The sequence below is a fragment of the Cricetulus griseus genome, assembly GCF_003668045.3.
Source record: "Cricetulus griseus strain 17A/GY chromosome 1 unlocalized genomic scaffold, alternate assembly CriGri-PICRH-1.0 chr1_1, whole genome shotgun sequence".
NCBI lineage: Eukaryota > Metazoa > Chordata > Mammalia > Rodentia > Cricetidae > Cricetulus > Cricetulus griseus.
Genome location: NW_023276807.1, coordinates 228,255,715 through 228,399,893, shown reverse-complemented (window position 1 = coordinate 228,399,893; position 144,179 = coordinate 228,255,715).

Below are 144,179 nucleotides of genomic sequence, written 5' to 3'. Positions count from 1 at the left end.
ACCACCAGACAAAAACTTAACAAAGAAACAGAGGATCTGAAAGAAGTCATGGCCCAACTGGGGTTAACGGATATCTATAGAGCATTCCATCCAAACTCAAAAGAATATACCTTCTTCTCAGCACCACATGGCACCTTCTCCAAAATTGACCACATAGTAGGCAACAAAGCAAACCTCCACAATTACAAAAGAATTGAAATAACCCCCTGTATCTTATCAGACCACCATGCATTAAAGCTAGAATTCAGCAACAATACAAATGGCAGGAAACCTGCAAACTTTTGGAAAATGAATAACACCCAATTGCACCATTCCTGGGTTGAGGAAGAAATAAAAAAACAAATTAAAGACTTCCTAGATTCTAATGAAAATGCAGACACAACATACCCAAACTTATGGGACACTCTGAAAGCAGTCCTAAGAGGGAAGTTCATAGCACTAAGTGCTCACATGAAGAAACTAGAGAAAAGTCACATTAGAGAACTGACAGAACAACTGAAAACACTAGAGCAAAAAGAAGCAAACTCACCAAGGAGGAGTAGACGCCAGGAAATAATCAACCTGAGAGCTGAAATCAATAAAGTAGAAACTAGGAAAACATTACAAAGAATCAATGAAACAAAGAGTTGGTTCTTTGAGAAGATCAACAAGATAGACAAACCTCTAGCCAAACTAACCAAAAGGCAGAGAGAGAGCACACTAATTAACAAAATCAGAAACGAAAAGGGGGATATAACAACGGACACTGTGGAAATCCAGAGAATCTTTAGGTCATACTTTGAAAATCTGTACTCCACAAAATTCGAAAATCTAATGGAAATGGACAGTTTCCTGGATAAATATCACTTACCAAAATTAAATCAAGATCAGATAAACAATTTAAATCGACCCATAACCCCTAATGAAATAGAAGCAGTCATCAAAAGCCTCCCAACCAAAAAAAGCCCAGGACCAGATGGCTTCACTGCAGAATTCTACCAGAAATTCAAACAAGAGCTGATACCAATACTCCTCAAACTGTTCCGCACAATAGAAGCAGATGGGATATTGCCAAACTCTTTCTATGAGGCTACAATCACTTTGATACCCAAGCCACACAAAGATAAGACTAAGAAAGAGAACTACAGACCAATATCTCTCATGAACATTGATGCTAAAATACTCAATAAAATATTGGCTAATCGAATCCAAGAACATATCAGAAAAATCATCCACCACGATCAAGTGGGCTTCATCCCAGGGATGCAAGGATGGTTCAATATACGAAAAACCATCAATGTAATCCACCATATAAACAAACTGAAAAAGAAAAACCACATGATCATCTCACTAGATGCTGAAAAGGCCTTTGACAAAATCCAACATCCCTTCATGATAAAGATCTTGGAGAGAACAGGAATAACAGGAACATATCTAAACATGATAAACGCGATATACACCAAACCAATAGCCAACATCAAACTAAATGGAGAGAAACTCAAAGCATTTCCTCTAAAATCAGGAACAAGACAAGGATGTCCACTCTCTCCATACCTCTTCAATATTGTACTTGAAGTTCTAGCTAGAGCAATAAGACAAGATCAGGATATCAAAGGGATACAAATTGGAAAGGACGAAGTCAAACTTTCACTATTTGCAGATGACATGATAGTCTACATAAGTGACCCGAAAAACTCTACCAGGAAACTCCTACAGCTGATAAACACCTTCAGCAAGGTAGCAGGATACAAAATTAACTCAAAAAAATCTGTAGCCCTACTGTATATAGATGATAAACTCAATGAGAAAGAAATCATGGAAACATCACCTTTCACAATATCTACAAGCAACATTAAATATCTGGGGGTAACACTAACCAAAAAAGTGAAAGACCTGTACAATAAGAACTTTGAGACTTTAAAGAAAGAAATTAAAGAAGATACCAGAAAGTGGAAAGATCTCCCGTGCTCTTGGATAGGCAGAATTAACATAGTAAAAATGGCAATTCTACCAAAAGCAATCTACAGATTTAATGCAATCCCCATCAAAATCCCAACACAGTTTTTCACAGACATTGAAAGAACAATACTCAACTTTATATGGAAAAATAAAAAACCTAGGATAGCCAAAACAACTCTTTACAATAAAAGATCCTCTGGAGGCATCACCATCCCTGACTTCAAGGTCTACTATAGAGCCATAGTTCTGAAAACAGCTTGGTATTGGCACAAGAATAGACAGATAGACCAATGGAATCGAATTGAAGACCCAGATATTAACCCACGCACCTACGAACACCTTATTTTTGACAAAGGTGCTAAATCCATACAATGGAAAAAAGATAGCATCTTCAACAAATGGTGCTGGCACAATTGGATTCGAACATGCAGAAAATTGCAGATAGATCCATACTTGTCACCATGCACGAAACTTAAGTGCAAATGGATCAAAGATCTCTCCATAAACCCAGCCACACTGAATCTTTTAGAAGAGAAAGTGGGAACAACCCTTGAACAAATTGGCACAGGAGAACGATTCCTGAACATCACGCCAGAAGCACAGACACTGAGGTCTGCAATTAATAAATGGGACCTCCTGAAACTGAGAAGCTTCTGTAAGGCAAAGGACACAGTCAGTAAGACAAAACGACCACCCACAGAATGGGAAAAAATCTTCACCAGCCCCACATCTGACAGAGGACTGATTTCCAAAATATACAAGGAGCTCAAGAAGCTAGCCACCAAAACACCATACAATGAAATTAAAAAGTGGGGTGCAGAACTAAACAGAGATTTTTCAACAGAGGAATCTGAAATGGCTGAAAGACACTTAAGAAAGTGCTCAAAATCCTTGGCCATCAGAGAAATGCAACTCAAAACAACTCTGAGATACCACCTCACACCTGTCAGAATGGCTAAAATCAAAAATACCAATGACAACCTATGCTGGAGAGGTTGTGGAGAAGAAGGAACACTCCTCCATTGCTGGTGGGAGTGTGAACTTGTAAGACCACTTTGGAAATCAGTATGGCGGTTGCTCAGAAAAATGGGAATCAATCTACCTCAAGATCCAGCCATTCCTCTCTTGGGTATATACCCAAATACTGCTTGTCCATACAACAAGGACATATGTTCAACCATGTTCATAGCAGCATTGTTTGTAATAGCCAGAACCTGGAAACAACCTTAATGCCCCTCAACTGAAGAATGGAAAGAGAAAATATGGTACATTTACATAATGGAGTACTACTCAGCAGAAAAAAGCAATGGAATCTTGAAATTCGCAGGCAAATGGATGGAACTCGAAGAAACCATCCTGAGTGAGGTAACCCAATCACAAAAAGACAAACATGGTATGTACTCACTCATATATGATTTTTAGACATAGAGCAAAGGTTTACCAGCCTATAATCCTCTACCCCAAGGAAACTAGAAATCATGAATGACTCTAAGGGATAAATGGACCCCAGGAATGGGAAGTGGCATGAACTCCCGAGCTAATTGAGAGCATGAGGGTAGGGGAGTGGGTGCTGCCACAATAAGAGCACAAGATGAAGAGTAGAGGAGAAGAAATGGAGGAGCAGATATATTGAGTTGGGGGAAGAATAGAGGAGAGAGAGCAGGATGAGAGATACCATATCAGAGGGAGCCACTATAGGTCCGAGAAGAGATCTGGAACTAGGAAGATCTCCAGAGACCTATAAGGATGACACGATCTGACAGTCTGGGCAGTGGAGGAGAGGATGGCCTAGAAACCCTTCCCCTAGAATGAGATTGATGAATACTCTCTATGCTATCCTAGAGTCCTCATCCAGTGGCTGATGAGAGCAGAGACAGACATCCACAGAAATACACTGAGCTGAAATCTGGAACTCAGTTGAAGAGAGGGAGGAATGAAGAACGAAGGGGTCTGTACCTGGTTGGAGAAACCCACAGAAACAGTTGGCCTGAAAAAGGGAAAGCATATCGACCCCAGATGCTCTTTGGGAGGACAGTACAGGACTAATCCAGCCCCCTGACCATGGATGCCAATGGGGAGGCCCCTGCACTCCTGGGAGCCTCTGGAGGTGGACTGGCGTTTTGCCCTGGTGGGTGGGAGGGACTTCGAGAGCCCATCCCTCTTGAAGGGATTCGCTCTGTCTCTGAACACATGGGGAGGGGCCTAGGCCCAGCACAGGAAGATTTGGTGGACTTGGTGGAGCCCTGGTTGGGGGCCCTACCCTGCCTGGGGAGTGGTGGGTGGATGGGGTGGGGGGTAGGTTGGAGGTGGGGGAGAAGGAATGGGGGTGGGGGGAGGGAGAGGGAGAGGGAAAGTACATGTGAAAATATTAATAATTTAATAAAAAATGCAAAAAAAACAAAACAAACAAACAAACAAACAAACAAACAAAAAGACTTTGTCAACTGCTGGAAAAGACCCAGCAGAAATTATAGTACCTTTAACTAATGAGGAAATTTCCTCCTTATGGAAGGACAATGAATACTGGCAGATAGCTTTTACTGACTTTTTGGTAACAATTATCCCAAAACTGGCAGAGATAAATTCATAAAAAAGACAATCTGGATCCTTCCATGTATTGTAAGAAAAACACCTATTTCTGGAGTTCACCTTCTACACTGATGCCAACAAATCAGGTAAGGCAGGATATAAATCAAGAGAGATAAGTAAAGTACTTCAAAGTCCATATACCTCTGTACAGAAGACAGAATTATACACAATTCTTATGATACTTGTGCATTTTACAGAGCCTCTCAATATAGTTACTGATTCTCAATATGTAGAGAGTGTCGTTTTACACATGGAGACTGCAGAATTTCTTCCTGACAATACAGAATTAACTTCACTGTTTATATAATTACAGGAAACAATCAAGAACAGAACCCACCCCATATATATATAAAACACATCAGATCCCACACAGGTCTGCCAGGCCCACTAGCACAAGGCAATGATGAAATTGATCGTTTATTAATAGGAAGTGTGCTAGAAGCCTCAGAATTTCATAAGAAACACCATGCATGTAAATAGCAAAGATTTAAAAAAAGGATTTCTCCACTGGATGAGGGCTCTAGGATGGCATATAAAGTAGTCAAGCAGAGGCAGACATCCACAGCTATACACTGAAGTGAACTCTGGAACCCAGTTGCAGAGAGGGAGGAATGAAGATCAAAGGGGTTGGTACCAGGCTGATGAAACCCACAGAAACAGCTGACCTGAACAAGGGGGAGAACATGGACCCCAGACTGCTGTCTGGGAGGCCATCACGGGACTGATCCAGACCCCTGAAAGTAGATGTCAACAAGGAGGCCTCGGCACTCTATGGGGCCTCTAGTAGTGGATCAGTATTTTTCCCTGGTATAAGAAGGGACTTTGAGAGCCCATCACACATGAAGGGATGCTCTCTCAGCCTGGACACATGGGGGAGGGCCTAGGCCCGGCCCAGGATGATGTTGTGGAATCTGGGGAGCCCCACCCTCCATGGGGAGCAGAGGAGGGAGGGGGAGAGGGATGGTGGGAGTTTGGGGGAGGGGAGGGAGAGAGAGAAGGGATTGACATGTGAAGCAAGTTTGTTCCTAATTTGAACTAATATAAAAAAGAAGTCAAAAAAAAAAAAAAAGGATTTATCCATCACTTGGCAACAAGCCAAGGAGATAGTGAGAAACTGTCCTACCTGTTCACTCTATAATCAAGCTCCTTTGCCAGCAGGCTGTCATCCTAAGGGCATTCAGAGAAATGAGGTTTACCAGATGGATGTCTTTCACTTTGCAGAATTTGGAAATTTAAAATATGTGCATCATAGTATAGACACATTTTCAGGATTTCAATGGGCTACTGCTCTTAGCCCTGCAAAGGCTGATTCTGTTAAAACACACCTGTTAGAGGTAATGGCCTTTATGAGTATACCTGCACAAAGAAAAACTGACAATGCTCCAGCATATGTCTCCACTAAATTGGAACATTTTTCAAATATTATAACATAAAGCATGTAACCGGTACACCACACAATCCCAGAGGACAAGCAGTGGTAGAGAGATGTAATAGAACACTGAAAGGAATGCTCCATAAACAGGCAGGGGGAACAAAGACCCCCAAACATAGGTTACATAATACTTTATCAACATTAGACTTTCTTAATGCCAATGAGAAAGGACAAACAACTACAGAAAGACATTGCACTACAGAAAAAAAACTGATGAACCGAATCAGCCTGTATACTTCAAGTATGTACTGACCTCTGTATGGAAACCAGGACATGTGTTAAGTTGGGGAAGGGGTTTCTTTCACCTTTGTTTCCACAGGAGAAGAAAAGCTTTGGATACTATCAAGGTTGGTCAAGGAGAAATGACAGGTCATCTACTAAGTTCCCCACAGCCAACTGAAGAACTTCCTAACAGCAATCCTTGAACTTCCAGAAAGAAAATGGGCCACACCTTATCGAGTCCACTGGATTCAACTTGAGTCATTTGAATGGACACTCTAGCCAGAGCTTTGGGTACTGACTTCATTCATCATAAGGACTTCAATCAAGATAAGGACTTCAATCTAGACCTTCAATCAAGCACCTCCCACCAAACGTGGACTGGAAATAAACCATTGAAGACTTTCACTACTCTAACATTTTCTTCCTATAAGGACCCCATGAGGCTTTCATAATCCCATTTCAGCAGGAAGTAACTTGGAGAATACTATGCCCCCTTTCCCCACTGTTGTCATTAAGGATATTCTAACCTAGTTAGGGCTAGTTTGCTATTGTTTAGGGTTGAGTTTGGAAAGAGGTGTTCAGGCTTAGACATCTCTTTCAGATGACTTTAGGGTTTAGTCAGAAGAGATACAGTTAGGATGTGATATAAGTAGATTGTTATATCTTCTTGTAATTCACCTTTATGATTGTTAATTATAGATAATTTTCACTGTTAAGTCCTCTTTATACTAAAAGGGAAATTGTAGGGAGAAATCCTGTTTATAGGTACTGCTGACCACACCTGCTTGGGGCTGGCCACAAGTGCCACTGACCACACCTGCTTGGGCATTGTCAGAGTGATGTAGCAAGGGTTTAAGTAAGAGGGAGGTGCTCACATGGCTCTCTTTTCTCTCCTCTACCTGACTGAGCAAACAAGCAGGCATCTTGTGTAAACCTGGTCACTGGCTCCTTTCGTGAGTACTATTCTTTAATAAACTACCTGTTATCAATCTAGTTCTGACCCCACATTGTGTCGGCTTCAAACTTCCTGCTTTCTCTGTGTCTGGCTGGCTGGTTCATGGCAACTCACTGGCATCTCTTTTCTTTCTTCTCTGAGCCTAAATTCCTCTTCCTATTTACCCTCCAAACCCAGTAGTCCCACATATATACAGATGTATATATACATTTATACATCTGCCTCACTACTGTCTGTTCCACTTTTTATTAGATCAGTCAGGTGCCTTAGGTAGTCAAGGAAATACAGTAACACTTCTTTACATAATTAAACAAATACAATACATCTTCACATAGTTAAATATTCCACAACATAAACAAAAGCAACACAATCTTACATAGTTAAACAAATATTCTGCAACACTAAACAATTGCTTCCCCTGACATAATCTGGTAATTTATCGAAAGCCCTTTGTGTTAAGTCTCTTAAATCAGAGAGGAAGGAAGAGAGAAAAGAGACAGTAAATTTGAGTCATTAAGACAGATTAAAACCACCTCACAGGGAGGTACTAAAGAAAAAGGCACCCTGTCACAATCTGACCAGTGAACAGTGTAGCATTTCTGTAGGATAATTGGTTGTTATACTGTTCCTCTGCAACTGTAAAACAGCCTTGAAGGAATCAATTATCCATGATAGGGACATGAAACCCGATCATTAACATGCTGAGATCTTTTCTAAACATTCTTATCAAATATTCCCCCACTTTGTATAGACACCTGAACTCTGGGAAAACTTGGGGTATTTTATTTTAAAATATAGAGATCTAGCTGAACTCCCTGGAGTTTAACTCAGTCACTTTAGACTCGGGATCTGAACATCTGGGCCTGGGAAGGACAGGTATAATAAGAGCTAGAATATCCTGCATTTCAGAAAATTAAAACAAGTTTACCGCCTCTTCTTCTGACATAGTCACCCATGGGGGCATGTAGAAAGACACAGTCATTAGTCTGAAGGGGCTTCAACTAGCCAAGTTGGGATAGTTTGAATAATAAAATAGATACCAGTTTTAGATTACTTCCCATTGAATAAAATATATTCCTATACTGTCATACCGAAAGAGAGCAAGAATATGATGTCAGGGTGACATATTGCTGCACTGGTGTGTGTGTGTGTGTGTGTGTGTGTGTGTGTGTGTGTGTGTGTGTGTGTGTGTGTGTGTGTAAGTACACAGAGTAGGACCTGGGCTTAGGGTTAAGCTACATGAAGGAAGTTGTTAAACTTGAGTTGAAATGGTGGATGCCACAGGATATGTACATGGTCTCTTTTATTATTAATTCTTGAAGTTGCCATACAAAATGATGGACTTCTGTACAGAATTTTCATATATATTTATTATACTTTGTTCTAATTTGCCCCCCGACAACCAAGGTCCTCCCCAAGATCATTGCCCAACTCTGGTTGATTTCCTTCCTTCCCCTAGATAGCTCTTCAGATGCAACTTAGGCTTTTGTCTCGTGTGTTCTCTAGTACCCTTTCTATCCTCCCATTTAGGATATCTTCCCTTCTTATGATTGCCTTTCCAGTTAGAACATACACACAAACACATATATTTAAGTTCCAACCTATGAGAGAGCACATAGTGCTTAACATAGTGATTTACAGACCCATCCAAATTCTTACAAATGTCAGGATTTCATTTTACTTTATAGTTGAATGGAATGTTGAATTACACAAATGCCTCATGTTTTCTTTAACCATTCTTCTGCTGATGGACATTTTGGCTTTTCCTGGCCATTGTGAATAATGCAGTAATAAATGTGGCTGAGCAAGTATCTCTGTGGTATAGTGATTTAAAATCCTTCAAGAGTGTACCCAAGAACAGCAGAGTTTGGAAATATGGAAGCTCTACGTTGAGTGTTTTGAGAAGCACCCATACTGATTTCCATAGTGCGGTATTTTTCACAATAAAACTAACAGTGAACAAGGGATCGTCCTGCAGATCTTTGGCAGGGATCACCATTCATTTCTTAATAATAGTCATTCAAGCCAGAATGCAGTGTAATTTCAAGTCAGTTTTATTTTGCATTTTGTGATGGCTAAAGATGCTGATTTCCTTGTCAGATACATTTTAACCTTTGGTATTTCTTCTTTTTAAGAGTTATCAATTCAGTGGCCCATTTATTAACTGGATGATTTGGTTTGGGAGTGTACAATTCTTCATACCCTCTAGACATTGATCCTCTATCTGATGTGTAGCTGGCACAGGATCTTTCCAGTTTAGCTGATGTCTCTTCACTCTGGTGATTGCTTCTTTTTCTGCAAAGATGCGTTTTAATCTCATGCAAGGCCTATGTTTTCTCCAGTATTGTCAAATTTTCAAATGTTATACTGAGGCCATTGAACCCCTTTTCATTTATTTTTGCACAGGGAGAGATATATGGATCTAGCTTCTTCTGCCTAATATTGTCTAGTTCGCCCAGAAACAGTTCTTTAAAAGGCCATCTTTTCACCAATAGCTGTCCTTGATGCCTTCCTTAGAGATTTGGTGGATATAGGGGTGTGGGTTTATTTCTTGGTCTTCTGTTCTATTCCTGTTTTCTCTGTTTTTTGAAACAGTATCACACTGCTTTTGTTATTATGTTCCATAATATAATTTGAGATCAGATATTTGATACATCTGGCATTGTTATGACTGGAAGATAGACCTTGCTATTCAAAATCTTTTGTGCTTCTATATGGCTTTAGACTTTTTGCTAGTATATAAAGACTATCATTGTGACTGTGATAGGGATTTCACTGAATCTATAGATCACATTCAGCAATATAGCCATTTTCATAATATTAATTCTCCCAACCCATGGGCATGGAAGGTCTTCCCCTCTTCTACTGCCTTCTTCACTTTCTTGATTGTTTTGAAGTTTCTCCTGTAGAAGGATTTGCCCTACTTAATTTGGTTTATTCCTCAATATTTTATTTATTACTAAACTATAGTAATTTTTTCTTGATTTGTTTCTTGGCAAGTTCATTATTGGTGCATAGAATAACTGATTTTTGTGTTTTGATTTTGTATCCTGATATCTTGATGAATATGTTTCTCAGTTGTAAAAAATTTTCCTTTGAAGTCTTTAGGGTTTTAAGTATAGGATCACTACAATTAGGAAAAATTTGGCTTCTTTCCTTGTTCATTATCCTTTTATTTCTTTCTCATATTAATGTTCTAGTGAAGACTTCAGGAACCATATTAAATGAGAGTGGAGACAGAGGGCATCCTTAATTCATTCCAGAATTTGGAGAAAATACTCTCAGTTTTCCTTTTTTAATATAATTTTGGATATAGGTTAATTTCATATAGCTTTTATTAGGTTGAGGTATATGCCTTCTATTCTTGCTTTCTTGAGAGATTATCTCATGAAGAGATATTAATATTGCTTAAGGCTATTTCTGCATCAATTGATATAATCATGTGATTCCTGTCCTTAAGTCTATTTGTATGCTGACTGATTTGCATATGCTGAACAACTCCACACCCTGAAAGGAAACAACTTAGCCCCAGCATATACTCTTATTATGTTGTTAAATTTGATTTGCAGTTATTTATTAATAATTTTCACATCTATTATCACCAGGAGAATGGATATTTTTGTTGTGTCCTTATTAGGCTTTGGCATCAAGGTAATAGCTTTATAGAATAAGTTTGGTAACAGTCAAACATGAGGATCAGTCAAACACATGTAATCCTAGCACATGGGAGATGGAAGGAAGAGAAGTCAGGATTCAAAGTTGTCCCTAGTCTACACATTCTAAATACTTATAAACACAGATAACTATAGCTCTTATCCCTCCTCAGAGCAGATTCGTTTTGCAACACATACCATTACAGAAAGCTTCAACTGGTCAAAATGTAAAGAACACTGACCACAAGGTGCTTGTCCTCATTTGATACATCTGCAACAAACCCCCTGACAGCTCAGGCTCAGGGAACATCATGGAAGAAGAGATGGAGAAATTGTAAGATCCAGATACCCAGGACATCTACTGTGAGATAATGTCTTCTGGGAAAACAAGTGACTTCTGAGAAAGGAAATTATCCTCTCTGAAGGGTAACCATCCAAATGATTTTCCAGTACACAGTGGTGAGCCCAATAATTTTCACACACGCCATAATAAATGGAATCAGCATGTTATATGTATAAATTTATGCATAAATATAGCAATAATAATAAAAAGAGGGCATGAATTTGCAAGGGAATGGAGGAATAGGGCATGGGATGGAGAGACAGGACATGGAAAGAGTTGGAAGGAAGAATGTGAAGGGAAGAAGTGCTATAATTATATTTCAATTTCAAAAGAAGAGGACATGAAGTGGAGGAGGACATGGAAGAGGAAGTGAATTCAAGAGAAATTAGGTGGATATGATAAAAATATACTGTATGCAAATTTTTAAAAATAATAATCTATTAAACACATTATCCTAAGCTCTCTGGAAAGTTAGGAACCAGCTTGGGCTATGTGAGTCTATCTCTCAAATAAACATTAAAAACAAATGAACAGACAACAATGTAAAAGGAGAATTTGGTAGTGTTCATTTACTTTCTATTCTCTAGAAGAGTTGTAGAACATTACCAACTAATCTTCTCTGAAAGTCTGGCATCACTCAGAGCTGAAGCCCCCCCCCCCTTCACAGTCTCTCCTTTGTTAGGTCTCTTATCGCTGTTCCCATGAGGCTGCTTGATATAGGACCTGTTTTTGTTGGTATTATCTTCTTACTCAATTTTGAGTCATTATGTGTCTAATAATTCATCAGTTTCTTCCAGAATTTTCAGTGTTTGAAAAGTACTCTCTTGCTGGTGCTGGCATCATAAGAGAGGGAGATCTGCTCCTACCCCCAAAAATCTGTAACACTCAGGAGAGTCATAAACCTTGCCTGAGCAGTACAATAGAGCCAACCCTGTTGGTAGAGGTGTAGGCAAGCCAGCCCTGAGGTTGTGAGCATGGGAGAACTGTCTCCACTTCCCTCTGTTTAGTGGCAGCATGGGTCGGGGAGACATTAATGCCTGAGGCAGATGAGAGAATTATCCCTACCTCCCACCACCTGCAACACTTTGGAGAGCAGGCTCTGCACCTCGCCTGGGCAGCACAGTAGAGCCAACCCTGTTGGCAAAGGTGTGAGTGAGCCAGCCCCGAAGTTGTGAGCATGGGAATGGTGTCCCCAGTACTCATCTGTCTTGAGGTGGCATGGGTGGAAGAGAGATGCCTCCCCACCTGTCAATGCCTGAGGCAAGGGCAAAAGCTGTCCCTGCCCTCCACCAGCTGCAACACTCAGGAGAGCAAGCCTTGCACCTCACCTGGGCATCACAGTAGAGCTGTCCCTGAAGGTGTAGGTGTGGGAGAATCAACCCTGAGGACATGAAAGCAGGAGAACTGGCCCCTCTCCTGACTCATTGCTGTAAGGGGTGAACTAGCCAGAGCAATGCTGGAGAGCCCACCCTAGTGGGGGAAGACAGGGAAAAGCTGGAAATCTGACCAACCCTATAAGTCCTCAGTCCTAGAACCAGGTTTATGTGTTATCCCACCCCAATACCCACCCCATCTGTGCTCTGCTGGATCATGTGTTGGGGCAGGGAGCCAGTCCTGTGGACCTAGAACTGCAGAATCTCCATTCCACAGGGCAGCAACAGGATGTCCAGGAAGAGTCCCAGTGAGGGCCAAGTGTTGAAGGTGCAGCACAGACCAGGGGCCCAGAACTAGATCAATAAACAACTGAATGTAGGAAGGAAGGAAGGAAGAAAGAGAGAGGGGGGAAGAAAGAAATAGGAAAGAAAGAAAGAAAGAAAGAAAGAAAGAAAGAAAGAAAGAAGAAAGAAAGCAAGAAAGAAAGAAAGAGAAAGGAAGGAAGGAAGGAAGGAAGGAAGGAAGGAAGGAAGGAAGGAAGGAAGGAAGGAAAGAAGGAAGGAAGAAAGAAAGAAAACGTTTTTATCTTCAGGAGTTCAGTGGAATCTTTTTCTCACCCCCTCATTTTTATCTATAATTTTATTGAGTATTCTGTCTCTCATAATGCCCGGGGATTTGGCAATCTTATTTCTTACAAAGTACCAACTCCAGGTCAATGCAGTTGTTTTTATTCTCCGGATCATTAATATATGTCTGTTTTTTTTTTATTATTTCTTGCCACCTGCTGCTTTGGGGTTTGGATTCTTGATGTTTTTCTAAAATATTTAAGTGTATTGAACCAGTTACTTATTTGAGATTTCTCTGGTTTGTCTATGTTAACACAGTTTCCTGTTAGAACTGCCTTGACTGTATCCCTGGGGTTGATAAGTTGTCCTTTTATTTTAATTTTTCTGGGGTTTTTTCACCCTTTTAAGGATCTTTCCTTTATGTTGCTGACTTTCCTCAAGTTCTGGATTGAATTTTTCTTCTTGCTCCATTCCTCTTTCAAGTCACTGATCATTTATACCAGAGAAAGAAATTTAAATCATCACCTGGCTTTTTATCTTTCAGTACATTTGAGATCAGTAGTGAGACATTATGATCTCATGGAGGAATCATTTTTCCTTCCCTTTTCAATCTTCTCATGCTTTTTTGTGGTAATTTGCACAAGTGTTGATGTGGTTATGTCTTCCTGCTTTTCCCCATCGGTCTTCTTACTGAGTGGCCTATTCTTGAAGGCTCAGTCTCTAGTAGCATTCAGCAAGTAAAAAACAAATTTAATTCTCTTGCCCCCAAACTACTCATGTTGTTGTTGTCAATGTTGTTGGTTTGTTTGCTTTTTGCTTTTGTTTTTGTTTTCTGGTTCAATGATAACTATAGAGATGGTTATTCTTTTCCTTTATGATCCAAAGTAACATTTCTTCAACTTTGGTGTATTCTGAATCATGTAAATAGTTGTAAGGTCTTCTTCATAAATGACTTATTATTTTAAAGAGTAAAACCAGTAAGTATCCAGTGGAGAAGCAGCCAAAATCTTTCTTGGGTGATTACAATTAGCAGCATCAATAAGGCATATCCGTACTATTAAACATCTCCAATGACACTTTGCAAAAGACACACATCCCTTTTGTAGAATTTGCCCAAGCAGTGCATAGCCTGAATCCAACTAGGATAAAAAAAAAACCAATTTGGCCTGTATTTTTCAAAAGTACAAACATAATAAAGGATAAAGAAAGGCTAAGAAATAAAGGCTAAGAAAATATTTTAGATTAAAGAACACTAAAAGACATGAAAATTAAGTACTACCCAGTTCTGGACTGGGTCTTGATCTAAAGGACATAGATAGAATTCTGTAGGCATTAGAGAAACAACAGATCAGAATGAAATAGGAATTAAACACTAGATGTTAATAGTGTGCCAATTTTAAAGTTTTATAACTTGAGAGCTAGTATGTGATAACCTTAGTGAGGATCTTTATCTTAAACAGAGGAGATACATATGGAAGAAATACTTAAAACTATTAAACCTTAATAAAATGTAGAGTTCCATATATTGTTACAGTATTTTTGCATATTCAAAATTATTTCAATTTATAAAGACTTTTTGCTCATGTCCCTCATCAGTAATCTCTCTCTCTCTCTCTCTCTCTCTCTCTCTCTCTCTCTCTCTCTCTCTCTCTCTGTGTGTGTGTGTGTGTGTGTGTGTGTGTGTGTGTGTGTGTGTGTGTGTATGTACATGTGTGTAGGTGCATATTTCCATGACTAGACCTGTGTAGTTCAGAGGTCAACATCTGTATCTTTTTCATTACTTTACACCTTAATTTTTGAGACAGGGTCTATCACTGGTTGACTTGACATTTAAGAATTGTCTACACATAGCCAGGCAGTGTTGGTGCCTGCCTTTAATCACAGCAATTAGGAGACAGAGGCAAAGAGATCTTTTTAGTTCGAGGCCAGCCAGGTCTACAGAGTGAATTCCAGGACAGGCTCCAAAGCTAGAGAAACCCATTCTTGAAAAAAAAAATGTCTACAATGACTGGTCAACAAACCCCCAAATCCTCTTGTCTCTACCTGCTAGCATTGGGATTACAAACACATGCTGCCATGCTCTACTTTTAACATCAGTGTGGGGATCTTAACTCAGGTCCTCTTGCTTGTCTAACAAGCATATTACCACCTGAGCTATATTCCTAGCATTCTCAGTGGTTCTTATGACTGGCATTTGGAGGTTATAAAAAAAGTGTGAATGTCACCTTGAGAAATCTAATAGAATTTTTTCTCATTTTCTGTCCTAATATCTTTATAATAGGCTTTGATGTAATAGTCACTATATGTCCAGAGTATAATACAAATATAAGCAAGTCAAGAATGATCATAGGTATTAACTATAGAGAATGGCATATATTTATTTATCATCAAATTTTTTGCATTAAACTTTCCATGCAATCAATTACTTGTCTCAACTTCCAGAGTTTTCTAAGATAATTACATGTGCAGTAATGATCTGCCTGTATGCTTATTCATCAAGACCAGAAATTAATGACTATAAAACAGAAAACTCAAATTCCACAGATACTCATGCATTTTTATTGCTTCCTTTATAATCCTTTCTCACTAGTGATAAGACATTGAAACAAAAGATTTTTGGAGACTATGCCTAATGGAATCATAATAAGATTCTTCATTTTAATGACTACATTATTTTTACAACTTGCTATGTGCCAAAAGTTCTGTCAAGCCCATCCCTGTAATATCAGGAAGTAGCAGCAGCTGCTGATGTAACTATAGACATCAAAGTTTTCTGTAGCTTGCTAGAGTTTCATAACTGCCTCATACTATCAGCCCACACAGGTCAGCAATGAGTCTCTGCTCCTGGGTAGCTCATCTTGAATCATTGAATTGTATGGCAAAGGTGAGGGTGGATCTTTGGAGAGTCCTTGGTAGCCTTGATTTCCACTCTCAATGCATTTGCCAGAACAAGTTATATGGCCTCGCCCAACCAAGGAATACGTAGGACATACAATACTAACATGGGCTTGGGCAGCACACACTCTCTTCTAATCTACATTAAGCCATTTCTCCCCATCTCTGCCTGCTGGCATGAATAAATAGTAACTTTTATTTTTCTCATTTTATAGATAAATAAACAAAAAGGCTTACAGAAATTCAGGAAATTTCCCACAGTTAAATACCAAATGAGTCAAGTTGTGAACCCAAATCTGTATGTCTGACCATTGTGGTTCTATTCTTTAGGCTTTGCTGCCTACGTGCTTATCTTCCTCCATAATCTCAGCATGGGCTCTGAAATAGAGTTCTAAGGACCTTCTCTTGGAAGTGTGTGGATTCACAGGGCAATGGAGGGACAGCTGTACTTGGAAGAGAAAAATACCCATTAACTACAGCTAGCTATAATTTCCCAGACTATATGCTCTCTTAATCCACCTTGGCCAATGTGTTCCTCAGTTTACACCTAGATACCCTACTCCAGAGTTGATACCTACTGCCAGGATACTTTCATCTGCAAGGTATCTTTGCCTCAACTATTCTTTCAGACAAGCACATCAGAGTCTAGGCTGGCAGATTCTTCCCTACATGCTAACTTCTGATATTTGAGTACAAATAAGTTTTCTTTGTACTCAGGGCCTATTTATATTTTACAATTATATAATCCAGGCTTTGTCATTTTGTGGCTAATCTTGCAAAGGACTTACTTTCACAGTTTTTATTCATCATCCAGTGACTAGATATTTGTACTCTCCTGAAATTCATATATTGATTCTACTATGCAAAGTGGTAGTGCTAGAAGACGGAGACTTTGAAACTTAATCAGATCATGAGGGTGGAGCCAACATGTATAAGGTTAGTGACCTCATAAGAGTGACTTCATGGGACTCTGTTTTCCTCTTTCCTCCATATGAAGATGCATATGAAGGTCGAAGTCTACATTTCAGAATTAACTGATGCAGGTACCTTCATCTAAACTCCCAGCCTCTAGGACTATGAGAAATAAGTTTAATGTTCACATGCAATCCACTTTATAGTACTTTGTTATAGCAGCCTGAACTAAAATGACCAACACTGCTCAGTGAACCACTCTACATGAAAATATGCATACACGTGGGCATGTGCATATATGCACACACACACAGAGAACAGGTGGGTATAGCAATCAGTAAACATTGCCCAACCCAGATGGAGAGCTGCAAAGTCACAAGGTAAAAAGTAGGAATAGTATGTCCATAAAGAAAAACAATCAATTAGCATCAATAAGCCAGACTTGATACACCTTCACTTTCCTGCAGACAACAGCAACAAAAGACACAGAACATAAAGTAGTTGATGAATAAATTTTATTGGCATTTCTTACTCCATCTCTTCACCACAAAAATTGTCGCCATCAAGGCTTTTTCATTCAGATACATATAAGCAAGCACACAGCCGTGACCCTTGTAGAACTGTCAGTTACATGCCCCATGCTATGCCACCTTCGTTATCCTTTACATCCTTTATTTCTTTCACTGTGACACTGATTAAAAACATCAGCTTGTAATTCTAAGGAATGAGAGTGAAGGCATGGAGTTATAAGTTACATATCACTAAAGTATTTGCTAAAATGGTGGTATATACATGCATACATATGTACATGCATACATTACATATATATACATGCTTGTGTCTGAATATACATATAGACAAATACATACTTGTCTACACAAACACACAAGATCAAGTTCATGAACCCGCAGACCTAGGGACCATTATGCTTTATCTCAGTTAATACTAAATCAGATTAAGGTCAGCATTTAAGACTCATCATGGCAGGAAATTTTCAGATCTCTTCTGTGGCCCTCAGCCTTCTTTCCCCTCTGTTTGTATGCCCTTATCCCACTTGCAACAGCACATTCATCCTTCCAGGCTCAGGGACTCCTTCCCATGTAAGGGTTCACATGGCAAAGACTTTGTTACACACAGCCAAATTATCTGTTTTCCAGCTTGTCAAAAATTTTGACTTCTAATGGATTTATTAGCAATAGTCATAGAATTGATGAATACATGTTTTCATTACATTGAAATCTGAAAATTCAAAAGTAACCTATTAGATACCATTATAGCATATTGTTAATACAGATAATATGATCAATTTGTAAATAAGTTGTCCATTTAGTGGAAGGACAATTAATAAAAAAAGCATCAGTTACTCTTCAGAGTTGGTAGTTGCTGATTCAAAAGTGAATTTAGCTCTAATCATGCAAGTGAAAGACTTATATGATAAAACTTTAAGACACTGAAGAAAGGAATTGAAGAAGATATAAGCAGATGGAAAGATCTTCCCTGCTCATGGATCTATGGAAATAATATAATAATAATTGTCATCCTACCAAAAGCAATCTATAGATTTAGTGCAATCCCCATCAAAGTTCCAACACAATTCTTTAGATTTTCAAAGGGCAAGTTTCAGCTTCATATGAAAACACACACATGAAAAAAATCAGGATAGCTAAAATAATTCTGAATAATAGAATTTCTGTCTCACCATCCCTGACCTCCAGTTGTACTACAGAGCTATAGTAATAAAAACAGCATAGAATTGGCACAAAAACAGACACATTGATCAGTGGAATCAAACTGAAGACTCAGGCATAAATCCACACACCCAGGGACACCAGAATTTTTTTTAAATAAGCCAGAAATACACACTGGAAAAAAGGCCACATCCTCAACAAATGGTGCTGGTCAAACTGGATGGCTGTATATAGAAGAATCCAAACAGATCCATACTTACTATTCTGCACAAAACTCAACTCCAAATGGATCAGAGTTAAAAATAAAAACAGATATACTAAATCTTAAAGAAGAGAAAGTGGGGGATAGTTTTGAATGCATTGGCACGGGGAAAGACTTTCTTAACAGAACACTGTTGGCACAGGTTCTAAGATCAACAATTAATGAATGGAACTTCATGAAACTGTGAATTTTCTGCATGGCAAAGGACACTGTCATTCAACAAAGTGGCAGCCTACAGAATGGGAAAACATGTTTATCAACTACACATCGATATAGGGATAGTATTCAAAATACCTGAAGAACTAAAACAAAAAATAAAGAACCCAATTAAAAATCTAGACAGGATTTTCTTTTTCTGCCTTAATTTTTATTTAAATTCTTTAATTACTACTCATATTTACATATCCATCCCCCCTTTCCCCTCTCCCTCCCATCCTCCCATGTTCCCTACCCCCACAACCCATCCCCCAACTCCTACCCAGGGATAGTGAGGCCCTCCACCAGGGACATTCAAAGTCTGTCATATCATTTGGGGGAGGGCCTAGACCCTCCTTGCTGTATCTGGGCTGCAATAGTATCCTTCCATAGGGAATGGGTTCCCTAAGTCCATTTGTGCTCTAGGGATAAAGACTGGCTCCACTGTTAGAGGTCCCATAGACTATCTTGGCCTCCTAACTGGCACCCACATTCAGAGGGCTTGGTTCAGTCCAATGCTGTTTCCCCAGCTTTATGACTAGACAGAATTTTTAAAAGAGGGAACTCAAATGGATGTGAAACACTTTTTAAATGCTCAACATTCTTAATCACTGGGGAATTGCAAATCGAACTACTTGAGATTCCATCTTAATCCCTTCAGAATGGCAAAGAACAATAAAACAAATAACAGCTCAAGCTGTCATCCATTGCTGGTGTGAGGGGAAACTTGTATAACCACTATGGAAAACATCATGGTTTTTCCTCAGAAAGAAGCTAATTGAGATCAAGATATATCACTCTTGGTCATATGACCAATGATCCTCTCATCCTATCACAGAGACATTTGTTCAACCATACTTATTACTGCTCTACTCATAATAGCCAGAAATTGGAAACAACCTAGATATCCCTCAACAGATGAATAGACAAAGAAAATGTGCTATATTTACACAATGGAATAATACTCAGTTGTTTTTTTTTAATGTAATCATGAAACACAGATAAATGAATGGAACTAGTAAAAACCATTCTGAATGAGGTAACCCAGACCCAGAAATATGTGGAGGGAAGTAATGGGACTGAATGATCAATCAGGGAGGAGGGAATAAAGCCTGAAATAAGGAGAGAGGCAGCTAAAATAAGGACCACTTGGGTGGTCATATGAAAAGCTAATGCTGTAGAAACTTTCTAAAATACATATATTTTAAAGATGATCTAAATGAAATCACCAAATAATAAGGGACACATGGCCCCAACTAGATGTCTCTTTTTACTAAATGAAGCTTCCAGTATCAGCAATGGATTGCATCTAATTAAGTGGATGGACAAAGGAGTTCAATGAGAATCCCCAAACAATAGTTCCCAGGCTATTGCCAAGACTATAAATTTTCTTCATAAACTTACAGCAAGGCTCCATTGCTGTAGACAATACCAATACAACTCATTGATCATGCAGAAGTTGAGCTGGCGCCTACATAGAGCCTTCATCTCTACATTCTAGTGTTCCTCATATCAGAAGGCACTTTGCATCCTACTAATGGAGAAACATAAATGTCAACCCAGCCACAAACCCTCTTTCCATAATGGTGTCCTGCCTGCAAGATATTCTAGTACAATGGTGGCACAAAGCTTGTATGAGTAATCAACCAATATCTAATTTGACTTCAGGCACACTCCATGAGATGGAACCCATACCCTACACTGCTTGAGTGACTAAGAACCTAAGACTAGATACCCAGGTCCTTAGGGAGAAAACTAAAGGAACATGGCAATAAAATGATTCCTAATGACATTCTGTTACACTTACAGAACAAATTCTTGCTTAGCCATCATCAGAGAAGCTTCCTCCTACAGTAGGTCAGAACAAATACAGAGGCCTACAGCCAGACAATATTCAAAGAGTAAGAGACCTTGGAACACTCAGTCCTAAACGGGACTTCTATATCAAATCTTACCCCTCAGAGCTCAGGAAACCCTGCAGAAGAAGAGACTGGAAAAGTATAAGAACCAGAGGGAATGGAGGACACCAAGGAAACAAGGCCTTCAAAACATAGCAGAACTGACACACACATGAACTCATGGAGACTAAGACAACATGGATCTATACCAGATGGGGTCCTAGAGCTGAAATAAGACATAGACACATGTGCAGGTCTCAGAGAGACTGTTCTTCCCCCAAATCAAAATGTGAGCTATGAACACTTGAGCACATGGACCCTTTACTCCAACTGAACCATTTAACAGAGCCAGGCTTACTCAAGTTTTGTTTACAAATCTGACATGGAGTGCTTCTGACTTCTGTTTCATATTCTAAAGCTATAGATATAGTTTTCATAAATGGTTTATATTTATCCTCCAGTATTTATATATGCCTTAGTCACCCTCTAGGTCCAGACAATTGCACCACCTTTCACACTGTCTACTTTGGAGCTTTATTCACAAGTCATAGAGGATTTTAAAGCTGTGACATCTCTTTTGCAGCAGCCCATCTAAGTTGCTGTAGAGCAAAAGAGACACGGGCAGTGTAAGCAAGCTGTGTTCTGATAAAACCTGATCTATAGACAGGCAGCTGGACCTCCTGGCTCCCCAGGTATGTAGCTGGTGCCTGGTAGGTTAATTTGGACAGAAAGAGTGTCTTCAACTGTTGCTCCATTCTTCTTAAGTTAATACATTATATTCTTTGATCAACATCTGAAAATGTATAACCTCCCAAATTTCTTAATTTATTCTTTGATAATTTCTGGACACTGCTGTGTGTCTCACTATTGACATTGCAGCACCATGATGCCAATGGCAAAGTTCATGGTCAAGACCCATGCAATGGAGTTATAAGAAAAAAAATTAAATCCTCATAATGATTTAAGTAAATTTACAAAGTGAACTTTTAGTTTTGGCCTCATTCATAGCCATCCTAGGCCACATGCAGCCCCATGTGGCCCACTGGCCCCAGGTTAGGATACACATCTTAAGGTGGCTTGCTATTTGGGGTATGATAACTGTTGGCACTCTTACTATAAATGACATCTTATTTTAACAATACTTTTATTTGGTTGTTGCTAATTTAGGGAATTTCTACTCATTTTATAGCTTGATGTTATATCTAAAAGTCTTACATTTCTTATTGCAATTCTTTCTGCAAATTCTTTTGAGTTATATATGTCAATCAAGATAGGGTATACAAGTTATATTTTCCTGAGATTTCTAAGTATTGTAGCTCTGTATTTTCTTGGGTAATTACCTAAGAAGTGTCTCTAGATGCATGCCTCATAGTGGTAACAGATTATATTTATTGAAATTAGAAGTAAAAATCTAAATGTTATGAAATAAATATCACGTGTATGGTGAGATTTGGCGGAGACTCAGTCCTCAACTGCAGCTCTGTTTTCCTCATACTCAGCTGGAAGCTGTCACAGTGATGTGTGTAGAAAACCTGTAAGGGATTTCCTACATTTTCTTGTCTTTTGCTCTGCTAATATGCTGGATCATATTACTAAGCTATGATGCTATCCAACTATCCTTGTATTCACAAAGACACCCCACTTTGCAAAAATGCTAATTTTAAAGAATATCTAATTTAGACAGGCACTATTTTTCCTTATAATGTTCACAGTAGTTTCTAAAAGATATAAACTTAAAATTACATTTAGTTGAGTTATGTTCAGTTTTTAATATAAAGTTGTACTAGCCTTATGTGAGGTAGGACTTCCTTCTTTCTCTCTTTCTTTTTGAACGTAACAGCAAGTCATCTGAGTTATTTCTCCAGCTCCTATAACTATTAGTTCTCAAAACATTATGTGTATAAATTTCTTATTATAACTACAGTTTACCGCTTTGTAATTTTTGCTACCTCTGTTACAGTTTAGTGAACTTATTTAGAGTATTCTTAACTGATGAATCAGCTTATAATTTATTCAGCCCCCATGTGACTTTTGTGATGGTTACTGTTGTAAATGTATTAGCTTCTGACTTTACTGATGATATTCTTTGCTGCTTTAAATTTACTTCCACCCCTTTTCTAGATTCTTGAAGATTAGGATTATGTAGTTTTCTTATTATTATTGAAGAGTATAATCAAAGGTCCAAATAATCATCAGCTCCAATCCACAGTGCTGCCCTGAACTACTTTGTTATCTAGTTCTGATTATCTCATAACCTTTCTCTGCATAGGAGAATTGTTTACTGATTTTTTTCAAGGCTAATGATGTTTACTTTTTTGATAATTATTAAAGAATATTTGAACCTTCAGTGTTTTTATTTTGTTTTACTTTGTTTTGTTTTTGTTTTTGTCATTTGGTTGGTTGATTTCTGTCAGCTTAACACAAGCTTGGGACATCTGGAAGAGGGTGATTTAATTAAGAAAGGCCTCTATCAGATTGGCCTGTAGGCAAGTCTGTAGGGTACCCTCTTTCTTCCTTCCTTCCTTCTTTCTTTTACTGAAAATGATTTTTTATAATTTCCTTTCTAAATTGAAAATAGATTCTCTCTCTCTCTCTCTCTCTCTCTCTCTCTCTCTCTCTCTCTCTCTCATATTTCTTGAGTAAGGGTTTCTCTATATAACTTTGGAACCTGTCCTGAAACTCACTCTGTAGATATGTAGATCAGAGGTGGATTTTTAAGCCACCTTGTGCTTTATGTTCAAATGATATTATTGATATTATTTGTGTATTGCCAGTGATTTAAAACAGATAGTTCCTTTTCAGCCCAATATGTATCTTCAAACATTATATATGTGATACACACACACACACACACACACACACACACACACACACACACACACATATATATATATATATATATATATATATATATATTAGAAATACATTGTTCTGATCTGAATGGATCAGAAATATACTGTTCTGATATAGATGGATTACATATATATGTATGTATATATGTAACATATATGTGTTTCTTAGAAATAATGTGGCTTATAAAATTCTGCATATACTATTGTGCTTCATCCAGACATGGTAGAGTATATCTATAACTCCATCCCTGGCAGCAGGGTTAGAGGCAGGAGGATCACAGCAAATGCAATTTCAAGGTTACTATGCTCACCATAGTGAGTTCCAGGCCAGCAGGGCTACACAGAAAGACTGTTTAAAAAGAACTAAAAATTAATTCTTTAGAAATCTGTTTTATATTATAGGTTAAACTTAGTTCACTTTTATTTGCATTATTTTTCCATTTCCAAAATTAACACATAAAAATAAGTGTTACTAACATCAATCATATTTCCATTTTCCTATTTGCAAATAAAACATGACTCTTCCCACATTTTAAGGGCATATTCATTAGGAGAATGTTTGGTGACTGTCAGGATCTCTTTGTCTAGTACTTTCATCAGTATCACATACCTCTTAGTCTCGCTGTCATTTTTCCTTCTATAAATTTTACAAAAATAATAAAATTACCACGAAGGGTTATTTTTCTGTTGTTCTTAGTAGGAATACATGTCAACCAAATCATTTCATTCTCCAATTTATTATTGAACTTTCTACAGAGGGTGTATCCCTGGCTCTTGATTGTTGGATACCTAGATTGTCAATCAGAATATATCTTGGGCTCACTGGTGATTATATTCCAGATTAATGTACTGAAAATGCTGTGATATAAATATTTGTTTACTATATTTGACAATGTCTCTATGCATCACCCTTTCATCTTTCTCCCTTCCTATTGACTTGGGAGTCAGACATTCATTTTTCCACTCTTTTCTGATGATTATAATAATTTATTAAAACACATACTTGTCATTTTCTATAAATATTCTCCCAAATAAGACAATGCATTCTCAACTCGCTCATGCCTTCTTTCTCCTCTCTAGTGCTAACCTCACCTGGGAGTTCTTGTCCTCTCTAAGGATGGATGTGGGGGATGCAGCCAGGGCTGCTTCCTGGTTCACTGTACATCAAGGACAGAAAGTTCCCACACAGAACAGAGAACCACTCAGTATTTGAAAATCATTTGTTTGCAGAGACTTCCTTCTCTGGGGGAAGAAAGCAGATTTTACATAAGTGCAGCACCTGGCATCTGACAGACCCTTGAGATGGGACGCTGAACAGCATGGATAGCAAAATTTAGCAGAGCTAAACAGTAATAACTGACGTGATTGGAAATATTCTTGTACACGGATTACCTTAAGTAGTTAAAGAGTTTAAAGTCTTAAATCTGAAATGATCTAATCCTTACATGCACTTTTCTTTCTTTCTTAGTATTTCTATATTTCTCATATTCTAGTTTATACCTTTATCCATGAAAAATACTCAGTTAAACTCTTCTTTTGCCTTAATCATTATCCCTTTACAAACTTGGTTTTGTACTTGAATAGGTTTGAGCTCTAACTAGCACACAAGTATGTATTTCAACTTTACAGTTGAAGCTTATAGTCATGAAATCATCACCACAATTAAGACAGTTATTTATATATATGCATATATATTTTTATCACCCCCGAAGTTGCCCCTACCTTATGTATCTCTTCCTACCTCCCTTCCAGGGACCCCTCTGCCATTCCCAGGCAACTATTCATCTCCTTTCTATCACTACAGATAAGCTTTTATTTTTTAGAATTTTATAAAAACGGAGTGACACAGTGTGTACTCTTATCTGTGCTTTCTTTCAGCCCAAATAATGAATTTCAAATACATTCTGGCTCTAAGTTTCCACCATGTGAGAATACTTCAGTTTGTGTATTCATGTCCTAGTTATTTCTTTCTTTCTTCTGTGACCAAATAACTGATAAGAAGCAATGTATGGGGAGAAGAGTTGCTTTCAGCTCAAGGTTTGGAGGTACAGCCTCTCATGTCAGGAGAGGCATGGTGGTGGGAGTAGCTCTCAGCCATGGTGGCAGAAACATGAAGTCTGTTCTGATCTGGATGGATCAGGAAGCACTAAACAAATAGGAAGTGGGTCTGGCCTATGAAGAGGCTGGCCCCCAGTAGCCTATCCCTGCACCAAATCCACACATCCTGAACTTCCCACAGCCTCGCAAAACAGTGACACCAGCTAGAGAAGTGTTCAAACACATGAGCCTGTTTAGGAACATTTCCCAGTCAAACCACAATAGTCAGCCTTGGTTCTTACATGTTAATGACTATTTCATTATGCATATTTCAAAATGATTCTATTACAGTCACAAAAGTCTTTAGTTAACAGTTTCAACACTGTTCAAAAGTACAGTCTGTGGTGACACTTAAGGTGTTTCTAATTGTGAGTCCCTGTAAAATCAAAAGGCGAGTTACAGATTTCCAACACAAAACGGTATAATAGAAATATTCTTTTTGAAAAAAAATGGGAGGTTTAGGAGGATATGAAAGCACCAGACCAAATTAAGAGTGAAACCCAGGACAAGCATCAAACACTGCGGCCCCACATATTATTCCAGAGGTCACAATGAGTTCCAAAGGGCTTGGCTAATCTTGCCCCTCCAACCATATGGTCTATAACACCTGTGACCTCTCTCTTGGGCTGCATGAACTTGGTGACTACAGCTATGCTGGTGAAGACCCCATGTTTCAGGCATGTCCAGTTATCTTGGATCTCCTTTGCCAACTTGAACTTCACCTTAGCAGCTTCAAGCACTGCCCATGCAGGAGCCCCATGCAGGAAATCTAGCCTCAGCAAGTCAAAATGTTAGTGCATGCCTCCATGATCCTGTCACTCTTGTGTCCTGCATACCTGTGACACTAGAACCATATAGACTACACCAAGTTCTGCCAACCAGAAATGTTTAATAACAGATAACAGTGTGCCTTTGAGGCTAAGCCTGGGAAAACAATCCCCAAAGGCACCTCACTCCAGGATTCACTTAAGTTTCTCTTTGCCCAATCACTGTCTTTACAAGTGAAAGCTCTGGGATTGGAAATATAGCTCAGTTGGTAGAATGTTTGGCAATCATACACAAAGGCCTGAGTTTGATACCACCTGTAATCTCAGCACATAGTCACATGGCTAGGGAGCTTGTCTCAAAAGACAAAACTGAAACAATCCAATGAAGGATTTCAAATAAATTTGCATGACTACATTCTGGAGCTCTGTATCAGTGGGGTCTTCCCTTGAAGGAAGGTCAGCTTTAATGTCTCAGTGCGAACTTCAATGTTTTTCAACAATTACAACCATTTCACCCACACCAGCATGATCCTCAGCTTTAACTGGGTTTAAGATCCCTTCTTTACCAAATTGAAAACATTGAATGCCTTTCAGTTCCACTCCCCTACCCACTATAAATCTTGGTAAATGAAGTGACTGATAACCATTACACATCCTGAATGTTACATTGTCTTAAAATTTCCTTCACCAACTTAATCTACTCCTTCTAGATTCAGATTCATTCAGTTTTATGACCCAGACAGTACACAACCAGACACTTCCCCAGAATACAATGTGACTAGCCCCTCACCTACTTCTCAATGGAGTCCTTCTCCCTTGGGAACCGCAGAAGCCCAACCTTTGATGTGAACATTTAATATTCTGTCCTCCTATACTTCCACTAGTACCATTACACTCTGCATGTAGGTCTCTTGGGTTTCTCTAGTCCACAGATTCAAATTCTCCATCAGACCACTTCCAAAGGCCATAAACAATGTAGTCATGTAATCACAGCAACAACCGAACTCTCTGGTGCCAGTTTTCTATGTTAGCTATGTTGTTGTGAATACAGAGCAGACTAGAAGAACTTAAGCAATTTTATTTTGGCCCATATTTGAGGGTATAGTTCACTGTTATGGGGAATGCAAAGAGTAGCTATCAGGTATCAGGTAGATAAAGATGAAGTCATTTGCTTACATCCAGATAAATCACAAAGCAAATAGAGATGAAAGCAAAGAGAGAGAGAGTAAGTGGTAATGGGCTGTAAGCTCCAAGACTTACCCTCCATGCCTACCTCTTTGAGTGATGCTCTTTTTCATAAAGGCCCCAGTCTATAGTCTTGATTTAACTTTAAGTTAAAGCTATCTAGATGTATCAAGAAAATTGTCCATTTCTTTTAGATTTTCAAATTTTGTGGAGTACAGGGTTTTGAAGAATGACCTAATGACTCTTTGGACTTCCTTGGAGGGATAGAGAGAGAGAGTACTGAGAGAGACAACTGGAACTGGAGGACTTTTAGGAGATGAGGAAGAAATTTAGTGCAATGTAACCAGGCAAGGCTTCCAGTGAAGGGATAGGGACATCAACCCAGTCACAAAATTATGGCCTACAATTTGTCCTCCCTGCAAGATATACTGGGGTAAAAGTGGTGCAGAACTTGTAGGAGTGGTCAACCAATGACTGGGACCAAATGTGACACTGCCTAGAGGGCCAGGAACCAGAGCCTGGATAGCCCAGAGACCTAGGATAGAACTAAACACATCTGGAAAAGAAAGCCAATGAAATTATTCCAAATGATAACCTGCTATACTAGTAGACTGGAGCCTAGCATATTCAGAGAGGCTTCCAAGTGATGGGAGCAGATGCAGAGACCTATAGCCAAATATCAGTGGAGCCTGGGGACTCCTTCAGAAAAGGGGGAGGAGAGATTATAGGGGACAGAGGGTCCAAGGACACCACAAGAAAATGGCTAACCAACTAACCAGGGATAATAGGGGCTCAGAGACTAAAGAGACGATCAGGGAGCCTGTTTGGATCTGACCTGATCCTCTGCATTTATGTTGTGATTGTGTAGCTTGCTGTTCTTGTGAAACACCTAGCAGTGGGAGCAGGGTCTGTCTCTGACTCTTTAGTCTGCTTTTAGGATCCTTTTCCTCCTACTGGGTCACCTTATCCAGCCTCAGTATGAGGGGAGGGGCCTAGTCTTATTGCAACTTTATATGCCATGTTTGGTTGATATGTCTTGGAAGCCTATCCTTTTCTGAAGGGAGAGGAGGAGGAGGAGGGCATGTGCGGGAGAGGGAAAGGGAGACTGAGAGGAGAGGAAGGAGGGAAAACTTTGGTCAAAAGAAAAGGGAAGGAGGGCTGGAGAGATGGCTCAGAGGTTAAGAGCACTGACTGCTCTTCCAGAGGTCCTGAGTTCAATTCCCAGCAACCACATGGTGGCTCACAGCCATCCTTTATGAGATCTGGTGCCCTCTTCTGGTGTGCAGATATACTTGGAAGCAGAATGTTGTATACATAATAAATAAATAAAATCTTAAAAAAAGAAAAGGGAAGGAAAGGAAAAAAAGAAAAGAAAAAGTTCCCAGTTTCCCAACACAACCCTACTAGATGGAGTCCAAGTGTTCAAACACAGGAGCCAAAGAGGACCTCTCACACCCAAGCCACAGCAATGTTTTTTTTTATGTTTATGGATATCTGAATAGCTTTTATTTTTAAGCATTATATATAAAGTAGATATGAACACTCATATGAAGTTTTTGTACATATACATGTTTTTGTTTCTCTTGTGAAAAGTCTGAAATGGAACAGCTGGAACTTCTGGAAGAAAATTTTAACTTTTTAGGAAACTCTGAGGTTGTTTTTTCCCAGTTTACATTTCCACCAGAAATTTCAGAGTTCCACATAACCTACAACTCTTGGTACAGTCAGACATTTCGATTACAGCCATTCTAACAGGTATATAGTTCCAATCTGTGTTTTCCAAACATGTGTTATTTAGTGTCTATATATTTTTGGTAAATTATCTGCTCAGATTTTTCCCATTTTCTTATTGTTTGACTATGATTTTTAAGTTTTGAAAGCTTACTGCTGTCTTAGTTTGGGTTACTAGTATAATGAGACATCATGATTAAAAGCAAGTTGAGGAAGAAGGGGTTGTTCATCATTTGAAGGAAGTCAGGACAGGAACTCAAATAATGCAGGAACCTGGAGGCAGGAGCTGATGCAGAGGCCATGAAGACATGCTGCTTACCGGCTTGCTCAGCATGGCTTGCTCAGTCTGCTTTCTTTTTTTATATAAAATTTTATTGAAATTAAAAACAATCTTATTTTACATACCAATCCCAATTCCCTCTCCCTCCTGTCCTCACATGCCCCCCACCGACCCCTCATCCCACCCCCCATCCACTCCCTAGGGAGGGTGAGGCCTCCCATGAGGGATCATCAAAGTCTGACATCATATGGGGCAGGAATTAGGCCCTCTCCCGTGTACCTAGGCTGAGAGAGTATCCCTCCATAGGGAATGGGTTCCCAAAGCCCATTCATGGACTAGGGATAAATACTGGTTCCACTACCAGAGGCCCTATAGACTGCCCAGGCCTCCCAACTGACACCCATGTTCATGAGGCTGGTTGGGTCCTATGTTGGTTCCCCAGTTGTCAGACTGGGGTCCATGAACTTTCACTTGCTCAGGTCAGCTATTTCTGTGGGTTTCCCCATCATGATCTTGACCCCTTTGCTTATCACTCCTTTCTCTCTATAACTGGATTCCAGGAGTTCAGCTCAGTGCTTGGCTGTGAATCTCTGTTTCTGCTTCCATCAGTTACCTGATGAGTCTCTATGATGGCATTTAAGGGAGTCATCAATCTCAATCGCTGGTGGGAGTGCAAACTTGTACAGCCACTTTGGAAATCAGTATGGCAGTTTCTCAGGAAAATGGGAATCAGCCTACCTCAAGATCCAGCAATTCCACTCTTAGGCATATATCCAATGAATGCACATTCATACAAGGACATCTGTTCAACTATGTTCATAGCACAACTGACTCTTTGTCAGCTTGGACCACAACACTTTTTCTTTTGAAGCCATAACTTTTCCTTTTTGTGCATCCCAAAGATCTCAAATTAATAGATACCACAAACATAAAGCATATTACCAAATAAAATCACATAGATCTTACAAATTCAAACACATTAAAAGTTCAGTCTCTTTTAAAATCCAAAATCTTTCTTAAAAATTCCAAACCTCTCAATTGTGGGTTCCTATAACATCAAGAATAACTTAAACAGTTTCTTGCTTTCACACCCTTAACAAAGCAAAACCAAACTCCAACAATGTAAATATCCAAATCTGGTATTCACTTACCATCTTCTGAACTCCTCCAAGGAGCTTGGGTTACTTCTCGGTTTCTGCTCCCTGCAGCACACACAGTTTGTATTTTAGGCTTCAGCTAGCTCCAATCTGCTGCTGCTGCTGTATTGTCATCTCCAAAATGCTGTGATCCTCTGCTACACCTGGGCTGCACTTTCACCTACAGCTTCTCCTGGACTCTTCATGGTGCCAAGCCTCAACTTTTCTCCATGAACCCCTTCAACCTTGCAGTCTCCACTGCTATTCTGGCTGCACCGTCACAGTTGGTTTCTCCTGGCCTCTCACAGTACCAAGCCTCAGCTGTTCTTCATGACTGCTTCGTGCGCCAAAACCATTATCAGCTGGGAAACTCTTAAAAGTTACCAGGTTTGACAGCCAGTTCACCTTTATATACTGGCTTCTAGTCCTCCATCAAATTTGTTTGTCAAGTGTTTTTTTTTTTTTTTCTAATTTGTGTCTTTTCAATCTTGCAACGTTGTCTTTGGAGAGAAATGCTTAATTTGGATGCATAATTTATCATTGCTTTCATTTTCAGACTATACCTTTGGCATCATCTCAAAGAACATTTGTCTGGCGGTATCATGGAAATTCTCTCCTTCCTTTGCTTTTGGAGAATTTTGAAGTTTAGAATTTGCTTTTAGATGTATGATCCTCTTGTAGTTAAATTTTATAAAGGCCAGATTTTTAAAATTTTTATGTTTTATAAATGCCAGATCTCAAAGTATGAAGAAAAAATGGTCCTAGGTTTTTTGTTTTTATGTTTTCCACATGGCTATTCATTTGTTTAAGAAAACTTGAAAAGTCTGTCTTCTCTCCACTAATTGCCTTTGTTGCTTGATCAAATATCAATTTTTTTTAAATTTGTGAATCAATTTATACCTTTATGTTCAATACTTTTTGGTCTTCACTAACATCTCACTCTGTAGCTCTGGCTGACCTGGAACTTTCTATGTAGGCCAGGCTGGCCTAAGACATAAATTTCACCTGTCTTTGCCTTCCGAGTGCTGGGATTAAAGGTGTATGCCTCCATGCCTGACCTTGGTTTTTTAAAATCTATTTGTAAATACAATTAATATTACTTCAAGTCCATAGCCTTGATATAAAGTAGTACCAACCCGGTGTTGTACATCTATAAGCATTTATATTTCCGCATGAATTCTAGAATCTCTTTACTTCAAGAGGAAAGCATCGTTTAGTTTTTATTTTAGAAGTTACATTGACCCTATAAATTATTTTGAATGGAGTCAAACCTTAAGAATGACACAAACATAGTATATCTATCTATTTATTTATTATTTTTATTTAAATTAGAAACAAAATTGTTTTACATGTCGATCCCAGTTCCCTCTCCCTCCTCACCTGCCCCCCACTGACACCCTACCTATCCCATACCTTTTCTGCTCCCCAGGGAGAGTGAGACCTTCCATAGGGGGTCTTTAGAGTCAGTCACTCTCCATTTATTTATATAGACTTTAACTTGCCAGAAACCTTTTATACATTTTCTATATAAAAATTCTATACCTATTTTGTCAGGTTTGTCACTGATTCATGCCTTATATTAGAAACTGTCATTATTTACTCCGTGTTTTGATTGATGCTGATAGCTTATAGAACCAACTATAGCTTTCAGAGAACAAGCTTATATCTTGACTGTTATATGATTTTCCCATTATTTATTCTCTCTTTTTCCCTATTTGTCTTTTATTGAAAATGGATTTTTTCATACAATATATTCTGATTACAGTTTCCTCTCCCCCAACTTCTCCCAGATCTTCCCCACATCATCCCCTCCCATCTAAATCCTTTCTCTCTCTCTCTCTCTCTCTCTCTCTCTCTCTCTCTCTCTCTTCTCTCTCTCATTAGAAAATAAACAGGCATTCAATAATAATAATAATAATAATAATAATAATAATAATAATAATAAAATGAGATAAAACAAAAACAAACCAGAATAGGACAAAAACAAATAAACAGAAGAAAAGGAGAAAAAACAAAACAGAAGACACACATATAGATGCAAAGACATATACATTTGAGCATACAGAAATCCCATAAATGTCCCAAAACCATAATAAATATACAGAGGACCTGCGAATTAAAAAAATTCCTGCCAAAGCATTATGAGACAAAGAACTGCCCAAAATGCCATTGAGTACCATTTACATTGAATTCGACACCATTGCTGGGAATAGTGGTTTGTATAGCTTTGGGTGAAAACTACATTTTTATTTACAAGTGGTTATCAATTGGAGATAGCTTCTGGGTTAGGGACAGGGCCATGTGTCCACTGCTGCTCTCAATACTGAGATCCCAGACCCCTGCAGGCCCTATGCATGCTGCCTCAGTCTCTGTGCATTCATTGGTCTTACTGCGTTTCGACAGCCTTGTTGCCTTTCTACCCTTCATGCACTCTGACTCTTAACATTCTTTCTACCTCCTCTTCCACATATTCCCTGAGCCCCGAGTGGAGAGACTGATGAGGCATCGATCATTTAGGACCAAGTGTTCCAAGGTCTCTCACTCTCTGTACGTTGACTGGCTGTGGATCTCTGTGTTTGTTCCCACCTACTGTAGGAAGAGGCTGTTTTGAGGATCAATGATCTATGAGTGTAGACAACGTCATTAGGAGTCATTTTATCACTACATTCTATTAGTAGGACCGAGGTATTTGGTTTTCCTCTAGGTCCCTATCCTGTTTAGTCTCAAGTTCTTCACCACCCAAGCAGTGTTTGGGATGGAGTAAGCCTTTATTCCAATCATATACTGGCTGGTTAATCCCATAATCTTTGTGCTACTGTTGCTCTAATGCATCCTACAGACAGGTCACCACTCTAGATGGAGGGTTTGTATATTTTTCATTAGTTCTGTCAAATTTCTACATTGATGATCACTGTTCACCAACACCTGTCTGCCCTTTCCTTTCTGATACGGGTGTTATTATTTAATTATCTCCCACATTTCAGTGGCTACACTCACATTCAACATTAAATAGATACCTGCATTTTCTTTCTAATTTTAGGGGGGAGATTCTGTCTTTCTATGCTGTGAGATTTAGGTTTTTCCTGGAAGCTTTCAGTGAGCTAAATCTCCCTTTGTGTTACTTTGCTGAAAGATTTTAAATATATATAATAAGAGGATGTTGGACTTCTTCAAATTTGCTACTGTTTATTGAGATTCTCGGTACAGTTTCTTTTTGGTTAATATTTTGGATTACAGTGATTGACCTTTTAATGATATACATACCTGTGAATTCCTGGTACAAACCCCACAGAGTCAAGGTAAACTTTTCCTAACATAAATTGAATGTATTTTTTTTTCTGAAATACCTTTCAGGCTTTCTACTTTTTGTTCATGAGCAATGTTGGTCTATGGTTTCCTTTCCTCATAGTCACTTACAGCCTTTGATGCCAGGAGAGTGTAACCCTCTATGATAATCTGGTAATGTTTTGTTTTCTCCAGTTTTATGAAAGAGTACTGATTTTTCATTAAACATACAGTACAATTCACCAGTGAAGAAATTGAAGTCTATAATTTGTGTCTATATATGTATGTATATATACATTATTTATGAAATAATTCTGTATTTGAGATAGTTTCTCAGATTAGCTGTTTCTTCTTCAAAGAACTATGAGAGAGCTAGTTTTGCAAATGATTTTTCTATTCCATTCAAATTGCCAGGCTTATTAGCCAATAGCTACTTACTCTTTACTAGTCTACTGTTTCTTGGTCGATACTGCCTTTAATGCCCGAATAATATCTACATCATTATAAGCTTTTGGTTTCAGTAATTTTGTCTTTAAAGAAATTTACAAATTTAAGTTTCTTCTTGTCTTTTTGTTTTGTTTAGTTTTTGTTTTAGCTTCATTTGGGCATCGTTTTTTCTAGTTTCCTAGGATTCATTGATAATTAATTCTAAAACCTAAGTGGAATGGTAAGTCTGTGGTTAGAAGGGTTTTCTTAGTCTGATTTAGTTTGACTATTGGACAAGCAATACCCAATTCCCAATTAATTCATTTCCCAACGCAAACCAGGAAATCAGGACAGTTACTCCAGAAGAGCGTTGGGGAGATGGTGTTACATATGTGCTGACTTGGGGCTAAGGCGGCACGAGGCAGATTCCTGTGATACTATATGCTGCTCTTCCAGTGTGCAGGAACTGAATCCAGTTTACGTTAATGGTACCAAGCCATAGCTAAATCTAGGAAAATCTGCGACACCATTTGAGATTAAAAATAACTAGCCGGGCATTGGTGGCCCACGCCTTTGATCCCAGCACTCGGGGGGCAGAGGCAGGTAGATCTCTGTGAGTTTGTGGCCAGCCTGGTCTCCAGAGTGAGTACCAGGATAGGCTCCAAAGCTACACAGAGAAACACTATCTCAAAAAACCAAAAAAATAAAATAATCAATAGTTCTGGAGAACATGAAAAAAGAAATTAAAATCTCAACACATTTTTTTTCCTGAAAAACATTCATGCAGTTTGAGCTGCAGGTGGACATCACTGATCTCCACAAGCAACTACTGTGGTTGATATTTTTACCGATAGTTATTTGTGTCTTGGTGATCTCCAAATCACTCGGCTTTAAGCATCTTCAGCTTCAAAGTCACAGGAGGCTCAGTATCTGCCACAGCACAGTTCTTTGTGAGCTTATTTATGAGTGGGGGAAACAAGACTTGAAATGACTGCTGGCCGTTCCCTTTAAGCAACACTATCATCTTGCTCCTGGGTCATCCCTGTTTTAAAGCCAGAAGGAGATGTTGAGAAGCAGATATCCAATGACCTCAAACAAGCACTTGATCATAAGGAGAGGGAAACTCAAGGACAAAAAGCTGATTCTTCTTCCAGGGTAGAGGCAATTTAAGCAGGTCTCATAGCTTCTGCATGTCACTCTTTCATCATATATAAAATGCAATTAGTTATAAGATATATCATCCACTGTCCCCCAATAGCACCAATACAACCTAATACTTAAAACATAATATGTGGAATTCAGAAAATCACCTACAGACCCAGCCATCTGCACTGGTTAATGGGAATAGACATTGGGTAGTTCATAAGCCAATGTTTGTCCTTAAAACACTTAGTTTGAGGGAGGGACTGGTTCTGGAACTAGCTGCCTGCAAACACAGAAAGCAACTCCAATTGCAGGTCTAAGTGATGACAATTAGGAAGCAGGATTTTTGGAAACCTGTGCAATAGGAATAAAACCATGATTCTGTTTTTTTTCCCCTAGGAAAGGTCCCTGGAAAGAGGTGGTTTACTATGATGTTACAGAAGTTGAGAGTAATTTTAAAAATGAAGAAAGAAGCATTATAATTGCACATTAGTGTCCCCTAAAGAATTCCTCCTTGCTTTATTGATTTCTAGTGCTCTTAGAAACCTTTTTTAATACAATCATGCAATAAATGTCTATGTGCACACATGTGTACACATGTGAGTGTGCAAGTGCATGCCTATATGTTTTCAGCACAAGTACACATGTGTGTATGTGTGTGCTTACTTATAGGTGTTGAGCACAAATATTAGGGTGTACCTTCACTAGTTAGTATACAGAAGGAATTTTAATGAGGAGATTGGCACTAGGTTTTGATTTTGTCAGCTCTGCACCTATGCATTCCATATCTGCAGATTTAACCAACAATGAATCAAAATTTTTGAAAAAAAACATAATTATACCAAAGATTTCTGTATGCTTGAATGTGTATATCTCTGCATCTATATGTGGGTCTTCTGTTTTATTTTTCTCTCTTTTTCTTCTGTTTGTTTTTGTCCTATTCTGGTTTGTTTGTTTTTGTTTTATCTCATTTTATTATTAATTTTTAAATGCCTGTTTATTATCTATTGTCTTTTGGGAATTGAGTCCAGGAACCCATGAAGTTACTGAGATATACATACAGATGCTAAGTTCTTTCTATAAAAAATGTTGCATGTATATAATTATATACATCCTCCACATACTTTAAATTATCTCTGGGTGGCATACAGTGCCTGATACAATGCAAATAATATAAATAGTTGCTGTCCTGTAGTATTCAGAAGTACAATACATGTTTGTTGACTTGATTTAACCGAAGATGGCAAAAGGCATATTACTCAGGTGACCATAAGTCTACGTGAGTTTCGTACAGACAGGTGATAATAAATATACATAATACACCTTTGTTAATAACATTTTTGTTTACTCTGAGAATTTCACAGAATGTATTTTGATTGTATTCACCCCCCCAACTCATTCTAGATCCATGAACACCTCTCCTCCCCGACTCACCCAACTTTATGTTCTCTCTTTTTTCAAACCCACAGAGTCCAATCTGTGTTGCCCATATACTTTTGAGTGCTGGGCAAAACCAAGGACCATATCCTTAAAGAAAACTGACTTTCCTTTCCTAACAGTTCTCAAATGCCAATAGCTCCTCAGCTATGGGTGGGACACCATGTCCACGTTCTCTTTTCCATGCAGGGATTTTGTCTAGTTTTAGTTTTTTCAGGTCTTGTCAAAATCATAATGTTTTCATATGTGCAGCTGTCCTGTTGTATCCATCAAACACAGTTTCCCTATAGTCATCTACAACTCTGGCTCTTACAATCTTTCTGTTCCCTCTCCCACAAAGATCCCTGAGCTTTTGGGGAGAGGATGTGAAACAGACATCCTATTCAGGGTTTAATACTTCATGTTCTCTGCATTTAACCAGTTGTGGGTCTCTGTGTTAACTGCCATCTACTATTAAAGCAAGTTTCTCTGATGAAGGATGTGAGCTTCACTGACTACTTATATAGCAATAAGTGATTAATAATTGTTTTTATACATTTAGCAGAATAGTAGTTGTAGGTTCTCCACTTGGGCTTATGATCTATCTATACACAACTTTCTGTCCCACATAATGGTGCCAGATGTGGATTCTATCACATGGACTAGTCCTTAAACCCAAACAGAAAGTGTCTGTGACTCCCATAACAGTCATACTACTATTTCACCAGTAGGCATATCTTTTCAGGGCAGTCATTATTGTAGCTCAATCCATACCAATGATTACTTTTCTTTTATGGCAGTGTGCATAACACTTAACAACACCTAGAAAGGTATACAGTAGGGTTAAAGCTTCCTGCTTGGTTTTGCCCATGTTTTAAGATGTTAGTATATGGTATTCTCAGCTATAGGATCTTCTCATCAAATTATGTAGGGTAACTAAGAACAATGGCTTAAGCATGCATTCAAATGTTCTGTATCTTACTACAGAGATAATTGTTCAGTCATGCTTGTTGTTACTTTATTTGCAATAGCCAGACAATGGAAACAGCATACATACCCATCAACTGCTGAATAAATAATAAAAAGGTTGTGGTGTATTTGCAAACAGAATACTATTTAGTTATTATAAAAAAATGAAATGATGAAATTCACAGGTGAATCATCTTGAGTGAGGTAACACAGGCCTAGAAAGGCATCACTTTTTTTTTTCTCATATGTGGATGTTGACTTTGAATCTGTAGTTATGTATATTTCATGTGTAATACCAATGGAGGTCAAACAATTAGTAAGAGTTCATGGGGGAGGAAGAAAGGAGATAGAATATAGATGTAGAATTAAAGGGAAAAAATGTTCTAATAGAACAGTAAAAATTAAATGGGGTATCAGGGTAGAAGAGGGAATAGGGGCAGGGATAACTAAAATTAAGCTTTTTGAAAAAGCCATAGGAAAACACACTACTATAGATACTTCCTAAAATATACACAGACATAATTATTTAAAGTAGTTATCTTTATCCATGGTGAGCTGAAACTACAGACAACACTCATGTATTGAGGAGGCAGTGGTGGTTCCAAACATAACAATATGACAACTATTTTACAATTTACAACATCTTATCTGCTACACAAAATCTAGTGATGTTTGGGGCTAGCACAAAAGGGATGTGCAGGTAATATGCAAATATCCTTTTCTGCTTCTCAACACATTCACCTCAAAATAGTTCCAACAGGAAGCCAAATAAAGTACCTCATGTAAACAATGTGATGCTCACTTTTTAAGATTTAATTATAGACTATGACTTTATCCCTGTGAGAAAGAAGCATCTTCTAAATAAAAAGAACATGATATACTAAGTAAGTCACTCAAGAACAGAGAGAACCACCGCCAACAACACTTGGAATGTTCAATTATTTTAAACAAATACCTCATTCACAGAAATCAGAGTATCAGACAGTGCCTCTTTGACTGTGAAGTATGAAAGTGGCCTGCAGAGCATGGAGGAAAAAACATTTTTTAGTTGTAATCCAGGAGCATGCCAGTCAGATATGCACATACATATGAGTTATAAATCATAAATCATATGCAATATATATTAATAATTAATATATATGAAATTTAATATATATACATATATATGAATGTACATCTTCTACTAAAAACTACATTAAATTTCTTGCCATTTCAACTGGAAGCTTGGATACAGGTTGCCAGTGTTCCAAACAATTTCATCTGGATGTCCCAATTCGGATTTATCTTAAACTGAAACCTGGATTTTCCCCTTCACATCTGCCTTTCTATCTGACCATTCGGACTCCATGTATAACATCTGAAATTGTCTTGTAGCTTCACACCCAAACCTGGGAGTCATATTTGGCACACACTCCACATGTAACCCTTCCCCACACCTTGGTAATAGAATTTACCAATTAATTCAAATTTGTTCATTTCTCCCTTCCTGCGGCACTCTACACTAAGACAGCATTGTCTCATGTCTGGACTACCCTGGGCTCCCACAACAGTTTTTCCTTGTCTAAACTACAGTATGAACTACAATCATAGTGATGTTTGTCAAGCACAATTAACTCACATCACTATTTGCTCAAGATCATTGATAGATTGAACAATACCTTATACAGGTTCATGTACAATTTCCACATGTGCTGTGATTTGAGTGTGTGGCTCCTCATATTCATGTGTTAGAGTTTTGATCTAGTGGCAGTGTTTAGAAAATGGAATGGGCCTCATAAGAGATTTTTAGGTCATGTGAACTATCTTCATGTATGCATTAAATATTCTATAAAAGGGGAACAGAATGGATTAATTCTCTCTTAGCCTTTTGTCTTCCATGTCGGGAATATACATCAGAAAATATATCTTTGGTGGTCGACAAGATGGCTCAGTGGGTAAAGGCACTTGCCACCAAGTCTCACAACCTGAGTTCAATCCCCAGAACTCACATAGTTAAAGGAAAGAAGTTATACCTCAAGCTTTCCTTAGACATCCACATGTCTGCCACAGCCTGTCTCCTCTCATCCAAACACACTAGATAGATAGATAGATAGATAGATAGATAGATAGATAGATAGATAGATAGATACATTTTTAAAACACCAATGGACAGCAATTAAATCTTGGACTTCTTAGTCTCCATAAGCATAAATCTCTGTTATTTATCAATTATCCAAGCTTGAGTATTCTGTTATAGCCATACCAATACACTAAACAATTTGTGACCCAGTTCTTCCCAACCAAAAGTGCAGTACACTCCAGTTCCCTTGAATTGGGGCTAGCCTTGTGACTCACTTCTAATTAGTTAATGACATGCAATGGAAATGACAGTGTGACTTGCAAAGCTCAATCTGAAAGAGCCACCAATATCTTAAAGTTTTCATTGTACAGATTTTCTACTTCTGTGGTTTAAGGAGACATTTTTAGTGAATGAAACTGTTTCTCTGACATCTTTCTCAATATGTTTGTTATTTGTATGTAGGAAGGCTACTGGTTTTTCTGCTACCTTTCTGTGTGTATCAATTGTAGGAGATTTCTGCTGGGCTCTTTGAGGTCTTTTATGTATACAACCAGATCATCTGAGGAGACTACTTCTATTCCTATTTGCACCCCATGTCTTATAGCCCTACACAAGACTTACAGTACTATATTCAGTGGGGATTGGGGAGAGCACTACATTACTCTAAATGGAGGCAGTAGTAAACTGACTCCTAATAACTTATACCAATAGACCAATGCACCTCTCAACCCTCATTGGAAAAACTTCTTCTTGTAGTGGTTAGCACTAAGCACATAGCTGGTCAGATGAAGAGGAAAAGACTGCAAATACTCATCCCTACATGGGACATCTCTGTTACACACCCTCCCCTAAGGGTCAGGAATTATTGTGGAAAAAGGGGTGGCAAGTTTTAAGAGCCAGAAGTGGCATACGGCAAGGAAACTGTGTCTTGTGGACACATTAGGGCAGTTGCACATATACACTTGTATATGGTTGAGACAACCTACATAAGACCTCTACAAGCTCAACCAGAAAAAATCCCATCAGGAAAAAGGGAGTCACAACTTTGGCCCAACCTTGCCAAAAGTTGGCTCATTGGCCAAAAGTCCCAACCTTGGCCAATGAGCAATTGATAGCTTCTAGAAGAGTCCACTTTTTAAGGTTGTGGTTCCTGTTAGGATGACCACCCTCCAATGACTATCACACATCCAAAAGTATATGGGCAGCATAAATCTGACTTGATGGGTTTTTTAAGGAGAAGGAGGGGCACAGCTTGGAGGATTTGAAATGGAGATGGCACTGGGAAGAATACAAGGAGGGGTGAACATAATCGAAATACATTGTACAAAATTATCAAATACTAACAAAAAGAAAGAGAGAAAAGCCACCAGGCTGCCAGCTATTTTCTTTGAGACAGGTGCTTTTTGTGGGGCCAAAAAGTCTATAACAGCTCAATGGCCGTGAGCTCACTGTTCTCGAACGCCATACACAGGGACCACAGTGAATACTCTCAGCTGAGATCTAGCTTCTTCCACCAGTCATAAGTGACACATCTTTAATTCCCCTAACTGTAGCTCCAGACAACTTGTGGCCATCATCACATAAAAGATTATATCTGAAAACTGATCATCAATCAGCTGCTTGCTGAATTATTAGGAGACAAATTTTCAAGTAAAAATAAAATTGTGGTTCTTATGTCACTAAATTTTGGAGTAATTTGAAATACAGTAAATAGACTAATTTCCCACAGGCACACAACCAGGCTCCTTGCCATTCAGTTAGCTTCTCTGGCCTTGCTATCTGGTGTGCCTCCAGCTACACATGAGCTTTGCTCATTCCAGCTGCTGAAGCTGACACTCTCCCCACCTAGAAGGCACTCTTCCCCTGGCTAGCTCACAGACCTTAGCCATTTTTTTAGGACACTAAAGGATATGTGACACAGAAGAAATGCTTGGATGATTCCCCCCTCTCTCTCTCTCTCTCTCTCTCTCTCTCTCTCTCTCTCTCTGTGTGTGTGTGTGTGTGTGTGTGTGTGTGTGTGTGTGTGTGTGTGTGTGTTTAAGATAAATAAACTTGAGCAAAACTACCCAGTGACTGGAAGGAATGCATGGTGAAGAAGAGATCTATGATACAGGAAAGAACGACTGGAAAGATATGACCTGTAAGTACAACAGACTTTCTTCTGATGTGATAAAGAAGGATGGAAGGACAGGAAACCTAAAGATACTTCCTGCATGCACTGCTATATCCTACTCATGACACCTAACCCACAGGACCACATCAGTGGGCTCAGACTCTGTCATGACAGCTAACCCATAGGACCCCATCAGTGGGCTCCAACTCTGCTTTCCTGCAAGATCAGCCACTGGAAAGTTGTCTTTAACTGATTTCTTCCCTCACTTGGCAATGGCCACTCCTCTCAAAATAACCGTGTGGTGCTGGTTCCTTTAGAATTCCGGAATCATCTCTCTTTCCTCACCACTGCAGTCAGCTGTTACTAGCAGATGACCCACTGAATTCTGGGGTTTCCAACTGCCAAATGTTTTATAGTAGTCTGTTTATTAAACCATGTTGAAATTATGCTAATTTCTGTGACATCCACTTCTGGCTGGACACCTGACAGGTGTGCTTGTGAGCGCTTCTAAGTAGGGAGAAATGGTGTGAAATGTGACGAGGGTAACAGAGTCAACATCGGATGCCACTCTGACTACAACTGAGATGAGAAAAGCTAAGTCACTAACAACATTACTATTGAACTAAGGAATATAATGAAAGGGTTGTAGGATTGTCATAAACACACTTTATGTGTATTATGTGTATACATGTGCACATGTGTACACGAACACACACACACACACACACACACACACACACACACACACACACACACACGATGCTTACATAGTACAAGAAAAAAACTTCCATTAACAAGGAAAAAAGCATTTCTTCTCTTGTGTTTTGCTGCTGCTCTGGGCCATGAGAGCCCATGGGTTATTATAGAAAATCACACTGATGAGTCATTTTTGTTCCTCCTCATTCACTACACAACCTCAGATTTAGAATATCACCTTTGCTATACACATCACAGCAGCTTCTCCAAAGTCAAATTCTATAAGTGTTATTATCTAAGTTCTTCAGAACAGGAAAAAATAAATCTCTCTCTCAATTAGGGCAGATGTGCTTGGTCTCTATCTGCTGAGCCAACATCACCTCTGGAAGTGACTGCTTCCTGAAGAATGTAAATAGATCTGTATCTATCGCCATGTACAAAACTCAAGTCCAAATGAATCAAAGACCTTGATATAAATCCATGCATACTGAAGCTCACAGAAGAGAAACTGGGAAATGCATTTGAAGGAACAGGCACAGGAAACCAATTCCTAACTAGAACATCAATAGCACAGACTCTGAGAGCAACAATTAATAAATGGGACCACCTGAAACTGAGAAGCTTCTGTAAAGCAAAGAACATGATCAACAAGACAAAACGGCTCCCTAAATAATGGGGAAAGATCTTCACAAAACCTACATCTGACAGAGGGCTGATCTCCAAAATATACAAAGAACTCAAGAAACTAGAAATCAAACAACCAATTAAATAAACCAATTAAAAATGGGGTACATATCTAAATAGAGAATTCTCAATAGAACATTCTCAAATGGCAGAAAGACACTTTAGAAAATCCTCCACATCCTTAGTCATCACGGAAATGCAAATCAAAACCACTCTGAGATTCCACCTTACACGGATCAGAAAGGCTAAAATCATAAACACCAATGACAGCTTATGCTGGAGAAGATGTGGAAAAGGGGGAACACTCTTTCATTGCTGGTGGGAGTACAAGCTTGTACAGCCACTGTGGAAATCACTGTGGTGGATTCTCAGGAAAATGGGAATCAGTCTACCTCAGGATCCAGCAATTCCACTGTTGGGTATATACCTGAAAGAGACATATTCACATCACAAGGGACATTTGCTCTATTATGTTCATAGCAACATTATTTGTAATAGCCAGATCTTGGAAACAGCCTAAATGCCTCTCAACTGAAAAATGGATAAAGAAAATGTGGTATATTTACACAATGGAGTACTACTCAGCAGTAAGAAACAATGACATCCTAAAATTTGCAGGCAAATGGGCAGAACTAGAAAAAAAAACAACATCCTAAGTGAGGTAACCCAAAACCAGAAAGAAAAATATAGTATATACTCACTCATATGTGGATACCAGACATAAAGCAAAAGATACCCAGCCTACAATCCACAACCCCACAGAAGCTTGAACCCTCCTCCAGAAACAGATGGAAGTAGATGCAAAAATCCACAACTAACCAATGGTCCAAGCTCCTGGAGTACATTCGAAGTGACGGAGGAGCAAAAATATGAACAATGGAGTCAAGACCATGATGGGGGAAACCCACAGAATTAGCTGGCCCAAGCTAGTGAGAGATCACTGACTCGGGTCTGACAAATGGGGAACTAGACTCCCTTAATATAGGTGACAATGGTATGACTGGGACAATATATGGACCACTGGCAGTGGATCCAAGATCTAACACTAATGCACAAACTGACTTAGTGGAGCCCATTCTATATGGAGAGATACCTTGCTCAGCCTAGACACAGGGGTGTGGAGGTGGAGAGGCACCTTGGTCCTGCCTCAACTAGATCATGGAACAGACTTAGTAGACTTCCTAGGGGAGACCTTACCCTCTCCATGGAGCAGATAGGAAGAAGGAGAAGTCGGGGGGGGGGGGGGTGTTGGGAGGAAAAGAGGGAGGGGGAACTGGGATTGGAATGTAAAAAAAATTAATAAATAATGTGTAATTAGTCTAGGGAAAGCACAATAAAACAAACTATCTTGGAAGCCTGGAGTTGCCTCCTTAATCTAATGGAAAATCTATTTTCAAAGACAAGAGTTAAATCAAAGTTACACACAAATATGCTGTAGCAAACCGAGATTACCTATTCTTGGATTTTTGGCTGTCTACAATTGAATGACAAGTTTTTACTATTAACTCTTTTGTTATAAGTTTTAAGCACACTTTTTTTGTTACTAATTTTAAAACCATACCCAATGAATTTGCAAATCCTGAGATAAAGAAAGTTTATATTTTAGCAAAACCTTTAATGATAATAAACAAAATCAAGAAAAAAAGAAGGTGTTATGAGATAAGCATTCGTGTTTTCTATTGGGAACAGTTTACCTCTTAGCTATTGTCAAGCACTTCCTGTCTTGGGCTGTTCTGTTTTATTCTCCTCTTTCCTGTCACAGAATCAGATGGCCAGCCTGAACCAGGGCAGAAACTTCGGAGGAAACTTTTATACAAATGCACTTGGGTCTTGAGTGAGCAGGCCAAATCCCACCTCCAGAGCCAGCTTTCAATAGAGTAGAACAACATGTGATAAGATTTTAATACTATTCACACCCAAAAGGTATTTGAACCTCCATAAAGCTGAGCTGAGTGGTTAGTGGGAGGGATGAGAATGGAGAGCCAAGAAGGCTTAGGGATAATTTAGAGGGCAAAGAAAACAGTAGAGATAAGGGAATTTTGGGATCATTAGTCTGTGTGGTGGCTGAAGTTGTCACAGTCTTAAAGAATTTGGAAATCAAGTGTGCCATATTCTGGCCATTGGGACTGATTATCTAGTTTGTACTGAGGCCAAGCCACAGTGCAGTAAAAAACAAAAAAAACAAACAAAAACAAAAACAAAAAAACAAAAAAAACAAAAAAAATAGGTGGCAATGCTTTAGTGGAATCTCTGAGATTGAATAGAGAAAGATATTAGAGAAGACAGGTGAAAGGAGTCCAGAGCAAACTCCAGGAGCAGGAACAGAATAGAAAGAAAGGAGACCTCCTTAAAAGGATGGCAGGAAAGAGTTTCCAGGAGCAGGGCAAAAAGGGAGACTTAGGAAAGGGGTCATAAACAAGAATTCCACCAGAAGGAAGATTCCAATAGCATAGGAAAAGAGACAGATGGAGGTCAACACAGGAAGGGGGGTCATAGGAAGGGCTATATCTGAAGGTGTTCCCAGGGGACCAAGAGCTTATGGACAGGCATTCCTCATGCATGGGATGAGAACCCCAAAATGGCATTGGAAAGCTGCCTGGTGTATCAATTAAGGCTTGTAGCAGGCTCCAGTGAGACACATCAAGCAGCTCTGAGTAGGCAAGAAGAGACAAATGGATAGAGTAGGTAGAAGAGAAACATGACTGAAGAGAAAGACTCTAGATTTTGAGCCAAATGTGGTAGGTATCAGGAGCCCGCAGAAGGAAATGATCCATATGACATGAGGGCTAAGTCCATAGTTTAGTTCAGTTGAAGGAGGTACAAGGATCCAAACCTCAGCATCTCTCCTGGGTTTCTGCACCAAATGTAAGAAGGTACAGGAAGAAACAACAGAATACAGCCACTCTTCATAAAGAGAGGAACAATAAAAAAAACACTGTTTAGCTGCCTTGGACAGGGGAAGACAATGCCCAGCTGCCAAGGCTGGTTCTATTTTACATGGGTGGATGTCATGGGAAGGCTGTTCAGAAGCTGGAACAGCCAGGTGGTTAACATGGGGACTCGTTCAGACAGAGAAGATGCTAATCATTGTGGTTAGCAGCATTCAGCCAGCCTTTAAGGGCTTCTGAAAAACTGTTTCTGTTTCCTAGCAACACCCAGCTCAGGTGGGAGTAGAGTCATTGCCATCAGTGCTGGCACTCTGGAGCCTGCTTTGGGGGCCTAACACTTACTTCCCCGTGGCTGACTCAACTGGACAACACAAGGAAATATTCAGCTAAAGTAGGAAATTACTCAGAGAACAAGGTGAGGCTATTGGGACAAACCACAGCAGTGATGAAACGGCATTTGCTACATCTCCTGGAAGTTGAAAGCAGAAGCTTTGGGTGAAAGTATAAACTCAGTCTCGACTCCACCATGATTTTACAGGACACAGTGTGCATTTACACCACCACCATGCACACCAAACATAGGCAGCCTTCCCTGACAAACCAGGAAGAATGCCAGTGGTGCCTTCTGTGCAACACTTTTCCTGGAGAGATTTGAACATACATTTATCCACTCCAGAAAGGGAACTGATGACAGACCAAAGTACAGATACCACTAATATCCAAACTGGTGAACCTATGAATTTTGTAGGGGACACTCACAGGAATATGAGTAAAGGATTACTTACTGGAACAGAAATGACTCAGAGACAGTTGCATCCCCCAAGCCCACACGTCATGGGTGAAGGTTCATGAAGGCTGTAATATTGATGCCCAGTGCACAAGTTAAAGTCAGTTCAACAGGTTGGGGAGTGTCTCTTCCAGGAAGCTCAGAATGTCCTTGCCTCTTCCAGACATGTCTGCTTGTCTCTGTCTCTTCCAGGTGGCTCAGCTGGTCTAAGTCTCTTCCAGGCACTTGGTTAGCTTGCACATGTTTCTCACAAGTCCAGTTTCTGAGACTATCAGAAGCTACCGAATTGTTTACGTCCTGAGTTTAGGGAGCTTTCCTGCAGGATGTATAGGTGTCCTCTGGCTGTAGAACATCCTTTGTTTTCCCTCTCTTCTAACATTCTGTGTCTTAATTAGCTTCCTTCCAGGATGGAATGTTTACTTGGAAGGAAATTGCCACATAACAGTGCTATTGTGGGTACTGTCAGTGCCCTTGGGGTCTACAGAGACCATTTCAAAATAGCAGTATTAATTCTTTTCTCTTTTTCGTGTTTTTTGTTTTTTCAAGACAGGGTCTCTCTCTAGCTTTGGAGCCTGTCCTGGAACTCACTCTATAGACTAGGCTGGCCTCAAACTCATAGAGATCCTCCAATCTCTGCCTCCTGAGTGCTTGCATTAAAGGTGTGCACCACCACCATCCGGCTAATTTTTTCCCTCTAAGCTGAACATGGAGGCACATGCCTATAACCCAATCTCTTGAAAGGCTGAGGCAGACGATCACTGAAAATCTAAGGTCAAATGGAATTATGATGAGATACTATCTCAAAAAATAATAAGTGAGTGAATTAATGAATTAACAGAACAACAAAAACAAGAAATGTTCTCTATGACATCACTGTTCCAAGGAGGAATGTATCAGATATTAAATATTATATTTAGCAGTATTAAATATAAGATATTTGAAAAAACGAAATTAAAATTAAAGCATTTTAAGTACTCTAAGACCATTCCAAGGAAAGAGGAGGAGAGTATGCCTCACCCTGAGCAATTCGTCTCATCGTCTCTTTAGATGGTTGTGAATACTCTTTGAAAATCTGATTCCTCAGGGTTGGCCCTCTTTTCAGCTTAGAGGTACGAAGGGAAGAAACTGCAGACTGATACAGTTGACACTTTATTTGTGCGACTGCGCACCAGAGTTGTCTAATGAGAGGATGTGATGAAATTTAAAGGAAGAAATTGGCAATTAGTCTACTCGCCCTCTGATTTACACAGAACTGCAGTGGACTTGATTAAGCTCCTTGAAATAATCGTCAAGGACAGGGAAAGGACTCCCAGATCAGCTCCCTGCCAGTGACACATGGCTTCCAACCTTGCAGCTCCTCACCATTTCCAGTATGAATGCCCTGTCCCCTGGCATCAGCTTGCTCTTTTCTCTTTACATAGTCATTAAAGGCTGAAAACTGCTCACCTTCCTCAGGGCAGGCAAGAGAAAGGAACTCAGATTCCATCAGGACAAACTGTCCAGGGCTGACTGTCCCCCAGGGAAAGCATCACTCTAATCAGTTCTGAAAAAAGTGGGAATTTCCCTTCTGTGGGGAAAACAAAATCATTCTACCACTGAATTCTGAAAGATCTACCTCAGATTACAGGGTTTGCCTTTAACAAAAAAAAAAAAAGCAAATACTAGAGGAGAGGTAGAGCTACTACCAAAGATGGCTTATCTGAGAGGAATATTATCCTTAGACATGAGGCACCATGACCCACACACAAAACAATGACCCGAGAGAAGCCACAAGGCCATGTTTCTCAGCAATCTTAGGTCCAATTGCATTTCTCTGTGTACAAGCTGCACAAGATTCTTGGCTCTGATGATGTTTCTTGGTCTTTCTGGGCCTCAATTTCTCATCTACTTAGAAACATTATGCTAATGTCACTCTTTGTTCTTATTAAGTGATCTAAAAAAATGAGTGTGGAGTATCTTTCCATCATTGTTGTATGCATAAAACGCTAAACAATACACTTATGAAACCATACTGTCATCTAAAGCCTGAAAGGTGAAAGAGTAACAACCATGAGTACAACAAAAGGGATCAAGTCTAGGTGAAACATGCAAAGGCCCTGTGGCATATAAGAACTGAAGAAAGGGGAGTCACCAATGTCTCTGGAACTTAATAAGCAGATACTATACCTGTGAGGAAAAAAAAAAACAGTGTGGAGATAAAGAGGAATGCCGAAAACATCTCTTCTATTTTTCTGTCAACTTCCAGGATGGAAAATTTTATGTGACACATTAGACAGGGCTGGAGAAAGTGATATGTGGTGTTCCAGTTCACAATGAATAATAATAGAGATGTCCAGAGATTTTAATCCTAAAATTTAACTTAAACAACCCCAATAAAAATCCCATTCTCTATATACATTAACCATCCAACATTCTCTAACTAGCAAAATGAAGAAATCAAAAACAATAATATTTTAGGATACCTACCTGGAATCAGAGGTGCAGGGATGGTTCAACACATGAAAATATGGCAATGTAATCCACCATATAAACAATCTCAAAAAACCCCACATGATCATCTCACTGGATGCTGAAAAAACCTCTGAAAAAAATCCAGCACCCCTTCATGACAAAAGTCTTGGAAAGATCAGAGATACGAGGGACATACCTACACATAACAAAGGCAATATGCAGCAAACCAACAGCCAGTATCAAATTAAATGGAGAGATACTTAAATCAGTAATAAGACAAGGATGTCCACTCTCCCCATATTTATTCAATATAGTACTTGAAGGTTTAGATAGAGCAATAAGACAACTAAAGAAGATCAAGGGTATACAATTGGAAAGTATATCACTATTTTTGAATATCACTATTTATTTGCAGAAGATATAATAGTATGCATAAGTGACCCCAAAAATTCTACCAGAGAACTCTGACAGCTGATGAATCCTTCAATGAAGTGGCTGGTACAAAATTAACTCAAAAACATCAGGAGCCCTCTTATATACAAATGACAAATGGGCTGAGAAAAATAATCAGGGAAACAACACCCTTCACAATAGCCACAAACAATATAAAATATCTTTGTGTAACACTAACAAGCAAGTGATAGACCTATATGGCAAGAACTTCAAGTCTCTGAAGAAAGAAATTGGAGAACATATGAGAAGATGAAAATATTTCCCATACTCATGGATCAGTAGGATCAGCATAGTAAAAACAGTCATTTTACCAAAAGTAATCTACAGATTCAATGCAGGCCCCATCACAATTCCTTACAGTACTCAACTTCATATGAAAAAACAAAACAAAACAAAAACCCAGGACATATAAAGCAATCCCATACAATAAAAGAACTTCTGTGATGGTGCCCAATAATGTTCTGCTATACTCATAGATTGGTGACTATCCAATTGTCATCAGAGAGCCTGCATCCAGTAATTGATGGAAATAGATTCAGAGACCCACGGCTCAAGCATTGGGCCAAGCTTTGTGGACTCCTGCTGAAGAGAGGAAGAAGGAGTGTACAAGCAGGGGATATGGGGTCAGGACATCACAATGGAACCCACAGAAACATCTAGCCTGGGCTCATAGGAATGTACAGAGTCTGGATCAACAGTCAGGGTGCCTGAATCAGACCAAACTAGGCCCTCTACATATGAGTGATCATTGTATAGCTTGGCTTACACATGAGACTCCTAACATAGGGAACAGGGCTGTTCCTAACAATTTGTCTGGCTCTTGGGAACCTATTCCTCATACTAGGTTGCCTTCCCCAGCCTCAACTTAATATGCCATACTTTGTTGACACCCATGGGAGGCCTGCTCAATTATGAGCAGAAACAGAGGAGGAGGAGTATATTGGAGGGGAGTGGAAGTAAGTTGAGAGAAAGGAATGGGAGAAGAGGAAGGAGGGAAACTTTGGTCAGGATGTAAAATAATTGAAAACATTTCATTAAAAATAAAAAAAGAACTTCTGGAGGTATCACCATCCCTGATTTCAAGCTGTACTACAGAACAATAGTAATGAAAGCGTCATGTATTGGCATAAAACCAGACAGGTTGATCAGTGGAATTGAATCGGAGACCCAGAGGTAAATCATACACCTATGGACACTTGTTTTTTGATAAATAAGACAGAAATGTACAATGGAAAAACAGAAATCCTCTTCAACAAATGGTGCCCCTCTGCCTGGATGTTGGACATATAGAGAATGCAAATAGATCCATATCCATCACCCTGAGCAAAGCTCAAGTCCAAGTAGATCAAAGACCTCAATATAAAACCAGACACTGAACCTGATAGAAGAGAAAGTGGGCAATAGTCTTGAACACATTAGCACAGGAGACAACTTCCTGAACAGAACACCAATCATGCAGGCATTAAGATTGACAAAACAAATGGGACCTCATGAAACTAAAAAAACTTCTGTAAGGCAAAGGACACTGTCAATGGGACAAAATGGCAGCAAACAGAATGGGAAAAGATCTTCAACAACCCCACATCTGACAGAGGGCTAATATGTAAGATATATAAAGAAATAAAGAAACTAGACATCAAAAAAAAACTAAATAATCTAATTTTAAAGTGAGGTGTACATCTAAACAGAAAATTCTCAACAGAGAAGTCTCAAATGGCCAAGAATCACTTAAAGAAATGATCAACATCCTTACCTATCAGGGAAATGCAAAGCAAAATGACACTGAGATTCCATCTTACACCTGTCAAAATGGCTAATATCAAAAACACAAGTAATAGCTCATGCTAGAGAGGACATGGAGCACAGGGAATACTCTTCCACTGCTGGTATGAGTGCAAACTTGCACAGCCACTTGGAAATCAATAGGGAGATTTCTCAAAAAAATTGGGAATCAATCTACCTCAAGATCCAGCTATATCACTACTGGGCATATACCCAAAAGACTCTCAATCATACCACAAAACACTTGCTCAACTATGTTCATAGCAGCTGTACTTGTAATAGCCAGAACCTGGAAACAATTTAGATGCCCCTCAACTGAAGAGTGAATAAACAAAATGTAGTATGTTCACACAATGGCATGTTACTCAGCTGTTAAAAATCAATGGCATCAGGAAATTTGCTGGCAAATAGATGGAACCAAAAAGAGCATCCTGAGTGCAGTAACGCAGACACAAATGTGGTATGTACTCACTCATAAGCAGCTATTAGTTATAAAGTAAAGAAGGACCATGCTGCAATCCACAGACCCAGAGAAGCTAAATAACAAGGAGGACTCAACGGAGAGATGCATGAACCTCACTGTGAATGGAAAATAGAATTAACAGTGCACCCTGCACCTGTGTGTACTAACACTCACACACTGGATTACACTCACTGAAGTCAACACTGAAGTCTTTTGTTACCCCAATCCCGGGCATAAGTGCACTGTGAAAACCCATACAAAGTGGTCAGCCAATGATATTAACTTTCACAAACAGGTGATCAGGAAAGTATAAAATGAGAGTAGAATGAACTGGAGTATCTGTGGATATTCCATATGTATCTGTATTTGACAGGAAAAGTTTTATCCATAACATTGCATTAACTGAAACTATAGGTAGAAACATATTTAAGACATTAGTCTGTGCTCTTGCTCTTGTAATCATTATCTGAAGAGCAAAACACACTTCTGTCTCAACAACAGGAAACTAGAATTCTCTGCTGATCCAGGTGGCTTCAGCAAAGTATGTGCCTATAATCTCTTAACAGATTTTTTTAAAAATCTATCAAAAACAAGTTTTTCAGAAACTCATTGGCAGTAACTGCTGACATAACTTGAACCAATTTGATTGCAAAACTCAACCCAAGGGCTCCATTAAGGCTTTATCTATCACTCCACTGTGGCTACTGGCCAGCACTGTGTTCAATAACCCTTCTGTGGTTTCACAGTGAAATCTGATTAGCAATTTAGAAACTGAAAGAGTACTATGTGATTTCCCCTGATGTGTCTGCACTTTGTGATACCCAAAAAGCCAATAAGGGATCCTGTTTCTGATTCTGAACTCTGGTTCTACACTAAGACTTTGTGATGCCTTGCTGTAAAGCCTGGATTCCCCTAGCCCTAGTTAGAATTCTAGGCATGTTTTGGTTTAGTTTGAATTGGGTTTCAGAGTGGACAGGGATAGTATAAAACAACTCTGGTTTTTCTTCAGCTTTATTCAAGTAAAATTGACAACAACTAAATACATTTAAGGTTTACAATGCAATATTTTTGCTTCTTGCAGTGCTGGAGATTGAACTTCAAGGGTCTCATATACTCTGCCCATACTCTATCACAGAGCAACATTTCCTCTCTATACCCCAATGTGATGTTTTCATACATGCATGCGTTGTGAAATGAACACCACCCTCAAGCTAACATCCACATTGCCAAATAGCATAAATTTTAAGTAGCAGACAAAGCAAAAACAAACAAAATCATAAATCAACAGAGGATTAAAAAAGAGACTTTTCTTACTAACTCACAATCCAAACTAAGCCACTTAGAAAAAATTTTCAGACAGCTGATAAATTTAACTACCAAGAAAAAGTTTTTAAAGCTTTCTACTTATCATCATAAACAAAATTAAGATAAAAGATAATTTAGGAAAATGTATGCATCATTATCAATATACAAAATGAATTGCTACAATTGATTTAAGAAACAAAGTAGAAGTCTCAAGATGCAAGTATAAATAAGTTACAAAATGCTTTGAAATTTAATAACTACCTTTTTTGCCATTCTTGTTTTTTATTTTTAATTATATTTTAATTTACATGTCAATCCCACCTCCCTGTCCCTCCTCTCCCCCCCAACCTCCTACCTGCCCCCCACCCCATCCTCCTTCCACTCCCCAGGCTGGGTAGGACCCTCAATGGGGGCTCCCCAAAGTCCACCACATCATCCTGGGACAGGCCTAGGCCCTCCCCATGTGTCCAGGCCGAGACATGGGATGGGCTCTAAAAGTCCCTTCTTACACCAGAAAAAAATACTAATCCACTACCAGGGCCCCCTAGAGTGCAGATGCCTCCTTATTGACATCCATGTTCAGGGGTCTGCATCAGTTCAATGCTGGCCTCCCAGAGAGCAGGCTGGGGTCCATGTGCTCCCCCTTGTACAGGCCAGCTGTTTCTGTGGGTTTCACCAGCCTGGTACCAACCCCTTTGATCTTCATTCCTCCCTGTCTGCAACTAGGTTCCAAAGATCAGTTCAGTGTATGGCTGCCTCTGCTTCCATCAGCCACTGGATGAGGGCTCTAGGATGGCATAAAAAGTAGTCATCAGTATCATCATAGGGGAAGGGCTTTTAGGTTATCCTCTCCACCATTGCCTAGATTGTCAGTTCGTGTCATCCTTGTAGGTCTCTGGAAGTCTCCCTAGATCTTTCGTCAGACCGATAATGGCTCCTCTAATATGGTAACTCTCTTCCTGCTCTCCACTATTCTTCCCCTGACTCAATATTTCTGCTCCTCCATTTCCTCCTCTCCTCTCCTCTTCTCCTCCTCTCATTCTGGCAGCTCCCTCTCCCCTACCCTCATGCTCCCAATTAGCTCAGGAGTTCCTGCCCCTTCCCATTCCTGGGGTCCATGCATTTTTCCCTTAGAGTCCTTTTTTGTTTCCTAGTTTCTTTGGTGAAGAGGATTGTAGGCTGATAATCATTTGTTCTATGTCTAAAATTTATATATGAGTGAGTACATACCATGTTTGTCTTTTTGTGACTGGGTTACCTCACTCAGGATGGTTTCTTACAATTCCATCCATTTGACTACGAATTTTAGATTCCATTGCTTTTTTTCTGCTGAATAGTACTCCATTGTATAAATGTACCACATTTTCTCTACCGATTTTCAGGTGAGGGGCATCTAGGTTGCTTCCAGGTTATGGCTATTACAAACAATGCTGCTATGAATATGGTTGAATATATGTCCTTGTTGTATGGACGTGCATTATTTGGGTATATGCCCAAGAGAGGAATTGCTGGATCTTGAGGTAGACTGATTCCCGTTTTTCTGAGCAACTGCCATACTGATTTCCAAAGTGGTCTTACAAGTTTGCACTCCCACCAGCAATGGAGGAGTGTTCCTTTTTCTCCACATCCTCTCCAGCATAGATTGTCATTGGTATTTTTGATTTTAGCCATTCTGACAGGTGTGAGGTGGTATCTCAGAGTTGTTTTGAGTTGCATTTCTCTGATGGCCAAGGATTTTGAGCACTTTCTTAAGTGTCTTTCAGCCATTTCAGATTCCTCTGTTGAGAATTCTCTATTTAGTTCTGTACCCCACTTTTAAATTTCATTGTTTGCTGTTTTGGTGGCTAGCTTCTGGAGTTTCTTGTATATTTTGGAAATCAGTCCTCTGTCAGATGTGGGGTTGGTGAAGATCTTTTCCCATGCTGTGGGCTGTCATTTTGTCTTACTGACTGTGTCCTTTGCCTTACAGAAGCTTCTCAGTTTCAGGAGGTCCCATTTATTAATTGCAGATCTCAATGTCTGTGCTACTGGCATAATGTTCAGGAAGTGGGCTCCTGTGCCAATCCTTTCAAGGGCATTTCCCACTTTATCTTCTAGTCAGTGTGGCTGGATTTATGTTGAGATCTTTGATCCATTTGCACTCAAGTTTTGTGCATGGTGATAGATATGGATCTATCTCCAATCTTCTGCATGTCTGAATCCAGTTGTGCCAGCACCATTTCTTGAAGATGCTATCTTTTTTCCATTGTATAGATTTAGCATCTTTGCCTGCCTGCCCTGGCAAATCCCACCCAAGGATCTGCAGGCAGACAGAATCGGTCCCTGAGGACCCTGGGATCCTGTCTCTGCTGAGATCTCTGGGCCATTCCGGCCCGCACAGAAGGCAGAGAGTGCAGAGTTGAGCTGATTCGGCCCCTAACTTGGGCCCAACTTCCATCTGCCCACCCTGGCAAATCCTGCCTAGGAATCTTCTACAGGACGACTCGACCCCTGAGGATCAAGTAACCCAGAGTCTGCTGACATCTCTGCACCAGTGCTGCTCTCACCCACCTGGAGAGCGAGTGCCTCAGACCTGCCTGCACCTAACTTGAAACCCATCAGAGTATCAAAGTCAATTGCACACACCTGAAGAGAACACCGGACCCATACACACCAGGAAAGGAAGTGACACCAACTGTACCCACTGGAACAAGAGATGGGAAGACAACAATATAAGAACACATCCAACAACAGGAAAACCAATAAGACACCACCAGAGTCTAGGGACTCTACATCAGCAAGACATGAACATCCCAACACAGAAGAAGCAGAAGAGAGCAACTTTAAAAACAACTTCATGGAAATGATAGAGAATCTAAGAGAGGAAATCAGAAAATCCTTCAGAGAAATGGAAGAAAAGACAAACCAAAAGATGCAAGAAATCAATGAAAGCCAAAAAAGCCAAGAAAATACAATTAAACAGCTGAAGGAAACAGTTAAGGACCTGAAAACTGAATTAGAGACAATAAAGAAAACACAAACTGAGGGAATGCTGGAAGTGGAAAAGCTTAGTAAACAATTAGGAACCACAGATGCAAGCATAACCAACAGAATACAAGAGATGGAAGACAGAATCTCAGATGCTGAAGACAAACTAGAGGAAATAAACTCGTCAAGCAAAGAAAATCTGAAGTCTAACAAATCCATAACACAAAATATTCAGGAAATTTGGGACACCGTGAAAAGACCAAACCTAAGGATAATAGGTTTAGAACAAGGTGAAGAAACCCAACTCAAAGGTGCAGAAAACATATTCAACAAAATCTTAGAAGAAAACTTTCCCAACCTAAAGAAATACATGCCAATGAAAGTACAAGACGCCTACAGAACACCAAATAGAGTGGACCACAAAAGAAAGTCCCCTTGTCACATAATTAAAACACCAAATGTACAGAATAAAGAAAAATAATAAGAGCAGCAAGGGAAAAGGGCCAAGTAACATATAATGGCAAACCTATCAGAATTACACCAGACTTCTCCATGGAAACTCTGAAAGCTAGAAGGACCTGGATAGATATTCTACCAACTCTGAGAGAACATGGATGCCAGCCCAGACTACTATACCCAGAAAAAGCTTTCAATCACTATAAATGGAGAAAACAAGATATTCCATGACAAAACCAGATTTAAACAATATGTAACCACTAATCCAGCCCTACAGAAAGTACTGGAAGGAAAACTCCAACTCCAACCAAATGCAAGTGTAGTTAAGGAAATTAACTACACTTGCATAAACATAGGCAATAGATAATCCCACTCTACAAAAACACAAAATAAAAGGCAGGGTAAATCCACATACTATACCAGTACCAACAACAACCAAAAACAAACAAGAATAAACACTGAATGGAACTTAATTTCCCTCAATATTAATGGTCTTAACTCGCCTATAAAAAGACACAGGCTAACAGATTGGATACCAAGACAGAATCCATCCTTCTGCTTCATACAAGAAACACACCTCGAATTCAAAGACAGACATTACCTCAGAGTAAAGGGTTGGGATAAGATACTCCAATCAAATGGACCCAAGAAACGAGCTGGGGTAGCTATCCTTGTATCTAACAAGATAAACTTCAAACTAAAATCAATCAAAAGAGATGAAGAAGGTCATTTCTATTCATCACAGGAAAAATCCATCAGGAAGAAGTCTCAATTCTAAACATCTATGCCCCAAATACAAAGGCACCAACATTCGTAAAAGAAGCATTATTAAAATTAAATCACAAATAAGGCCTCACACATTTATAGTGAGAGACTTCAACACCCCACTCTCACCACTGGACAGGACCACCAGACAGAAACTTAACAAAGAGACAAAGGAACTAATTTCAATTTTTATTTCTTCCTCAACCCAGGAATGGTGCAATTGGGTGTTAATTCAATTTCCACGAGTTTGTAGGTTTTCTGCAATTTATATTGCTGCTGAATTCTAACTTTAAAGCATGTTGATCTGATAAGATTCAGGGGGTTATTTCAATTCTTTTGTATCTGTGGAGGTTTGCTTTGTTGCCAACTATGTGGTCAATCATAGAGAAGGTTCCATGTGGCAATGAGAAGGCATATTCTTTTGTGTTTTGGATGGAATGTTCTATAGATATCTGTTAAACCTAGTTGGGTTATAACTTTTATTAGATCCTTTGTTTCTTTGTTAAGTTTCTGCCTGGTGGTCCTGTCTAGTGGTGAAAGCAGCATGTTGAAGTCTCCTACTATAAGTTTGTATGGTTTTATGTGTGGTTTGAGCTTTAGTAATGTTTCTTTTACAAATATGGGTGATTTCATATTTGGGGCATAGATGTTCAGGATTGAGACTTCATCCTGATGGACTTTTCCTGTGATGAGTATGAAATGCCCTTCTTCATCTCTTTTGATTGATTTTAGTTTGAAGTCTAATTTGTTAGATATTACGATTGCTACACCAGCTTGTTTCTTGGGTCCATTTGATTGGAAATTCTTTTCCCAACCCTTTACTCTGAGGTAACGCCTGTCTTTGAAGTTGAGGTGTATTTCTTGTATACAGCAGAAGGGTGGATTCTGTATCCATTCTGTTAGCCTGTATCTTTTTATGGGCAGGTTAAGACCATTGACATTGAGGGATATTAATGTCCATTGATTGTTTGTTCTTATTTGTTTTGGATTTATTGTTGGTGGTATCATTGTGTGTGGATTTCACCCTCCTGTTTCTTTTCATATTTGGTAAAATTGGATTATCTATTGCATATGTTTCTGTGAGTGTAGTTATCTTCGTTCGGTTGGAGTTTTCCTTCTAGAACTTTCTGTAGTGCTGGGTTTGTGGATATGTATTGTTTAAGTCTGGTTTTGTCATGGAATATCTTGTTTTCTCCATCTATAGTGATTGAAAGTTTTGCTGGGTACAGTAGTCTGCATTGGTATCCATGCTCCCTTAGTGTTTGTAGGATTTCTATCCAGGACCTTCTGGCTTTCAAAGTTTCCATTAAGAAGTCGGGTGTGATTCTGATAGGTCTGCCTTTATATGTTACTTGGGCTTTTTCCTTAGCTGCTCTGAGTATTTTCTCTTTATTCTGTAAGTTTGGTGTTTTGATTATTATGTGTTTAGGGAACTTTTTTGTGGTCCAGTCTGTTTGGTGCTTTTTGTACTTTCATAGGCATATCTTTCTGTAGGTTAGGAAAGTTTTCTTCTATGATTTTGTTGAATATGTTTTCTGTACCTTTGAGCTGTATTTCTTCTCCTTCTTCTATACCTATTATTCTTAGGTTCGGCCTTTTCACGGTGTCCCATATTTCCTGGAGATTTTGTGTTAGAGATTGGTTGGACTTGAGATTTTCTTTGGTTGATGACTGTATATCCTCTAGAGAGTCTTCAACAACTGAGATTCTCTCTTCCAAATCTTGAATTCTATTGGTTATGCTCACATCTTTAGATCCTGATAGTTTATCCAGCCTTTCTATTTCCAGCATCTCCTCATTCTGTGTTTTCTTTATTGTTTCTATTTCAGCTTTCTTGCCTTGAACTGTTTTGAATGCTTCCTTCAATTGTTTGGTTGTTTTTTTCTTGGCTTTCTTTAGATTCTTTAAGAGATTTATTTCTTGATTTTTTTTTTTTTTGGTTTGTCTTTTCCTCCACTTCCTGTAATTTTTTTTGCTTGTTTTTTTCTTCTACTTCTTTTTAAGGGATTTTCTTGTTTCCTCTTTAAAGGTCTCTATCATCTTCCTCAGATAATTTTTAAGGTCCATCTTTTCTTCATCCTCTGTGTTGGGCTTTTCAGATCTTGCTGGTGTGGAGTCCCTAGATTCTGATGGTGTTCATATTGGTCTTTCTGTTGTAGAGTGTGTTCTTATTCCGTCTTCTTCCCATGTCTTCTTCCAGTGGGTGCAGGTGGGGTCTTCTCACCCGGTGGTGTATGTGTGGCCCAGACTTCAGTGTCTGCAGCTCTGGATGGTCTTGCCTCTTCTGGTAGTCTCCAAGGCATGGGTCATGCTGGCAGAGCTAATAATTATCTAATCACATTCATAATAGGAATTAAAACTATCCTGCCTCATTTTCCCATTCATCAGAATGGCAGAGTTTTGATATTTTAGAGACAAACTGCTAGTAGGCAGAAAATATAAGCTCATATCTAACTGGTGAAAATGCAAATTGGAGCAATCTGTACAGTAGTGATTTGGTAGTAGTTATTAAATTATGTGTTATCATTTCATGCAGCAACTCTGCTTTTATTCTATGAATATGATGCATTAGCTATTATAAAAGAGACAGATGTAGATGTCTATTCATTGTAGCAGTGCTTATAGGGAGAAGTTAGAAATTATCTAAATTCTCATTAGTATAGGTTTGGTTATCTACTGTTGAGCATAGTCGTGATGGAATTCCACACAGTTCTTTATATCTTTCTTTACTGATATGAAAGGAGATAGTTTTAGGTGAAAGGAAAAGAAAGCCCACGACATAATTATGTCTATAATTCCTAATATTTCAAATGCTATTTTTTCTTTTCTTTTTTATTTAACTTAGAAACAAGCTTGTTTTACATGTAAATCCCAGTTCCTTCTCCCTTACTTCATCCCCTGACCCCCACTGACCCCTATCCCAACCCCTTTCTGCTTTCCAGGGAGAGTGAGGCCTCCCATGAAGGATCTTCAAAGACTGTCATATCATTTGGAGCAGGACCTAGAACTTCCCTCATGTGTCTAAGCTGAGAGAGTATTCCTCTATGTGGAATGGGCTCCCAAAGTCCATTCTGTACTAGGGACAAATATTGATCCACTACTAGAGGCCTCACATATTGACCAGACCTCCAAACTGACATCCACATTCATGGGGTCTGGAACAGTCTTATGGTGGTTTTCTAGCTATCAGTCTGGGGTCCATGAGTTCCCCTTTGTTCAGGTCAGCTGTTTCTGTGGGTTTCTCCAGCCTGGTCTTGACGCCTTTGCTCATCACTCCTCCCTCTCTGTAACTGGATTCCAGAGTTCAGCTCAGCATTTAGCTGTGGGTGTCTGCTTCTGCTTCCATCAGCTACTGGATGGATGAAGGCTCTAGGATAGTGTATAAGTTAGTCATCAATCTCATTATCAAGGGAAGGCATTTAAGGTAGCCTCTCCACTATTGCTTAGATTCTTAATTGGGGTCAACCTTGTAGATCTTTGAACATTTCCCTAGAGCCAGATTTCTCTTTAAACCTATAATGGCTCCCTCTATTATGGTATCTCCTTTCTTGCTCTCTTCTATTCTTTCCCTTACTCAATCTTCTGCTCTCTGATGTCCTCCTCTCCCCTCCTTTTCTCTTTCTCCTAATTCCTCCTCCCCTACCCTCATGCTCCTAATTAGCTCAGGAGATTTTGTCCATTTCTCCTTCTCTGGGGTACCATGTATGTCTCTCTTAGGGTCCTCCTTGTTTCCTAGCTTCTCTGGCAGTGTGGATTGTAGGCTGCCTTTACTCTATGTTTAAAATCCACATATGAGTGAGTACACATCATGTTTGTCTTTTTGTGACTGGGTTACCTCACTGAGGATGGTTTCTTCTAGTACTATCCATTTGCCTGAGAATGTCAAGATTCCATTGTTTTTTGTTTTTCTGCTGAGTAATACTCCATTGTGTAAATGTATCACATTTTCTCTATCCATTCTTCAGTTGAGGGACATCTATGTTGCTTTCAGGTTCTGGCTATTACAAATAATGCTGCTATGAACATTGCTGAACTGATGTCCTTGTTGTATGAATGTGTTTCTTTTGGGTATATGCCTAAGAGTGGAAATCTTGTGGTAGACTGATACTCATTTTCCTGAGAAACTGCCATACTGATTTCCAACGTGGCTGTATGTGTTGGCACTCCCACCAGAAGTGGAGGAGTATTCCCCTTTCTCCACATCCTCTCCAGCACAAACTGTCATTGGTGTTTTTGATTTTCACTATTTTGACAGGAGAATGATGGTATCTCAGTTTTGTTTTTGTTTGTTTTTTGTTTTGTTTTGTTTTGTTTGAGACAGGTTTTCTCTGTGTAGCTTTGGAGCCTATCCTGGCACTCTCTCTGGAGACCAGGGTGGCCTCGAACTCATAGAGATCTGCCTGCCTCTGCCTCCTGAGTGCTGGGATTAAAGGCATGCTCCACCAATGCCCGGCCTTCTCAGTTGTTTTGATTTGCATTTCCCTGATGGCTAAGGATGTTGAGCACTTACTTATGTGTCTTTCAGCCATTTTATATTCCTCTATTGAGAATTCTCTATTTAGTTCTGTACCCAACTTTTTAATTGAATTATTTGGTGTTTTGGTGATCTGCTTCTTGTGTTCTTTGCAAATTTTGAAATCAGCCCTCTGGCTGATGTGGTGTTGGTGAATCTTTTCCCATTCTGTGGGCTGCTGTTTTGTCTTGTTGACTGTGTTTTTTGCCTTACAGAAGCTTCTCAGTTTCAGGAGATTCCATTTATTAATTGTGCATCTCAGTGTCTGTGCTACTGGTGTTATGTTCAGGAAGCAGTCTCCTGTACCAATTCAGATACTATTCTTCAAGATTTCTCTTCCACAAGAAGACTCAAAATAGCGATATCTTCTTGAATTAAACTTTTAGGCAAATGAAAATTTAAAGCTCTAGATAAAAAGATGAGAGACTGTATATACATGCACAGGTATGCATATATATATATAATATATATATTATATATATATATATATATGGAATACTATGAGTATTTTTTGTTTGCTTCTATACAGTTGGGATATAAACTGGCTTCTCACCTTCAAGCTTCCATCATTCTCCAGATCTGATGAAAAATCCCTTCAGATATTTGGCTATTTAGAAGAAATTTTCACTATTTTGAGCAACAACATCAGTAAGCTCTAAGTTCAAGCCCTCCCTCTTCTGGACAAAGACTTCATTCACTTAACACAATATTCAGCTCTACCCATTTAAAAACTATTCTCTAGTCTTTCTGGCAAATCCCTCTGCTCTTTTTCTGGCCTGACTCATTTGACTGTCTTCCCAGCTATTAGTATTCCCAGGAAAACCTCTGACTTTCCATTATGCACGGGGTGATTTCACTTCCTTGGGTTTACATTTATCTCTAGGACCTTCAAGCACATGTCCAAAACAGAGGTTTCATCTTTCCCTGAATACCTTTCCTCCTCCTTTACCAGAGAGTCCTCTTCCTTCCTCATACCTGCTTCCCAGCTACTTCCCATAATCCACTGCTCCTGTCTCTTAAATGCATCCAACCTTTATCATCTGTTCCCACCTTCTCCACCCAATCCAGACCCACTGCAATCCTCACACCAACAATTGCAAGCTTTGCTAATTTGTCTCCATCTAGCTTTCAAAAACCTTCCTAAGCACAGCTAATAGGATATCTTTAAAACAAAGACTTGCCGATAATGCTTTTACGTCTTTAGCAGCTGCCAAGCATTTATACCAAGTCTCTAGGAACTGGTTCCTCTCCACCTGACATCCGTCCCTCACTCTTCCCCTAAACTTCCCTTGCATGTTGCAGTTATCCCCCTCCATCTGTATCTAACATGAAACACGCCTTGTTCCTCCATACTTTTTATACAGGTATTCTCTTGCCCTGGAAAGCCTTCCCTGCCTTTGCCATCACTATCACTGTTTTTGCATGCCACCAACACCTGAGCTCTAGTCACCATTCCATTCTGATGAAGAGTAACATGTCCTGATGAGCATGTATTGCACTGTGGCACCTCTGCTTGTGTAACACAAGCTTTTTCCCACCAAGCTGCTGCCATGATGTCTGAAGAACCAGAGCCCTCATTCTGATCACTTTAGCCACACAGAACATCTGGTCCATCAACAGCTTATTGTGGTGGAATGAAAGCCCATAGGATGACAACTGCCTTGAAAGCCCTAATGTCATAAGGGCTTAAATAAAAAAGGGAAATGGTCCAAAGACTACAGGTTAGCTAATAATAAAATAATAATAATAATAATAATTGTTACATTAAATCTTTCTGCCAAAAGCCTCCTGAGCCCCACCGCCATGTGTGAGCTTTATGCCAGCCGCCCACCTGAGTTAGGGCCCAAATGAATACACGGAAACTTGTATTAGGTTCAAAGCTTCTCGGCCAATGACTAGTACTTCTCATCTGCTAGCTCAGTCTTAATTATCATAAATCTATATATGTTATATAAGACTTATCTTATCGGATGCCTTATTGGTGTCCCTCCTTGCCAGCAGTGGCTTACATCCTGCCGCTGGAGGAGGCGAACGGGAAAAGAGGGATGCTTCCTGTTTCTCCTTCTTTAAATATGTCTCCTTGCTATGTCACTTCCTGCCTGGATCACCACTTCTCTACTACATTTCCCAGAATCCTCTTTGACTCCTAATCCCATCTAACTTGCTGTTTCATTGGCCAAACAGTATTTTATTTAACAATCAATAAGATAAACATACACAGTACATTCCCCATCAAATAATAGCAATAGTAACATTTTAAATTAACATCCTAGCAGACATTAAGGGACCTAAAGTAAAGAATAGGAGAAATAAGAGAAGAATAGCATGATTAAAAATTACCTCCCAGGACATAACAGCTGGCCTGAACAAGGGGGAGATGGACCCCAGACTTCTGTCTGGGAGGCCAGTACAGGACTGATCCAGACCCCTGAACATGGATGTCAATGAGGAGGCCTCTGCACTCTAGGAGGCCCCTGGTAGTGGATTAGTATTTTTCCCTGGTGTAAGAAGGGACTTTGAGAGCCCATCCCACATGAAGGGATGTACTCTTGGCCTGGACACAACGGGGAGGGCCTAGGCCCGTCCCAGGATGATGTGGTGCACTTTGGGAAGCCCCCTGTCAAGGGCCCTACCCTGCCAGGGGAGTGGAGGGTGGATGGGGTGTGGGTAGGTCAGAGGTGGGGGAGGGGGAGGGGAAGGGGAGGGAGAGGGAGAAGGGATTGACATGTGAAGCAAGCTTGTTCCTAATTTGAACTAATAAAAAAAATTACAAAAAAAATACCTCCCAGGAGTTCTAGAAGTGATGCATTTACCTCTTTTGTCAAAACACCAATACTATACCAGAACTGACTTATTTTTTACTTCCCCTGAGGTCATTAGGTATTTATATATGGATAATCCCTTATTCACACCCTTTATACATCCAAGCTTGTTAATTTGTCCCTTCTCCAATTCCACCTCTGTCAACCACTTGATGAAAACCCAAGCCAGGAGCTCAGATTCTGAGTGCTAGGGAATGAGTCTTCCTGGAGGAGATTCGATGGCAGTCTTCCTTTTCCAACAGATCTTAAAAGTACTGTCTAGTTACCTAGGGCCCAATCTTGAACAGCCCTGCTCCTAACTTGTTAGATCCCTTGTCACTTGAACCTGAATTGTCTTCTTTTTCTGAAACTTTGAACCCAGAAGAGGAGACCTGACAGGATGCTCAAACCATTTTTTTTCTTCATTGGGACCTTCCTATCTATGTAAATGGAATTTTCCCTAAAAGGCTGCTCCCCTTTTGCTTGTCATGTCCTCTATGTCTAATTCATGAGCATTGTGGTGAAAAAAAAAACTGTCTCACAATCCCAGCACTTAATGAGATTTTATAATTTTATCAACTCTGTCAAAGAATTTCCTCATTCACTTTCTTCTCTTCTGCCTCTCCCTTCTCTTGGGTATTGTTCTATTTCATACATGCTCTCTTTTGTCTCTCTGTAAGGCCTCTCTCTCCTCCCTCTCCCCCTTTGTCCTCCTCTTCCCTCTCGCTCCCCCTTCTTTCCATCTCCTCACTTTCCTTCCTTTTCCTTCTCCTTCCAATCCTCTTTTCTTTTCCCTCCATTCTCCCTTTTCTTCTCTCTCTCCTGCCCCCTTCCTGCCTCCACTCTTTCCATACAAATCTCCAAAATTTCTTCCAGTATTACTAATGTTCACACAGCACATGTTTACATTTAATAAGGCGCCAGACTCTCAAGACAGATGTACTCTCAAATCTAAACATACTTCTGGGAAAAAGATTATTGCCATCAAGAGAAATACCTAAGAGGCAAACATTTAAGAAACTAATTGAAAAGAGAAGAGCTCAAGCCAAAATAAGGGGAAACTCTTTATGTTCTTGGCAGCATCAGAATGCATACTGGCCTCTTCTAAATGCAGTGAGTTGCAGAAATGACAGAAGCAAAAGATTTAGGTGCTTGGTGCTTTTAGATGTCTATAGCCCAATAAAAGCCAATGGAATGATTCACAGAAAAAAATACTGAGATGTCAGACAAAGATGGATATACAACATGCATCAGAAACTGCTTGACTCTGCTCTTTTAAATATGAAACTAGTTATGTACTTGGCCAAAATTTGCTAGAGAAAACTCAATATCTAGCTTCATGATTTTAAAATATTTGCTTCTTCCCCTAAGAATTGCTAACATGGTCTTCCATCATGCCTTTCCTACTCAATTTATTGAAATACTATATTCTAGCATGTATTTTTTCTGTCATTCATTATACTTTCTTTCAATATCTTGAATTCCAAACATTTATTTTCTTCAAATTTATTTCTGAACCCAATTCCTATTCTACTTTTCAACTGTATTCTCTCTACCACCACACATAGACATACACATGAGCAAATGCAATTTCACACCAAAAGAACTCAGCCTAGCTCTAAACTAGTGGGAATTCAGTAATATATTTGCCATTTCTCATCTGCTGAATCTCAGTTTAAATGTTAACTCTGCAAAAGTCTTTTCTAGGAAGGCCCTGTAGTTATTCTAGATCATAGAGACCTATTTATTTTCTCCTTGCTGTTGCTAATACTTTAAAAGGTAATTGTAATTTTAAAACTAATTGTTGTTCATCGGCTCTTCAAACAAAATGTAAGGTTAATGAAGAGTAAACCATTTTTGTGATGGGTTTGTAATTATTTAATCAACAAATAGGCAAGAATTTTTTGTTCTCTTTAAGTTTACAAGTACTTATGATATAAAGAAATGGATACAGATCTGCTTACCACTTCAAAATCTTTCATATTGAAGTATGAACTAAGCCAACATTTAAAAATGAAAATAGGCAATCAACATGGAGCAAAAACATGAAAATGCCAGGTAACAGGTATTAATGAAAATACCTTTTCCTTGATAACCAGGTTGAAAGGGTTTCTACTGTATGACATCATCACAAACAGCAGCTTAGACCAGCACTTATTCCACATGTCAGGAGTGTGATAAATGCCTACATGGCTCCTCTTCACAGTGTCATCGGATTCCAACTTGAGCTTCAGTCATAGCTGTAGTCCCAACTGAAGAGAGGATCTGCTTCCAGCCACATACAGATTTTACCAGATACTGGATTAAGTAGCTCCACTCTTGGTGATTTTTAGCAGAAGCCATGCCCAGTTCCTTGTTATGAGAACTTTCCCAATATCCCTGCTCCTTTGATATCAGCAGAAAATGGTCTTTTACATGACAGGGTTTGGAATCTTGCCAAGCCTGATCAAATACAACCCATCACCTTTGTCATATTCTGTTGATTAGAGAAAAAATCACAGGCATGCCCATTCCAAAGGAAGGGAGTCTCAGGGAGTATGGTTTAGATAAGGGTCCCCAAAGTCTTATGTATTGAAGGCCTGGTTGCCAGCCTGATACCAGGAGAAATGAGGCTTTGTGGGTCACTGGGAACATGTTCTTGGAGTTTGTTTGAGTCACCATCCTCTTCCAGTCTGTTTTCTTACCATGGCCAAACGGCAACACATACTCCTAACATGATATGCTGTTTTACTACAAGCCCAAGAGCAGCATGGCCAAATAACCATAGTCTGAAACTCACAGACTATATGGCAAAATAAACTTCACCTTCTTTGTAAGCTGATCACCTCAGGTAATTTGTGAGAGATTGGAAAGCTGACTAGTACACAAGAGTAGAATCATCAGGAGGCAGACATCAAGGATGTATCCCAGAATCAATCAAAGCCAAACAAAGCAGTCATTCAGAGCCTTGATTTTTTTTCAGATTAATAAGGTATTTTTGGTGGTCAAGAACATATTCAAACCAAAAAGTTTCTCTAGGGTTTTATAAATAAGATATTAAAACTATGTCTATGAGTAGTTTAGGTGGCAGGGATTTTAATTTAATTTTCATTATTTTGCACTATTGAAGATTGATCCTAGGGACTCACACATGCTAGAAAGGTATTCTACTACTGAGCCATATCTCTAGCCTCAGGGTTCTAACAGTGCTTTGTGACAAGAGAGCAAATCAAAGAACTGCACAAGTTTCCAGAGCTTCATCAAAGATAGATGGAATAAGTGAGATTATGCAAATAGCACAAAAAGTAGCTGAATGTATAAGAAGCCAAATGAAAGCTAAAGCTGTATTAGGAGGCTGTCTCACATGCCTCTTTCTGTCCCCATCCAAAGCATGAGTCACTGTGGCTAGTGTGTTCTCTGACCTAATGACTTTTCGGTTGTGAGTTGTGTTGACCAGTCATATGTGGATAGAGATGGCAGTCCACAGTGCTGATCAGGCTATAAGAAGTAGCAAGAGTCTCAGTGTGCCACCTTTGCATTCTCTCATTTACATAAGAATAACTCAGCCCAGAGCAAGAAGGCATGCCAGGCTTAGCAAAGCCTAGCAGGGCCATGGTCAACAAATATATGTTTACTGGCATAAGTTGCTGAATTGGAAGCTTTTTCATTAAGTAATATATCAGGGGGAAAGGATTGTTAAGAACAGTATAGAATTTTCCAAGTAATGGATAAATACAAGAAGGAACACACCTGAGTATGTTATTAAAATGCCTGCTTCAGGATACAAGTAACTTTATTTTTATACTCTCCACTCTGGTCTCCAGAAACATAGCTTTCTTTTCCCGGAATGACCTCCACTGGGATTTTTAAAAAGTCAAGAAATGACTCCTTCTCTACTCCACCTGAGTTTAGAATATGGTTAGCAGCAGACACAGCAGTAGAAATAGAAACACTACCTTTATCATCACTAATTTAGTATTACTGAAGAGAATGGAATAAGTATTAAGAGCAAGGCATTTTTGCTAATAGGAAAGCCCAGGCAGACAGGGAGAAATACAACAGTTGCTATGGTGACAGGTGTCTCTATCACAGAGCTTAAATACTGCATAGGCTATAGTGAGTTCAGCCTCTTCCAAACGCACAAGTCTGATGGGTCACTCCAACCCACTTATGGTAGGGAGAGAGTTGAAGAGTACTAGTCCAAGGAGATTTCTGAGAGGGGAAAGGCTTTGGTGATGGAAAAGCACTCATGTCCCATGTCCCATAATTTCACAGGATCATTACATAGTACAATTACTAGGCTTTCATGCTGTTGGTATTGATGTCAATGCCTGACTCCTTCTGTCTGTATTTCTGTTTTGAGTGAACAGTCTCCTCCATCACATACTCCTACCATTATATGCTGTCTTGCCAAAATCTCCAGAACAATGCAGCCAGAGACTAGTTTCCCAAACTGTAAAGCAATATAAACATAAAAGTAAATAAAATATAAGGCATGGAATTGTGGCCCCCCAAAGAGAGGAGAGAACAGGTCAAAATTCCCATGGCACACAGCAATCACAGAAAAAAAGGTGCTGAGGAAATGTAAAAATTGAGAGAGAGTGCTATTTTCTAAAATGTCTTCATGCTGCTTAGTCTTCATTGACATGACACAAACTAGTGTCACCTGGGAAGAGGAAACCTCAAATGAGGAATTGCTGCTATCAGGTTGGCCGATGGGCCAGTCTATGGGACCATGTCCCTCATTGTTCATTGATATAAGAGGGCCCAAGCCACTGTGGGTGGTACCATCTATAGACAGGTACACCTGTTATAAGAAAGGTAGTTGCACAAGCCAGGAAAAGGAAGCCAGTAAGCAGAATTCTTCTATGGTCTCTGCCCCACAGTTCCTGCTTCAGTTCCTGCCGTGACTCCCCTCAATGATGGACTATGATGTGGAAGTACAAGACAAAAATAACTCCTTTTCATCCCAAGTTGGTTTTGGTCAGTGTTTTATCACAGCAACAGAGAAGCTAACTAGTACAGCCATCTTTGACTATCTATGAGAGGTTATTAAAGATTGGTAACTTACAAGGTAAATGGTAGACAAACACTCAAAGCAAAAGTTAGGATGACTGTGGGTTCACTTGATGGCAGAAAACTGACACCGCATGCCTGGAGCCCTGACACTGTAGTAACTCTGTCCTCTCTGCTGCATTTGTGTCTGGGTGAGCTCCAGCTTCTCACAGTCCCTATAGAGACTTCTCTTTGATATGTTAGCTCCACAAAACTATAAACATTGCTAATGAAATAAATCAGTTCTTATATCAAACATAAAAAGTCTGTTTGCCTAATTTAATAAATACATGTAAATCTCCTGTAAATCAAAAATATCTATCTAAATTTCTTCCCAGACTTTCTGATCCATGGTGTGTCACTTATTTTTCATAGCCATTAACACATGACTTCCTTCTAAGGGTCAAACATTCAAAAAACTCACCATCCAACCACACAGAGATGGAAAGTCCTGCATTTCTTTCCAGTGAAAAGGACAGTTCTGTTCATAGAGAAAGTGGCCACAATGGTTGAAAATTCCTAAACTGACTGGGAAGTGTTTCTTAGAATCACCTCCAACTTCAAAGCAACAAAGGATGCTCTGGTCAGAACCAGTGATTCAAAACAGCTGCCCAGGCAGGATCTGTGCTAGAATTAGGAGGTATCCTGAAAGAAGGAGGATCTGCAGGCAAGCAGGACTCTTTACCCAATCAAATTAAATAGCAGCTTCTGTCATCCACTTGGCAACACTGGTTGAGAGGTGATTGCAGTCTTGGAGAGGTCAAGAAAGTGTGCCTTCTAGCTCTCAGGGTCACATAAGTGCCAGAAGCAGGGGCATGGCAATGTAGACTTTGGAGGAAATAAGAAAATGTCATAGTCCTGTCTCCTAACAAGTGTGGGAAAACAAAAGAAAAAAATGTGGTCAAGAATAAAACATTAGCTGCCGGACCTAGAATCTCACTGAATTGAAAAGACAGTAAATAAAATTATCCTATATAGGACCCAGGCACCGTGCACAAGCTGCTCCTACATTTTATTCCACAACTCTAAGCAAAGGCTGTTTGAGCATCAATACTGTGTGTTAGAATCACATGTCAGAACTAGGAAAGAACTCCGGATCATATAAGTCACCTCCTGCCCCACCCAGACACTGATCCTGACATTTACAGTTCACAAACAAGGTTACTGAGGTCTAATGAGACATGGGACTTTGATGGGAGAGCTTATAGGTTTAAGATACCTTTATTCAGATAAATACCAGCCAAATGCAAGCCACAGCGTGCCAGGGGCAGCCAAGCAGTGAGGCCAGGGAAAAGGGGGAGGAGAAGCTGCTTCCACGTGCTCGAGGTTCTTTAAGAGCCCATGCCGCCCGCATCATCCTGACCTCACCTTGACCACGCCTTGACAGGGGTGGTCAGGCACACCTGTAGCCAGCCTCTAACAGGCGTGGCTTACTGGTCCAGGACTTGCCTTCCAGCAGAGTTTGCACTTTAACTAAACAATGCATCACTCATAGATGCTCAGCTCCACCATTCATTGGATAAACCATTTAACTTGAGTTATCTTCTGTGGGAAGGGGAAAAAATATGTAACATATAGCTGTATTAAGTAAAATGTTATTCTAAAGTTATTATTGTAAAATATCACTTAGCACATAGAAAGTTATTATTATTATTATTATTTATTATTATTATTATTAATCCTTATCTTCTAGAAGCATCAATAAAGGATGACCCACCTTGCTGGCTCTGTTGAGTCCTCTAGAGGGCTACAGCCTCATTTTGTCCCTACAGCAGTGGTTCTCAAACTTCCTAAAGCTGTGACCCTTTAGTATATTTCCTCATGTTGTGCTGATGCCCAATGATAAAATTATTTTGTTGCTACTTAGTAACCGTAATTTTACTACTGTTATGAATTACAATATAAATATCTGATATGCAGTATATCTGATATGTGATCCCTGTGCAAGGGTCTTTGACCCCCCAAAGGGGTCATGACCCATAGGTTCAGAACCACCTCCCTACAGGATCATTTAACACATGGTCTCACTCTGCATGGAGGCTCTGATTCCTCACCACTGGGCACACGGATCCATCCTTCTGTGTTCCCTCTACCTCACTCACCCTCAACAAAGAGAAGTTACCAACACACACACTCTTAACCCATCTTTTGTATTTCCTTTTATTTAATCCTCTAGTGTACCTAGCCTAGTGTCCTTTCTCTGCTGCCAGATGGACTGGTCCATCCTTTCCCATCCTGTTGATAACTTTTCTCCATTTTCAGCTCTCTCCTCTGTCCTCCGTATCTCACGCCCTCCTTTTCCTTAGAAACCACCTCCACGCTAGGAAAAGTCATGGTAATTAGAGCTCCTTCAAGTCACATGGAAATGAACCTCTTCTCGGCCTTGTTTTGGTTTGATTTTGTTTGGTTGGTTGATTTTCTCTTCCAAGGACCATCTGTGTGGCTCCCACCTTCTTCTCCGCTTTAACATCTTCTCTCCATCACTATGTAGGTGAAGGCTCCGCCTAAGACATTTGGTGCCTCCTAATTGGTTGACCCCATCCCTCCTGCAGCTTCACAGAAGCAGTAAACACTGCTGGCTCCACTGTCCTCTCATGCCCCACCTTTCTGAGCACCTGCTTTCACAACCTACCTCTAATCTACTTACTTTCCCTTGACATCTTTAAGGCTGTTTTAACTCTTTAAGGGTTGATCCCACTCAGTTCCATCTTCCATCATCCTGTCCTTCACTCACCTGCTATTTTTTTACATGGCTCTCTTTGCCTCCCATTTATCACTCTTGTTCACTGCTTCTCACCGGTATTCCAGTTTTACATGATACCTCGAAAGCATCGCAGTCCTGAAACACATGTGAAAGTCACATCCCCACTTTCTGTATTCACCCACTAGAGAGAGAGAGAGAGAGAGAGAGAGAGAGAGAGAGAGAGAGAGCAAGCTTCTCACTTCCCTTTCCTTCCCTTGAAGGACCCTGCTGCTTCATATGGAACCACCTACCAGAGCCTGTGGAGCCATCTTCCTTCCACTCCAGCTGATCTCCATTTCTGTGGCTGTTGCTTTGCTAGGCATCTGATTATTTCAGAGTTAGGCTATTAAGGATATTCCAGCTTGGTCCTTACCAGCCCAGCCAGCACAACCCCTTAATATTAACCAGCACTAGAAATCATTGAGAATAAGAATATTTCTTTCCAATATGTCACCCAAGCTTGGCTGTCAATAAGATGATGTCATTACCTTTCCAGAATCCAGTCCCACCTACCTGTATGATTCTCCTGCTTTCCTCACACCACTGACTAGCCATGCTTAACACCTTACCATTCCTAAGCACATTGCACTATCACCAAGCCAAGTGCCATATAAGCAGGAACCATTGCCTAAATTATAATGTCCCTCCTTTTCTTCTTCATCCTAACATCAGGGGCTGTCTCAATGGCCACCTTAACCATAAGGTAGTCCTCAGAGGACCCCAGGCAAAACATTGCATACTACTTTATTAGTATCACTCTTATACTTTGTGGTGGCTAGTTTAACGACACAAGCTATAGTCGTTTTGGAAGAGGGAATTTCAATTGAGAAAAATGTCCCTACCATATTGGCCCATGGGCAAGCCTAGGGTACATTTTCTTTATTGATAATTTACTTGAGTGGGACCAACTCATTGTGGGTGGTGACACCCCAAGGCTGGTGATCCTGGGTGCTAAAGCAGGCTGAGAAAGCCATGAAGGGCCAGACAGTAAGCAGTGTTCCTCCATAGCCTCTGCTTCAGTCCTGTCTCCTGGTTCTTTCCTTCAATTCCTGCCCTGACTTCTATCACTCAAGAACTGTGATGTTGAACTATATGATAAGATAAACCCTTCCTCCCCAAGTGGCTTAGTCAAGGTCTTTATCACAGCAGTAAAAACCTAATACTTCCTACTGGAAAAAAAATGAACAGTGGAAGATACATTCTACTGCATAGCAGAACACAGCTAATAGAGTAGCAAGCAATGGAGGGAAAACAGGGGTAGAAGGTGTTCAGATGGGGTAGTCCCACCACACAGCTGAAGAGTGGCACACGATGACATCCAAACACTTCATACCTGTGTTAGTTTTCCATCACTGTAACAGATACTTGAAATAAGCAACTTAAAAGAAGTAAATATTTATTTTGCTTCATAGTTCAGAGAGTTCCTTCCATAGTCACTGGACATCATTGCTTCAGTGGCTGTAGTTGGTCAATTCACCAGGGCAAAAGCACGAGGCTGAGAGGACCTGTTCCCCTCTGGACATTCAGGAAGCAAAGAGAATGGAGGGTAGGAGACAGGGTTCCAATGCCATGTTTACAGGCAAACTTCAAATTATCTAATTTCTTCCCAGAAGGACCTATCTCCTAAAGGTGCCATCACCTCCCAATCATTCAAGGTTGCGAACCAAGACTACACATGAGCATTTGGAAGGGCACTTCAGATTCAAACTGCAGCATCCCCTCTAGAGGCTACAGAAGAAACTGTGTGATGTCCCTTGACATGGAGAGGCCTCGATGTCACATGAAGGATGTATAACTTCCTATAGTATACGATATAGCCAGAGAGCAGAGGTGTGGCATTTCTGCAATCACAGCCCAGGCAAGTGAAGAAAACCCATAAACTCTTCAAACCCATGCTCCAGAATTTAGAGTCAGTGTGAAGACAGGAGAGGACTGACAAAATGACTGACAAAACTCTGGATGTTTCCATAGACTCTGAAGTAGGCAAAGGAAGTTACTATTCACCAGAAACACAAAAACTTGATAGGGAAATTAATTGTCCTATAGAAAACTTGGTTTACATCTTTGTACCAAAGAATTTAACACCCATTTTATGGGGAGAAAATCTCCTGCATTAGTGTAGCCACCTCTGGCTTCCACCTTCAATCATCTGCTTTGGTTCCAGCTAAGGATCTTCCTGAATGGGCAATCCACTCACTGTCTTTTCTCCCTTCCTCTGATTCATGTCTCAGTCACAGACAATGTGGTTCACTCTCAGTAACTTCACTGAAATGCCTTTAACACTGGTCCCAGGGAACAGCCATAAACTCAAACCCAATGGGCATGTTTAAGTTCTTGCTTTATTATTTCATGCAATGTCTATCACATTGCGTTATATTATATTTAAAGCTTGGTTGGGTCTCAGAGCCCACCTTCCTCCTCCTTGAATCTGATAACCACTAGTTCCACTGACCTTCCAGGTCAGCTTTCTACCTTCTTGACCCCTCCTTGTGAGATCTGTCCCCTCTTGTTATGCCAACGACAGCTCTCTGTCTTTGGCCTGTTTCTCACTCTCCTTCTCTGTTAGTATCTGTGTACCACTTCCTCAGCTCTCAGAGTTTTAGTGGTCACATCAGCTACCACTGGACAGTAACTTCTAACTGACCCCTCAGTGGATGCCTAAGCTACCACCCCACGCAGTTTCCTTAACTTCAGCGCACACATCACTCAGCTTGTGTCTTCCACATTTCCAATGCTGAACCTGTCTTCCTTTTGAGTTATTCAGCTCTATCATGGGAGAGCCCCTCATGTGTGACTCTCAGATTTTGATAGCTTGGTCTCTCCCATCTCATATTCGCCTATCACCAGGGTCCCACCAATCTTACATTCTAATTATTTTTTGTTTTAGTTTTTGTTTTTTGAGGCAGGGTTTCTCTGTGTAACCACCCTGCCTCTGCCTTCTGGGATTAAAGGTGTTCCAGGATTAAAGGTGTTCCACCAAGCTTCTAACTAATTTACAGGAAAAAAAAATAACTTCTAATTATTTTTTAGAAAAAGAAATCCCCCTTCCTCATTCCTGATGACTGGCATAGTTTCAGTTGCTAACCTTGCCTGTTAATCAGTGCACTCTCCCCACGGATTGCTGCCATGGAAGGCAAAGGTGAGCCAAACATTGATTTCCACTTTGCCTACAGAATGAAAGCCAGCTCTTCAATGTCCTATAGCCTGCCTCCTTACAGGGTCACTTTTAATCATCCTGACACCCCACACACACACTAAGAATTCCAATGAAACCAAAGACCTTGTGACTCCTCACACAGACACAGTCAGCACTACGATGGAGTTGATGCCATTCACTCCTCCTTGCACTTTAACCAAACACATCCTCCGGTCTTTTATGTCTCCTTCAGTTCTTCCACATACTTCAAGGCTTACCTCAAAATGGCCTCCAATAAGTCTTTCTTGGACATTTTGTTAATTGCCTTTCTATTATATACATACACCTATGCATGCTTCCAATTATGGCGGAATAAAAATATTGCTTACATAATTTCCTTCCCCATTGGACATTAAGCTTCTCAAGTGAAAGACATGCCCTGCTTCTATATTCTCAGAAACTTGCTTGAGTGTGATTGAGAGGAAATGCCCCCCAGAGGTAATAGGCTTTCTATTACATTACAACTCAGATAGCCAACTAATTTTCCATTTCATCTAATCCAGAAAAAAATATGAAGTGACAATTACATTTCTGGCACTCTGGTAGAGCTATAAAGTAAAAATAGTTTATATTCATATTATTTTTATTTTTGAAGTTCTTTTATACACATTAAGTTATTTTTACTTTTACTTCACTTCCAGGCTAAATGAAAACTACATAGTCATGAGACAATCTCATGAGGTAATTCCTCAAAGTCTCACTTGCTGAGCGATAAATGTTCCTGAGGTAAAGCCAAATAAAAGTATGGGAAACATTCAGTTTTTTTGGATATGCATCCACCCAATTCAGTATGACAGTGGAATATCACACACCAGCACCAACACATCTGGCCCCTGTCTCTAATTCTTGTCCATGGGGACTTCTAGTAAAACAGGGGAACAACACACACAAAACAAAATCCTTTTGACAGAAATCAGGTGTGTGTTAGAAGTATAAAGTTATTATGGTTTAGAGATGCATCCAATTAGAGGAATTAGGGAAGACTTCATTTGAAAGGTGGCCTGTGGAAAGATGAAAAGTATGGGGCAGATAAAACCAGGACCTGGGGCATGGATATGTCAAAAGAGTCAGCATGAGCCAGATGACAGAATCAGAGATGCCCAGAGTACATGGAGGAAAGCAAAGATCCTACTGGCTTTCCAGGAAAATGAAAAGAATATGATGCAAGGCCATGGGGATAATAGGAGGTGATTAAAACTGTTTTCAATGGGGAACTTGAGAACTGATGCTTAGTTCATATAGATTCTGGGAACAAGCAAAAAATTTTGAAATAATCTTTAAGTGGTCAGGGTTGGGCTTCAGAAAGGGAAACCGCTGAAGATGTAAAATATGAGTAGAAGGAAGGCTAGGACAAGGAAAACAGAAGGCATCATTTGCCAGAAGCAAGTGGATTTGTGTTTCATTACAATAAGTCTTTATGAGATATACCCAACTCTAATAGAGCTAAGAGCTTACTTATGCTGTTAAAACAGAATAGCTGAAAGATGGAAATTTGGATAACATTTTGCAGTTCATTACTAAGTCCATAATTGCTGTCTGCTAGTACTATGCAAAAAGATAGTTACATGAAAATAAAACAGAAAGTGGCACACACTGAAAAGATGTCAAGATATCACATAATTATGGGAGCTGTACTACTTCAGATAAAAGAATCTATTACTGAGCTAATAACTAGTATTATGGCTTTGGTAGTCAGAAAGTAAGACTAATATATATGGTGATTGATAAGGGAATCACCATATGAAACTTCATGACATATATAGATATATCTTATAATCTAAAATATTCACAGCATAGACTAGTTGAAGATGTGAATTAATTAGATGCTCAAAATAATAATCTTATTGGCTAACTTTTAAATGACCTTCTCTTACTGTGAAATGCTATTTAAGAATTCATAACATTTAACAATTACTTATGAATCATCCTCTCTGTCTCTGGCACTGTGTTAAATGAGTTTACAGGACATGTGAGCAGCAGATAACACCTAATTCTGAGACTCACATTCTAAAAGGGGGAGGAAAATAAGGACAGTGAGCCTAATAAACAAGTAACATGGCTTCCAAAGGGTAATAAATGCCCCCTCCCCCGTCTGTGTGTGTGTGTGTGTGTGTGTGTGTGTGTGTGTGTGTGTGTGTGTGTGTGTGTGTGTGAGCCCTACCCTGTTGCAATATTAAATATGATGGATTTCAGGTGGGTGTCCTTTCAGAGATAAAATTAGAAAAGATGTCAAAATGGATCACTAATATACAATATGACCTCAAGATATGACTACAAAGAACATTACATATGTCCAAGAGTTTGGCATCTCAAGTTGAGGATGTGACTAGAAACTTCTGCATGAAATAAAAGCAACAAGGGTCTGGCTGGCATCACTTAAAAACTTTAGAAAGCCCTTCTGATACTATGTTGGGTATCGCACAAGAACCATAGTGGAGGGAAGAATAGTTTGAGCCCGGACACTGTGTATTTATTCCCATTTCTCTCACTAGCTATCCCCAAAGTCTCCCTGTGTTTCCACTATGATTAGGCTATTCACTGTGTAGTCTCAGAGTTAAGTTCAAAACAATCAAGATTTTGTGGTTAACACTTGAGTTTTGCTCTTATATCCCTACACAGAATACAGTGGTTTTGTTGATTTTTTTAAACCAGAGTTTCCATCAGGGAGAAAAGCATCACTTTCCAAAAGATTACACTTTCATGCATCATGCAAGTCAGAAAAGATATAGGTAAGGACCCAAATGCAGAAGAAAACAGAGTTCCAGCTTTGTGAGATCAAGGGAAACACCCAAGACACATCTATTAGAGAATTATCTAGCAACTGATCTGATACTCATCAGTTTGAGTACAGAGAATAAATGGGGAATACCCAAAACTCATTCTGGAAGTGACTCCACACACCAGCAGAGAACCAGGAAAATATCCATGGATCTGTCTGTGAAGAGCAGAACATAGCAATCTCAGAGACTTACCTTTAACTACAATCGACACTCAGGTTTGCTTTTATTTTTAAGCAAAGGGGAATTTTAGTAAAGAAGAAGGAGAAGGAGAAGGAGAAGGAGAAGGAGAAGAAGAAGAAGGAGAGAGAGAGAGAGAGAGAGAGAGAGAGAGAGAGAGAGAGAGAGAATTGAAAAGCAGAGGAAAGGGAGGTATTTCATTGAAATTGCTTTTCTCTTATATGTTAAACAGCCCAACACTGTACTTGGACATGGTCTAAAACAACCATGGCTAGTTTTCAATGGCATCTAAACTTTTAATACTCAAGACACTCCATCTAACACTTGATGAGTTGATATACTTAAGCTATCATCATGAAATGATTTGCAGAACTTTGAGGAGAGATAAAAGACCACACTTGCCATTTCATTTTCTTGGTTTGCAGCTTGGCAGTGCCAAGTGATGGGACAGATGACTATTGAGACACAGGGAGAAGATACCTGCAGCTGAATGGACTGGAGGACCATGGGAGGTAGCCAGAGAAACATCTGTCCCCTGACTGCTCTTATAAAAACCTAAGTTTTTATAGTACATGACACTCTCCAGTTTTAACACCTTGAATCCAGATTGTCTATTGTGCTGCATGACTTGGCCCTTGCTTTTCTCTCTCTTGCTCACCTTGTTGACTTTCTTCCTGCTTATCTAAATAACATAAAACTCCTTCCCACCGCAGGGCATTTTCATACTCTCCTCTCTGTTTGGCTCCCCCAACTCTTTCCTTCTTGTTTATCATAACCCCTAAAACACATACCATCTAATATTATTCACATTTTATTTTTAGCACTTCTCTCTGCCTGAAATTTTATTGGTTTCTTTTATACATGTTCATTTTCTTTCTCTCTAACTACAACATAAGCTGAAATCAGAATACTCAATTACCCTTGAAAATTTAGTAAACCATAAAGGGCATAAACATCACAAAAAATGCAGCAAGGATAATGAGCTAAGAATAAAAAAATATATGTAACTCCTTTGGTTGAAGGACATAGAGAAATCAAGCTTGAACTGAGATGGAAGCTTCCTCCATGATAACTGGATTATATAGGAACAGAAGGTGCTATGAAGGCTGCTGGGGAGGAGAAGTCATCATGGCATTACCAGCTCTGAACCCTGAAGATTATGATGTCAACATTTTCAGTAAATTTCCTACTGGTGCAATAGTGGTGTGTCTGTTATGGGTGTATCTAATTGCTTTCTGATCAGATTGGAGGCCCAATCCACAGGAGGGAATTCATGCCTAGTACTATAAAACTTGTTGAAATTCCAGGTTGAGTAGGTCATAGAACCGAGTGGAAAACCCTGCTACTGTTGTTTTGTTCAATTCTCGTGGAATCTGGATTCATTACTTTGTTGTTGTTGTGATAAACACTCTGGCTGAGACAATTTAGGAAAGAAGAGATTGCTTTTGGTTTATGGTTCTAATGGATAAAAATCCATCGTGGCAGGAAGGCATAAGGAGCAAGCAACAAACATGGCAGCAGGAGCCAGAAAATTTAGAACTCATACCTTAAACTATAGTCAAACACAGAAAGAGCAAACTGGAAGTAGGGTAAGACTTTAAGTCCTCTAGCATTTCCCCAGTGACATACTTCTGCCAGCCAGACCATACTTAGTAATCCTCTCCAAACACCACCAACAACTGGTGAAAAAGGTTTCAAATATCAGAGCCTATGGGAGACATTCCCTGTTTAAATCACCACAATATCAGACTGCCTTCCATATGTTTATATTTACAAACAAAGATTAGTGCTGACCTGAGCCTGGAGTAAGAGAAACTCCTGTTGGTAGTGGGCAACAGTTAATGTGCAGACCCATAATTGCTCAAATTTCTGAGAATAAGTGAGTTTTCAGTGATAGCCCAAAGTGGGACATGTAGGTCACCACCTCTGAAGCTCATGGAACATCATGGAAGAATATATAAGTTGGAGGGTGGGAAAGAATTCTAAGAGACACTGTCTTCTCCAACAACACGACTATTTGTGATGGTTAACATTGGTTGTCAACTTGACTGGGTCTGGAACCAATTAAGAGACAAGTCTTCAGGTGCACCTGATGATAACCTTAATGTTAGTCTCTGAAGATAGTCGGCAGGGGATTTTTATTACATTAATTAAAGTGGGGAGACATACCATCAATGTAGTGGCACCTGAGTTAGCAACCCTACTCTAAGGAGGTTGAGTAGGAAGGGCTTTTGCTTCTTCTCTGCTTGCCTTCATGCACCCCCTGGCAAGTTCTTCTACTCTCCAGTTGCCATGGCTGCCAGGGTTGCTGCTGCTGCCTCTGGATTCCTTTGCTGATATCAGAACTTCTTCTGGCTTTCACCATGGACTGAAGACAAATGACTTCCCCAAAACCTTTAGGGCCTGCAGCTCAAGATTGGAACTACTGAGACAAACAATCTTAAAGACTGATGCTTTCTAATATGGACTATACCGTGTCCTAGTTAGCGTTTTCAAATTGACACAGTGTAGACTCATCTTCGAAGAGAATCTCCAATGATAAAGTTCCTGGATTAGATTGGCCTGTAGGCATGACTGTGAGGGAATTTTCTTGACTATAATTGATACAGGAGGGCGCAGCTCACTGTGGTAGCATCCTCCCTAGGCACAGGGTCCTAGCCTGAATAAGAAAGTTAGCTTAAATCAAACCTAAGAATGAGCCAGCAAGCAGCATTCTTCCATGGTTTCTGCTTAAATCTCTGCCTTAAGTTGCCTTTGATCATGGTGTTTAATCACAGAACAGAGAGGAAACTACAATACTATACATTAATTAAAAGGAGACAACTGAAAGAAATCAAGAAGATACAAATTGCAAAGGAGGGCATCAAAGTCTATTTGCAGATGATATGATACTATATAAGCAACCCAAAAAATTATGCCAGGGAATTCCTACAGCTGATACATACCTCAACAAACAGGCTAGATATGCAATTAAATTTGAAAAAAATCAGTATCCCGCCTATATACAAATGACAAATGGACTGAGAAAGAAATCAAGGAAGCAACACACTTCTTAATAGCCACAAATAATATAAAGTATCTTGGAGTAACTCTAACCAAGCAAGTGAAGTACAAACTTCAAGTCTTTGAAGAAGGAAACAGAAGGAGACATCAGAAGATGGAAAGGTCTCCCATGCTCATGGATTGGTAGGATCAACATAGTAAAAATGGCTATCCTACAAAAATCAATATACAGATTTTAAAAAATCCCCATTAAAGTTCAAACACAATTCTTTACAGACCTTGAAAGGACAATACTAACCTTTATATGGGGAAAAAACAATCCAGGACAGGTAAAACAATCCTGTACAATAAAAGAACTTCAAGAAGTATCACCTTCCCTGATTTCAAGCTGTATTTCACAGTCCCTCCCCTCTGGAGCTTGGGGAAGCCTGCCTAAGGAAAGGAAGAATTATAGGAAGCAGAGAGGTGAAGGACACCAAAAGAACACCACCCCCAGAATCAACTAGGCAGGGCTCACAGGAGCCGACAGAGACTGGAGCAACAACCAGGGAGCCTGTATGGGTCTGCTCTAGGTCCTATGTTATGGTTGTTAGCTCAGTGTTTTGTGGAACTTCCACAGGGGAGGAGGGGGTGGGGGTGCCTCTGACTCTTTTGCCTACACTTGGAACCCTTTCCATCCTACTGGGTTGCCTCACCCAGCCTTGATATAAGGGTTTGTGTCTAGTCTTATTGTAACTTGTTAAGCCAGGTTCAGTGGATAGCCCTGGGAGGCCTAATCTTTTCTGAAGGGAAATGGAGGAGGAGTGGATCTGGGGAAGAGATCCCCAGATAGGGAGAGGGGACTTGGAGGAGTGGAGGGAGGGGAAACTCTGGTCAGGATGTATTTAAAACAAAAACTAAAAATAAAAAAATAGTAATTAAACATTAAAAACAGAGGCCAATGTAATGCAATGGAATTATATTTTTTAATTTTTCAAATTAAAAATAGTTTACATAAATAGAGTGTGGTGTTGCCTATATAGTAAAGAACTTGTGAGTATATACAGTACACATCTGAAAGAATGGAAATATCAATGGTTTTGATCCTTCTGAGGAAATAAACAATAGTGTAAGCCCAGAATTTCCATCTTGCCTTTCACACACATACAACATTTTAAATTCTTTACCAAAGTCAAGGGTTGTTCTTCAACAGCATACCAGATAACTAATAGAAAACTACAACTAGCAGGTGATTGTAGATTGTGATCTTGTGCCTACTTGGCTGGTCTCTTACTGTACACCCATTTCCTACACCTTTACTGTCTCATAGAACTCTAGTGGAAACAGCAGTACCACACCATCACCCAAAGGGACAATAAACCCTCATTGGACTTTTAAGTCTATATGCAAATGCAAGCTCATTCTAGCAATTGTTCTTCCTTCAGAAAAAGCAAGATGTTCCATGCACCCTCTAACTCACTCTCTTCACATGTACAACCCCTACTCCACTGTCTTTTATGCCACCACACATGGCTTAGTACACATAGCTCCTATCTTTAAATATTCCCCACATATATATTCAGGACTAGCCCATGGAGGAGGATGTACTGCCTCACACTGACAGTTGAAATCACCTATTAATCCTTGAAGACAGAGATTACTAGTGGTTTCTTAAGATCTAAGAAAGGAACTGGAGGTTGCAGGCCTGGCTTTAGGGACTGAATTACATTACATGATGAAAACTTGGCAGTTTAAAATCTCTGGTGCCTAATGACAGAGTCAAAGGGAGTATTGATCCTTCATGTGTTTGATACATAATAGCCCCTTCTAGGCTGAGACTGCAGATGAAGTCTGAGCTGATGGGTTCATAGAGGGTGTTAGCTCTCCCACAACCTCCCAGGGCTCCATTTATTCCTACTGTTCTCAGTGAGTCTAGGCTCTTTTTCCTCTCCAGGACTGCTTAATTGAACCAGAAATTGGAATGCTAAGGCCTCTGGGAACCAGAGGGTTCTGAACCATGATGCTCCACCAGAAGAGGCCAAGACAGAGGGAATGCATTTCTTCCCAGGGTCTCCTCGAAAATAGAGGCTTTAAATGCATCCTCTCTTTTGACGTCTAAAATCAATGTTCCGGCTGTATGACACTCAGCTCTGAGTCCAGTTAAAAGTTTACACAAGCATAGTGGAAGGCTGCTTTTCCTGCCTCTCCAGGCAGGAGTGTTGGGGTGTGCTAGATGCTATTTCTTTGAGCTTGAGAGGCTTACTTGGCTCACACTTGCTCTCACACTCACTCTTACTATCCCCTGCTCTGTTATTATTGTTCTATTATTCTGTTCTAGCTTCTAGAATAGTCTGCTTGTCTGATGGGGGCGGGAATTACTCAGCATGTTCTCAGCCCACAGATTCTAGGCAATTTACAAATCCATGCCTCTTTCATGGCCTGGAAAATCTCCAAGGGCTTTAGTTCAATCAATGCTGATTCATTTTAATAGACAGCAATCAAACACCTTCCGTGTCAAGGCATTGCCCTTGACATTCAGGAAAAGAAGAGAAAATGAGGCGCAATCCCATGGCTATGTTTGATTGGGAAAGGCACACATACAGTGCAAGAGGGGAGTTGCCTAATTCAAGAACCAACAAGAAGTGGCATTTTAGCACCCAAGGATAAAAGGGCCTACCCAGATAGAGCATCACAGGAATTGATTTCCAGGTGGGGGAGAATTTGCTGTCACTCCCCAAGGTGAACCCACATACCAGAAGCAGAAACAGCTGTAAGGGAGAAGAGTAAGTATGTTATGAAATGTCTCTGCTACTGCTTTGATTTAATCTTCCTTGTGTTTCTATGGTGATAACACACTAAGTGTCTAATGTGAAGAATACATGTCCTCCAGCAAGACTAACGATAAGTCTTACCACTTCTTACCTACAGGTTCACAGTGAACAGCTGTTGCTACACTATGTAGTAAAGACGACCACAGAAGCCCAGCCCACTGGGACAGACATCCCCTTTCTCTAGGTCAGATGGAAAGCTTCCAGGAGGAGTGAGTGGACATTTGGACTGCATCTCAAAAGATGAGTGTTAGATGCATAAACAAACAGGAAAAGGACATTGGAAACTGAAGGAAATGCCCATGCAACAGCGTCCACGAGTCTGCTTAACCTGGGGACTAAGGCCCCCCAGGACATGGCTGAAACTTCTGGAAAGGGAAAAGAACTCCTCAAACTTTGCCTTGGATTTCTGAATCATGTTAAGTATACTGCCATGTACATCCAGAAAGGACTCACCAACCTCCTCCACTTCAGCCCTCCCAAACACAAAGAACTTTGCCAAACAGCAGATAGATTGCCCTATTGTATCTCCATACAAGAATGCAGCTGATGCACTGGGTATGTAAACGGCACTTGTGACCCCTGGACCAAACTGACATATCAGCTGAGAGTCTGTCTGATGCTCACTGATGGATGAGCAGAAGGATGGGCTTTCTTGCTCCTTCCACCCCATACCTGGGAGTTCTTGTCTGCTTCTTCTGCAACATCCTGAGATGCAGAGCACACCAAGACCTTCCAGTTTGCCACAACCATGCCCTTATTCTGGAGCTGCCATAATCAAGGCCTCTGGCTATATAATGAGCTCCACAGAGTTACCCTCTTTCAAGGCCTTCGAGAGTCTCTGGGTATCTGACATGAAGACCATATGTGAAGATGGAGGTAATATTGCAGCTAAGGTAAAAGCCCAGGATGTTTCTGAATTAGAGAGTGTAACAGACCCTATGGGGGCAGATCCTGGTAGGTCTTCATACTTAGGTCTTTACCTCCTAAATGTGCCCTTTCCTCAGCTGGCAGGATGCATGCAATTGCTGTTTTCACTGAGCTGACACAACTGTAAATGTCTCCAATTCTGTGTCACACTGAATGATTTCTGTGAGGCTCTAGACCAAGAGGAAACACTGCTCATCCTTCAGCAGGCCCACCTGTCCCTCCTGACTTCCTTGTGAGGCCTTTAGGGGTTTGCTTCTTTGCTCTGTGTCCAATATAGCTGTAACAGTCACTTCCCTCTGACTGACAGATTGGACATTCTCACATGTTAACTGAACATTAGAAACCTGTCATTTTTCCTTTATATATTTTCTTCACTTATCTCAGCTCAATCTTCTATCCTGCTGACAAAGCACCTTAAACATTCTAAAGCATGAATACTGGCACTAAAGAGGTCCAAAAGTAGTAGATGCTGCAGTATTATCTACCCATTTTCCAGGCATTGAAGGTTGGAATCTACTACAACCTTAATTGGACTATGTATCACTACATAATGAAGCTACAGTGCAACATAGTCTTATAACTTACAATGTTTAGTATCATTTTAAAATCCTTTTTGTGTTTTCCTACACAAGTATTCTTTATGTCATCAAGAACACTAGAGATACCACATTTCTTAAAAACAAGACTTTCGCTTTTGTCTCCATGGCTTTTTTTAAGCAGCCTCTTCACACCCACCCTGATACCAGCTCTTTTTTTGATGTTGCCTGACAACAGCTACAACGCGATGTCTTTCTTCAAACTGTCTTTAAAGAACCATATTTATTTCAGCTAACTTAAAGACTGCACTTTATCAATTCACCCATCAATCAGATTGCAATCTTTCTTTTCTTTTCTTTTCTTTTTTTTTTTCTGAGACAGGGTTTCTCTGTGGCTTTGGAGGCTGTCCTGGAACTAGCTCTTGTAGACCAGGCTGGTCTCGAACTCACAGAGATCCACCTGCCTCTGCCTCCCTAGTGCTGGGATAAAATGTGTGTGCCACCAACACCCGGTGATTGTAATCTTTCTTAAGGAGAGTCTCATTCTTATAACTTTATAGCCCAAATTATAGCCCTCAATAAGCTAGTGATTGCCAAGGCACTGATACAATGCTTTCCCACATCAACTTAACTATCCCACATTAACTATCTTTGTCATAACCATAAATTTCCAGGCCTGCCACAAATGACTGATGCTTTGCCAACATTTTCTATTTGATTTCATGTACATGTTTTCTCTTAATTTTTAATGACATGTTGCTCAAAAATTATTTAAAAGGCTGCTCAGTATTAGCAAGACAAAGTAAGCTGTGTCACCCCCTATCTGGGATCCAGCCAGAGAGAGAGTCCAGGGTAGTCAACTTCCTCATCCACCTCCTCTGCCATTTGATTAGTGCAACTTTTAGTGAAACCACAGGTGGCTGTGAAGAAGACTCGGAGAACTTTGTCTTTAGTGTGGCAACCACACATCAAGGAGGAAAAAACAGAGTAGAAAAATAAGATACACTCAGAAAGTTAAGTGATTTTCTGAAAGTTGTCAGATGAGTCAAAACTCTGATTCCCAACACCAAGCCTAAGCTTTCATTTTCTGTTAGGGTGTCTTGCTGATGGAAATAACAAAGAACAGTTTAATGGCATCCCTGATGAGCAACTGTGCGAATTTTTATTGTCAGATTGAGAATACCCAGAGTCACCTGAGAAGAGAGCACCTCAGTTGAGTAACTACCCAAATCAGATTGTCACGTGGCCATGTCTTTGAGAGATCATTTTGACTAATGATTGATATGGGAGACCTCAGCTCACTGTGGGGAGTACCATCCTTAGGTAGGTGGGTCTGGGCTATGTAAGAAAGCTAGCTGAGCATGAACCACGGGACAAGACAATAAGGAGCATTCTTCCATGGGTTCTACTTCAGTTCCTGCTTGCATTCTTGTCCTGAATCCCCTCAATAATGGATTGTGACCTGGAAGTATAAGCCAGCTAGATAGACCTTTCCTCTCCTAAGGTGCTTTTGATCATAGTGTTTATCGTAGCAATAGAAAGCAAACTAGAACAGTAACTCAACTACAAAATGTAAAAGAACTAAAGTCAGTTCTTTCTAGATTACAGAATGAGGAAATGACATGGGAAGCATGTCATTCTAAAAAGGCAAGAGACTCTGGGGACCCATGTCTTTCCAAAGTCTGACAGTCAACAGTGACATAAGCCCCTCTGAATTATGCACGAGTTAGTGGCACTATCATTGACTTGTTCGGAAGCTTTTTCCTCTTTCACATCTTTTGGAGTACTGGCTTTTTTGTTGTTTCTGGTTTCTCTGCACGTCTGTAGCTCTTGTGAGAAAACTGGCAGGAGATGGGACTGAAAAGGAATAGCTTAGCAGAGCAGATGTTGGCTCCAGGCAGCACCTGCAATGTGTGCTGGGGCACTTTTGAAGAAGTAGATCAGGAGGACGAACTGGGGGAGATGAGACTTCGGAGGCTGTGGGGTAGCAGTAAATGAGAAAGGGAAGGCTGAAGCACACAGAGACTGAGATGATATCCAAGGGTAGTTAGTCAGTGGAGACCAGGGCAGACTAAGTGGGAAGTAACTAGTCCAAGGAAGACCCTGAGGAGAAAAAGGCAAGATGAATGGACCATCATTAACACAATCCAAGAGGAGACAGGTGATGACTCATTTCCTTTCTGCACAGCCCCACATGGAGCAGAGGGACCTGCTTTGATATTGCCCTCACAGCCCTGTCTATCTTGTGACTCACGCTGTCACACACCTCTGAGTCTATCTTATTCTCCTCATCTCCTCTAGAAAATCCTGCTTGAAGTTTCTGCCTTTAACTCAGCTTTAAATCTCCCTTGAATCAAATCACCTGCCTTTTGGAGTTTTACTCAACACCTTCCAGCTATGGGAGGCTCTCCCCAATATGTACCTCTACTCAGTTGAGCTCAAAGTCTCTGATTCATCCACTTTTGCCTCCCTCCACATCCTTTCTTCCCTGATCACTGGCTTTGAGCTACCTGGGATCACATGGTTTTTCTCTCCTCTTCTTTCCATTGATTTCAGCACCTTGTTGTTCAGGAACTGATGACAAATGACCCACCCCATCCTCACATCATGAATTCACCAGGAAACACCATCATCCAGACATGACATTCCATCAAGGACTAGATCCATTTTCACATGTGCACTGAGTTTTCTCTGATACAAAGTTGATAGCATTCAATGCAACACATGCCAGGTGTCTGGTGTAGGCAATCTTCTCTTTCCAGGGTGTCCTTCACTTCTGGGTCTTTCCAAAGTTAGGAACAAGAGCCCCAAGACTGAAACTACTCCATCCAAGTGACAGATGGGAAAACTGGGACCCAAAGTGGAAGAATGACTGAGCTACACTCTTACAGTAAATAGCCTGGAGCAGCAAGCACTTCTAGAACTCTACAGTGCATATGAACTACCTGGGATTTTAGTCTGGACTTCTGACAAGCTCATAAATGGTGGGTGGGTTGCAACTCAATGACTCCATTTTTCAGCCCTCCTTATACCTGCTTCTTAGAATGAGGAATGGGTCCATAAAATTATATATCAATTCTATAAAGTTTGTTTGCTAAAAACAAGCAGATTTAAAATGTTTCTGGAGGCATGGGTCTCTTGGCATTTATTTTGTAGTGTTAGAATACAGAGTCTTCAGGGTAATCTGAATTTAAAGTAATAAACAATATGTCTTGGGAAGAGAGGCAGTGCAGAAGTGAAGCTGATTTTGATCAGAGCCCATGATGTGTACATATGGGAACACCACAATGATCCCCATTAGCATGACCAATTGTAAAATATTTTTAAATTTTGAGGATTTGCATCTGCCTCTGCTTTCTTCAGTCATTAAATGAGCTATAAATGTATTCACTTGCATGAGCTAGCTTGTTGGAACCCACTCCCCATGGTGGGGTGCCATGCTCAGCCTTAAAGTATGGGAGAGGGGTCTGGTTCTGCCCTGACCTATTGTGCTAGACTATGTTGGCTCCTCATGTGAGGAGGAGTGGACTGAGGGTGGGCTAGGGGGAAAGAAAGTGGGGGGGATGGGAGGAGGCAGGGTATTGAATGAGGGGTGGGAGGGAGAATTATGGTTGAAATGCAAAATGAAATTTAAAAATGAATATATATGTAATATATATAAGTATGAATATATATATATATATGTCATATATATTCAATTGCAACCTTATGTGGCTTGATACCCAAACTTAGCTTCTTTATTGTCATTTTCCATAGGTAGCTCTTGCCCATGTCAGCCAAAGATTTGGTCTCAGGTTTTGTTTTAATACAGAAGGAAAAACAAAAGAACAAAATAAATCTTCTCCAAGATGAAGGTTCCTAACTACAGCATTGAGTGTTTAAGCTACCTTTAGTCATGTTGGTAGGCTGCCATAGGTACTTTATCTCTCAGTGCTCTGGACAATTTTACACAGGAGGCCCTTAGCTTCTGTGTGGTATAATGTTGCCCTTTCATCTGCTAAAGTGATGTGGCATTCTTTGCTTTCATCACGAGCTAGATGCCCATAGCTCTCCGGGGAAAACGAATCACAAAGGCTTCAAAGAGGCTTATTTCATAAAACAAATACACTCCAAGTGACTTTAAGTGACAAGTCTGGCTTTCAAATTTCCTAGAGGTGATTCACAAACAGTCTCACTGAAAGTGGCATATTTGTTGAGGTAAATTACCCTGAAAATAAGACATAATATCCTCTCCACTCCCATTCCATTTTAAGAAGGGATTAAAACAATAACTTCATTTCAGTAAAAGCAGCCCCATGAAGATCGTTTGTCATCGTCAATTCCAGATAATTATTCCTGACACGACATCACACATTAATCTTTGTCACCCAATGAGAATTAACTTTCTCATCAGCAAAAATACACTGCATAATGTTCCTTAATTTCTTCTAAATCTAAAGCTCCTTTCCAAGCAATTTAATCAACAGTCTGTATTTGTTCTACCCAATTTCAGCTCTTCCTGTTTCATACAGTTTCTTCCGTTGTGTCACCTGTCACTGAGACACATTTTTGGCAGCAGAGTGGACATTTCTTCATTCTTAGTATAGTTCAGTGTGTAATGGAATTGGGAATATCTGAACCTACATGAGCAAAAAGATACTGTTTAGGCACTAAGTACATAAAGATTAGTAACCACCAACCCCAATAAGCAAGAGCCAATTTTATCTATTTCAAATGTCTACCCAATAAACATTTTTGATGCCTATCATGTGAGTATAAATATACAAACCATTTTGGATCCAAAGACTAACGTGGGAGAATCTCTATGGCTAAGGTGCTCACACTGTATAAGTAAGAATTAGCAAAGACAGCTGTCTTGCAGTATGATAAGGGCACTGAAGAGCAACACCCATTCTGCAGGAGTGTGGTAGGGGAGCATCTACCCACAGAAGTCAGGGAAGCATTACACAGAAGAGATGTAAGTGTGGTACACAGAGGTAGCCATACTTAGACAGCAAAGGAGGATATAGCTCCTAATAAAAGGTGACAATTTGTAGGTTATGTTAGTTAGAGATCTCTAGAGGAACAGAGTTTATATAGTGAATAGATAGGCAGATGATAACTAGATAGATAGATAGATAGATAGATAGATAGATAGATAGATAGATAGACAGATAGATGATACAGATTTATTGGAAAGGTTTAAAGGCCATGGTCCAACTAATCCAACAAGGGCTGCCTATGAGTGAAGAGTCAAGAATCCAGTAGTTGTTTAGTCCAGGAGGCTGGATGTCTCAGCTGGTCATCAGGATACACTGGAATCCTGAAGAAGTAGGCTCCAATGCCAGTGAAGGAATAGACTTGCTAGCAAAAGTGAAATCAAGCAGCTAAGAGAGAGTTTCTTTCTTCCCTGTACTTGTATAGGCTTCCAGCAGAAAGTATGTGGTCCACATTGAAGGTGGGTCTTTGAACCTCAAAAGATCTGGATTAAAGCTACATCTTCCCACCTCAAAGATCCAGATTACAAGTGGGTCTTCCTACTCCTGCAAATGATTTAACCAAGAAAAAAATCCCCACAAGTGTGCCCAATCATTTGAGTTACAGATGATTCCAGATGTAGTCAAACTGACAACCAAGAAAGCCATCACATAGGGTAATATACAAGAATGAACATCCACTATGGAAAAATAAATAGAAAAGGAGAAGCAAGGGCTGGGTGTGGTGGTGAGAGCCTTTAATACCAACACTTGGGAAGCAGAGGCAGGTGACTCCAAATGTGTTTGAAGGTGCTCTGGTGCACACAGCCGGTTTCAAGCTAGCTAGAGCTACACAGTGAGACCCTGATTTAAAAAATAAGTGGGGGTGTGCCTAGGCAGTGGCATCCTCATACTACAAATACCTCATGTATTCACTTCATCTGTCAACAGGACAGTGAGAGAGAGACATCACTTTCTGCCAGCTTCACAGACAGGCCAGCTGGCCCTGGATTTCTGTGTGAATGCGCACAAAATTGAATGCACATTTAGACCGCTGTTTCGTTTAAAACCTTGGACTGATTTTTAAGTACCAACCATACACACAGAAGGGGTTTCTTTCCCCCAACAACCAGGCACCTACCCTAGTTATTTTTTTTTTGAAATTTTAGCCCAGGAGAACATATTTATTTAAGTACATAAAGCAAAGGCAATATCAGCAGTATAAAAAATGAATTCAATTGTTGATCAATATACTGGTAAATACTAATGAATGGTTCATCCAGGGGAAATTAGTTCATCCATAGGGTCCTACCAAGAACTACTGAATGAAATATAAGAATAGCTTTTATTAGTTTCTTGTGGCTGCCACAACAAATTACACACAAACTTATTAGTAGTTTTTGCCAAAGGAGTCTCATTGGTTATATTAGCCACACTTCAGGGCCACACACAGCAATAGTGACCAACACAAAATGAGCCCTGTGGTATTTTTGTAGACGTTTTGTCTCACATTGCTCTTGTTTATGAATTTTTGTCTTATTGGTCTTTTGTTTGTCTATTTGTTTCCATTTTCGGGGTTTTTTGGTGTGTGTGTGTGTGTGTGTGTGTGTGTGTGTGTGTGTGTGTGTGTGTGTGTGTGTCTGTCTGTCTGTCTGTCTGTCTGTCTGTCTGTCTTGGGGGTTGGGTGGGTGAGGATGTAGGAAAGATACAGAAGGAGTTGTGAAAGAGGAAACATGATCAGAATACATTATATGAAATTTTTTCAGTAAAAAAAAAAAAACAGAAATATAGTCTCTCAGAGTTTGCAAGCCACAGGTCCAAAAGCAGCATCGGTGGGCAGAAAGGAAGGTGTTAGCAGGGCTGTGGTCTTCCTGGAGGCCTTAGAGGAGATTTCATTCCTTGACTCTTTCTATTTCCATTGCAGTTCAGGGCATGTCTCTCCTCCTCTGTGTCTCTCCATCCCAGTCTCTCATGCTCTCCCTCCCTCTCCATTCCCAGTTAATTGTTTTGAATAGCATAAACTGAAGCACTTTTCATCTTTAGAGAGTTCCCTCTCTAAAGGGTTGAGGAGATAAAGTACCTGGCTTTCAACCCTAAGAGAATCAGAAAATCATCTTTCATGCCACATCACCAAATCCCATCCACTCTCTACCTACCTTTATACTCATATTACTCAATTTCTTTAAAAGATCTTTTAAACAAAATAGTCTGTATTTCCTCACCTCTGGCTCTCTCCTCATCTCATTTCTATTTGTCGTCGCTCAGTCCTTGCCATGAAAAGTCTCTTGTCAAAGTCACCTGTGATTCTCATAGCTACTCTACAATTCAGTAGCATATAGAATGATGGTCACTACTTCCCTCCTGATCCACTCCTGATTTTCCTCCTACTCTTTTTCAAACTCCCTTCCTATTATCCTCTAGATCAGTTGTTTTCAACGTTCCTAATGCTGTGACCCTTTAATACAGTTCCTCATGTTTGGGTGACCTCCAGCCTTAAAATTATTTTGTTTCTATTTCATAACCGTAATTTTGTTACTGTTATAAATCATAATGTCTGATATGCAAATGGTCTTAGGAGACCCCTATGAAAGGGTCATTCAACACCCCCAAAGGGTTCTGACCCCTGGAGGCATCACCATCCCTGACTTCAAGCTCTATTACAGAGCTATAGTCCTGAAAACAGCTTGGTATTGGCACAAAAATACACAGGTAGACCAATGGAATAAAGTTGGAAACCCTGATATTAACCCACACACCTATGAACACCTGATTTTTGACAAACAATCCAAATATATACACTGGAACAAAGAGAACATCTTCAACAAGTGGTGCTGGCATAACTGGATGCAAACATGTAGAAGACTACAGATAGACCCAAGCCTTTCACCCTGCACAAAACTTAAGTCAAAATGGATCAAGGACCTCAACATAAACCCAGCCACACTGAACCTATTAGAAGATAAAGTGGGAAATACCCTTGAATTTATTGGTACAGGAGACCGCTTCCTGAACATAACACCAGTAGCACAGACACTGAGATCAACAATTAATAAATGGGACTGCCTGAAACTGAGAGGTTCTATAAGGCAAAGGAAACAGTCAGCAAGACAAAACGGCAGCCCACAGACTGGGAAAAGATATTCACCAACCCCACATCTGACACAGGGCTGATCTCCAAAATATACAAAGAACTCAAGAAGTTAGTCTCTAAAACAAAAAACAGTTCAAAAAGTAGGGTACAGAACTAAATAGACAATTCTCAATAGAGGAATCTAAAATGGCTGAAAGACACATAAGAAAGGGGTCAACATCCTTAGCCATCAGGGAAATGCAAATCAAAACAACTCTGAGATACCATCTTACTCCTGTCAGAATGGCTAAAATCAAAAACACCAATGAGAGTTTATGCTGGAGAGGATGTGGAGAAAGGGGAACACTTCTCCACTGCTGGTGGGAGTGCCAAGTTGTACAGCCACTTTGGAAACCAGTATGGTGATTCCTCAGGAAAATGGGAATGAGTCTACCACAAGATCCAGCCATTCCACTCCTAGACATATACCCAAAAGAAGCACATTCATACAGCAAGGACATCTGTTCAACGATGTTCATAGCAGCACTATTTGTAATAGCCGGAAACTGGAAGAAGCCTAGATGCCCCTCAACTGAAGAATGGATAGAGAAAATGTAGTACATTTACACAGTGGAGTACTACTCAGCAGAAAAAAAAACAATGGAATCTTGAAATTTGCAGGAAAATGGATGGAACTCGAAGAAACCATTCTGAGCGAGGTAACCCAATCACAAAAAGACAAACATGATATGTACTCACTCATATGTGGATTTTAAACATAGAGTAAGGGATTACCAGCCTACAATACACACTGCCAGAGAAACTAGTAAACAAGGAGGACCCTAAAAGAGACAAACTTTGTCCCCTAGAGAAGGAGAAAGGGTCACGATCCCCTGAGCAAATTGGGAGCATGGGAAGAGGGCAGAGGGAGCTACGAGAATGAGAAGGGAAGAAGAGGAAGGATGCAGAGGTCATGAGGGAGCAGAAAGGTTGAGTCAGATATAGATTAGAAGAAAGGATATGCAATAGGTAGGGTTTTAGTTGCAGGGTGGTAGGGGAGGAGGAGAGGGAGAAGGAAACTGGGATTGTCATGTAATTCAATCATGTTTGTAACTCAAATAAAAAAAAAATAGTAAAAGGAATCACTGCTCTAAATGCCGAGGAACCTTAAGGCTCACACTTGCACACACTCCCCATTCTCTGTCCTCTTCTGTAGATAACCTTACAATTCTTCTGGAGTCAAACAAAAGAATTAGACTGTTGGCTCTATACTTCCTCCTTTAAAACATGTGGCCAAATACCTGACATCATCACTCAGGTATCTCACAGCAGACCTGGATGGATAACCCCCATCCTCTCTCTGATCGGACTCTCTACGGATATTCTCGTCCATCTAATTAGTTACTCACACTAGAGAATCATAACTGGGTAAGAAAGAACAGGAAACGGGAATTCTTTCCCACTGAAGGTGCGGTCTGAATGTACACTGGTGCTCATTAACTATCTTCACACAGTAGTTCAGGACCTGAGCTCCTTCATCTCATGGCTCTCTCTCCTTGTGTACCTCAGCAGGCTTTGAATGCAGCCAGCACTCCAGAGAACTGTGAACAGAAAGCTAACAACCGCTTCTGAAAACTGCCTTTAGTAACGTATGTTGTCAGAACACCATCCAAGAATGGAGCTCTGCAAGCACAGAGAGCTTGTGAGGAAATTCCAAGAAAACAAGAGACTTATGACCTCCGTTTCTTCAAAACACAGAGTTGATGTTGGAGCGTGCTTTAATGCTCCTCCCAGGTGTAGCAGATAAGAGTGAGCTTCCTTCAGATTACTCAGTATTGCTTGCTGCTGTTACTCAATTAGAAGTTTATGTCTCTATGGATAATGTGTTTTTACCATGTTCAGCTTGTCCTTGTGACTGTACACTTTACCCGGGTAACTCTTTGTAGCCCTCAGAGTGTAAATTGTCTGATGCTCTGAATAAAGTGGACCATTGTGTGAGAATTTCATCTGCCTTGTTTATCGGCTCCATTCTCCCAGGTCTCACCACATCTAGAGTGGTAAATAGCATGTCACTTATAGACACATTCTGCTGGTGAGAGCATCCACATCCCACTACATGCTGGTTATGGTCTGGGAACAGCAGATGCTGGCTGAGCAGTTGTTCACTGAAAAAAAGGAGAGCGAAGATTTGTGGTGAAGAGCTAACTAAAACATGAAACCCAGGATTGCAGCTGATCTGAGCAGAACTGAAGATCTGAGTAGAATTTAAAAGTAAAAAACAGAAGGCTTTTTCCTAGAAAGGACCAGAAGAGTGTATGAGAACAGAGAAGGTGAACAAAGGCACTGAGCTTAGGATGCTTTCCACCTCAAGCCTTCACTACTCAGCTTGTCTGACATTCAGACCCTCACGGGTACACCTCCAGGAAACCAGAGCAGGACAATCCCTTGTGAGGTCACCATAAAGATGAATTGGAAAATGGATTTCTACTAACTCCCACTGGTATTGAAATGAATGTGCACACAAATACAGTCTGACAGTGGCAAGAAAAATATAAATAATGAAGTAGAGCCAGGCAAAGGTATCATTGGCTAATTGTTTCTGTCACTCTCCTGAGTTCCCTTGGGTGTCTGTTACAAATGAGCGTTTTAGTAAATGCAGTTTTCAAGGTAGCCTGCTATCTCACCTTGGGATTTGACAGCCTTGTCTAATGAGCTGCCAGAGTGCTCTAAACTCCCTCCACCCTCAATGTCTTCATGTTCCTACTATGCAGAAGTGGGTCCTGAAGATGAAGAGAACTTTTATTCAGTGACTTACAATGGCAGATCAGCTGACATGTATTCCTGGCCTTTGAAAAAGACAAAAAAGAATCACAAGGTGGATAAAATGTATGCTCACAGAATGGTCACACATACACCAGCAGCCCTTTGACCTAGGAAGCTTGGCTTCCTGACAGAGTCATGAAAATGAGAAGCTACTGCACCAGAGCAGAGAACACAGGCTGGAGGAGCATGTAGTGCTACATCAGGTCGAAACAGCAAAGAATTCAACCCTGAACCACAAGGGTCTAAACCTTTCTCAGGGCACAGTTGGAGGATTATATCACTTTAGTGAGATGCTCTGTGACTTTTAAGCCAAAACAAAACAACAACAAAATATAGCAGCTCCCCACAAGTCAAGGTAGCCATGGTAAACATTCTCACTCAGCTGTCACCAAAACTTCCAGCTAGTTTCCATGGAGACAGACTACAGATCAAAAAATAAAAACAACTAAAACTTACTGACTGAAGAAGGAAAAATACTGGTCATTCAAATGTTTTTCCACTAAGATTTCTGATATGCATCTTGGGTCCAAACACTTGTTTGGGGACAAAAGGCATCTCCATAGTTTCCTTCATAATTTATGAACTATATATAACAAGAGGTTTATTTTCCTATTTCAGTCATTATTTTAGACTAGAACTTTTTATTGTACAGTAGCTTCCATTGCTCCATTCGGTCAGTTTATAGGTTTATTCATAATATATGTTAGACTCACAGGTGAGAAATATGTTGCCTACCCCCTTAAGTGATCTATATCTTATTCTGGACCCAGGTCCAAAACAAAATAAGAATAATATGTCAGCAAGAGAATTTGTCATTTATGTAATACTTGTTATAGCTGGAGTCTTGTTAATTACGCATGGCCAAGATTGCACAACAGAGGGCATTTTGGAGCATAGGTCATCCTGCTCCAAGCCTAGTCCTCAGGAACTCAGGGAAGATATGCATGGATCCTGTAAAAAATGAGTATAAGGTAAACTTTTTAAAGATCATTTTTTTATTCCAAACTCAAAGAAGGCACTTCAGTTGCTAACAGAGAAAACAAGGGTCTGGTACCATAAGCCAGAGTAAATCCTCTGTTATGGTTTGAATGTGAAATATCCTCCATAGACCCCTGTGTTTGACACTTGGTTCCCAGAAGGCAGTACAATTTTAGAGGGCAGTGAAACCTTTAGAAGGTAAGACCTGGGTGGCAGAAGTAGGATGCTTAGGAGTGGGCCCTATAGGTTATATCCAGTCATGGTTCTAATCTAACCTGTGCCTCTTAGTTATGCTAAATATTATAATCTCAGGAATAAGTCCTGCCCCTGTCTTGGGACTGCTCTATTTTCCCCTCTACCATGAAAGATGCTTCTTCAAGGCTTCATGCCCCAGCAGTGAGAAGAGTAGCTCATAAAGACTCATCAGACTCCACAAGCAAAGATGAGGAACAAGAGCGAGGCAGGGAAAGCAGTGAGGATGAGGAATCCTCACCAGTACCCTTTCCTGAAGGAAATGAGTGCACATACAGTCCATTGAACAGCTTCACTGGTACAAAGGGAAGGCCTTCCTGTAACCTAAACATTTCCAACCTCTTCTTGCTCTCTCAGACCCCCAGACCCTCAGCCCTCTTCTTCCTCCCATCCAAGACCATCAACACACAGCAACTCAGGTAAAGAAAGAAATGCAAGCTGTAGAAACTTCCCATTTCCATCTTTCTTCCTTCCACAGAGAAGCCTGGTTTTGCTTGGGAAAGTAATGTGCTCATCTGACAATATTCACTCCCCAGCATTGCAGCCTGGAACAGGCAGAAGTGAGATATTACACCAACTTTTAATTAAATGAGTCAAATGCGGAGGCTCTTGCTTCCTTCATTTAAAGAAAAAAGACATGGATGTGGGAGAGTAGGCTCCTAAGGCATGGGCCTAGGAGAGCTGTCTCAGTCCCTTCTCTGAGGGGATCGGTTCAGGAATGACCAGCTCAACTACCACCCAGATCCATATCCTGGGCCTTGGGTTGGCACACTCTAATGTCTATCCCATCTATGGTAGTGGAAGGAACTGGTCTTGTGGAATGATAGCTACAGGATCTCCATGAATCAGTGGCAACAGCAGAATATCTGAGAGGAGTTACAGTGAGGGTCCATTGATGATGAAGCAATGAAGAATTATGTTATATTTAAAGAAAGGAAGGAAGAAAGAGAGGAAGGAAGGAAGGAAGGAAGGAAGGAAGGAAGGAAGGAAGAAAGAAAGAAAGAAAGAAAGGAAGGAAGGAATCCCATTCTGGCCCTTTCCTTCTCTTCCCTGGAGGAAAGGCACAAAGCTAGCCTTTACTACCCCACAAAGGTAGTAAAACTTTGCAGTTTTCTTGTGCTAAGGAAGAGAAACACATCCTAGAGGTGGGAGGCTCCAAGGATCCCTGATCCTGAAGTTTTTCTTGAGGACCCAGCCTAGACTGACATCTTCAGGTAGATTGTTATATATGAGCAATGAAGATCTCTTGGGTACATCTGGTAAACCCCTGTTCTGTGATACCAAAAATCATCTTATCTAATAAAGCATGACTATTACTGAATAGTACAAAAATGCCCATGCAATGAGACAAACAATGAAATATGAGGGGATAGGGTGAGAGATGAGGGAACATATAGATTCTTTGTCAGTCAGGGTACCAATAGAGGAACACAGCTAGCAGGAGACAGGCATGTGTGATGCCCATATGGAAAACCTCAAAGAAAGGCAGACTGAAGAGTCTCAGGCAGGGATTTACTATAACCTACAGTAAGGCACGTGTGACAGCCAATATACAAAGCAGTAGTCACATTAAATAAATCTTCAGAACTGGTAGGTTTTAGCCCAGTAAACCAAGGACTGAGATGGAAGGGAAGCCTACTGAAATCCTAGATCAGTGATTCTCAACCTATGGGTTGTACAACCCTTTCACAGGGGTTGCATATCAGATATCTGATATATCAGATATGCACATTATGATTCATAACAGCAGCAAAATTATAGTTATGAAGTAGCAACAAAAATAATTTTATGGTTGGGGTCACCACAACATGTGGAACTCTATTAAAGGGTCACAGCACATAGAAAGGTTGAGAACCACTGGCCGGATGAGCTGCATAAGAGGGAAAGCTCTAGAAGGAGTGAACAAAGAAGCATAGCTCACCACTCAGTTCCAGGCCTGAGCCAGCTCTTTGGGAGTAAGAGAAAATCAAGTCCTTTGAAAAGACCTTGCTATGCTTCTGAAATCTTATAATCTTTTAATCTTCCTAGTCTTCCCAAAACTGTGCCTAAAGTCATTTATGGAGCAATTGTGATTAAAAACAATCAGATTTTTTTATGAGTGGCTTACTGGATGTAGGCTCTGGGCTGGCACTAATTCCAAGAGACCTAAGTATCACTGTCCCCCATTCATAGAAGTATAGTAGGTTGGGTGCTTGGTGGAGTTTTGTTCTGGTCCATGTTTAAATGGGTTTAGGAGTCTGAAAATAATCTGGTTATTTCACCATTTTGAGAACTCAGGTTTGGAAGAGACATGCTCAAAAGCTGCAAGGATCTCCATAAGTTCCCTGACCCATGGCATGAGGCTTGCTGTGAGGAAATCCATGTGCAGCCACCAAAGCTTCATCTATCTGGGAGACCAGTAAAGCAAAGGATCCCTGTACAGCTGTAGCAAACAGAAGGGTTACAGTCAAAGTCAGGGACTCAGCAGAGGCAGGTAGTGATCCCCAGATCCTTATGGATTTCTATTCATCTCATGTATTTGGGCTCTGAATGAGACATACCTTGAATGACCATGATCATAAGTAATAATTCCAGCCATAGCCACTTTTCTAAATGTGTTTTTATTCCTAGAACATGTCCTCACATCTCCCTGGTACTTCCAGGAGGTCTAGCACACACAAGACCCCGGTTCAATCTCCAGTGCCACATAAAAATAAATAAGCATTTTAAATAACGATGAGAGAATACTCTGAAACAGACCCATGCTGCTACAGAAGGCACCATGTGCTACTTCGACTTTAGAACCCGGTACTTGGCATGCAAATGTTGACCTGAGAAGTTATTTTCTCTTCTCTGTATCCATTTAGCACAGACCATCAGAATCAATTTGCTCTTAACAAGACCAGAAATGTCTCTTGTACTGTTTTGCTTTACACATCTATCAAGTCTCCATCCCTGTGTCATAACCGGTTTCACAGAGACCTTAGTGGTGTTCTTCCTCCACCAGATCCTTTACAACCACAGTGTGATATTGATTAGTGCTGACCAATTAGTACCATCTCTGAAATCCCACAGAAAGTCTCTAGAAGTCCATAGATCACGTTCTCTTGGGAATGCTAAGCTATCCCTGTACAGGAGAGATCCCTTCACTGGGTAAGAAAGATGGAGTGCCCAATTGTCCTCTCTGGGCCTTGAGTAATGTGTACATCAGGTCACTTACCAGTGGCTTGTGAAAACTGCCAACTGTAGGGCATGCTCAGAAAGAGAAGGTTCCTGGATTGGTGGTGCAGTTCCATGGTAGAGTGTTTGCCTAGCACACGCAAGAACTCGGTTCAGTTCTCATCCCCACATAAAAATGAATGAACAATGGGAGAAGACTCTGAAATGGCCCAGGCTGCTACATAAAGCACTGCACTGCTTGGATTTTGGAAGCTAGCACAGCTGAGTATGCTGAAAGGGGTAGTGAGAGCTGCCTGGAGCTTTTGGCACATCCTTATGAGAACATTTAAATAAAGACCTTAGACTAGTGGAGCAAAACTGTACAGTCCTTGAGGGTGGCTATATTTACTTATAGTGAGTTTGTTGTTAGTTTGTTTTCTAGAAGGATTTCCAGCCTGGGTTGGTCTCTTACTTCCTATGTAGCCAAGGAATTTGGAATTCACTCTGTAATAGAGGATGACCTTAAATCTTCCAATTATTAGGATTAGAGAGGTTTGCTACCACACCCGCTTTGTGAGATACTAGGGATTGAATCCAGAGTCTTGTGCACATAAGGCAACCAGTCTACCAGTCTACCAACATCTGAAATCTAACACTCATTTTTGGAGAGACAGCTTTGTTTGTGCTGGGCCTCAGGAAACAATGAATTGTTCATGGATGCTAAGATGTCATATAAACCGAATTGTGAAACCTGAATAGGTATTGTCTCACTCACCAAGCACTATAGCTGGCCATGAAGAGAGCACTCAGTCATCAAGTGGAAATGATATAAATGAGACCAGCCTTAATGTGGCCTTTAAAACCCAAGTGAGTTTTACAAAGAAATATCCTAAATTTCATAACCCTAACTCTGCTATGCTACCTGTCCCTAAAAATCAATGGCCTCATAGGGAATCTCATAAGGTCATTTTGAAAAATAAAACCACTTTGTGGTTACAGATATGTTCTATACAATATGCCAAAACCAGCCAAAGTGAAGAACTGCAACATACAGGCCCCCCCCCTCAGAAATCCCCTCAAGTGAAGGGAGAGCCTTCCAGTGGATAGAAATGGGTTACCCAGATTGGTCGTTTTATGAAAAAGAGGGCTACTGAGAGGAGAAAGAGAGTGTGACAGGGAGATAGAGAGACAGAGGGAGAGGGAGAGGGAGAGGGAGAGGGAGAGGGAGAGGGAGAGGGAGAGGGAGAGAGAGGAGAGGAGAGAGAGGAGAGGAGAGGGAGAGGGAGAGGGAGAGGGAGAGGGAGAGGGAGAGGGAGAGGGAGAGGGAGAGAGAGAGTTGGGGAGGGAGACAGAGAGAGCATGAACTGTGCCTTATGATTTGATAGGAAGGTAGGAAGGCCAGGAACATAGAACAAAACTAGAAAATTGGTGACTAAGAAAGACATATGAAGACATTTCCAGACAGGCACAAAAGTGTGTGACACTTGAAAGAGTAGCCTTAGAAAGCATTTCTGTACTCAGGTGGGTTAGCAACAGTCTGTCCATGTTCCTAACTTCACTACCCAGGCACCCTTTCATTGCCCAATGGACTCATGAACGAAGTGGCCACAGTGGCAGTGATGGGGATATCCATAGTATCAGTAACCTGGCTTCCTCTCAGCACAATTGACCTGGCTACAGCCTCTGCTGATTGCCTGATCTATCAGCAGCTGGCAGTCATGTTAATGAACTTGAGAACAGTTGCTCCCACCGTGGAACCTGGTAATAGCCTCAGACCCAAGTCACAGCCTTGCTGCAATCAGTCTCAGTATGAAGGCAGTCAGCTGAGTCACACCCTAGTTTCTTATCACAGACACTCAGATAATAAATGCTAATTTGATAGAAAAATCCTGAACTCTGTAGGGAGACACCCTAGCCCCGCCCAATAGTACTGGGACAGGTACCAGGTGGACCCGGGACTTGCCCATAAGGGCATGGTGAAGGAAAGCTGGGGTGACATAAGGGAGCTTTTTTAGGGGGGCATGTGGGGACCCTAGCCCTTTTTCTGGCCACGCTTGCTGGGTTCCTGTAACCTCGCTCTGGCCTGCGTTTTGCCCTGGTGTTTTCTTGAATAAAGAGACTTTACCATCCCGGATTACAGTTCATCTTTTGGTACACGCTCCAACCTTTATTCATCAGAACTCCTCTAATATGGCACAGTAAATAGCATCTGCCCACCATGAATAAACCTGCTGGGCTGAGGAGCACCAGGTAAGCAAGACGGAATGGTGATGGAGCTCACCAAATGGAAACATGCATTGCTTTCTTATTTTAGTATTTTTTTATTTTATTCTTACACAACAAGTAAAATCAGAATCATATTGTTTACAGCTAAGAAACTTATCTCTAATACATACTTGGCTTTTTACATGTTTACCCAGATAATTATACCTAGACATTAAATTTTAAGGAAAGGGTCAATATTCTGTCCTTTTCATCTTTCTCTTAAGCACTGCACTAATGAAGGGAACTTACAAAATAAAACAGAGAACTATCAAGACAGATGATCAGAGCCATGGGGACAACTATGGATGTCTCTGACCCAAGAATAACCATAAAAACAATGTATGAAAGCTAGTAAATAAGGCTGAGAATTTATAAAATGATGACAAAACAGAATAAACAAAAACTTCTGCTTCTCAATCTTGCTCCTTCCTCTGGGACAGAACTTAGTGATCTCCAGATGACCAATCAGATGCTCCCCAAGCATTGTGTGGGGGGTTTCCATTTCTGTGTAAGCTACCTGACACTCAAACAGGAGCTTAATCGCTTCCAACAGATTTATTTCCAGGTATAAATCTATGCCTTTCAAATTGTATTTTGTTATCATTGTTGCTCAGAGAAAGATTAATTCCATGCCTTGCCTTGGATGTTCTAACAATGACAATCCGTCAGTGGAGACATCATCACAGCAGTCAGAAAGTTCGTTCTCCTTTCAGCCTGATGTAGTAAGATTCAGATCTTGTAGAATACTAACTTCAAAATAAAAGTCCCTATTGCCAGTTTTTAAGATGTAATTTCTTCCATTTTCCATTTTATGCTTGCAGTTATTCATTAGAAATCACTTGCAAATAATGCTTGGTCATTTTATTCACTTCTAGATGTCAAGAAACCACTTTTTTTTTTTACCTTGATACTATCCTATATGAATTTAATTTTAGAAGGCAATGTGTTCACTGCAGCAGCTGTCATATACTACAAGGAAGGTATTAAACCACCCACGGGCATGATTTTCAGATCTAGTGGCACCAAGTTGCTGGTGAGCTTAAATCAATTTACCAGTTAATGAGGCAATCTTCTCGAGCCATTTCTGTAATTAGTAGTTGCCATGTATAGTGGAAATTCTAACTTCACCTTTCTGTCTTTCTTTAAGCAACTGATTAAAGACCCCAAAATACTGACCTTGGATCTTTAATATCAAGTTTTATATAGTCTCAGTCTCTACTCAATGTAATCTAACTTTCTCAAGTTTGGTTAGCAGAGACTCTTTAACTCTGAGCAGAGAAAGCTTAAACATTAACAGTTAAGATAGGAAGCCAGTGGAACCAGTGTTTATCCCTAGTCCACAAATGGACTTTGAGAGCCCATTTCCTATGGAGGGATACTGTTGCAGCCCAGATATACCAAAGGAGGGCCTAGGCCCTTCCCCAAATGATGTGACAGACTTTGATGATTCCCCCATGGAAGGCCTCCCATCCTTAGAGAGAGGGTGGGGGTGGATTGGAGGGAGTTGGTAGGGGGCATGGGAGGATGGGAAGGAGAGGTGATGTCTTTTTGTGACTGGGTTACCTCTCTCAGAATGTAAACACATCATCCTAAGACAGGGTTTCCCCACTTACCTTTATAAACCACCATTTTCCTATGTGCCACAGCAGTCCTTTGTCCTCCCCCACCCCCAGAACATATATCCCTGGCCCCTTTCTCTAGTTCCCTTCCACTTCCCCTTATCCATCATCTTCTGTCTCTTGCCTTTGTCTCTTACTCCTTGCTGTCATCCCTCGGTGACATATAGATCTCCTTTGTGCTGAAAAGTTTGTCTTGGGGGTCCTAGGCCAACACTTTGCCTCTCTCTCCCTATCTGGTTTGAGTAGACATCTTGTCACACAATACAAGGTTAGGGCTGTGCATGGCTTTCTGGGAAGTTTGGCTGATATTTCCATTTCATAGCTAACTCAGTTCTTAAAGACAACAATAAAAAAGTAATACAAAGATGATCAGAGCTCACATATTACACCTACTCATGATGTGCTGGATCCTCTTCCAAGACATTTACAAAAACTGATCTGTGAGTTCTCCCAGTAAAGCTAACAGGTGCCATGTCAGCCTGTCTCTATGGGATGTCCGGTGGTCCCAACTCTCACTATGCATGTTATTGTGTAGTCACTGCTCGAATAGGGCTGTGATAATAGGGTTGATCTGTGTGACTGTCCTGAATAGAGTCACTCAGGAAGAAGGGAACCTCCAAGACTTGCTTACAGCAGATTGGCACATATACATGTCTATAGGGCTTTGTCTTATTGCTAGTTGCTGTGGGAAGGCTCAGCCCACTGTGGGCAGAACCATCCCTAGGCAGGTGATCCTGATCTATGTAAGAAAATTAGTTGAGTATGATGGGGAAAGAACTTCTGTGTATGTTTATCTTATTGATTGTTGAATAAAATATAGTTTGGCCAATGGCAGCAAGTTAGACAGGACAGGAGTCAATGAGGATTCTGGGAAATGTAGTAGAGAAGTGATGATCCAGGCAGGAAGTGACAGAGCAAGGAGACTCATATTTAGCAAGGAGAAACAGGAAGTGTCCCCCTTCTCCCCTTCCTCCTCCAGTGGCGCCATGTAAGCCACTGGCAAGAGAGGGTGCCAGCGAAAGGCATCCTCTATAAGGTAAGTCCTATAAAATATATAGGTTTATGATAATTAAGACTGAGCTAGAAGATGAGAATCCTAGTCATTGGCCAAGCAGTATTTGAACCTAAAACAAGTTTCTGTGTATTAATTTGGGCCCTAACTTGGGTGGGCGGCTGGCGTAAAGCACACACATGGCAGTGGGGCTCAGGCGGCCTTTGGTGGAAAGATTTATTGTAACATGAGTAGAGTTGAGCAAACAAGCAGTTTTCCTCTCTGGTTCTTGCTTCAGTGCCTGCTTGAGTTCCTTCCTTGACTTCCCTCAATGATGAACTGTGACTTGGAAGTGTAAAATAAATAAATAAATAAATAAATAAATAAATAAATAAATAAACCTTCCCTTCTCTAAATTGCTTTTGCTAAGAGTGATTTGTTTTTTTTGTTTTTTGGAGTTTTTGTTTTGTTTTGTTTTGTTTTGTTTTAATTACAGCAACAGGAAAAGAAACCAGAACTATGAACAATGACCCAAGGCAGAAGGGATGGCTTTTCCCTTCCCAGATGAGACCATGGAAGATTGTAACTTCATTCTTGGCAAGGAACTGAGGGCTCCATCCAGCACCAGGAAGGGTGCTCAGGCTTGCCAACACCACATTAGGGAGTCTGGATCTTCTTGTCTCTGATGACTGCAGCCCTGGCCAGCAGCCTGACTGTAGCTTCTGGAAAGGTTGTAAAGTAGGAGCTCCCAGCTAAGGCACTGCAGAGCCCAGGCCCAAAGCAACGGTTGCTCTATGCTGTTATAGTTGTAGGTACAGAGCAATAGATTTCTAAGATAGACAGTCACTGCTCACTCATTTTACAGGGAATACAAAAAACGTTATTACTCTCTCAAATTTATATACCTTTTAGGTGCTTGAACTAGGGTGCAGAGACCAGTGTGTCTGCAAGCCTGTCCTAGACTTCCCTAGACTGTCTCTTGGCATTTTGTGGACATGTTATTGTGTGATGATTGGGGTGTTCCTTGGTATGAACAGGGCATGTAAACCCATCATGGAAGATTTGAGCAGAGTCACATTTCATAGCAAAAACAGCATGCACACTGGGCTCAGCCTACTTGGGAGCACCCTTTTTAGAAGTTGGTGACTTCAAGGCCTCTGGGGACCTAAAGCCACAGCTAAATACAACTCTCACACCAGCATTTGCACATGGGAGTGTGTAACTGATAAACAGCACAGTAATGCAACAGCTCACACCCTGGGATGGATTTGTTCCTAACTCCAACCCTTGAGTTAACTTCAAGTTCATTTCTTGTTTCTAATCCATATGAGGTAATTCCTCACCAGTGACCTCTGAATGTGCCAGAACAAACCTCTTGGCAAGCCAAGTTCCGGAAACAGTATCAGGCATTTAGAGAAATGAGAGAATGTTAATTCCAGAGGGTGCACCATGATGCTCCAATCCTTCCTTGGGCCAAGCTGAAGTCAGGCACAAAATAAAAATTCCCTTCCCAATATGCGTTGTGTCATTCCTCAGATGAGCTAGCTCTCTCAACTCTTGAGAAAGTCCTCATATACATTGCTTCTTTTCATTCCTGACACATCCCTATGCAAATGAGGAAATGCCCTCCCTCCATGGAGGTCAAGCAATTTATTAAGGTTTTACAATAACAAGACCCTGTTATTTTGAAATGTTTACTGTACCTGATTATTATTCAAAGGACTTTCCACATACAAGCTCATTTGATCCTGACCACTGCCCTAGGGGACAGATGCTATTAGTAGCTTCAGTTTTGTAGATAAGGTAACTAGGGGCAGGAAAGTTAATTATTATTATTATTTTTAAAGATCTCACAGCATAGACACAAGCAATTGAGAAAGGATTTGAACACATAAAGTCTGACTAATGGACTCTAAACTTTGTGAATAACATGGCCATGATGGATTTGACTCACTATTTTTATAGTTGGTTAGAAAGACAAATTGAGATCTGAGCCCAGTTGTAGTTTGTAAGAGTGTGTGTGTGTGTGTGTGTGTGTGTGTGTGTGTGTGTGTGTGTGTGTGTGTGTGTGTGTGTACTTGCACAGTACAACCTCAGGTGTTGTTCCCCAAGTTGCCTTTTTGAGACAGGATCTCTTTACTGACATGGAGTTCACCCCTCAGGCTAGATTGGGTAGCCAAACCCAGGGATTATCCCATCTGTACTTCCAGCACTAAGATCTAAGCATACACTATAACATGGGGCTTCTTTACTTGGGTTCTGGGGCTCAAACTCAGGTCCTCATGCTGTGTAGTAAATGTTTAACCAACTGAGTCATCTCCCAAACTCTTTAGCTTTAACTGTCACACTTATGCCATGCCCAAGCTGGTAAATATTTTGTCTCTCTTCCAGATATCCTAAGTCACCAGACTTCCATGCATCTGCAGGCACACACTTTTATCTTAGAAAAGCACTATCTGATTTATCTATAACTATAGTACCTTTCCTTCTAAGCCTCTTGTTTGGTTGATATAAAGGCCTTCCTATGATAGCACTAAAAATACTTGTCAACTTTGGAAAATCAGTCCCTTGACTGAATTGATTCCCAAGGGTGCCATATGGACCACAGAGCACCTCTGGAGATGCCAGGTTGTGTGTCATTCCTCCTCCAGGTATTGGCTTCAGATAGCATATAAACTCCTGATGTGGACAAGTGTGACCACGGCTGGAGGGGCTCCCTTTCCCTCTCTAGGACATATATGGGAATGAAGTTCAAATCCTCTTGTGTGGCTCTCCCCAAGGTCCCTACTTGAACTTGTCTCTCAGGGTCTGCCTTTCTTGGCAGTGAGATGGAGGTCTGAGCTGTCTGCATGTGTCCTTATGCATCTATTAATTTAGAAGGAGGTGATCCTTTTCAATGTGCTGGTAAATGCACAGAGTAAGGTCTGAGAATGTAGGTTTAGGGTTAGCTGGTCTGATTGTTAACTTTCTAATTTTGTCTCCGAAGCCCCCTCTCTTTTATATTCTAAGCAGAAAGGATAGAAACAGCATATGACATGACTTGAAGACCAGGCATGAGTCACAAACCTGTAATCCCAAAACTTGGAGGTAGAAGCGAGAGGTCACTCTTAGTTGTACAGTGAATTTGAGGCCAGCCTGAGCTGTATGAGATCATGTCTCAAAACAAAAACTAAACAAAGGCAAGCATGCTTGAATCTATTTCCCTCAGCAGATGTCTGATGGTTGGGTCTCGTTTCCCTTTGTGTCTTCCTACACCAGGGGCCTCAAGCAGATCTAATGTTTAGTGGATGGAGAATGGTGAGCTGTGGGATCTGGGAGACATTTACCCCCACGTAGAAGCACACAGCATACTATTGCTTATTAAGAGAACTTTCCATATATTTTTTACATTTTATTCTCACAACAACTCCCTCCTTTAGAAGAGCTATTATTATCTCCAAAGGTCTAGAACTTTCACGATGAGCCCATAGGGTAATGGCAGGATTCCAGGCCCTATTGTCCTCTCTTATCCTGTCACACTACTCTGGCCCTTGCTTTACTTACTAGAGGATGCTCTAGGACATTAGAAAAGAATACACAATCTCTAGCCTTGAGTCACTCAATAACATGTGGTTGACTATAACACTACCAACAACATCCAAAAGTAGTCACTGTGTGTTCATGATGTGCCATGCTCTGTATATGATGTCATTTGACCCCCCCCCAAACCCCAGTGACAGAATGGGAGACATGTACAAATTAAAGGATTTAGGAAAATCTATTTTGGCTTATGGTTTTAAGACAGGCAAGCACAGGGATAACTTAGCAATCCAGGACTCTGCTTTACTTGAGGTACACCCAACCACACCCTTTTCCTAACAATGATCTTGGCAGCTTGGGTCTTTCATCTGCATCAAGTTGCATGATAGCCCACTTCAAATAATGGAGTGCATTGCCCCAACAACCTGTTGAAACAGGTTTTGAAACATATCCAGGTACAAGAGGCAGGAATCCTGTCCAGCCTGAACTAGTTTTGGGTATGTGAGTGAACTTTTGGCGAAGACCCCCTATCTTACCATCTGATGCTTATGCATAATTGTGTGTCCGTGTGAATGAAATTAGATACATCTCAGGAAGGTACACTCCAAGCAAAGAAGACTTCTATAGTCCATGCCTGGCAATCAAACAGAACCATACACTCCATGCCCGTTAGTACAAAGTCTAACTCTGTAAAATAAAGTCCCAAATAATAATGAAGGTTCTTGAGCACTCTAGCTCAAGTAGACTACTGCTGCTTTTCTGCTATCTTGCACTGTCTCTTTAAATAAAACTTCCTGTTGCATTGTAATTAGTGTGTGTTTCTCTAATTCTCTGAATGAGACACCAAGTGTTGGTCCTAAAAAGGCCCAGAGACAAGGCCTACCTAGTGGAACTTCCTGAGCAGGACTAGAGTTTGGCGACCAGTCTTTGGCCTATCACTTCCACATAGGAGTGACTCAGCAAAACTGCCTCTGCCCAGCTACTGTTAAAATGGTGAAATATTATTGGCCCTTATACCTTACCCCATCCTGAGGTCCCCACCCACTTTCTCAGCCCTATATAAGTACCTGCCTGATGCAATAAAAAGATATCCTGCTTTGACAAGTGTCCGGACTCAGTGTGGTTTTCTAGACCGGCACTTCCACAGCCCTACCTACTAGAGATACCCGGCAACCAAGAACTTGAAAACCCTTGGTTCTGTCAGGGTCATGGGCAGCATTTTCAGAAGGCTCAGTCCATCATGGCAGAGTATCTCAGGCCACATCCTAGGAAGCAAAGAATAAGACAGGAAGCAGCTGGTAACAATATAGCTCTGAGAACCTGTGTGTAGTGGCCACCATCCTCCATCTAGATACCACCTCCTAAAGTTTCCAGAGTCTTCCAAACTGAAACCACCTTCTGAAGACTAACCATTCAAATTATGAGTTTGTGGTGGCATTATATATTCATATCCTAAAACTCTGAGCATCTGTGTTTCTCAAAATGTGGTCCACAGACAAGTTGCTACACTACAGTTCCTTGGGGCTTTATTAGGAATTTGGAACCTCTGGCCATGTCCAGACCTCCTAAACCTAAGCCTAGATTTTGGCAGGATCTCAAGAGATCTGGGTGTGTATGCTTGTAGTTGAGAAGCTCAGTGATGAGAAATCAACCCATTTCAAAGATGAGGAAAGTAAGGCTTAGAGAGAGGTACAAGCCTTAAAGGTGTCCATTTAGCCAGTGGAGCCTAGATGGCTATGTGCCTCCAAAATTTCATGCTTCACTGCTGATTATTTTTTGTCATTTAAGTTTGTCTGATGCATGGAGATAATTATGTATCAGAGTTTGTTGTCACTTCAGGAAATATGAGATTATCATGCACAGTGGCTGGCTCCAGGACCTGGCCCTCAGTGTAAGGATAGCTTAGTTTATCCCATTTTTGTAAGATGGTATTAATGCATTTCCCTTGCAGCATTGCAGCATTCTGAGACTTCATTGCAGCACCTCGACGACACTGCAGATGTAAAACAGATGCCTAAAGGAGCCCTTTTCTCTTCTCTCTCTCTCTGTGTGACACACACACACACACACACACACACACACACAGGCATGCACACACATGCACACACACACACACACACACACACACACACACACACACACACACACACGCACACACCACGCACCTACTTCCTATCTGGTTGTATAAGAAACCTGTGAGATAAGCCAAAGGGAAACACCTTATCTTCCAGAAGTCTTTTTATGAAAAATTTACATAATTGGAATTTGTAGGCCTGGAGTAAAGGTAATTTTCAGTCAATTCCTCCTTCCTGTGGATGCTACTCAGAGGGGGGGTGGTTCAAGTGGGAGAACAACACAGTTTAAGAGTAAAATAGAACCAGCTCAAAATACATAAAATATCCATTTTTAATTTCCTGCTTCCCTCCCAAATTGTCCATGTCATGGCCCCTTTTCTTTCTCACCAAGAAGGGCATCTGTAGTGCCCCACACAGGGGCTACCCAGAGAGCCTCACTGGTGTGAGAGGTGTGAATCTGACTTCAGGCAAATGGGCCCTGGTTCTCTCCTTAGTGCTCACATGCCTTCACACCATCCCCTTGAGTTGATGGAGAGGCCAGTGAAACCCTTTCCTTGAGCACTTTGTACCACACTACTACTTCTGATTCTGGGCTGCTTTTTGCATTGGTTTTGTTTATAGAGAGATGATGGAACAGCCATAGAAGCACCAGGGGTTCTGGTGCTAAGAGAGTACCCGCTAGTGAATCCTGGCTCTGTTGTTTACTCACACTTTTTGTACCGTGTTTTCTTAGTAAAGGGGAATAATCAAAATACTGATGATTTCGGAGGTTTGTGAGAATGTAGACAATTTAGAACAGTGGACATGTGGTAACTGTTCTGTAATGGCTCATGGTGTTTTATTTTCTGTTCTTCCCAGAAAGTCTGTGACTGAATCAGGGCAATTTTGTTTTTGGACAGATGAACACACTTGAGTCACTCAGCGAGGGTCATAATTCCTTGTGGCTCAAAGCCATGAAAACATAAAAGAGGTTTTTTTTTCCCCTTTTGAAGGTAATTCATTACACCATAAAAGCAAATAAGACAGGCATGATGAGATATTTGCTTGTTATCCATTCCATGTAAATCCTCATATTTTACTGAAACATAATGTGTCTGACTTGGAGTATGAAGAGATGATGAACTTCTGAGCCTCAAACTGTTTGCCTCAAAAGCAGGTTTCATAATTTCATTCCTGTAGAGTTATTGGAGAACTAAATTAAGCAACATTTGTGTGTGTGTGTGTGTGTGTGTGTGCTCGTATGTAAGTATGCACTAAAGAGATGGGGTCAGTCCACTTCTTTTTTTCTACATGGAGACTCACTCCAGCTATAATTCAGGGGAAGTACTTAATAGGGCTCTTTCCAGAATTGGCTACTATATGAGTCTTTGTTGGAAAAGTTTGACATGTAATATTAAGGTGGGCTACAGATCTGTTTTCAATTTTCTAGGACCCAGGCAAGAAGAGGGAGAGCAAATACTTTCCTATGTATTAGCACCTTTTGGGGTTCAAGGGAGGTCTTATGGTTGCCATGAGTCAGCAAGGGTTGTTGTCTAGTCTAAAGCTGTACTGCCCAGTCCTGACCCCATCTTCACAGAGATTACGCGTGATTGTCTTTTTTTCTTTTCTTTTCCTGAATTTTTATTTCAATTAGAAACAAGATTGTTTAACATGTCAATACCAGTTCCCTCTCCCTCCCCTCCTCCCCTGCCCCCCCCCCACTAATACTCTACCTATCCCATACCATTTCTGCTCTCCAGGGAGAGTGAGGCTTTCCATAGGGGGTCTTCAGAGTCTGTCATATCCTTTGGGATAGGGCCTAGGCCCTTCCCTGTGTGTCTAGGCTGAGGGAGTATCCCTCTATGTGGAATGGGCTCCCAAAGTCCATTCCTATGCTAGGGATAAGTACTGATCTACTACAAGAGTTTCCATAGATTTCTGAGGCCTCCTCACTGACACCCACATTTATGGGATCTGGATCAGTTCCATGCTGGTTTCCCAGTGATCAGTGTGGGGGCCAACAGCTCCCTCTTGTTCATGTCAGCTGTTTCTGTGGGTTTCACCAGCCTGGTCTTAACCACTTTGCTCATCACTCCTCCTGCTCTGCAAGTGGATTCCAATTCAGTTTAGTGTTTAGCTTTGGGTATCTACTTCTACTTCCATCAGCTGCTAGATGAAGGCTCTAGTGATTGTCTTAATTAGGGTTTCTATCATTGTGAAGAGACACCATAACCTTTGCAACACTTTTGGAGAAAACATTTAATTGGGGCTGGCTTACAGTTTCAGAGGCTTAGTCCATTATCATCATGGCAGGAAGCAAGGCAGCATGAATGCAGACATGGTGCTGGAGAGGTAGCTGAGTGTAGGTGAACCTGTAGCCATGCCTGCTTAGGGGCTGGCTACAGATCTGCCTGACCACACCTGCAAGGGTGTGGTCAGGGTGACGTAGAGGGAGAGGGTCAGGGCTTCATTTCAGTTTCATTTCCCTTTTTCGGCTTGCGTACAGACCGCTGCCACGCCAGCTGGCTAGGTTGCTCTGTAAGTAAGGCTTTTCCCTATTAAATACCCTTATATTTCCACTTGGCTCTGTATTGGTAATTTCCCACTATAGCTGAGAGTACTACATCTTGATCTGCAGGCAATAGGAAGTGAATTGTATTCCACACTGGGTATAGCTTAAGCATATGAGACCTCAAAGCCTGACCCAACAGTGACATACTTCCTCCAACAAGGCCAAACCAGTCTAACAAGGCCATACCTCCTATTGGCCAATCATTCACACACATGAGTCCATACCTATTCAAACCACCACAGTGATCTTATATATATGTCTATATTTCATGCCACAATATGAATGTGGCTCTGTATCTTTCATACCCTGACCAGGCTATAAGCACAGGGATTTCCTCGTATTTCATCACTACCCTAAGTTCACTCCTGCTCCATCTTGATAGATTTAGTCCTTTCTGCCTGGAAAATTCCTCTCCCTAGTCTTCTGAGGCTGACTTTTTCTCATCATCTAACTATTATACCTTCTTCAGAGGCATGACTTAGTCATTCCCTCTTAACCAATTATCTATATGTTCTGGCCTACTCATTGATGCTTTATTGTCCCTCCTCCTTATAGAGATAGGAGCTCCTCTAGGAAATAGGCTGCCTTGATCAATACCATGCTTCTAGACTATAGAAAAGTATTACACACACACACACACATACACACACACACACATACACACACACACACACACACACACACACACACACACACACACACATTGATGAACAAGTTAATTCATGGATGAACCATGATGGGGGAAACACACCCTGGAAGATCTAGCATCTTATACAGTTGCATCTGCGGAACCCATTTCTAACCTCTCCTGCTTTAAAAATTTTGAGGTCATGAAAAAGCAAAGTGCAGGCTACTATATCCCAGATAATTTAAGACTTAGGAACAGTGTTGTGAAACAGAACACAGTCTCTCTCGGAGCAATTTTCTCTAGTAGGGATATAGGAATATGGGAGGAGTCAGTCAGGAGAGATCTGAAGAGAATGCAGGTTTGGAGGAGGTAGGATTGTGGATTTTCAATTGTCTTTATAAAATATTTGTTACTTTCTTTGTTTTAAATAAAGAGTCTCAAGTAAATATGCCAAAGTGCTTAAGAGATTGTTTAGTATGTGGCTTTTAGAGTGTCTTGTTTAAAATATGTTATAATAAGCTATTAAATGTAGACATTGGGTCCAGGAGGGAGGAACCCTCCCTGTGGAGAGGGGTTATTTTACTGAGAGGCAGATGGAGCACATGGAGAAGAAGACTATAGAAAGAGTCTGAGAGAAAGAAAGGATCAGACAGGGCATTTGTGATCATCTTGTAAGGAACTGATTTCATTTGGAACTTTTCTCCTGATCTCTAAAAATACTAGTTAATGGAAAATAAACCTCTCCCTTTCTCTATATTCCCTTGTATGATTTGTCTTAAGTCTAGAGAAGGGATTCACACATGCATGGCATCTTATAACAGTGTGGCTCCCTCCCATCTTGTTCTAGTGAGTAGACACAGACAGATGTCCCCATGTGGCCATTAGTGCTACTTGTGAGGGAGGTGTGCGAGGTGAAGAATGGATCACTGATGTTGAAGAAGGGGTTTTAGTGGCCTCTTTAGGGCTGTGAGAGGACTTTTCCTTGTTCTTACATATTAGGAATCTGGTTTCTGATCAGGAAAGGGAAGTGGACATCTGGGTTTTGTATGTGTGACCAATGTGTTCTAGAATGGCAATGGACTCCCAAATTGAAAATTTTGGTTAAAGACCCAAATCTCAGATTATGGAATAAACACACAGTTCAAAAACAAGACATAATTATAGCTAATGTTATTTTGCCAAGTGAGGAAACAAATCTAGTTTGGCCACTAGTGATCCCTCTCACATGCAATTTATGAAAAAGAAATTTGAAAAAATTTTGTTGGCAGGAATCTAGATGAATAGATTCTGCTTTCTTTCAGGCTGTTTCCAACATATTTTACCTCCTTTAGTAAGGTGAAGCCTCTTCACAGGACCTCATAGAGATTGGTAGTACAAATGGGGGACTCCTTCCTTCATCTGGACCATGGACAGTGAGGTTTTGGTAATATTTGTGTATCCCTAGAAGTCAGCACTAGAATTGGCACCTGTTGGGTATGGGCATGCATGCCTATAATTCCATCACTTGGTGATTGTTACAGTCAAAGTCTGGTCTCTGGAAGTCCCAGGAAACTAGGCCCAGCCACTGCCTTAGTTACTTTTCTATTGCTGTGATGAAACACAATGTCCAAGTAAACTTATAATTAATTTCACTTATGGTTTCAGAAGGTTGGAGTCTGTGAAAGTGGCTAGCAGCAGGCATGTTGGCTAGAGCAACTGAGAACTTATATCTTGTTTTGCAGTTAGAAGGGAGGGAAGGAGGAAGGAGTAGAGGGAAGGGGTGGGAGAGCACTCACTAGGAGGTGTGTGGGGTTTTGAAACCTGAAAGCCCAGTGACATACCTTCTAATCCTTCCCAACAGTTCCCCTTGGGACCAAGTACTAAACATATGAGCCTGTGGAGGAAATTATTGTCCAAACCATCATGGTTACTTATTCCCAATATGCTAACTAAAGAGACATGTAATAGTGAAAAACAGAAAAGATTATTAATAAGGCCACACTTGGAAGGGGAATAGATAAAGGGGCCTGGTGTTGCTCCACATCTATCTTTAGTATGTTGGCAGAAATTTAGGTTTAAATAGAGGCTTAGAGCTGTGAATAATAAGGCTGTCCTAGTTAAGGTGTGGTCCTGCCCATCACTGACCCATCATTGTCTTACTTCCAATCTATCCTGCCATGTGATTTGGTAAGTTGTTGGAACCTTGTGAAATCTTCCTGGGAGGCAAGTTCTTCCTCTAGCTGGCACTAGGCCTTCAACCTTCTCTTCTCCCAGCATGGGATTGTTGGGGATACTTAACTCTTTGAGTTATATGGTCTTAATGGTCTAATAATCAAAGGGAGGGGCAAAGGTTTATTCTTTAGAATATCTTTTTTTCCTGGCAGGATGGTTATAGAAAGATCAGAATTTTGAATCCAGTCTGGGCTACACAAGATCTTGTCACAAAAACAAAGCAAAATAAAACCAAACTGAAACAAACCAAGGAGAAAAGAACAGTGCAACACAGGATTTTCCTGGAAAGTTGAGGGAGTGAAAGGAAGTCTGGAACAGAGCAGCGGGGCAGTAATGGTGGTGACCCATGAGCTCCTGAGGTCCACCCACTGTGCTGAAAGTAACAGAACTTCGGCCACCTTGAGGACATACTTTCCCAAAGACTTCTGGAAAGGAGGGGAGACAGCACCGGTTTAGAGGGCAGAGGTTAACTTCTGAGGACTGGGGGAGTAGAAGATTAAAAGTAGACAGCGAAGAGCGTGGACAGATTTTTGCCCCAATGGTTTGTTCTACAGCTGAGATGATCTCAGGAGGGGCATGTCTGTGGTTTACTTCCCTTCCTCCTTGGCTTGGGCTGGGAGAAGGGGAAGATGAAAGGTACAACTGTCTGGGCGAACAGTGTGCCTTTAGGCCTGCAGTAGATATCTGTACTTGCTCTGGTTTGAATGTGAAATGCCACTCACATGCTTATGTGTTTCAACACCTGGTCACAGCTGGTGGCACTGTTTGATGTTGTGGATCCTTTTCTAGGTGAGGCTGCTGGTGGACATGAGGCACCAGTCACATCTGGCTCTGCCTTTGGCCCGAGTCTGTCTGTCTCCCTGACTCTTAGCTGCTGTTGCAGTGTCACCATCAATGTGACTGGTCACACTTCCCATACCAAGGCCAGAGCTGTAGCCACCATGTTTCCTTAGCCATGAAACTGTGACCTGAAACCAATTTTCTTCTTCTCCTCTGTTACCATTTGCCAGACAGGTCACAATAACAAGGAAAGCAGTTGTCAGCCCTGTTCAAAAGGCCTGAAGTCAGGAGAAGGAAAAATGTTTACATATGACTACTGAACTTTTAATGTCTGAGAGTCAGTCTTCAAGTGAAGCCAAATGGAGCAGTGGGGGTTGAGAATAACACAGCCGGAGGCAGTAGGTCAATAATGTCAAAAAGCCATCCTGATTTTCCTTTGCCACCACCAGCTCACATAATAAACCACAAGGAGCTCGGCACGGTGCCTTGTAAGTGGCAAATTCCTGGTAAATGCTAAGCAAAAGGCAGCTATGATTGCTTTTTTCATCCTCCGTGTGTATCAAGTGAGTCCATTTCAAATCACCACTCATGCAGTTGCAGGGGCCACACAGGAACACCAGCAATGCCTGGCATCTGGAGTAGAAACCAGCAAGGTTTCTACTTAAACCTTTTAAAATTAAAATTACCCATTAAAATTACCATCAGATCCCCTTGTCTGCACAGTGCCAAGGAAAGAAATAGGAAAGATGAAGTCTGTTAAGTTTGTATTGCTCACCCTCCCAAGTGACATTTCCTAGACGTCCCTGAGAAGGCCCTAGATAGGCCCTCTGGGTGTGCTAGTAGTAGGTTGGAGCAATAGGTGATTTCTCACTTCGTTTTTTGTACTGACCATCAATCATGAGAATTACAAAGTATTGGCCTCTCTCCTGCTCTTCTCAGCTTTGGTGAAGGGCTAGCATAAGTCTCTCACTGTAAGCCTAAGGTGCCATTTAGCCATAGCTATGCTTCAAAGTGGAAAGAGAACCTCTATAACTCTCACGTTGAGGGGACCTGGGAAGACTGACTGTGCCAGTGAATACAAATCTCCAGTGTACTGGTCCAGAGGTAGGCGCGGGGGGGGGGGGGGGGCAGAATCTACACAGGGTGTAAAAACGCAGTCTCATCCGAATCAACTGACTCTGCACTCAATCGTCCTCTTTTTGGAGATTATGTTATCAATGTACTAGCCTGCATTTTGTTTTGGATCCTTTAAAATAAGAGATATTTATTATCTATGTGTATGTATATGGGCCTGCATGAGTTTGTGTGTATCACATGTGGGAGACCAGAGATAGCATCAGATCCCTGGGCCTGCAGTTATAGATGGCTGAGGGCTGCCCTGTGGGTTCTGGGACACAAATCCAGGTCCTCCACAAGTGCAGTAAGTGCTCTTAACTCCTGACCCATCTCTCTAGCCTGTGTTTTAAATGTGCCAATTTAGTACTTGGGGTTGATTGTAAGAAATTTGGTAAAATGATTGGAGGAGATAGCCTCATGGACAAATGGATCACCAGTTACTTATAAACACTACTTCATGACCATGTGCAGGCATTGGCTGGCTTTTCCCAATGGTGTGGGAACATGTGACATGCGAAATACACTTCGCACTTGCTCTCCATCCTCCTTCAATTTAATTCTGTTAATAATAATGCTTAGGCAACTTGAAAAAATTGACACTGATAGAAAGTCATAGGAGGCACACATACGTTTTAGGCTGTTGAGTCTGCAGTCTAAGCAGACCTTTGCTAGATCCGAGCATTTTCCATAATAGTACACTGTGAAGATCTGTCATGATTGATTCTGAGAATGATAGGATTGTTCACTTTATTGTTTAAAATACACCATGTCAAATCAATATGGCCAAGCAGAATAACAGATCAGTCTCTCCTTAGGAAATAACCCATCTTTAAATGACAGTAATACTTTGCTCTTTGGATTGCTGACCCTGTCTCTATTTAAGCTGACCTGAAAAAAAAAAATCTCTTGACAAAATCTTCTTCAAACATACAATGGAAGCTGATTCACTAATATGGGGCAGACATTTACAGAATCAATACAGAATCGATTCAGTTGTTTTGTTCTTTGCAGTTTATATTCCTGTCCAAGTCTGTCTGACCACTCTCTCCTCACTGAAATGGCCAATTATTTTCTAATTCCTGTTTATCTCATTCATTTATTATTTATATTTAATTTTATTACATTCATTTGCTATATTTAACTCGTTGTAAGTTAGACACCACCCTGCTCCCTTCATTCATTATTTAGTTCCTTATTCACCGGATTCATTTCTTACACATTATCTTGTCCATTTCTTTCTGACTTTGTATCTCCCTTGTTCATCTCATTCACGTGTAACCTATGTTTGTCCAGTCCCACTAGTCAGCCTGGGAAGAGAAGGCTGATGGATGGATATAGGGAATGCTGGACAACAGAAGCTATGTAAGATGCTATGACCCTTACCTCAGAATCTGAGTGTGAGAAAACCACAGTAAACGCCAGGCTTCTGCCATTTGAGCCAACTTGAAAAGTGCTAAAAGAATGGATCTTGACTATGATAAGCATGTGATCTCCAACCAAGGAAATCATCTCAAAGATCAAATATATATATATATTATATAATATATATATATAATATATCATGAGAAGTTGGAGCTGAGGTTGTCTGCTTGGGTTCTTTCTGAGAGGTATACGTGGTTGGTGGATGGTGGACTTAGTAGAGAAGACGCAGGAGGTTTTGATGACATTAGGAAGATCTACTCCTGATGAAAGTGAACACTGAACTCAAGCAGCAGCCTTTGCTTTCACAGAACATGGGGCGATCAGTTTCTAGACAGTCAGCTTTGAGGTGAAAGGCATCCGGGTGTTTTCTGATTTGATGCTATGCTTTACTTCATTGGTTGCCACCAAGTCTCCTGATGCCTGGATATTTTTCAGTAGCCTGAGTGGATGAAGCATTTTGGAGATAGGATCTATCCATGTTTCAGCATTTCTCAGTGGGAAATGTCAAGGGACTACTTGAACAAGGATGTAAACATTTCAAACACTAAGTTTTAATCTACCGACTTTACTACTTTCTTTTCTTACTTTAACAGACTTTGGGGGTCAGAAGGACGTAGTCTTGGAGTCAATTATATAAGCAATAGCTGTGACTTTGGGTAAGTTACCCATCTCCTTGCCCACAAATTGCAGAAGGCACAATCATTTCCCAGGGCTCATGTGAGAATGTGGAGGGAAGAACATATGCAAAGATACCAGGGAGAAGATGCTGAACATTTCGAGAATTTCTTTGTTCTCTAAGACTCCAAGAGTCTACCCACTACACAGTGTGCCTCTCCCTGCACATCTTCAAAATAGTATTACCATAAGTTAATGACCTGTATTTACTAGCTTAAATGACCCAAAGAACTTAAAGTACAGTATCTTTTGGAGTTGGGTGTAGACAGGGTTCAAACGCAGCACTTCCCGACTCCCATGCACACACACACACACACACACACACACACACACACACACACACACACACACACACTTGTTTTAGTCTTTTATCTTTTGGATTAACAAATTTCTAGAGTTTGAGATTTTGTATGCATATGTGAATATACATACAAATATAGATGTATGTATTCACAAATATACATGTGTGTATATATGTTTGAGAATTTTATACATGAATATAATTTGTTTTGATCGAATCTACACCTTTACCTTCTTCTTCAATTTTTTTTCTGTCCTCCCCACTCTATTCCTTCTCAACTTCATGTATCTATTTTCAGATCAGCTGAGTCCACATAGTGCCACCTGTGTATGTATGGTACAGGACTGTGTGCTGGAGCATGGGTAGCCTCTCACAAGCGATGTGCCCAATGAAACCTGACTCTTGCTTTCCCAGCACTTATCAGTTGCCCATGGCTCTTCAGGTAGGGTGAGATTTCCTGAGCCCCTTCTCAATCCATGCTGGGATTTGGGCTGGCTTGGTCTAGTGTAGGTCTTGTGCATGCAGTCACAGCTACTAGAGTTCATGTGTATGACATCACTGTCATGTCTGGCAAATCCTGTTTTTCTGTGGATAGTCACTGCCTCTGGGTCTTCATTATCTTTCTGTCTCCTCTTCTGCAATGACCCATGAGCCTTGGATGTGGGTGCTATGATATGGCCATCCCATTTAGAGGCAAGCACCACTGTATTTTAAATTCTTCCAGGGTCTTGAAAACTGAACCAAGTCTTTTAAGTTTCATATTCTTGCAGAGTCACGTATGAACCCTAAGCTGAAATAAACACATACTAAATTGTCATGGCTATGTACTATTGGCCCAATATTCCATTCCTCAACCAATCTGCCATGGTCCAGCTGCAGCTTAGGTTCAGGTCCTGAGACAGGGAAGGGGCATTGACATGAAGAAATGAATTGTTCAACCACCAGGTGGGTTTTACACAGGTGGTCAGTCCTGAATAGCTCCAGCTATTTTTATTTATACATCAAAAACAAGCATGTTTTTCCATACTTACAAACAAGTTTTTCCCATTCTCCAGTGTTAACCCCCAGCAAAAACATGTATGTCAAATATGTTTTTTCCAACTTTTATATCAAAACATCTTTAAACCAAAACCAACACAACACTTATCATTTTGCTAACTTGGCTAAATACAGAGCCAGGTGCATCCTGTCTTTACAAATCTAAAGGTGATAAACATAGGCACACATTTTTCAAGAACAATATCATTCAAAACATGTTTACAGAAATAGGGGTGATCTGCCCCAATCCAGTCAGCACTGAATCAAAACATTCATACAACAAGGATATCTGTTCAACTATGTTCATAGCAGCATTGTTTGTAATAGCCAGAACCTGGAAGCAACCTAGAGGCCCCTCAACTGAAAAATGGATAGAGAAAATGTGGTACATTTACAGAATGGAGTACTACTCAGAGGAAAACAGCAATGGAATCTTGAAATTCACAGGCAAATAGATGGAACTAGAAGAAAGAATCCTGAGTGAGGTAACCCAGTCACAAAAAGACAAACCATGGTATGTACTCACTCATATGTGGATTTTAGACATAGAGTAAAGGATTACCAGCCTACAATTCACACTGCCAGAGAAGCTAGTAAACAAGGAGGACCCTAAGAGAGACATACATGGTCCCCCAGAGAAGGGGAAAGGGACAAGATCTCCTGAGCAAATTGGGAGCATGGGGGGAGGGGAGAGGGAACTAGGAGAATGAGAAGGGGAGAAGAGTAGGTGTGAGGAAGACATGATTGGGCAGGGAGGTTGAGTTGGCAAAAGAACAGAGCAGAGCAAGATAAGAGATACTATAACAGAGGGAGACATTATAGGTTTAAAGAGAAATCAGGCACTAGGGAAATGTCTAGAGAGCTACAAAGATGACACCAACTCACAATCTAAGTATCAGAGAGGCTGCCTTAAATGCCCTTCCCTGATAATGAGATTGATAACTGTCTTATATGCCATCCAGCAGCTGGTGGAAGAAGAAGCAGACACCCACAACTAAACCTTGAACTAAACTGAAATCCAGGGAAGGAGGACTGATGAGCAAAGAGGTCCACACCAGGCTGGTGAAACCCACAGAAACAGCTAACCTGAACAAAGGAGAGCTCTTGGTCCCCAGAATGATAGCTGGGAAACCAGTGTGGGACTGATCCAGACCCCCGAATGTGGGTGTCAATGAGGAGAACTTGGAAATATATGGGGCCTCTTGTAGTGGGATCAGTACTTATCCCTAGCATAGGAATGGACTTTGGGAGCCCATACCACATGGAGGGATACAAAGGGGTTGTCCTAGGCCCCCTATGGAAGGCCTCACCCTCTCTGGGGAACAGAAAGGGTACGGGCTAGGTAGGGTGTTAGTTGTGGGGAGGGGGGCAGAGGAGGAGGGGAGGGAAAGGGACCTGGGAGTGACATGTAAAATAATCTTCTTTCTAATTAAAATTTAAAACTTATAAAAAATAAAATAAAGCAACACATGTGATCCCAGAATTTGGGAGGCTGAGGCAGGAAGATCAAAATTTTGAGAACAGCCTCAGTTACATAAATAAGACCCTATTTTACAAAAATAAAAAATTATAATATTCCAGGTTTGCAAAGGTATGGGGGGATGACTCTTTTATTTCCATTGGAAATATAGATTGGTTTGAGATCTTTGAGAACAAGTTGGCAATATGGATCACAACTCTAAATGCTTATTTTCAATTTGCAATAAGTCTGGTGCTGAGGGTTTATGCTACTGATATGGTTGCACATGCACACAATAGGAGATATGCAAGATTATTTACTATAGCAGAGGCTGACAGCATCATACATACCAACCAGAAGCAAATCCAGAGTGTATCTAATATGATGTAATTTGTTGAAAAGAATAGAGTTGTTGAAAAGAATGAAACAGGTCCATATTTAAGAAAAATTCATCAATATATATTAAGTGAACAAAACAAAATTCTCAACAGATGTATGCTGCACTATGCTGGTCAATGTTTAAAATCACAAAAATATTTAAGTATGTTTATTTGTACAAAATATAATTATAGATTGTAGTAATATAAAAGGTGTCTAATATATGGTTTACAAATAAAAAAATACAATACTCAGCATAGAAAAAAAAGGATGATGTGTTCAATTTTAATTGGGTATATTAACTAGGTGAGCCAAAGGGGGCTTCTGATTGATAGACTTCAATACTTTGATAGCTGGGCCTTGGTGTAAGCCTCAGGAAGAGAGACTGGCCAAATGAGGGAATGGGCCTAGGAAGCAAGCTTTAGGAAGGTAATCTAATGATTTTTAGCAAGGTAGAAAATGGGGAGAAGGGCAATGCCTGCCAAAGCCATGTTTGCATGCTGGCAAGAGTCCCTTCAGGGAGCCCACAGCAGACAAAAGTATGGATACCATCCAAGTCCAACTTGGTGAACCAATGAGTTTAATTAGGGTTACTTACAGGAGTACAGGTGAGGGTTTACTCACAAGAGCTGATACGGCATTTCAAAGACAGCTGTATGGCCAAAGCCCACTCAGCATGGGCAATGGCTCACAAAAACTGGAAACCTGGAGCACACTGCACAGCCTACAGGTGGCCCAACAGGTTTGATAGTGCCGCTTCCATGTGACTCAACTGGTCTAAACAATTCCAGGCAGATGGTCCAATCTCAGAATCTTCCTTGTAGTTTGGCTTGTCTGAGAGTGACTCTTAGACTCTTTATTGCTTACCTTGGTTGGGAGGGACCTAGTGAATCCAGTCAGTGTCAGGGACCTCCTGAAGCCATTTTAAGTAGTCTGCCTTCCTGCTTAAGGAGCTTCCATGTAAGATGGAATGTTTCAATATCTAAGGAAACAGCTACACAACACCTTGTCAGTAGCTTACCCTAAACCAATATTCTCCCCTCATCACTTTCTCTGCGGCTTGGCTTGCAGCTTCTTCTTTATTTCAAAATAAATATTTAGCAAGTTTACTAAGTCTAGCACACAAACCCTTGCCATATTTTAAGTATTTTATTGCAGTCATCAATGAAACACTCCTATATCTTACTTGGTCGTGGGGCAGAACATAATTTCACGTTTTCTGAATGGCAAAGCTATTGTAGTAAGCACCAGTGATTGCATTTTCAGTAAGCACTCTAAGGCCTCACAAGATAGTGTCTGCACCAACACTGAAACCCTCTATATCACTAAGTCTTATGTGATAAACTACATTATCTTGCACAAAATCTGCTTCTTTTGGGTAAAAACTTCCTCCCTGGAAGTCATTTTCTTTTCTACTGTCACTTTTATTTCTGTTAAACTTCTAATGTCATTCATTACTTCCTACTTTTTGTCCTTCAATGTGACAGAAGGAAGCACTGCAAGTCACTAGGGGCACCATGAGGAGCTGTAGGTATCTCCATAAGAAGAGGGCCATAAGGAGAGCTGCCAGACAGAGGGATTTTGGAAATATTTAGGCATTTTCGAATTGCAGGCCAAGGACACCAGATGGCATGCTCAGCTAGCCCTTTGGTAATTTTCAGAATACCAGGGTAGCTAAAGAAAGCTAGATCATTGTTCTAACAACCTGATCTATAGCTAATATGTTTTACTTTCCAATCAGTGCTATCATTTGACTGTGTACTCCAAATTTTACATAGTGGAGCCTTGGTCCCCAGTCAGAAATTCAAAGTCATTCAGTCTTGATAGCTCAACTATCATGACTGAGTTAGCCCACTCATAGATTGGTGTTGTCATATGAGTAGCTTCATTACAATGTGAACTCTATCTACCTATCTATCTGCCTGCCTATCTATATCTACTATCATCTATCCATCTCTGTCTCACTGAATCATGTCTCTCCATGTTATGATATCTCAGAAAAGACTTTGCCAGATTCTAACACCATATTCTTGGATTTCCCACCCCTATAATATAAAGCAAACAAAGCTCTATTTGTTACAAATTTATCTGTGGGATTCAGTTAAAGAAACAGAAAGTAGACAAAGAAAAGCAAAAAAAAAAAATAGACATTTTCATAGAGCAGGAAAGAACAGTGGTCTGGAAGCCTGTGAAGATTAGCAATTCTGGTCTCTGGCACTGGAAGAATCAGGAGATGATGTCCAAAGGGGACTTGGCACTATATGTACTATGTTGGATAGGATAAGATTCCTTACTAATACTGGGACATCCTGAGGTGATGAGAGGGGCTTAATTCTACAGTTGGCAACTGTTTCCAAGTCGTAAGTGACCTCAATAGTTCTCAGTACTCAAGAAGAAACTAATTTGCCAAAAACTGATGAACCTATTGTTTTAGCAGAACTGAGGTAAGATTTCCTGCCTGTATCACATCAAACAGGACAATCCTTGCAGGCTGTTCCACTGATGGCCCTATCTTGAGAGATAGGCAAGGTTAGCTCTGGCAAATTCCTTATGTTCTTGAGTCTACTCTGGCGGAAGACATAACTCTAAAATGCTTTCTTGCTTAATGTCTTCATTGATATGAGAGACCTCAACAGTACAATAGAAATTAGCTACCTTAAGAGCTCTCACTAATAGCTTGGTAATGGTTATAGGAACACAGTACAAGAATGGAACTGTATGAGGAGAATTCTGAGAGCTTGTGAGAACACCCTAAGCATAATCTATAAACAGGGTTAAGATCAGAAACCACTTGATCATCTCAGTTAATGCGAAAAAAGTCCTTCACTGATGTTCAACACCCCTTCAGGATAAAAAGCTCTGAAGAAATGAGGAATAAAAAGAATAAAAATATCATACCTCAGCCTAGTGAAATCTTCAGAATGTAAACATATAGCCAACATTATGTTAAACTGGAAAGGCTGAGAGCATTTCCTCTAAAGTACTGATCAAGGCAAGAGTTTCCATTCTCTCTCCTCTTATTCAATATAGTGCTCAAAGCCTTTACCTAAGGAAATAAGACAAAAGAAAGATAAGATGCTACAAGTATGAAAAAATTATCCCTATTTACAAACAAACTGACTCTACACTTAAAAAAAAATCCCTAAATACTCTATCACAGGATTCTTGGACTCACAAACACCTTCAACAAAGTAGCATGTTACAAAATTAATATACAATACACCTTTATACACTATTAATGACTTGTTAAGAAATAAATTTTAAAAATCACATGCTCAATAGCTACAAAAAATTGTCTCTAAAAATAAACATAACCAAAGAGAGGAACACCATGACAAGAAATTCATCAACACACTAAAGAACAAAATTGAAGGAGACACTAAAAGATAGAAAACCATGCTCATGGTTTGGCAGAATTCATATTGTGAAAATAGCTGTTACTGAGTGCAATCTGTAGATTCAATGCAATCCCTATGACAATTCTAATATTCCTCTCAGAACTAGAAAATAGCCATCCTAAAATTCATATGGGAGAACAAGAGACACTGAACAACCTTGGCACAATGAGTAACACTGGAGAAATCACAGTACCTGGTGCCAAATTATATTACAGAGTCATAGTAACAAAAGCAGTCTGATATTGGCACAAAATAGCCATGTGGGTTATTGGAATACAATAGAGGACACAGAAATAATCCCATGCAGCTTTATACACACACTATCCAACAAATGTGTCAAAAACACATTGGAAGAAACACAGATCCTTTAACTAACAATGCCAAGGAAAGTGGATATCCAAGCATTGAAGAATGCAATTAGATCTTTATCTCTCGCTCTGCATAAAAATAATTCAAACTGGATCAAAGAAAGCATCGATGTAAGATTAGAAATTTTAAACTACTAGAGTAAAACACTTCATGATATAGACATAGGAAAGGACATTAAAAACTTAGGACTGGAGAGATAGCTCCATAGTTAAGAGTACTTCTTGTTCTTATAGAGGACCCATGTTCAGTACCCAGCACCTACATGGTGGTACACAACCATCTATAACTCCAAATCCATGGAATCTGCCACCCTTTTCTGAACGCCAAGGATATCAGGCACACACACAGTGCGTAGACACGTGTAGGTAAACATTCATACACATAAAATAAATTTTAATTGATTAAAAAAGAAATAAGACAATTAATAACTACTGTGAAAGGGAGAAATAGTCTTCCCTAGGAATGAGCCTCTAATATCAAATGGCCAATCCTAAAAAATATACACAAACAAGCAATACTGAAAAGATTCAATGGGTTGTATTTTATATACCTATTCACATGTATAGACATGTAACAATAATAATGCAGAAAAGTGATCATGAATTTGAAAAAGAGTGGGAAGGGGTTTGGAAAGAAGAAAGGAAGGAGAAAAACTATAAACTATGTAATTCTACTTCAATTAAATTTAAATAGAGTTCCTCTGTACCCTTTATATAAATAGCCAAATGGTAAGTGTCATACATTTACTTTACCAAAATGTTTTAATTTCTTCTTTTAAATTTAAGAATGTCAGACCAGTTATGTGCTTATGTTCATGGCTATCATTTGCTGGTCCCTGGATGTATATATATTTGTGGGAAGCAATCATATGACAGTTAAGATGGGATGGGTTTCTAATAAGCCCCCACATCATAGTGGCTTTTCACATCTCCACTCGGCTTTGCTCCGTGTGGGGTCCCTGCTCCCATTTCCCCAGCACACTTTCGGACTTATTCTAGCTAGGAAGGTGCAGGCTGGAGGATAACACTGCAACCTAAGAGTGATCTAGTCCAAAAGTGACACATCTCATCTACTCACAATCCAGTGGCCATAACTAATTGTTCCCCAACTGCAAACTATCAGGAATGTACCTTTTCTGTGCCTGGGAGAAATTATGTCACCACTGGAAAGTAAATATTTTTCAAGAGATACTTGAAGTCCAAGGTAATAAATTCAGGAACATGCACATCCATTCAACAAAGTTTATTCTAAGTTCTTTAATTGCTGTGACAACACATCCTGATTAAGTAAGAAATTACTGAAAAATCTAAAGGAGTAATTGCAATGGCTATGAGGGAAATCTGGAAGCTTATTGTGCCTTAACAAATTTGTGTGTGTGTGTGTGTGTGTGTGTGTGTGTGTGTGTGTGTGTGTGTGTGTTATGCTTTCATGTGGCATGTGTGTACATGCATGTGTGCATGTGTCCATCTGTGTCTGTATCGTGTGTGTGTGTGTGTGTGTGTGTGTGTGTGTGTGTGTGTGTGTGTATACACATCAGCTAGCAGATGAACAACTAGAAAGGCTAGTACTTGAGTAACCATTATCTCAGTCTCAAAACTACTGTCTGGTGAGAAGGGGACCTTAAGGTTGGGAGTGCCAGAGGAATGCAGGTACTTAACAGTAATTATTAACAAATACCTTGCAAACTTAGTACAAGCCCATATTTCAGACATGGTCCCAAAATCTGTGTAATAGTCACCACTAAAAATAAATCATAACTAGTGTGGTGGCACATGCTTTTGATCCCAACATTCAGAGGCAAAAGTAAGTGGATCTTTGTGAGTTCAAGGACAGCCAGATATAATTAATACCCTTTGAAATATAAAACCTTAATTTTCTGAGTATTTTTTAAATTTTTAACTAAATACTTCCATGCATACAACCAAAAACTCTTTAAATTCTATGGTAACCAATAACAACAAAAGCTATTCTAATTTGGACTTCAAACTTCTGAAATTGAAGCTTGGCCGGGTGTTGGTGGCGCATGCCTTTAATCCCAGGACTCGGAAGGCAGAGGCAGGTGGATCTCTGTGAGTTCAAGGCCAGCCTGGTCTACAAGAGCTAGTTCCAGGACAGCTTCCAAAACCACAGAGAAACCCTGTCTCAAAAAAAAAAAAAAAGAAAAGAAAAGAAAAAGAAAAAAAAGAAATTGAAGCTTGTGTTATACTATGATGACATAAAGCTTTTCCTAGGAGACTCTGGAAACATTTCTTGGACATCTTTCTTGATTTGCCCAAATTCTTCAGAAATTGTCCTCTCGATAATCCAGTGTCTGCCAGGCTTAGGATGGTGAATGTCTATACATGGGGCTCAGTTCTGGCCCCCATGCACAAACACAAACTCCAACATCCCTTTTGCAAAAAGGCATTTTCAAGCATAGCATTCACATATTTCTAAATATTACAATTGAGACCAATTATTTAATGCTTCTTATTTTTCTAACTATCCCCAAATCTCCAACCCCTAGTCATGAAATGGAGTTTATAACATCTCTTAAAACAACTACCGACCATGAAAACAAAAAGCATTCTGGCCCAGGATGATAGTCATAGTGTTATGAAGGGGGGTGTCAGGGGCTCATGACCAAAAGCCAATCAAATGTGATCTCCTGTATTCTCTCTCCCCGCTTCTTCTCTTCCCCTATCTTTTCCTCCCTCCATTCCTTAATCTTCTTAAAAAGAACATGGCCTGTTTTTGTGATAATCTGGATAATCGTATTTTTTCCTCTCTGACATTCCTAACACATAAGAAAGACAGAGGAGGAGAGAAAGAAAGAAAGAAAGAAAGAAAGAAAGAAAGAAAGAAAGAAAGAAGGGAAAGAAGGAAGGAAGGACTCAAGAAGATGTTGGAGACTATTGGGGTGCCCAATGATAGATGAGATTTTGGAGGATTGTTTTTTAACTAGGCAAAGAAGTTTATATGTGTTTATGGTGCAGAATATTACTTTAACTGTGTAAAGGTGTGTTACTTTTGTTGAAGCTGCATTTGTTTAATTATGTAAAGATACACTGCATTGTTTCACCTTCCTGACTAAGGCACCTGATTGGTCTAATAAAGAACTGAATGATCAATAGTTATGCAGGGAAAGTATAGGCGGGGCTGGTGGGCAGAGAGAATAAATAGGTGGAGAAATCTAGGCTCAAAGAGAAGAAATGGGGGGAAGAATAAGAGAAAGAGGAGTAGGAGACAAAGAAGGACACACCCGGGGCAAGAAGCCAGGCACATGCCAGACAGACACAGAGAAGCAGTGAAAGTAAAACATACAGAAATAAGAAAGGTATTAAGCAAAAGGCAGATAAACAGGTTAATTTAAGTTAAAAGAGCTAGCAAGAAATGTGTCTAAGCTAGGCCGAGTGTTCAAACTAACACTAAGTCTCTGTGTCATGGTTTGGGAGCTGGTTGGTGGATTAACAGAAAAAGCCTGGTACAGGGATGCCACTCATTGCTTGGACTTTGAGAATGCTTACATGGAGCTGTGATCCTTCAAAGCTGTCTACACAAGGCTTCTGATTCCAAATCTCTCCCTCTACCTCTTCTCCTTATCTTCTTTTCCCTTCCCATGAACACCCGCCCCACTCTTGTGTGTATCCCTATGTTGGAAAAGCTGTTCTTGTGACATTCCTCAAAAACCCTGTAATCAGAGGAGAAGCTGCATCACAGTGTCAGGCTTCTGTTATCACAGAGAGCTGGGGAAAATATGATCCTGCTACTTTGCTGACGGTGTTTATCAGCTGTAGGAGTTCCCCAATAGTTTTTCGGGTCACTTATGTAGACTATCATATCATCTGCAAATAGTGAAAGTTTGACTTCTTCGTTTCCAATTTGTATCCCCTTGATCTCCTATTGTTGTCTTATTGCTCTAGCTAGAACTTCAAGTACAATATCGAAGAGATATGGAGAGAGTGGACAGCCTTGTCTTTTTCCTGATTTTAGAGGAATCGCTTTGAGTTTCTCTCATTTAGTTTGATATTGGCTATTGGTTTGCTATACATTGCTTTTGTCATATTTAGATATGTTCCTGTTATTCCTGTTCTCTCCAAGATCTTTATCATGAAGGGATGCTGGATTTTGTCAAAGGCTTTTTCAGCATCTAGTGAGATGATCATGTGTTTTTTTCTTTTTCAGTTTGTTTATATGGTGGATTACATTGATGGATTTTCATATATTGAACCATCCTTGCATTCCTGGAATGAAGCCTACTTGATCATGGTGGATGATTTTCCTGATATGTTCTTGGACTCAATTTGCCAATATTTTGTTGAGTATTTTTGCATCAGTGTTCATGAGGAATATTGATCTGTAGTTCTCTTTTTTATTTGTATCTTTGTGTGGCTTGGGTATCAAAGTAATTGTAGCCTCGTAAAAAGAGTTTGGCAATGTCCCCCCCTGCTACTATTGTGCAGAACAGTTTGAGGAGTACTGGTATTAGCTCTTATTTGAACTTCTGGTAGAATTCTGCAGTGAAGCCATCTGGCCCTGGGCTTTTTTTGGTTGGGAGGCTTTTAATGAATGCCTCTATTTCATTAGGGGTTATAGGTTGATTTAAACTGCTTATCTGTTCTTGGTTTAATTTTGGTAAGTGATATCTATCCAGAAAACTGTCCATTTCCTTTAGATTTTCAAATTTTGTGGAGTACAGGTTTTCAAAGTATGACCTGATGATTCTCTGGATTTCCTCAGTGTCCATTGTTATGTCCCCCTTTTTGTTTCTGATTTTGTTAATTAGCATGCTCTCTCTCTGCCTTTTGATTAGTTTGGATACAGGTTTGTCTATCTTGTTGATCTTCTCAAAAAACCAATTCTTTGTCTCATTGATTCTTTGTAATGTTTTCCTAGTTTCTACTTTATTAATTTCAGCGTCTACTCCTCTGTGGTGAGTTTGATTCTTTTTGTTCTAAATCTTTCAGTTGTTCTGTCAATTCTCTAGTGTGACTTTCCTCCAGTTTCTTCATGTGGGCACTTAATGCTATGAACTTTCCTCTTAACACTGCTTTCAGAGTGTCCCATAAGTTTGGGTATGTTGTGTCTACATTCTCATTAAATTCTAGTTAGTCTTTAATTTCACTTTTTATTTCTTCCTCAAACAGGAATGGTACAATTGGGTGTTATTCAATTTCCATGAGTTTGTAGGTTTTCTGCAATTTGTATTGTTGTTGAATTCTAGTTTTAAAGTGTGGTGGACTGATAAGATACAAGGGGTTATTTAATTTTTTTTGTATCTGTGTAGGTTTGCTGTGTTGCCAACTATGTGGTCAATTTTAGAGAAGGTGCCATGTGGCACTGAGAAGTAGGGATATTCTTTTGTGTTTGGATGGAATGTTCTATAGATGTCTGTTAATCCCAATTGGGTCATAACTTCTGTTAGATCCTTTGTTTCTTTGTTAAGTTTCTGGTCTGGTGGTCCTGTCTAGTGGTGAAAGCAGGGTGTTGAAGTCACCTGTTATAAGTGTGTGTGGTTTTATGTGTGGTTTGAGCTGTAGTAATGTTTCTTTTACAAATGTGGGTGCCTTCATATTTGGGGCATAGATGACTTTTCCTGTGATGAGTATGAAATGCCCTTCTTCATCTCTTTTGATTGATTTTAGTTTAAAGTCTAATTTGTTAGATATTAGGATTGTTATACCAGCTTGTTTCTTGGGAGCATTTGATTGGAAAATCTTTTTCCAACCCTTTACTCTGAAGTAATACCTGTCTCTGAAGTTGAGGTGTATTTCTTGTATACAGCAGAAGGATGGATTCTGTCTTTGTATCCATTCTGTTAATCTGTATCTTTTTATGGGGAGGTTAAGACCCTTGACATTGAGCGATATAAATGTCCATTGATTGTTGGTTCTTATTTGTTTTGGATTTATTGTTGGTGGTGTCATTGTGTGTGTGTGTGTGTGTGTGTGTGTGTGTGTGTGTGTTGTGTGTGTGTGGTGTGTGTGTGTGTGTATTTCGCCCTCCTGTTTCTTTTCCTTTTTGGTAAAGTTGTATTATCTATTACCTATGTTTTTCTGAGTGTAGTTATCTTCGTTGGGTTGGAGTTTTCCCTCTAGGACTTTCTGTAGTGCTGGATTTGTGGATATGTATTGTTTAAATCTGGTTTTGTCATGGAATATCTTGTTTTCTCCATCTATAGTGATTGAAAATTTTGCTGGGTACAGTAGTCTGGGTTGGCATCCATGTTCCCTTAGTGTTTGTAGGACATCTATCCAGGGCCTTCTGGCTTTCAAATTTCCATTGAGAAATCAGGTGTGATTCTGATAGGTCTGCCTATATATGTTACTTGACCTTTTTCCTTTGCTGCTCTTAATATTTTCTCTTTATTCTGTAAGTTTGGTGTTTTGATTATTATGTGTTGAGGGGACTTCTTTTTGTGGTCCAGTCTATTTGGTGTTCTGTAAGCTCCTTGTACTTTCATAGGTATATCCTTCTGTAGGTTGGGAAAGTTTTCTTCTATGATTCTGTTGAAATTGTTTCCTGTACCTTTGAGCTGTATTTCTTCATCTTTTCCATACCTATTATTCTTAGATTCAGCCTTTTCATGGTGCCCCATATTTCCTGGATATTTTCTGTTAGAGATTTGTTGGACTTGAGGTTTTCTTTGGTCGATGATTTATTGTATATCCTCTAGCGAGTCTTCAACAACTGAGATTCTCTCTTACATCTCTTGTATTCTATTGGTTATCCTCACATCCTTAGATCCTGATCATTTATCCAGCCTTTGTATTTCCAGCATCCCCTCATTCTGTGTTTTCTTTATTGTTTCTATTTCAGCTTTAATGCCTTGAACTGTTTCCAGTGCTTCCTTCACTTGTTTGGTTTTAGATTCTTCAAGAGAATTACTTATTTCTTGAATGTTTTGTTTGTTTTTTCTCCTATTTCTTTAAGAGATTCTTTGTTTCCTCTTTAAGGATCTCGAACATCTTCATGAAGTAGATTTTTAGGTCTGTCTCTTCTTCTTCCTCTGTGTTGTGCTTTTCAGATCTTGCTGGTGTGGAGTCCCTAGATTCTGGTGGTGTCATATTGGTCTTTCTGTTGAGTTGTTCTTATTCTGCCTTCTTCCCTTCTCTTCTTCCAGTGGGTGCAGGTGGGTTCTCTCTGTCTCCTCTTGTCACCCGATGGTGTTCGTGGACCAAGACTTCAATGTCTGCAAATGTGGATGATCTTGCCTCTCCTGGTAGTCTCCTCACTCAGGAGAGGTTGGGGCGGCAGAGGGGGAAGGAAGAGTGAGGTATTTCCAGACTCAGGAAGGTCCTTCCTGTCTGGATGGGTGCACTCTATGCAATCAGATTCTCTCTCTGCAACCACAGGCCAATAGAGATCCTGGGGTGATGGGGACCTTGGGCAGGAGTGGGGCTCAGGAGAGGCCAGGGCGGCCCAGTGGGAAGGAAGAGTCTTTTCCTGTTGTTTTTATTGATTTATTTTTTACATTCCAATCCCAGTTCCCCCTCCCTCTTCTCCTCTCACTCTCCCCATTCTCCCCTCCTCCCATCTAAATGCAGACATCTTATCCTGGCACCATCACTGGCTTGTTACCTTGTGAGCCCCTAAGTCCCAGTGCTGACCACTAAAGAGCATTTACTTTAAACCTTGACTCCATCAGTTCGGGGAGCTATCTGGCCAACACACTAGCCATTAGTCACCTTGTCTCTTCAAAAGCTGGATCATGTGTTGCTCAGAAAACGCCACTGGGCTTTTTGAACATTAGATTCTTTGCTGAACTGCCTTTTGAAGTAGCATGCTTATAGGCATGAAAGTATAAAGGAGATTTTGTATTTCCTGCAGAGAGGGAACAGTGCAATTATCTCAGTAGGAATCCTCCTCCCTTTCTTCTGTCATCCAACATGAATAACAATAAAGAGAATCGATTTACAAAATGAAGCTAATGACAGTGTGTTTTCAGTAAAATGATGACAGAGAAAGTGCTGTTGTTGTGATCCACAATGACTGCCAGCTAGATTATAAAAAGCATAAGCATCACCACACCTACAAGTATTAGGGATTTTAAGACAAGAGGAAAATCATTACTGGGAAGGGGGGAAATAATAGGCTGCATCATGTGTCCACTAGATAATGTCCAAGAGTGGTAGATCCCATGAATAAGAAAGGTTCTGTTGCTATGGCAATTTTTGACATCTCCTTTTACAACAAAGGCAAGGGAAAGGTTAAGGTGATGCCATGTTGATTCACCAGAATTAGTCCGTCTGTAAAAATGCAGTGCTTTAGAAAGAGAAAACCAGCACAGGGAAATCTCAGAGCTGATACCCTGACTGGGAGAAAAGAAAAAGTGGAACCCTGATCTCCTGGGGTGATGCCTACCAAAGTCATCATAGGGGACACTACCATCACTATAGAGGTGGGAGCACCAAGTGACCCTCCAGAGGCAAAGTATGTTTACCCAAGACCTAAGACCCCTTCAGAGCCAATAGTAAGGGAATTCTTGCCTATAAAAGGGAAATCAGGAAATAATTTTAATTCTAAAATGTAGGCTTATAGAGTTTATACCTCCCCCCAAACAACAGACATTCCTATTCAAATTCATTTCATATTGAATGGTTCTTACCTGTTTAGAAACTTAGCATAATTCTCTTTCTTAGACTTTTTAAGAGAGAGGGATATATATATATATATATATATATATATATATATATATATATTTGTTTCATATATATTAGGTATATACTTTTATTTTCATTTGTTTCATATGACATGAATAATTTTTCAAACTGAACATAGCTACATTACTTTTGCCTTTGGGGACATTCCAGACCCAACTACAGTAAATGGTAGTTAAAAACTTGCTAGCTCTTTCTCCGTCTCCATGACCACTCTCTCTGTGGATCTTCAGCACATCCCCCCAGCATCCCCAGCAGCTTCTGGGGGTGGTGATAGCAGCAAGGGTAGGGTTCATTTGTTTTTGTATTCAAGCAGCAGCTGCTTTGTTTTCATTATTTCATTTCTTAGACACAATTTACACATGCATTTTTCTAAATTATGAGCAGTTAAAAATACATCATTACCACAGCTAGAAATTATCTAAACCAAAGCCACCCTCTACTCCCACTATATAAGGCAAAAATGATGAAATATGGCCTGGAACCACTGACAGGAATCCAGAAATTAAACAAACAGGAGTTTAATGTGAATTGGAATAAACAGAATATTAAATCAACCATAATAGCATATATTACAAAGTTATAAATATATACACAGTAACTTCTACAGAACTATCATAATGTAAATTTTATTATACAAGTACTTATTTCAAAACTCGCTGGGCTGAAACTAAATTAGCTTTTCAATATGGTTAAGTGGTTGTTCTTAGCTTGGGTGAAATTTTGCTACAAGAATAAGTATAAAATCTGCTTCAATAAATTTGCTCTAATTGCTTGGGTCTCCTATCCAAAAAGGAGCTTGAAGATGTGGTGCTATAATTTATCACCCTGAAAACTTTGAAAAATATTGTTAAATGCTGGGTTTGACAAAGGAGTTTTAAGTATTGGAGATTTGGGGTATTCTCAGAAGAAATGATTCTTTATGTGGGTTAAAGTGGATTGACACACAAGTTCTTCAGTACTCACAGAGAAAACATCACATTGGGGCTAGGGAGTTTGATGCTTAAAGCAAATGTGTACTATCAGCAAGTGTGAGGACAGGGTTTAGATCCCCAGAACCTGTGCAAATTTAGGTTTGGTGTGGCAACTCACCTATAACAATGCTTGGAAGACAAAGACAGGGGTCCCCTCTGCAAGTTGGCTAGCTAGACTAGCCTATTGGTGAGCTTTGGGTTCACCTAAAAGACCCTTCCTGAACATACCAAGTGGAGTGTGATTAAGAAAGGGTTAGGTGTGAGCACCTGGCCAATGCACACACATGCCCATACATGCTCACACATGCAAACATGCATACACACACATACACACATATCACATCACGTGCTTACACATGAGAAAAAGAAGACCACCTTAAGTCATGACCAAAGCAGGAAGGACTTCCCTGTACACATTCTCAGAGGGAGATGCACATACAGAGATTGAGTAGAGGATAATTTGAGACAGATAAACCAGGAAACCAGTTTGAATGGGGACTAGTAAGTTTAGTTGCTAGCCTCAATTTGTTTGTCTTTGGAATGGACCCACCAATAAAATTATTTCTTTTAATGTTTCCAGAAAAGCCACATTACCAAACTGTAAAGCAGGATCTAGTATTCTCATTTTATATAAGAAAGAGAGGTACAGAACTCTTAATAATGTGTTCAACAATATATTAGCTACTTAGTAGCACTGTTGGGTCTTGAACATGGGCATTAAGTTCCAAAGTCTATAAACTTGACCAGAGAGTTAATCTGCCCCTAAGAGGTAAAATCAGAGGTCTTCTTCCACTGACATGCTCAACACTTTCCTTGTCCTGCATGATGGTCATTCTACCCCACATTATATGTGCACATGAGTAACGTAGACATAGCACACATAGGCATCAGTTTGGCTTCTTGCTCTCTCCCACCACTATCCTATTGAATGCCATGAGGACAAGGATGCCATCTGTTTGGCTCACCTATATGCCTAGTACAGAAATGGCAAATAACGGTACTCAATAAATATTTACGGCTGAAGGACCTCATTCCTTCCTTCCCCTAGTTCCTTTTTAATAGGGTATAAGTTTATAAACGTCAACTTTACTGCCTTCATAAAAATAAAGGTTTTGAGATTTCATGAGTGTTGCTTCCCTGTCATACAACACAACATTAGCTCATAACATGTCCTGCTCTGACTTTCCTGAGCCCTGTTCCACAAAGTTCCCCATGTCTTAGGTGTAGGGGTTGTGCTGTACATGTAGCCGTTGTGCCTGGGCATCCCGTGGCAAGTGGTCCTCTGCATTTTGACAAGTAGTGGTTTTCTGTAATGGTGTTTATCTGTTTCAGAGCAGCATCTTTGATGAGAGGTGGGAACTACACCTCTCTATGGGTGTAATGTTAAGCATTTAGAGTGCAGTTAGAAATTATACTGGTTTAAGGAAGTGACAGCAGTAGGTTGTTCTCCAGGGTCCATGACTCTACCAGCCATGAGCAGTTGGATAAGTCTGTAATACCAGCCATGAATTCTCTCCCACTGAGTGGGCCTTAAGATATAAATGCCACTATTGCCACCTTGAGGATATCTTGCTGTTCTGGTCGCTGTTGTGGTCATGGGCTTTTCACCTGAGTTCATTGCCTAGACAATACCAACACAATGACAACATTAAATAACACTGTATCATGGATGGTGGAAATCTCCCAAGGTCCCACTCCTAGATAAAGTTCCATAGGCTGCTAGGAAAGGGAGATTCGGTCTTCTCCAGAGATAAGCCTCCTCAGAGGTTATCTAATCCATATACATATATGGAACAATGCTAAATGGAATCAACAGGCTATGTTTACACACACACATACACACACACACACACACACACACACACACACACACACACACACACACACCAGTATTTAAAGAAGGTCATGAAATTGAGAAAGAGTTGAAGGAACACAGGAGGAGTTGGAGAGGGATACAGGTAAAAATGATATAATACTCATGTATGAATTTCTAAAATATATATATATTATATATATATATATATATATATATATAAGAATAAAAGTAGTAGTTTAGATGAAGACTTGGTGAAAATCTCCAATGCCAGATCTTGAAATTTTGAAGCCTTTACATGGTCCATCCTCTGTAACAGCACAGGCAAACTGCGTCTATCTACAGAATGAAATTTGAGAATTCTTCAACCCTCAATGTTTTCCCACCACCAACTTAAAATGTAATCACTAGGTTGGCTGTTCTTCCCACTCTGTCATGAAAACTCAATACCTCTGTAGAAGCTGACAATCTATGGTCATCACGATGCCTCCAGCATCCCTAATACAAAATGCTCATGATGGACAATGTTTGGAATTTTGAGGGTCAGATTTAGAATATTTGTATGTATACAATGAGCTGTTTATGGGTTGGGGGTCTAAGTTGAAACCAGAAATGCAACCAGTTTTTATGCCTCATATTATTTATGTGATAAGAATGATTTAATCAATGTTTTCGTTTTCCTGACACCCATGTCTGTCCTATAATTTGTTGTGTGAGATCAACTGTGGAATTTTCAACTTGTGACATCATGGCCACATTAAAAAGCTCCTGGATCTTGGAACATTTTTATGTTTTGGATTTTTTGAGGTGAGTATGCTCCATCTGCAGTTAATGATTAGCTAAGAGTACAGGACAAGCAGCACTTTATAGATGTAGAACTTGATACGTGGAGCTGGGTCACTAGCAGAAAGGGAAGGAACTTTAAGAAGAGTCTAGAAAGTCTGATGTTAGTTTTGCCTTTGTGGCAACATTCAAGTACTCCCAGTCTGGTTCTGCAGAGCTGTTTTGACAGACGTCATAAATGCCTCCTGCTGTGTGAGTTTTCCTGGGGAGACACAAACAAATGTCTACTCACACTATATAGGACAACAGACTAAAGAAATGTTTTCACAACATCTAGGATGGTGAACCAATTGAATTAGGGTTACCTCCAGAAGCACTTGTGATGGGAAAGCAGCTGCATCATCAAAGCCCATCCCAGAATGACAGCTGCATCACTGGAGTCCCTGCACAACCTGCTGGCCCCATCAGAAAATGGTCTCTTTAGCAATTGCTCACTGCCTACATAACCCTGTTGAGTATCTCAGGAGTCTTCCAAATTTCATGAGCTCTCTGAGTTCTCAAAGCCTCCTTTTCCCTCCAAGAAGGAATGTTTCAATTCAAAGGAAACTGGTGTACACTCCCCATGGTATGCAGGAAAAATCTAGTTGGTTGTTTTGTTTTTCATTCTTTTGAAGGTTTTCTTTTGGGGGAGGTCATTGCTGCTATTATTTCACTAATGCTGTATTCCTGCAACAACAACAAAAATAAATAAACAAAAACACCAATGTGAATCGTGAAAAGTTTATAGTTATTCAAGGAGTTCTATTGCCTTCAAGATGCCATCTACTCTGGCTGATTCTCCACTAATTTAATGAAAAGTGCAAGAGCCATGTCGCTACAATCTAATTAAGCATTGTTTCCTCTACCTCAGTCCTGCTGACAGCACTGGAAGGCAGCTCAATATGCAGTTTAAGTTGGCAAGATGTTGACAATCATTGTCAAAAAGATTTCAAAAGAAGTTAGGTACATTCTTTCAACTTCCTAAATTCAAACTATTCACTTTTAGGCCAGCATTTCAATATACTTATGAACTAACTTTCATCCAAGCTATTTTAGCAAGGAATTAACCTTGTATTGACTGACTTGGTCAACTTTCAGAGAAAGAAAAATGTCTTCAGAAGAGTGTCATCCGTCCCTGAATTCAACCCACTAATTTAGAATACACAACTAATTAAATTCCTTTGGGATTTCATTTAGGTGGAAAGTTACATATAATTAGGTTGCACTTACCAATAGGTAAGATAAGACATATTGCTAGCTCCAGAAATACAGCATGTCTAAGAAATATCTAAGAAAGAAATCAGCGTCATAGCAATTTTTTACATTTATTCTTGGAGGATTACACACATCCATATAATAAATTTTGATCATCTTCCCCATATTCCTTCTTCCTAGAAGGCCACCATTGATGTGGGAGCTCCCTACTTTATGTCCATTCTTCATAAACCAATGATTCCAGTCAGTGCCACCTGTGTATGCACAGGTGTTGAGCCATCCACTGAAGCATGGGCAACCTACAAGGGGCCACTTCCCTGAAGACAACTGACTTCGCTATCCCAGCAGTCTTCTAAGCCAGATGTTTTCAGCTATGGGTGAGACCTTGTAAGTCCCTCCCTGCTATAGAATAATGCTTTTGTACATTATGGAAATATGTTACTCTTGTTGATAATAAAATGCCGACTGGCCAATAGCTGGACAGGATAAGGTTATGTGGGAAAACCAGACTAAGGACACTGGGAAGAAAAAGGGTGGATCCTAGGGAGTCGAGAGAGATGCAGACAGAAGCAAGATGAATGTCCTATGTAGAAAGAAGGTACCACCACATAGAGGGTAAATAAGAATTAGGAGTTAATTTAAAATGTAAGAGTTAGCTTGTAACAAGCCTGAGCTAATGGCTGAGCACTTATAATTACTATTAAACCTCTTTGTGGTTATTTCTGAACTGACAGGTGGGAAAGAAAAGTCCACCTACACCTCCCTATCCATGTGGGATTGTTCACTGTTTTTTTTTTTTTTTCTGGTGGAGAGTTTGTACAGGCCACTGCAGCTGCTGTGAAGTAATTAATACAACAGCCCTGTTGAGTGAATACACAAGGCACTATTGCCCAGCAGTCCTTCCAGACCTCTGGCTTGTATAGTATTCTACCCTCTCTTCCATAACAACAATTGCCTTTTAAATACATGGACAGTCTTTTTTTTTACTAGCACTCTGCCCAGCTTTTAGTAACATAACATCATAGGTTAGTTTATTTTAAAAAACAGACCTAGATTTTTGATTCAGTTACAGTTTGGTTTGGTTTGGTTTGGTTTTTCCCTGAGTGATTTTGAAACAGTCACTGTGTCTCTCTGAAGCTCAAATAAAGATCTATTAGAAGCAGATATTGGATGATAAACATAGCTATAACTTATCAATGTGTCAGGACAAATGAAAGTTCCTGATTCCCTTTCCATGTGCAAATTTTCTATGTTGAAATGCAAAATGTTGAGATTACACCAGAAGGAAGAGTTCTGAGAGACCATTCCAGAAGAATTACAAACATGCTGAGCTTCAGATTCCTTCTGATCCCATCTTCCAATTGACCAAATCTGTCTGTCTGGAGTTGGCACCAACATTATTGAAATTTCTATCTTGGAATGTGGGGGAGTTGAGACAGACTCTTACTCTATAGCCTAAGCTACCCTGAAGTTCACTATTATTATGGTATTAACCAATATTATGGTTGAACAGAATGTAAAGTTAAAACAACAAGGTCAGGAATGCCCAGGAAAGTAAATAAGAGAGCTTGTAGCTGAGCCTGATATACCTGAACTAATAAGTGGAAAAAGACAGACATCTGAGAAAAGAATAAAGCCAGTCTCAGCAGGCTTCAGCTGCCTCCCCAGAATCACCCTGGCCACCTACCCACCCCCAGTCCAAAGAACATGTGCAAGGCACAGCAGCTGCCTTTTCACATAGGCTTGTTGATATTAGCAATACACGGGGCACTTCTAAAGAGTCTTTACCTATTCTAGGAAGGAGACAACTTTAACTAGGAGGTAACCAAGAAGGCTACAGATACATTGTGGTAGCTGTGGTAAGCAGTCTCTCCCATTGGCAGTAAAGAGAAGAGTCTGTGGCAAACAACAAGCTGGCCACATGACCTGACAACCAAAGTCAATACATAATTTAACACATGGTGTAACTGATGGCTGGCAGAAAGTCAGTGGCTGACAACCATATCAAAGTGGAAAAAAAAAAGAATGAGCAAAGGTGGCATCGATGTCTGAACACTCCCCTTGACTGGGCAAATAGTGTGTGATAACTCCCCAGGTAGGCCAGGGG